General features: G+C 36.2%; 1 protein-coding gene across 4 annotated transcripts; it reads left to right on the top strand.

Moving 5' to 3' along the window:
- Positions 1-11,679: 11,679 nt before the first annotated feature.
- RBBP8 (RB binding protein 8, endonuclease) lies at positions 11,680-121,496 on the top strand. 4 transcript variants are annotated; one of them, XM_019465560.2, is made up of 20 exons: positions 11,680-11,863; positions 30,273-30,357; positions 33,927-34,132; positions 48,784-48,826; positions 57,229-57,324; positions 68,176-68,288; positions 75,951-76,017; positions 87,150-87,325; positions 90,629-90,733; positions 94,728-94,825; positions 96,668-96,777; positions 98,301-99,189; positions 99,272-99,395; positions 103,548-103,636; positions 104,280-104,397; positions 107,480-107,623; positions 111,460-111,529; positions 115,589-115,685; positions 119,121-119,262; positions 121,096-121,496. In XM_019465560.2, exons 3-20 carry the CDS (start codon positions 34,024-34,026, stop codon positions 121,191-121,193), a joined length of 2,688 nt encoding a protein of 895 aa, XP_019321105.2. In that variant the 5' UTR covers positions 11,680-11,863; positions 30,273-30,357; positions 33,927-34,023; the 3' UTR covers positions 121,194-121,496. The 4 variants fall into 4 exon arrangements, with proteins under 4 accessions (XP_019321105.2, XP_019321106.2, XP_019321104.2 ...); XM_019465561.2 differs by lacking the exon at positions 30,273-30,357; XM_019465559.2 differs by lacking the exons at positions 11,680-11,863; positions 30,273-30,357 and adding an exon at positions 30,751-30,994.
- Positions 121,497-121,896: the final 400 nt, after the last annotated feature.

A 121,896-nucleotide genomic window follows, 5' to 3' on the forward strand; every position in this document is an offset into this window, starting at 1 on the left:
TGTAACAATTCTAATTCAAGTTTCTTCAGGAACTTTCACACTATTTTTCATAGTGGTTGTACCAGTTTACATTCCCACTAACAGTGTACAAGGGTTTCCTTTTCTCCACATCCACATCAGTTTTTGTTATCTTTTGTCTTTTTTATAACAGCTACCTTGAGCTGAAGTTGGATGCTTAACCGACTGAGTCACCCAGGTGCCCCTAATAAGTTGTGAGGTGATATTTCATTATGATTTTGATTTGCATTACCCTGATAATTAGTGATGTTGAGCACCCTTTCATGTACTTATTGACCATTCTTTGGGGAAAATGTCTTTTCCGGCCCTTTGTCCATATTATCTTTGGGTTTTATATTTTTGGTTTTGCTACAAGTTGTATGAGATCCTTGTATATTTTGGATATTAACCACTTATCAGATATGTGGCTTGCAAATATTTTCTCCCATTCAGGTTGCCTTTTCATTTTGTTGACGGTTTCCTTTGCTGTGCAGAAACTTTTCAGTTTGATGTAGTCCCACTGTTTATTTCTACTTTTGTTTCATTTGCTTTTGTTGTCAAATCCAGAAAAATCATTGTCAAGACCAATGTCAATGAGCTTACCGCCTATTTTTATTTCCAGGAGCTTTACAGTTTCAGGCCTTACATTCTCCAATCCATTTTGAGTTAATTTTTCTTTATGGTGTAAGATAGTGGTCCATTTTCACAAATGGCAGAATTTTCTTCTTTCTCATGGCTTAATAATACATATATACATAAACAACATATACAATATATACAGCATGGGACTGTCCAGATTTCCCAACACTTTTTATTGAAAAGACTGTCCTTTCCCCATTGTATGTTCTTGGCTCCTATGTCACAAATTAATTGACCATATATGTGTAGATTTATTTCTGAGCTCTCCATTCTGTTCTACTGATCTATGTGACTGTTTTTATGCCACCACCATACTGTTTTGATTGCTATTCTTTGTAATATAGTTTGAAATCAGGGAGCATGATGCCTCCAGCTTAGTTCCTCTTTTTCACAATTGCTTTGTCTATTCAGGGTGTTTTGTAGTTTCCTACAAATTTTACAATTGTTCTATTTCTGTGAAAAACATCATTGGAATTTTGATAGGAATTGCACTGGATCTGTAGATTGCTTTGGGTAACATTTAAACATTTTAATAACATTCCAATCTATGAGCACAGAATATCTTTCCATTTATTTGTGTCTTCTTCAATTGCCTTCACCAATGTTTCCTAATTTTCAGCATATGGATCTTTGACCTACTTGGGTAAATTTATTCCTGAGTATTTTATTCTTTTTGATGTGATTGTAAATGGGATTGTTTTCTTACTTTCTCTGTTAGTTAGCTGTTAGTGTATAGAAATGCAACTGATTTTTTATATTGATTTTGTATTCTGAAACTTTACTGAATTCATTCATTAGTTCTAACAGTTTTTTGGTGGAGTCTTTAGGGTTTTCTATATGTAATATGTCATCTGCAAACTGAGACAATTTTACTTCTTCCTTTTTTATTTTGATGCTTTTTCTTTTTTCTTGCTTAATTGCTCTGGCTAGGACTTCCAGTACTATGTTGCATAAAGGTAGTTGAGAGTGGGTATCTTTGGCTCCTGATCTTAGAAGACAACCTTTTAGCTCTTCACCACAAAGTATTGTTAACTGTGGGTTTGTCACATATGGCCTTTACATTCCTTCTTTACCCAACTTGATGAAATTTTTTATCATAAAAGGATGTTGAATTTTGTCACATGCTTTTTCTGCATCTATTTAGATGATCGAATGATTTTTATCCTTCATTTTGTTCATATGGTATATTTATTGATTTGCATATGTTGAACCATCCTTACATCCCAGAAATAAATCCCACTTGATCAAGGTGTATGTTACTTTTAATGTACTTTTGAATTTGGTTTGCTAATATTTTATTGAGAATTTTTGCATCTGTGTTCATCAAAGATATTGACTTATAATCTTTTCTTGTAGTGTCTTTTCTGGTTTTAGTATCAAGGTAATTCTGGCCTCATAAAATGAGTTTGCAAGTATTCCCTCCTCTTCAATCTTTTAGAAGAGTTGAAGAAGAATTGGTATTAATTTTCTTTCAATGTTTGGTGAAATAATTTGATCATGGACTTTTCTTTGTTGAGAGTTTTACAGATTCAATTTCCTTTCTAGTGATTAGTCTGTTACGGTTTTCTCTTTGTGCCTCAATATTGATAGGTCGTATATTTGTAAAAACCTATCCATTTTTTCTAGGTTATCTGTTGTGTTAGATTATAATTGTTCACATTAGTTTCTTATGATCCTTAGTATGTGTTATCAATGTTAATGTCTCTTTCATTTCCAATTTTTTTATTTGAGTCTTCTTTTTTTTCCTTTGTCTAACTAAAGTTTTGTCAATATTTTTTTTATTTTTCAAAAAAACTGGCTCATAGTTTCATTGATATTTTCTACTGTCTTTTTAGTTTCTGTTTCATTTATTTCTGCTCCAATTATTATTTTCTTTCTTCTATTAATTTGGACATAGTTTGTTCTTCTTCTAGCTGCTTAAGATGTAAAGTTATGTTGTTTATTTAACATCTTTCTTTTTCTTGGGACACCTGGCTGGCTCAGTCAGTACAGCATCTGACTCTTGATCTCAGGGGCAGGTTCAAGCCCCTCTTTGAGTGTGGAGCCTACTTAAAAAAAAAAAAAAATCTTTCTTTTTTCTTAATGTAGGCATTTATCATTGTAAACTTTCCCCTTAGAACTGCTTTTGCTGCATCCCATAAGTTTAATATTCTGTGCTTCCACTTTCATTTGTTTCATGATTTTTCAATTTCCCTTTTGATTTCCTCTTTGACACACTGATTGTTCAGGAGTGTGTTATTAAATTTCCACACATTTGTGAATTTTTTAGTTTTCCTCTTGTTATTGATAACTAATTTCACACCACTGTAGTCAGAAAAGATACTTGGTATGAAATCAGTCTTACGTTTTGCTAAGGCTTCTTATAGAATGTTCTATGTGCACTTGAGAATAATGTGTAGTCTGCTGCTGAATGGAATGTCCTGTGTATGTCTGTTAGGTCCATCTAGTCTACTGTGGATTGAATGTTCTGTATATGTCTGTTAGTTCCATCTGATCAAATGCGTAGCTTTAGCCCAATGTTCCTTATTAATTTTCTGTCCAGATGACCATTGTTAAAAGCAAGGCATCAAAGTCCCCTACTATTTTTTTTTCATCAATGAAAAATGTTACTAGGAGTGGGATTGAGGTTTAAGGAAAGTAAACCATAAAGTGACAAATCTGAAAAGAACCTTAGACAGTCTAACCCATAGTTCTCATTTTAGAGACAGAATAAACAATGCTTAGAGAAAAGAAGAAAATTTTTCAGATCACCAAGTCAAAAGGGGTTTGGTTCAAATTCCTGTAACATGTATTTATTGAATGCTCACTCTATGTCAGGCAGACCCTATGTTAGGTATTGGAGATACAATGTAAAACAAGGGAGACATAGCCTCTGATTCCTTGAGTTTGCTTTTAAATTGAAATATAAGTGACATATTATATTTTATGAGTTTCAGGTAAAAACAAACCCTGATATATGTATATATTGCAAAATGATCATCACAGTAAGTCTAGTTAACATCCATCATCACACATAGTTACAATTTTCTTGAGATGAGAACAGTTTTTTTAAAGAATGGCAGTTCTTTTTTTTTTTTTTTAATGTTTGTTTATTTTTGAGAGAGAGAGACAGAGCATGAGCAGGGGGAGGGGGACAGAGAGAGATGGAAACACAGAATCCAAAGCAGGCTCCAGGTTCTGAGCTGTCAGCACAGAGCCCGATGAGGGGCTCAAACTCCCAGACCCAAGACCATGACCTGAGCCGAAGTTGAGTGCTTAACCAACTGAGCCATCCAGGTGCCCCAAGATGAGATGAGAACTTTTAAGATTTACTCTCTAACATTTTTAACTTTAAACAGTACAGTATACAGCTTATAAATAGACATTAAAAAAATAAAGTAATTACTCATAAAAGTGAACTCACTTTGCCATTTTGTTAATTGTTTCCTGGTTGTCTTGTAATTCCTTTGCTCCTTTCTTCTTTTCTTGCTCTCTTCCTTTGTGATTTGGTGAGTATCTGTAACACTATGCTTAGATTCCTGTATCTTTTGTGTGTGTATCTATCATAGGTATTTTGCTTTGTGGTTACCACAAGGCTTACATTAAACATGTTATAGGGGCACCTGGGTGCCTCAGTCAGTTAAGCGTCGGACTTTGGCCCAGGTCATGATCTCACACTTTGTGAATTTGAGCCCCACGTCAGGCTCTGTGCTGATAGCTCAGAGCCTGGAGCCTGCTTCAAGTTCTGTGTCTCCCTCTCTCTCTGCTCCTCTCCTGCCCCCGCTTATGCTCTCTCTCTCTTCAAAAATAAACATTTTTTAAAAGTTAAAAAAATACATGTTATAGATATAACAGTCTATATTAACTTGGTAACAACCTTAAATAAACAACCTTAAATAAAAAATGTTGAAAAAAAAAATTAAAAAAAAAAAAAAAAAAGGGGCGCCTGGGTGGCGCAGTCGGTTAAGCGTCCGACTTCAGCCAGGTCACGATCTCGCGGTCCGTGAGTTCGAGCCCCGCGTCAGGCTCTGGGCTGATGGCTCGGAGCCTGGAGCCTGTTTCCGATTCTGTGTCTCCCTCTCTCTCTGCCCCTCCCCCGTTCATGCTCTGTCTCTCTCTGTCCCAAAAATAAATAAAAAACGTTGAAAAAAAAAAATTTAAAAAAAAAAACAACCTGACTTCAAACACATACTAAAGCTCTACATTTTTACTCTCTATCCCAACATTGTTTTTGATGTCACAATTTACAGCTTTTCACCTTGTGTATCCATTAACAGATTACTATAATTATAGTTATTTTAATACTTTTGTATTTTAATCTTTTTCATAGATGTAAAGTGATATACCTACCACCATTACAATATTAGAGCATCTGAATTTAAATAAGTATTTACTTCACAAACTTTAATATTTTGTATTCTTAGTATCATTTATTTAAAAATACTTCTTAATTTCTTATTTTATTTCATCATTGACCCATGGTTATTTAGGAGTGTGTTATTTAGTTTACAAATATTTGGGGATTTTCCACACAACATTCTTTTATTGACTTTTTAAGTTTACTTATTTTTTGAGAGAGAGAGAACATGCATGACCATGAGCAGGGGAGGGGCAGAGAAAGAGAGAGAAGGAGAGAGAGAATCCCAAGCAGTCTCCACTGCCAAAGCAGAGCCCAATGCAGAGCTCAATCTCACTAACTTGTGAGATGACTTGAGCCAAAACCAAGAGTCGGCCACTTAACCAGTTGCCATCTAGGCACCCCTCTTTTATTGACTTCTAATTTAGTTCCACTGTGGACAGAAAACATACTTTGTATGATTCTAATCTGTTTAAATTTAAGACTTATTTTAGGACACAGAATATGGTAACTTAGTAAATGTTCCATATACCCTTGAAGAGAATGTGTATTCAGTTGCTTTTAGGCTGAGTGATCTATATATATTATATCAAATAGGTTGATAGTGTTAAGTGTGATTTCCTTTCTTATTCTATCAATTACTGAAAGATGGAATGAAATGTGATCTCCAGATACAATTGTTAAATATAATTATGGATTTGTGATCTATGTAGATTAGGTGTCCTTGATGAATTACCCCCTTTATTTTGAAATGATCCTTTTTTATCCTTGGTAATATTCTCTGATCTGTTTTTAAGTAATCTCTACACCTAATGGGGAGCTCGAACTTACAAAACCCCAAGATCAAGGGTTGCACACTCTACTGACTGAGCCAGCCAGGCACCCAGTAATACTCTCTAATCTAAAGCTTATTTTGTCTGGTACTAATTTACTCCAGATGTCTTTTGACTAGTATTAGCATGGTATATCTTTTTCAATCATTTTATTTTTAACCTATCTGGGTTTCCAGATCTAAAGTATCTTTACTGAGGGCAGTATGAAGTTGGGCTTTGCATTTTTTATCCAACTTGACAGAACTCAACTTGTTCGTTTACTCTCTCTTAGAGATAACTATTTTTTGTTGATTGATATAATGTCTTGAAAACCTTTGTTTTATACATTTTGTCCTTGTTTTTTCAGGTGATAGGATAAATCTGACCCCTATAAGTACCATCTTGGATGGAAGCAGCAGTCTTAATGTTTCACTCTTAATGTTATAGTACCTGCAACCTTCTTCAAAGGAATGTTCTTGGGTTACTAGAGCCACTTCTCTTGGAGAGGTGGAAGTACCTGAGAGTTTACAAATCCCTGGGGTAGCCAGCAGCTGGTAACTTGTTCAGGGTATGAAAGTCTAGTTCTTTTGCCTCCAAGTGGGATAAACTCTGACTTTATACTTTATGCTTTGGAGCTCCCTGAGACCAGGCTGATGCTGAAATCATATCCTTGCTTTTTTATTCTCTTTTCTTGTCTTGCCTCCCTGACTACCTTACTGATTTCATATTAGAGCACATTTCTAATTAATTACTTGCACCTGAATCCATATCTCAGTGCCAGCCTTTGGAGAACACAACCTAAAATTAGCTTGCATTTTAAAATTGCTTTTCTGTAAAAATGTCTCCTTGATTAGTTTATTTTGCTTTTGCTCCCACATTTTTTTAATTGTTCCATTTGCTCAAAAGAACTTTAGAATAAAAGTGTTGAGCTGAATAGATATTTAGAATATATCCAATCAAGCTTCCTTATTTAATAAATGAAGCAATGGTTAAAAAAAAAAAAAAAAACTATCTAATCCATGTTTACATAAGAGTAACTAACAGTAACTGAGAGTAACCGAGGCAAGCTTCAAATCAGGTTTCCTAATTTGGGCTTATTCAGGTAAAACATGCTTTTAATTTTACAGTGATCAGGTTTTACTAGGTCTTGGATAGTATGTTGCAAACGCTTACTTATGAACACTGCCAGATATAAATGTTTGTGCAAACTTTTTCTGCAGGTGCAAGTTTGTACTTGTACAGTTTAATTACCTTCCTCATTTTATGATCTTTGAACATTAACCCTTGGTTAACTGTGAGGCAAGTGAACATGTACATTTAAAAAAATCTTTTAAATTTAAATCTCATACCAAAAATCAGTCATATTCCCGTATCTCCTCCCTCCCTCCCTCCTTCCTATCCTCTCTCTCACTCTCTCCCCACTCTCATCCTCCTTCTTCCTTCTCTCAGTCATAGGCAATTCAAATTTGAAGTAAAAACCAGAGTCTTCAATACCTTATTAGTGTGCAGCAAGTCTACACGGTGCTGTGGTCTTGGGACTGGTATCTCCATTTCCATACTTCTGGATTAGTGGTTTCATCTTTCTTAATTTACTCTTATTTTGTAGAACATCCCTCAGTAGCATCTTAATTATCCTTTCTGGTAGATTGCCTCACTTCACCTTCTATCTCCTGTAGACTTTATTTCTGCTCTCATATTTTTACTTTCCAATATCTCTTTTTTATTCTCCCAAAGTTCTACTTTTAGCTGGCCTTCTGTTCTTACTTTATGTAATCAGTATCTTATTTCTTTGAAGATATTAATATAGTTTTCAAAAAATTATTCTGCTCCCTACATTAACTATTTTCTGTAAGTTCATTTTATCTATTGGTTTCTTTTTGTCTCTTTCATGCTACATGCTCTCTATATCTGTTGCTGATGTATCTGTTGCTCTCTATCTGTTGCTGATTTGCAACTCTGTGTGCCTAGGTGGGGTTTATTTATTTCTATTAGGGTGATGTTGACTGGTTTCTCATCTTTGGCACTATTGACATTTTGGATCAGATCATTATTTGGGGGGGTAGGGACAAGGAAGGATGCATTGCAGTGAACTGTAAGATAGCATCCATAGCATCCGTGGCCCCTACTCACTAGATGCCAGTAGCGCACCTCTTCCCCACTTCACCCAGTTGTTTATAATGGAAAATTTCTCCAGACATTGCCAAATGTCCCTTGGGGGCAAAATCATCCCTAGTTAATAACCACTGTGTTATAGTAATGGAATTTTTGAGAGTTTCTTGAGATAAACTCTCCAGTTTTCTGCTTTCTGAGTAAGGAGTATAAACCTGGTTACTAGCATTCAGAAGCCTAGCAAAGGAATGGACCTCCATATCTCACCATCAATATAGAGACCTTGACTTAATCTCTGCCACAGGCAGAATAATGGTGTCTCAAAGACATCCACATCCTAATCCCAGGAACCTGTGAATATTTTATGTTACACAGCAGAAGAGAATTAAAGTTGCAGATGAAATTAAAGTTGATAATCAGCTGACCTTAAAATGGGGAGATTACCCTGGATTATATAGTTGGATTTAAAGGTAGAAGAGGGAGGCAGCAGAGTCAGTGTCAGAATGATGCAACATGAGTGACTGGCCATTTGCTGGCTTTAAAGATGGAAGGGGCCATAAGCCAAGAAATGCAAGCAGCCTCCTGAAGCAGATTCTCCCCTACAGCCTCCAAAAAGGAGACTGACATTAGACCATTGAGACCCATTTTGTACTTCCCATCTTCAGAACCATAAGATAATAAATTTATGTCCTTTTAAACCACTAAGTTTGTGGTAATTTGTTATAGCAGCCACAGGAAACTAATATAATCTCATTGCTTACCAGTCACCCTCACCTCTGCTTGATATTCTTGAGACCAGAACCAGCCTAGGATAATCTCTCCAGCATGAATCAGTAACTCCTACCCCAATCTTCTCTCAAGGTTGAAGAAGGGGCAGTCTCCAGGCATCTAGACTGGGGGAGGGATCTAGGGAGCAAACTGCTCCTTAAGCAGATTTTAAAGTGGTTTGTTGTTGTTGTTGTTTTAGAGAGAAGCAGAGCATGAGTAGGGGAGAGGCAGAAAGAGAGAATCTCAAACAGGCTCCATTCTCGGCAGGGAATGACCCACACAAGGCTTGATCCCATGACCCTGGGATCATGACCTATGCTGAAATCAACAGTCAGACACTCACCTGACTGAGCCACCCAGATACCCTCTTTAAGCAGATTTTTAACTAATCGTCCCATTTCAAGCCCCCCCTCCCACTCCCCATTTACAGGTATCTCCTGATTCCAATTTCCAATGTTTCCTAGAATTTTGCAGCAGAGATATACTTGCTTTTATTATTGCAAGTACATTTCCTCTTTCTCTACTCCACTAAATCAATCATCACTCATTTTCATTCCTTCTTCCAAAATGTATGGACATCTCTTGCCTGCTACCTCTCTCATTCTTTTTGATCCTTAAGAGTTCATGCTATTGATTCTTTACGGCCATTTGAGCAGGATTTTATTTTATTAATGTTTATTTTGAGAGAGAGCATGAGCAGGGAGGGGCAATGAGAGATGGAGACAGAGTCCCAAGCAGGCTCTGCGCTATTAGCAGATCTCACAAACCGCAAGATCATGACCTGAGCTGAAATCAAGATTCAGACACTTAACTGACTGAGCCACTGAAGGGTCCCTTGAGTAGAACTTTAAAAAATGAAAATTATGTAAATGAACACCCATATGTTTAGCTATCATATTTAATGAGTTTTATTTTTAGCTGACATTATATGGGGCCCTTACTGATTTTTGGATAAAACCTCATGTGAATTACAGCATTTGAAGTTTACAATAACTTTAGGTGTTAGGTTCTATTATTTTCATCCATATTTTAGAAATAAAACAAATGTTTAATTCAGGTGACAAAGCTAATATGGAATAAAACTGGGATGGACCCAAGTGTTTTGGACTGCCAAAGCCTATTTTCCTAACCAATTATGCAATCTTGTTAATTTCTACTTTTCACTCTAGAGCATGGGTTAGGAAACTATAGCCCATTCATCAAATCCGGCCTGTCACCTGTTTTTATAAAGTCTTATTGTAATATAACCACACCCATGCTTTGCCTATGGCTTATATCTGCTTTTGAGCTATAATGTTCGAGGTAAATAGTTGAAACAGAGACAATTCGGCCCACACACCCTAAAATATTTACTCTCTTTGATCATTTGTGGAAAATTTTGCTGACCCCTGCTCAAGAAAATAACCTTATTACTAAGTTTTGAGGTCATGGTATACTCAGATACTTTTAAAGCTTTTATTACTGAGTCAAATCAAAAACATTCTTTTTATTGTTCCCTCAAACTTTTGTTATCCTGCAGATAGCAATCTTTGGTCATGGTTAAAAAAAAAAGTCTTTAAACCAATCTCCTTTGTGAAGTCTTTCCCATACTCAATCATACTTACTCCCTTTTCTGTGCTCCTACCTCAATTACTATAATTATAGTACTTATTGCAGCTTGATTCCCATAATAGTTACTAGTTGTGATTCCCCTAGGATCTAGCAAGTGCTAGGCCTGAGTAGATATTTACTTAATAAGCATTTACTAAATACTTTCTAAGTGTCAGTATTCTAGACACTGGAGCTATAAAAGCGAATATGGCAACTTTTAATTAATATGTATTCTATATAATTAGGTACAAATATAGAAAAGGAACTGATTGTGAAGTCTGGGGCTAAGGTCCCTGCAACAGCTGCAACAGAATCACCAGAAGTGCTGGGGTACCTCCAGATTTACTGGATCAGAATCTCTGGAGGTGAGGCCTAGTAATTTGTTCCTAATCAGCACTTCAGATGATACTTAAGCAGTAAAGTTTGAGAATCACTGCATCAGCAGATAGGAAGGGCTGTTTCTAAATGTACAAATATTATGGTAAGATATGATCTCTCTTAATACAACCAATTTCTGTCAAAATATGATCTTCTGTTGTTTACTTCTTCCTTCCAAAACATTACTAGACATACTTAACTGGGAACTTGGACATTGCTCCCATCTCTTACTAAACTTCTCTTTTATACCATTGCAACCCTGGACCTGGCACAGATCCTGGCACATAGTAGGTGCCAATAATTTGTGTTCAACTGTTGAATATCCAAAGCAAAACCCTTCATGTTGTCCGAATATGTAGCAAATAGGAGTTTTTCCAACTTTATAATGGAATGGTATGAGGATCATTTGAGTACAAGGAAGATCACATATCCAGGCAAAAGTTTGGTCAACCTATACCTCGTTTTCGTCCCTCTAAGAATGCTTCCTTCTAGCTTTCAGGGCCACTACCCTTGTAGGGAATATCAACCTCCCTCTCAAGGCTAAACTAAACCAAGCAGAGCCAAGTGGACTAGTGGAAAAGGTCAGGCATTATGGATTCTTCTTCATTGTAGATAATCTCTTTCTAGAGGCTTTAATCTGCAGAAAGCCCTGGAGTACATTTTTAAAAGGATTACCTACCTAGAGGATGATAGATACTCAAGTATCTACAATGAGAGGTTTATAACAATGGACTCTTGCTATGCCTGACATAGATCTATCCCTCCCACTAGAACTCTGAATTATTTTACTGGAGGCTACAACATTCTGAGCAGTTTGTTGGGAGTGGATGGGAGGTGGGGATAACTCACCCATACAAGCTTAGCAGAGCTGAGCCGCTGCAGCTTGTTGGGCTAGCCTTTGATGCAGACTGGTTGGACAGGTTCTGGATCTACAGAAGAACCGGTTTGACTGGCCTGTTATGCCAACATATTCTGGTTTGAGTCCATGTTCCACAGACGGTAGAAACCTGCCCAGCCAGTTAAATGAAAGGCATATTAGGTTATCCATTGCACACTGTATATAGCTTAGATGCAGCAGGAGTCTTCCACATAGCAGTGGTGTCTAGCAAACTCTAGCGTGGTCCAGAGAGGGGGCTTCCTCTCATCTACTGTTTAAGTTCATAGCTTCAGAAGTCAGAAGTGAAACACCTTGTGCTTTTGACCCAGAGCAGAGGTTTTCTAAAAAAATTGAAGGGTAAGTTAATATATTTTTTCTATTTCTCAACTGTCTGTGCACCTTAACTTAAGGTTAAATTAAGAAATAATGTTTAAACAGATATCTATTTTTAACATGGTAATACCTAGATTATACCCTTCATGTCAAGTTGGTTAGATATTTTTTTATAGTATTTATATATATTCATTGATTTGTTTAAATAAAAGTTATTTAGTATATAATATACTATACTTTCCCTATACTTTTTTGTAAGTTAGGCATGGCTATAGTCATGAAGAAAGCTGGGTTGAATAATTTTGCTAAATCTAATTCACCTATTAATGATTTATCTTAAGCCATCTACTTCTTTGATAATATACTATCATGTTTTATAGGCTGTTGCTATATGGTAACAATTTTATATGGTAAATCTAATTGTGGATACAATAATAATTGCCTTTTTAAGGCATAAAAAAAAAAGTGTTGGCCTGCTTGGTGATCTTAAGTACATTAGAGGAACAATACACAGTAGGAATTGAGGAGTGTGAAAAACAAAGATTGTGGAATCTGGTAACTGATTAACTATTGGAGCTCAAAAGCACTTGCTGAGCTGAATAGAAAGGAATGAAGACAGGTTTTGTCATGCCTATTAGGTCTGAAAAACTTAAGTTAAAGAATATTTGGATCTTCCTTTAATTTATATTTTAAAATAATTCTTTACCCCTCTCTTTCCCTGATGTAATTAATTTAAGTTGTTGTGTCATCTAAAATCAAAGTTACCAATCCCTTTATATTTATTTTGGCATACCAGACTACCCCCTTAGTTATTAATATTGGATTGAATTGAATGCACATATCTTCTGGGCATTCAGTTAACATAGCAGCTGACACATGAATTTATCTGGGAATTAAAACGACTTTTTAAACAGAATTATACTGAATACTTTCCTGTCAAGAGCTATCAGTAGGTCAACTTAATATGACTTTGTCTTAAAATGAGCAAGACTGATGCATCTTTTTTTTCATTGTCCCTAGAGTCCTCACTGTGTCATTATATTCAAACTCAAAGACTCTAAGTGTTTCTTTAGGATGTTAATAAAGAATTTTAAGGTGAGAAATATGTTCAGATGAGATATCATTTTTTTGCAGGGAAGGTCTTGGATGCTTTTCAGTCCTATTCCAAGGCAATTCTGCACAATACTTCTGCAAATTCAGCTGAACTTCAAAAAAGTTATGCAATGTTGAATCTGCATAAGTAATATGCTGATTCAGCAAACCCAAATTAATTTTATTCAGTATAAACTGTATCTGACAATTTTGGGGGGAGGATATGGATCAAAATTTTTAGTTGGTTGAATGTTTCTCTTTGCAATCAGTTTTCAGGCAAGATATACATATATGTCAATAGAGTATACTTTTAGAGTTTCTGGTAAGTATATTCTATATAGTAATTTAAAATTCTTAAACTATGCTGTGTTTAAAATACAGGGCTTACTCTTTTTTTTTGTTTTTATTTTTCAAGTTTATTTATTTAAGTAATCTCTGTGCCCAATTTGGGGCTGGAACTCAGGACCCTGAGATTAAGAGTCACATGCTCTTCCGATTGAGCCAGCCAGGTGCCCCCAGGGCTTACTGTTTAAAGATAAACTTATGTGGGGATTCCACTTAAGTGGATTTATTTAGTGAGCATTTTTTATGTTTATGGTTTTGAGGAAAGCTATTCAGAAACCAGGTATATATTTCATATAAAATCTATGCGTAAAATTTCAAGCCTAACTACACTTTGGGAAAGGATTCTACAGCTTTCATATAATAGAATTCCCAGTTTCAAATATATGAAAGTCCTATTGAATATGACCTTTATGTATTCCTGTAAATTGATCCCTTTAAAATAATGATACAGTGTGATGTTTTGGCTAAAATTAAGGACATATGGATTTATAAATCAATTTAGGCACCTGTAAATGTGTGTGTGTGTGTGTGTGTGTGTGTGTGTGTGTGTGTGTGTGTATTTTATACAGCCCTACGTTATTTCAGGGCCCAGGTCAAAAAGTGTTCTTTAAAAATCTTTATTCTTTAAATTTAGTCAGGGATGCATTCCTTTGTCCTTATTCCTAGCTGCTTCGTTTCACACAATGACTCTTTTTGTCAACAATGCTAGCTATTCTTAACAACTGCAAACTCTTTCCTTCTTGAATATCTTCATATGTTTCCTACCAAAACCACTTAGAATCATGACATTTTTAAGCTTGAAAAAGTCTTAAAGAATAACCAATCCATCCAACTCCTCAGTTTTCAGTTGAATGAAAAGCCCAAAAATGAAGCTAAATCACTACTATAAAATCTAAAGGTAGAGCTGGGACCAGAACATCCCAGTTTTCTGAATACCAGCCCAGACTAATATTTTTCACCATCCTACAATGACTCATCTGAATACTACATGAAATCTAATCTGTTTTCTAAAAGAATTGTAAAAAGGTAAAATTGTGTTGTATAGTTATGCTAACGAGTCTTTGCTGATTCATTCTATAAACAATAAAAATGTTTATTAGTATATATGCGTATATACATATATATTTTGTGTTGTTTTAAGAACTCTCATATAGGTATAATTTAGGATTTACCTAAGAAGTTAGTACATCTAAAATTTGATTCGAATTGATGGGAAAAGTTCCATGAAGTTATAAAGATCAGAATTGCAGGATTCAAAATCCATTTTAGAGGTGACAGAACCTGATTTTTTAGGGGGTGAGTTCTTAAGACAGTGCTTTGTATGCAAAGTGCTCAAAAAATGTTTTAAATGTTTTTAACTTGAGCAATTCCAAGGAAATGGGACCAGAGAAAGCTTTAGAACCAAAGGCTCAAAAATTCCATTTCTGATTCCTAGAACTAAATATTAATTCTCCTAATCCCCTTATTTTTTCACAGGTAAAATCCTACCTGAGGGATGCTACTCAACTTTGGTAAATTTAGTTTAGTCCAAGTGGACTCTGAAAAATAATCACTTCCACTTGTTTCTCTTTTTCACAATCAAGAGAAAAGGTAGTATACTAAAAGATACATGGGCTTTTGAGCCAAAGTAAGATGGATTTGAATACTGGCTGCTACAAACAAGTTTATCCTTGGGGATTATTTAACTCTGACTTCTCTTTTCTCCGTCTGTAAGTTAGGAAGTAATACCATTCTCTCAGTTGTTGGGAGAATTAAATGAAATATTGTACGTAAAACACCTAGCATAGTCCCTAGAACACAGCAGATGCAACAAATGTCAATACCCTTCCTACCTCTTTAATAAAATATATAATAAATTTCAACAAACAGCTTATGTAAAAGAAGTGAAAGCTTAGCTTGGAATATACAATTTATTTTTGTCAGAGACACAAAAACTAAATTAGCAACTGTGGAAAGTGTCAGGGAGGAAGACCTTCCTCTGCCCTATGCTCCTTCTAGCTGGACTTAGAATCAATTGACATAAGACAGATCAACAGGAGAAAGTAAAATTTAATAGGCATTTGAGAAATCCACACAGACTTGAAGTTCTGAGGGAAATGAGTCAACAAAAAGCTTATAAGAGCAACAAGATGAGTAGGGTTTGAGGATACAAAGGGGAGGAAGGCCAAAAACAAGAAGTTAAGGAGCTGTTTAGAAAAACAAAGGTTGCCTTATTATGTAGATAGGTCCCTTAGGTAAAGGAGAGTCTCAGTTAAGAGATCAAAAGTTGCATGCTCTACGGACTGAGCCAGCTAGGCAGCCCTAAAATTTCAAATTTTGATCATCTATACCAAAGGAAGGAACTGTGGCAGGGATAGTACAAACTATACCTTACTTGTGCCTCATATCTAGGTTTTTCAAAGACATTTCATATCTATTTATATCTATTATTTTATATCACATCAAATTAGTTGGTCAAAGATTTCTATATGCTCTAGGATTGTGTTGTTTCTATACCAATTAAATTGTTTCTTCAGGGCTATAGAATATGTTTGTTCTTCCAAAAGAGTCTCTTCCAAATTAAATTTATTGTAAGTCAATATTAAATTACATTTCATTCTCTTGATAGTAAATAATGATACAGAGATTGAGTGCAAAATGTGTTGGGTATAAGATATAAGAAGGAATAGGATTTAACATTTTCTAAAAGTAATATTAAATTAATGACAAATTGATTAGAAGGTGAAGCCAATGAGCAAAGTTCACACATGAGATATTTCTGAAGTCAATATCATGGGTCAGAAGGGAGTTCAGAATAGTGTGACAAAACATTGTAAGAGCTGGCCTAACTAAAGTTGGGTGGATTGACACATATTCCAGTGTGTAAATAAAGAGCAGGAAATAGGTTATGACTTGATCTTAGAACCAACAAATAGATCCACTTATAACACAAACTGATCTTAGTAAGCTCTTACAATCAATTTTAATTTCCTGAAAGATGTTTAATTGCTATACAAATAAGCTTTAATAAGCTGTACATAATTTGAATTTATATCCATGGTAAATGATTTTTTTCTCTTAAAATGAAAAGCTTGTATGTAGATGGTATACCTAAAGACAAAAATATCACTTCACCAATTTAACCCACTAAGTATATAATATTCTTATTAAAACTATTTTATTAGATTTAAAAAATTAGCTTTATTTGACTACTCATTAAATTATTGTTTAATTTGCATATTTATTTTCACGTACTGAGAGTGGACTGTAAACAACTGAAAAGAAGGCAGGGAGTACTATAAATCTAAAATATATTTTAGGGGCACCTGGGTGGCTCAGCCGGTTGAGCACTGGATTCTTGATCTTAGGTCAGGTCATGATCTCATGGTTCATGGGACTGAGACCCTCATCAGACTGCACTGACAGCGGGGAGCCTGCTTGGGATTCTCTCTCTCCCTCTCTATATGCCCCTCCCTCACATGCATACACACTTTTTCTCTCTCAAAATAAATACAGGTGATCTATATGGGATCGCCTGGCTGATTCATTTGGTAGAGCATGCAACTCTTGATCTTGGGGTCATGAGTTCAAGCCCCACATTGGACATAGAGCTTACTTAAAAACAAAAAAAAGAATTATTTTGTGGGGGGCACCTGGGTATCTCAGTCAGTTAAGTGTCCAACTTCAGCTCAGGTCATGATCTTGCAGCTTGTGGGTTTGAGCTCCACATCAGGCTCTGGACTGACAACTCAGAGCCAGGAGCCTGCTTCAGATTCTGTGTCTCCCTCTCTCTCTGCCCCTACCCTGCTCACATCCTGTCTCCTCTCTCAAAATAAAAAAAATTAAAAAATTAAATTAAAAAAATTTCTGTATAAAATAGCCAATTTGGATAAATTAGCACTAACAACCAAACTTGCTATACATCAAAGACTAACTGGGAAACAGAAAATGTTATAGCCCATCGTTAAAGACATACAGGCTTCTGCACTGACAGCATGGAGCCTGCTTTGGATTCTCTCTCTCCCTCTCTCTTTTGCCCTCCCCTGCTTGTGTGCGCATCCTTGCTCGCTCTCTCTCTCTCTCTCTCTCTTTCTCTCTCTCTCTCAAAATAAACAAATAAACTTAAAACAAAAAGACATACAGCCTTAAAAGTAATCAGAAAACTACTGCCTTAGAAATTCTGTATTACTGACAAAGTGAAAATATAACTTGCGTGGCAAATTTTTAGTTTCAAAGTTCTATCTTAAGCCTATTCTCCTGAAGGTGCTTTGCTAAATCATTACTACAATGATTTAGATTAGGATTAAGAAACACTTCCCTCTTGAAACATTAAGATATTTGATGTAATCAGTAATTTTATGTAGCTCACAGTATATTAATGAACAAGGAACAGTATTATAGAATTCTGTGATAAAGTTCTTTATAAAAAATTTACATTTAACATATACAGGTCTAAAATTGGAGGGTAGGGTCTCCTCACTGAAAGTAGATGGTAGAATCAGTCACATTTCTAAAAATATTAGTATCATAACCAATTTTCAATATGTGATAATTACCGAATGGTAAATACCATCTACATAGCATTTTAGAGAGTGGTTAAATTCTTTTCTAGTCACTTTCCAAGGAATTGTTTGACAAAATTTAAAACAAACATATGTTGCTCAGGAATAAGTATATGATTTTTTAACAATAATATCAGACTAACCACTGGAACCTGGCCACAGGCCACTGGAACCTGGCTACAGGCCATTTAGCAACAAAGGTTGTTTAGTCCATTCCAGCGCAATATCAGCCTCTTTTCCCACAGCTTGACTTGTTAAGATGTGAGCGTTTATACTTTGAAATGAGTGACATGTTGTTCTAGTTCCACCAGTAAGTGTAAATTAAACACATCTAGCATAAATGAAATTCTCAGCAGTTCATTGGTACCATAACAAACCACATGTTTGTACTAATGTTAAAGCCAATCAAGTAATATCAAGTCAAATTTTTACAGAGGACCCTGAAATTAAAATTAGGTTCTTTTTAATCTGACTGCCCAGTGTGTAGTTTATTAGCTCAGTTTATTAGAACATGTGATTAATGATATCATGATACTAATTCAGTCCCTGTGGAGTAAATTGCTTTTCATTTATTTCTTGGTCACAGATTATCCTCAGCAGTATTATTACTGTAATAATGTATCAATGCTTCTCAAAGTGTAGTCTGTAGACCATCTGACTCACCTGGAGGATGCCTATTAAAAATGCAGATTGCTGAACTCCATTCTAGACATATCACATTAGAATCTCTAGTGGGTAGATCCCATGAATCTACATATTTACTGATTTTCCAGATTATTCTAACGTCCAATAAAGTTTGAAAAGTGGCAAGAAAATATTCTCTTGCCTATAATAGACTGAGCAAGGCTGTATAATTTCCTTTAAATCAAATCGTTATTACTATCAGAAAAATAGCCTTGACTGTACAAGTTCCACCAGTCTTGGGTCAATATTAACATCCTCTCAAATTACTACATACAATTAATCTGACTGTCCCATCCACACATGCAAACTTTCAAAAGTTAATTTTTTTTTAAGTTTTTTAATGTTTATTTATTTTTGAGAGAGACAGATGCAAACTTTCAAAAGTTAATTTTTTTTTAAGTTTTTTAATGTTTATTTAAATTTTTTTTTTTTTAACGTTTATTTATTTTTGAGACAGAGAGAGACAGAGCATGAACAGGGGCGGGTCAGAGAGAGGGAGACACAGAATCTGAAACAGGCTCCAGGCTCTGAGCTGTCAGCACAGAGCCCGACGCGGGGCTCGAACTCACGGACCGCGAGATCATGACCTGAGCCGAAGTCGGCCGCTTAACCGACTGAGCCACCCAGGCGCCCCTAATGTTTATTTATTTTTGAGAGAGACAGAGACAGATGCGAGTGGGTTAGGGACAAAGAGCTAAGGAGACACAGAATCCGAAGCAGGCTCCAGGCTCCGAGCTGTCAGCACAGAGGCCGACGCAGGGCTCGAACTTACGGACCATGCATGAGATCATGACCCGAGCCGAAGTTGGACACTCAACCGACTGAGCCACCCAGGCGCCCCAATTTTTTTTTTTTAAGTAGTCTCTACACCCAACACGGGGCTTGAACTCACAACCCTGAGATCGAGAGTAACATGTTTTACTGACTCAGCCAGGCAGGCACCCTGGAAATGGAAATCATATGTTTAACCTTTATCTCTTAGTTTGGGTTCTCCATGGAAAACAGAGCCTGAATCTTCCAGATTATATGCAAATTGTCTATGTGAGAAGCCATCCCAGGGAATAAGAACTGGGGATTAGAAGAAAATGGGGAGAGAGCATCTTAGAGTGCTTCCTTCAGTACAGGCAAAATGGGACTCAATCCCAGTCCCTTGTTAGGAGCCATGAAGTCTTAGAAGACTGGGGAGAAGCATTTATCCTGCCAGAAGACTGGAGAGAAGCATCTATCCACCAGTTCTGATTTAGGTTAGTTACGGGTTGCCTCATAGGTTGTTAATTTCTTCACACTTTCATTTCAGGCTATGCTTCTATTTCCGAAGGCTTCAGAGAAGCCCCCCAAGCAGAAAGTCAGGTGAAGGGCTGTCAGGTTTCACCTTTATGAATCTGATTGCCATTGGAATGTTATTGGACTGGCTAAAGCAAGCAGGGCCCAAGAGGAGTCCGGCACATCACTATTATAGGACAAATATGACCAAACTGATTTTTCCTTAATTTACCAATACAATTTTAACTAATATACTATGCAAGTAAAATAGATTTGCTGAAAAATGAGTATAGCAATTTCAAATGGCAAGTGAGGAACTTTAGCCCATTTTTGTCTGATGTATTTGATCCATTCCCACAAAACCTGAGATACATTGAAACTTGATCTTTTGTGAGAAAGGTATTTTCTAATAAACTACATTTCATTTCCTGAATTTGGCCGCCAATTTTTAAAGGGCCAAACAGCACCAAATGAACAATTAATAGGTACTCTGTAAATACTTTTACGTCCAGTATTGATCCAAAGGCTTTATCATTTAGTTTACATTGGTAAAATTATAGTAAAAACAGATTGACTACATTGGACTCTCAAGTAACACTTCTCATTACAGTGAAACACAGAAGTTTGAATAGTACAAGTTTGTGTTGGACTATGTCCAAGAGGGTCTGGTTACAAGAACTAATTCATTATAACCTTTATGTGATCCTGGAGCATGGGTCTGAAGAATACATTAGAGGAAAGCTGTAGTCAAGTAGATTAAAAACAGGAAACTGAAGTAGCCAGTTATGTGCTTTAATTGTGTAAATATATTAATTGTTGCATAATTATAAAAACTTAGTTTAGTGAAAATGAGGAAGAAATAGGTTTAAATTAAAAATAAATCTGATTAAAAACATATCATCTTTTCATTTAGCTTCAATTATGTTCAAATGGAGTGTCTGAGTTTTTAAAAATAACTCTCTTAGATTGTGGTTAAATTAGCTAATGAATTGATATGGGTAAAATACAGAAATTAGACTGAAGGGAATAGAAATAAAAGTGAGGACACACACTACTGAACAAAGGCCATTAAGAAGAAATAACTATTGTCAGAAGGAGTTATCAAATACACTCAGATCTTCACTAAATTAGCTCAGATCACAATCAACTTGATACCAACTCCCCCTTTCTTGCACCTGAAGTTCAGTAGATCATAAATTTCTATTAAGTAAATAATTTCTTACAACCACAAATTTCTGAAATACATGAATAAATTAGTTTCTCCTTTCTATACGATTTTGCAGTTGGGCTAGATGATTTTTAAAGTCCCTTGGAATATAATGGAAACAACAACAATATAATAACTCTACCTGACTTATTTAAACTTAATTATGTGAATTAAATAAGATATGTGAAAGCACTTCAGTTGTAATATAATCCTTTCTATAATTATAAATCTGTCACAATTTGCATAGCAATTCAACAGTTTCACTACAATTACATAACTCAGCAATTGAAGAGATCTCTCTGATTAGCCGTAGTTCTTAAATCTATCTAGTACTAACAACAGTTTCTTACACTGTTTGGATACATTTATAATCATTTAATCCTGTTAACAATCCTGTATGTAAAATACCCAAGGTATATATTATCTTCGGATCGCTGATAAACAACTGAGGCACGGAGATGTTAAATTACTTGCTCAGTAGGATTATTAAAAATTAGAATTCATTCAACAAATTAGGTGGAGCTGCTGCTCATTTCCCACTGTCAACCTATACAAATACATTACTATATACTTACAGTTTCCAGAATTCACAATGATTTCCCATAGCAGAAACTTTGCACATGCCTTCGGCCTAGAAAGCCTTCTACCACTCTGCTCCCAATAGGCAAGTTGCTTCAAACTTCTAGAAGTCTTCCTTAAGAAATTACAGATATATTATTTCATTCCTATAATAATCCCTTCGGACACAGGTAAGTATGAGTATTCTCAGTTTTGGTTGGGGAAGTAAGACTAGTCTAGGCAACATGCAGATTATCAGAGATAGGGCTAGAGTTTAAATCTTAACTCCTAGGTCCTATCTCTAGCTCAGGACTTGCATAGTCCCATAGGCCAGGAATATGGCTATAAGTCGTCATTGATTATAGAACCTGGTGAGTTTTTTGGAGCATTTTCTGCTCTGCTCCCTTTGGAGATAATAACATAATTCAAGGTCCTTCAATCTATTTAGCTTTAAGCTTACTACATGGGAGAATCTAAAACTCAGGGCTGGGAAAGCTAAGAATGAACACTTGCTAACTCCATTAGAAGTCAATTTATATTCACCTCTCAAATGTCCACTATTTTTAAAAACTGTTTATTTATTTTTGAGAAAGAGATAGCGTGCAAGTAGGGAGGGGCAGAGAGAGAGAGAGAGGGAGAAAAAGAATCCCAAGCAGGCTCCGTGCTTGTCAGCATAGAGCCCAATGCAAAGCTTGAATCCACGAACCATGAGATCATGACCTGAGCCAAAATCAAGAGCCAGACATTTAACTGACTGAGCCACTAAGGCGCCCCTCAAATGTTCACTATTATAAGCCATGTAAAGGAACATGTATGCCATGATTTCTAGTAAGTACAATTATTAATGCAAAAAAGTCTAAAAAATGAACTGAGATTGGTCCATATAATAGGTGCTTCACTCCAACTCTGACTGAGAGAGCCCAATTTATTTTCCTTTTCTAAATTATGAGACTCAAATTGCTATCATATTTTAAAGCCCTTTCAGTAACCTTGTAAAAGTTTTCTGAAATAAACAGAAAAATGTACTGGGACTGCAAATTAGCCTTTAGGTAATAATTATCAAAATTCAGAAACTTTATTTGGTTATTTTCTCAAAAGTAGTTTCTAAATTAAAAAAAATAGAAAAGCACAGAATAAACTTTAAATAGATTTTATTATTCAAAAATAGCATGGTGTGGCCCCTGGGCAGCTCAGTCATTTAAGTGTTCAACTCTTGATTTCAGTTTACATCATGATCTCATGGTCATGAGATCAGGCACTGCACAGTGTGGAGCCTCCTTGGGGTTCTGTCTCTCTGCCCCCATCCCACTCATTCTCTCTCTCTCAAAATAAATAAATATTTTATTTATTTTTTTATAAGAAGTTTTCTTTTTTTTTTAAATATGTATTTATTTTTGAGAGAGAGACAGAGAGTGAGCAGGGGAAGGGCAGAGAGACAGGGAGACACAGAATCCAAAGCAGGCTCCAGGCTCCAAGCTGTCAGCACAGAGCCTGACATGGGGCTTGAACTCATGAACTGCAAGATTATGACCTGAGCTGAAGTTGCATGCTTAACCAACTGAGCCACCCAGATGCCCATAAATAAATACTTAAAAAAAATAATTCAGTTAGGTCTGTACATAGTTGCAAAGGAAATATTCTTGACTATAAAGGGTAATTTAAATTTTCCCTTTTTCTTTTTTTTTTCTTTCTTTTTAAAAAAATTTTTGAGAGACCACCCATGAGTATGAGCTGGGAAGGCACAGAAAGAGAGGGAGGGAGAGAGAATCTTAAGCAGGCTCCTCACTCAGCTTGAAGCCTGAGGTGGGGCTTGATTCCAGGACCCTGGGATCATGACCTGAGCTGAAATCAAGAGTAGGATGCTTAATGAAGAATAGGATGCTTAACCAGGCACTCCTAAGTCTTCCCTTTTTTTATTAGTTTATATTTCAAATACCTTAAAGCTCTGACCATATGATTTATCACCCAACCCAGGACATTTTTTTTTTTTTCAACGTTTTTTATTTATTTTTGGGACAGAGAGAGACAGAGCATGAACGGGGGAGGGGCAGAGAGAGAGGGAGACACAGAATCGGAAACAGGCTCCAGGCTCCGAGCCATCAGCCCAGAGCCTGACGCGGGGCTCGAACTCACAGACTGCGAGATCGTGACCTGGCTGAAGTCGGACGCTTAACCGACTGCGCCACCCAGGCGCCCCAACCCAGGACATTTTTGAGAGTAGACAGGAGCCTTGTTAGTAATTAAACCAGAACAATAGACATTAACCAGAACTATTGCTGGTAAGCCTAGGGATATGATCACTTTAGATAAGAAGCACATTAGATTTGTCTTAGTATCTTAAATAATCCTCAAAAAGAGTCACCAAAGGTGTGAGGTAAATTCAAACATAATTTAATTTCACTAAACGTTTCTAATACTTCTGATTATAAGAAGTAAAATTTTTGAAAAAGTATTGGCTAAAACTGAAGGTCTCCTTTAAGAACTAAATTCTGAATGTAAAACATTTTTGGAAAGGTAACTATCAAAGCTTCCTTAACCTCAGACTGACATATGGATTAGGAAAAGTGAAAAGCCGATATTTTAAACAGTCTATTTTTCTCATAGAATAGAAAAAATTGGGGCAAAAAAGGTCTGCCATTGTGTTTGAAGACATGTAATTTGTGAGGCATGAGTGCATTAAAGATCACAACTATTTGTCAGTATTGAATAAATTCATCAAAAATGGAAAAAATACCATATAAGAGGTGAATCATTAAATTTTTTAAGTGGACAAAGCAATGAATATTAAACATGTTTGCTCCTGTGAGCCTATTAAAGAATGCTTTAACTAATAGAGTCCAACTGCCAGGGACTTATTCCTACAGTTACCCCTTTATATTTTTTTAAAATTTTTAATTAATTATTTACTTATTTCAAGAGGGGGGAGGGGGGCAGAGGAAGAGAGAGAGAGAATCTTTTTTTTAAATTCATTTATTTATTTTCAGAGAGAGAGGGAGAGACAGTGTACAGGAGGGCAGAGAGAAAGGGAGAGAGAATTCCAAGCAGGCTCTGCACTGTCAGTGCACAGTCCAGGGTGGGACTCAAACTCACAAACCATGAGATCATGACCTGAGCTGAAACTAAGAGTCAGACGCTCAACCAACGGAGCCACCCAGGCGCCCAAGAAAGAAAGAGAAAGAGAGAGAGAGAGAGAGAGAGAGAGAGAAAGAGAAGGAAAATCTTAAGCAGGCTCCATGCTCAGCACAGAACCTGACCCGTATCTGCATCCCATGATATGATCCTGGGATCACGACCTGAGCCAAAAGCAAGAGTTGGGGGGCTTAGTAGGTTGGGCATCTGACTTCAGCTTAGGTCATGATCTCACAGCTTGCGAGCTCGAGCCCCACGTCAGACTCTGTGCTGAGAGCTCAGAGCCTGGAACCTACTTCCGATTCTGTGTCTCCCTCTCTCTCTCTGCCCCTCCCCCACTCTCTTTTTCTCTCTCTCTCTCTCTCTCTCTCTCTCAAAAATAAGTAATAAAACATTTAAAAAATTTAAAAAAAAAAAAGATTTGGACACTCAATTGACTGAGCCACCCTGGCACCCCCATAATATTTTCCATTTACATTACTGTAAATAAATACTGTTCCCACAGCTTCCATCATGGTAGCATTATACATATGTATACAGAATACAAGTATAAAACTGTATTTACTGGATAAAAAGGTACATATTAGTTTCACAAGATTCTCAAAATAAAATCTACTTTTCTATTCTACTTTCTTAGTGATCAATCTTAAATTCTTTTATCATCTCCACAGCAGATAAATGTCAGTGTTAAGAGACAAGACCTAAGGGCTAAATAACAAAATTCCTGGGCTCTATAAACCCATATGCATAGGTATGAAATACTGCCAAGCAGCCACTGTATTATAAAATGGCTGACCTGTAAGAAAAAGAAACTCCTTTCCATTCATAATGAATGATTTTGCAGTAATAGATAGATCATTAACATTCTTGATCAGCCTGGCATTATTTAAACTAGGCAACTAAGCAAGTATACGGTTTATCATATAGTGTATCGGAATCTTTATCAAGTATAAAGGGTTCCTAAATTGGGCAAATTATATATCTAATAAAACTTTGCCCATTACTGATGTGAAATGAAGTAGCTAAGTGAATGATATTTAAGAACACAAATATCATTTTATAAACTATCAACTAGTTTATAAAAAGAAATGAAGAAGGTATATATAGCCATAGTAAAAGTCAAAATAAAGTTTCTTATATCTAAGTTAGAAGTTGGCCAGACTACATAAGGCTAATTTTTCTAATTGGAAAGCAATGTATAATTTTTAATGTTTGTTATAAGCACATTAATAACCACTTAAGACTGTTAAAATAAAAACTGTAATATTGACATCTTCTGAGAGGGTTAGATATATCTTTTAAAACAATTATAAAACTGTTCAACCCAACTGGAATCTTGCCACCCTCAATTCAAATCATAAACAAAACATTTTGTCACTTAGGGCAAGATCATCAACTGACATAAACTCTTATCCCTAAACAACACTTAGTAATTACTGTAAACAACTTAACAATTAAATCAAGTGTTCAAATTGACACAAATGCTGACAGTGAACATAATTTTCTTTTGTCTCAAAAGGTCCTTTCCCACTTCTCTCTCAAACAGCCTTTTGTCTTGTTTCTAATAATTCTAAATAGTTCTTACTAATTCTAAACAGTTTTAAAATAATTCTGGCTGTAGGTAGACAGCTCACCCTAGTTTATTAAGTATTGTGTGTCCATATTAGAGATGCTGACAGTATTATGTAAATAATCATAATGGGTTTAATCACGTTTAAATTTTTTGCTTGGGGATATAGGCCCTCAATGTTGGGTCGGGGGAGGGGAATGGGGTGATGTGGGGAGTGGGAAAGACATGAGAAATGCCCAGCACAAACAGCAGAAATAGCCTAAGACTAGGAATCAGTTATCTGTGCCTTAGTCCTTGCTCCAGCCTGATTCTTCAGGTAAACCATGTAACCTCACTTGTTCATTATACATCTAGGCCTGTGCTGTCCAATATAGTAGCCACTAGCCACATGTGGTTTTGAGCACTGAAATGCAGCTATCCAAATCCAGTTGTGCTATAAAGTCTCATTAATAAATTTTTGTATTGATCATATTTAAGCAATGGAGAGCCACTTAAGGATTTTAAGCAAGGAAATGCCAGGATCAGAAATAATGGTTTATAGATCTCTGGCAGCTGTGTGGACACTGTATTAAGGTGAGGAAGACTGGAAGCAAGGAGACTGTATAGTCTAGGTAAGAAATAACACAGCCTAAACAAGGGTAAAAGGGAATGGAAAGGAAAGCACTAATTCAAAACTATTATTTAGGAATAACACCAATGTAATATTGTGATTCACTTGTCCTGACTCCATGGAAAAGGGTTTGATTTTATTCTAAGGTGATGGGAAGACCCTGGAATGTTTTTAGCAGGACAGCATTTTGTTCTGATTAAATCTGTTATCTGTTTAAAGGACTACTCTGAGTGCTGTACACCACAGTAAGGGGGAAACAGAAGTAGAAAGATAGTTGATCTAAAAAAAAAAAAGGAGTCCATTGCTGCAGAAGAGGTTTAAGATGCTGATGACTCCACCCCAAGGTGGATGCAGAAGAGGTGGGGAGAAGCAAGTGGATTTGAGTTACTTTGTGACTGCAAAATGGTATTGCCTAATTCACAGGGTTGAGAAAGGAAAAGTGAAGTTCAAGGAGACCACACCTTTTGACCCCAATTGTTCTGATTAACCTGGAGACTAGGGTGTTTGCTGAGAGTGAGAATACTGTACAGAGGCTTGAGGAAAATAGTGAAGGTTTGGAAGACAGCAAAGGAAACAAGAGCAGCTGAACAAAGTCTGTTTTAAGAATTAATGCCCTATATGAGGTTTGAAACCACATAATTTTAGTGATATCAGTGTAACCTGTTGTGTGATTTTTCCTTTGCAACCCTCAGCCATTCAACTATAGGAGTTAAGCAGACTGTAGTACCAACAAAAGGTTTCAGGTTTAAAATGATTTGAGTTAGATGATTTTAAAATCTACATATTTCCAAAATTCTACAGTTCTAAGAATCCTAGAGTTTTTATTGCTACCACACATTTTTTTTCTTATTGTTGTTAAATGTACAGATGTACATATTATAAAATTTACCATTTGAATCATTTCATCACACAATTTTTAAATCGAGCATCCTAATCAGGGGCCTCCAAGGGATTATAGGTGTGCTAGGACATTAAAATCCCAGCCCTCAAGGGAGCATCACTGGCCCTGGTGGCTGAAGTTCCAACTTCTGCTGCCTCTGGATGGAAGCAGCCTCATCTTTTTATCACAATATGTAATACAATTATTGCTTTTCTAAGCATTAAAAATGTTTGGGAACCACTGTTCAAAGCCATAAAGTTTTCCCACATATCTTTAGAACCTCATAATTTATTCCACCACGTGGGGTTTAAAGCTCCTATTGGGAGAGACTATGAGTATGCCCACTATTTCCACTGTTAAAGTGATCGCCATAAAATCTCACATGGATAATCTAAGAATTTTGAATGGATTCAAAGATTTTCTCTACTTACATAAAAAATAGTTAATCCCTTAAACTTTATTCGTTTATCCACACAGTACTGACTTTATGGCAGGCACTGGGTTAGTTTCTGGAGGTAACAAGGTGAACAAGACATGGTTTTGACCTCAAGAAACTTAGTCTAGTGGGAAAAGAAAATTATTCAAATATTTAAAACTGTAATAAGTGTAAGATGGGAACATACACAGTACTATAAGAGGATTTAATAGAAAAGACTATTAAAACAAGATAAAACGATTAGTAAATAGCTGGGCAAAGGGCAGGGGTAGGTTTGGTTGATAATTCCAGAGGCAACAGCACGCAAAGACCTAGGAGACACTAAAAGGTCAAGGCCAGATGGCAGAAAATGATTGGAAATGAACCTGCAGAGGTAGTAGAGGCAGTTCAAAGTGGCTTTCTTCGAGGAGTAACAGTAGGCCACTGAACGGTTTAAGCAGCCATTTTCAGATTTATTTTTCAGGAAGATCATAGTAGCTACAATGTAAAGAAGTAGTCTCAAAGTGGGTAAAATTTAAGGTGGGAGGAGGAAAACATAGATTTCTATTTTTTTCTCACCCTTTTAAAAAATGTCTTTAAAAATATGTTTGATAGTCATAAGATAACTCAGAAGTACCAATAAGGGCTAGCTTTTTCCCCAAGTACATACTGTGTCTATGAACACTGTACTAAGCAATTTACATGTACTAATTCATATACTCTTCATAATCCTATATGGTTGGTACTATTATTATCCTCGGTTTACAGGTAAGAAAAATGAGACAGAGGTTAAGAAATCCATCCAAGGTCACTTGGTAAGGAAGTATTAGAGCAGTATTCGAACCCAGAAGTCTGTCTCCAGAGCCTGTGACTTACCCATTAGACTATTACCATTTTTCAGCAATACATATATACAATTTATCTTTTTTTAAAAAAGTAAGCTCTACACCCAGCATGGGGCTTCAACTCACACCTTGAGATCAAGAGTTGCTTGCTCTACGACTGAGCTAGCCAGGTGCCCCTATTTTTTTGTTGTTGTTCTTTTACATGCATGCAATTTAAAATTTAAATATATACATGAATTGAGAACAGATACTCTTTTTTTTTTTTTTCTGAACACCAGTGAAGAGAAAGGTTTAGATGGGGTTGTTGGTTGGATGGATATGGAAAGCAGACTAGCAGACTAGGTTAAGACACAATGGTATTTTTGGAATATTGTGGAAGTGATGAAAAGAAGGGGATTGATTTGGGATATATTTGGTAAGTAAAACTGACAGAATTTGGTGGTAGTTTGGATAAGCGGGTTAAAGGGGGGAAAGGTGTCAAGGATGATTATTTGGATTCTGACTTATATAAATGCATTGGGTAGTGAAGCCATTGGCAGAGGCCAGAGGAACAAGTTACATCATTTTGTTCTGATGGTTTTTCTTCAGACCACAAGTACACTATTCTTTCAGTGTACGGTTAAATGACAAACTGACTACAGGTTCTTCCCATTTATAACAAAACTTTCCATTATAAACATTTATACAAACAACTATGCCTCCTGTGTTGTATTAGAAATGGCAGTCAATTTTTCACCCATTTTCTTTAAAAGTGTTATGAAGTCTTGTAAGCTTTGGAAGCAAATGATAGTTACTCTAACAGGGTAATGAAGATTTAGCAACCCTCTTCCCTAAAAACACCAACGTTCCTATAGCATTGCTCCAATGGTACAGAAACATCCTATTGGGTGAAATCCCAAGGAGTAAGCTCTGATATTCATCCCTTAACATGAGGAGTGAGTGGGAAAAATTAACTTTATAGCTTGTATTTATGATTTCCTAAACACTACTTAAGTTTTAAAGTTTATAATACTATACTTTATCTCCCTCCCAGGTCTCATAAGTATTAAAGAACAGTATTGGACTGGTTTAAAAGATACTGTGATTGTAGCCTATTGTTTATTTTCAACTTCATTTGTAGGACTGCTAATGCTAAAATGCTTCTTTTAGAAATCAAGTAGGAAAACAGACTAACAGGTTGACCATTACAAACACACAGCCACAGAAAGTGTTGATTAAAAAAAAAATTAAATTACCTAACAGCTTGTTGTCCCAACAAATAATGCTGGGCACTTCTCATTCCGTCTCATTTCAGGGTCCTCAGGAACTTTCCACTTACACATCGCTTTGCTACATGGCCTCACCACCCAGTCCTGTCAGGTCACATCACTAATCTGCAGGTAATAGATAGCTACAAGGCAGAACGCTACCTTAGACTGATCCGTGTCCATTCCTTTAGCAGTTAGTGTTAACTGTCCCTGTGGTAGTGGCCACTTACACAGGCTTTCCTGAAATATGCTAACGTCAGACACACTGGTAACACCACGGGCTTGAATTTCCCAGACGGAAATGCCTGAGTTTTCTCCTGCGCATCTCAAAAACGCTGTGGCGGCCGCCAGCTCCCGGAGCCGCCCCGTACACAGCAGGGGCTGGCGCTCGACTCTCCAGTCACCACGCTTAATTTTGGAACACACGGGCCACCCAGCTCTTCCGCCAGAGGCGAGCGATGCACCGCCTAGCTCGGCGGCCGGAGGAGGGGCGTGACGTGAAGGGAACTCCTCCGTGACGTCGAGCGGGCTCCGATGGGGGCGGGCCCGGGCGCCTACAAGCCCGGCCGGCGGCCCTCGGGCCCTTCCCCACCCCCGGAAAGCGCGGGCCGCCCTGAGGGGCCGGCTTTCCCAGAGGGGGGTTGGCGGATTAGTGAGGGAAAGAGAAGAAAAGCGAGTGGCCATTCCTTCACAGCCCCGGAGTCGTGTCTGCTTCCGTGCTGGGGCTTTCGAGAACCTTGAGGAAGACTTGTAAGCCGTGAATAAAAAGGTATCTCCTTCCCCAGACCCGGAGTGCTGGGTCTTAGCGGCTACTTCCGGTCAGGAGCTACCGGCCGAACGTAGGCGTTTGGCCCCTGGGGTGGGGGTGGCGGTACGGCTTCGGGGCTGCCTGAGGAAGGAGGCTGGAGCCCGGATAAACTCCGCTGGAGGTGGGCGGGAAAGGAGGACGAGCCCGCGCTCCCTGCGGTTCTTTGGTCTCCCGCGCTGGCTGAGGATTCGCTTACTCACTACGAGCCCGCCCCCGCGCATGCGCCGCCCGCGGGGGGGTGGGGTGGGGTGGGGTGGGGTGCGCGGTGCTCGCTTCCCGCGTCAGTCGCGCTGCGGGTTTTTGGAGCGTTTGGGTGGCCGCGGTGCGGGGGTAGAGGTTGGTGGCTACGGGTGCTGGGATGGGCATGGGAGCCTCTGGACCTCTGCTTTGCCCGTAAGAGGACCTGTCCAGTCCCTATGCGTTTGTCTCGGGCACCTGTGTGACTCCAGGCGCGGCTCTTGCCCTACCTGTGTGAGAATACGTGCGGTGGGTGCTACTGGAAAGAGTTTACTGAGCACCTTCACTGTGGTTGGTGGTTTACAGTGCTACAGGATGCATAGAAATGTATTCAATTATTACAGACTTTTGAGCCCGGAATGCACTTTGAGGCACAAGGTGCACATTTCTGCGAAATTAAGGCGCATCCTCGTGTAACCATAACGGTTCAAACCAAAAGAAATTCTGACAAACGTGCTGGCCGTGCAGGATAGGTTTGAGATCGTTTTTCGAGCCAGAATTTTTAAGTTCAGTGTGGGTAAACTTTTTATGTGGTGAAAAAACGCTTTTTTTTTTTTTTTTTTTTTTTTGCTACCTCTCAGGGTACGTTAAAGAATGCTTACTTTATTTACACTGTTTTAAGCAATTGAATACTATGCAATTTTAAAATATTCATTGAAGTCATTAAAATTTTGTTTTAAACTATTACTTAATAGAACTAATTACTGTTGGGGAGGGGCTCCTTTATTTTATAAAATATTTATTTATTTTTGGGAGAGCACAAGCGGGGATGGGGGCGGTCAGAGAGAGGGGGCAGAGGATGGGAAGCTGCTCTTGGCTGACAACAGTGAGCTCAGTGCTGTGCTTGAATTCGTAAACCATACATGTGATCATGACCTGAGCCGAAGTCTGACCCTCAGTTGACTGAGACACCCAGGTGCCCCATCTTAGGCTACTGGAAAGTATTTTGCAGTTGATTAACATCACTAGAGTATGAGGGCCACCCCCACCCCCATTTAGCTGTGTTGGACCTAACAGAATGACCTTGGGAAAGTCACTTTATTTCTTAAACCTGTTTTTCCAACTCTAAAGTGATAGTAGTAACAGTAGCTGTTTTATAGAGTTCTCAAGATTAAGTTTAAAAATGACTATAAAGCAGCACGGTATCTGGCATATAGTAAACAAATGGTGGCTTTTACTGACAGTAGTGTAAGCCTATTTATCTTTTAAGGTTAAGAAATAGAATTCAGGTCTCTTTGGAAATGAAGCTGTGTTAATTCACCCAATCCCTCTTTTAAAAACTCTGTTGTGGAAATAATATACACAAGAGAGAGAGACCCATCCATTACAGTTTCAATAACTGTGAAAGCAGGCCTACTGGTTTCATCTCCCTACCCGGCATTCATGTTTTGTTTTAGCTGGAGCATTTGAAAGCAAATCCAGAACAGGTGAGTGTTTACCTGTAAACGTATCAGTATATATCTCTTTAACAGCTAAGGACTTTTTTTTAAAATATGAGCGAATTATACCCAAGACAATTAAAAATAATGCGCTAATATTATCTAAAATCCAGTACATGTTCAGTTTTCACTGTCTCAACAAAGCCTAATCACAGTTGTTTTTTGTTTTTAAATTAAGTAGGCTTCATGCCAAACGTGGGTCTTGAACTCATGACCCTGAGATCAATAGCTCTACACAGTGAACCAGCTGGGTGCCCCCAATCACAACGTTTATAAAACTTAAGAGTGTATTTTTCCAGTCTTCTCCTTTAGAAGTGTCATTGCTTATTTTAGCTTCTTCATTAGAGACCTTGAGAAATGATTAGTAAGAAACACTTAAATCAGTTTGAGCATGGTAAGTCATTGGCTAAGGAGCCATATGTGAGGTTTAGTAAACTTACTAATCGTTTTATTTTTTTAGTGGTAGCTAGTTAATGGTTTCAACTTAAGGACACATTAAAATATTTATGAAGCCACTTGAACTTCTCAGTATCCTGTTGCTTCCTTCAGGGGCTACACAAGTAATTATCATTCACCTCTACCCTAAGAGGGACACAAAATAGCCTTACCCTTTTTGTCTTGTTACTAGACGTTTCTGTATTCATAGTTCTTTGCTGTGCCTGTATCTTGCTCACTGATTTCTCTTGTAATAAGAAAGGTATTCAGATGTTCGTGTGTATTAATCACAAACATCTTTCTTGCTCTTTTATAAGGCATGTGCTTCTATGTATATGTAGATGTATATATGTGAATACTGTTTAAGTCAAGGATATTCAGAATGTTTTCCAGTTATTGGTTCAGTATATTGTTGCACTTCATATCAACTGAAAAGTTTAACAAAAAATAAATTCTTTTTAGAACATTGAATTATTCAATGCTGATCATGAATGACTATAAACCTCTCAATATCAGAAACATCTCAATTTGAGTAATTATTCCTTTCTAGGAGGAATAAGAGAAAGTTTGCCTTAAAATTTAGCTTAACTAAAGACCAAATAACTGAAATCAGGGTTCTCAGCATAGTTGTCTTTACTTCCCATTCCCCAGATTCTCAAAATGATTGAGTGTAGGTAAATAAGGAAAACTTGAGAATAGCTGGCTAAGCTTGAAGATATTCTAACTTAAAATTACATACAGATAAATGTAAAATTCATTTGTGTTGCAATCTGTTGTTTCAGGTATTTCAACTGCCCAAGACAACTTCATACCTATATAATGTAACAGAAAAAGTCAGAAAACATTAGGCAAATAGAAGTGTGGAGCATATTAAGAAAGATGAACATCTCTGGAAGCAATTGTGGAAGCCCTAGTTCTATAGATATATCTAATGACTTCAAGGAACTTTGGACAAAACTAAAAGAGTATCATGATAAAGAAGTACAAGGTAAGAGTCTTTTTTTTTTTTTAATAGTACACCAGTATTCTATTGAGACTAAATAGTTATAACTTTGTGTGACAGTTCAGAGATCTCATTTTTAAGGGACCTAATAAAGGTAATTTTTTGTGAGTCATTTATGATTGAGTTGTTGCTCTATAACTATAGACACCTACTATGGGATGTAGTTTTTGCACATCTTATAGTTATTTACTATGGTAATATGTGTGGTGTGGTGGAAACGGCATAGAAATTGTTGATTGAAGACCTGGATGTGAATTCCGAATTCATTTATCTACTTGATCTGTGATCTCAGCCAAGATATATAATCTCTAAACTTACTTTTTTTTCCTATAAAATTATGTGCAGGATTCTTTACAGCCATTAAAATACTAAAGTTATTCTTCAAGCTTTTGGGAATCTATTTGCTACCAAGCACTGAGATATGAAAGTGAATGGCAGTTTGCTTTCAAAGAGCCTGGAGTCTAATAGAGATAGAGCCATGTAAACAGATAATTACAGTATAATGAAATAAATGCTAAAAGGTTTATGTGAAGTGCAATGAGTGTGAGGAGAATTGAGCAATTGTGGTTGAGATGAATATATAATTATTATTTGTGATTGTGTTAAAACGTACTCCAGATAAAAGAATTTTGTCTTAAAGGTAGACTCAATGTTTGGTATTAACATCTGTCTAATTCTGTTACTTTAACATAATACGTTTTTCCCATGGGCGGAAATTGCTTGGTATTATGTTTGTTTCTTGCTGCAACCATAGGTTTAATACTATAGTGCTTGACAGCCTTCACATTACACTGGAATGCCATTAAAATATCATCCACCTAATCTTACTTACATTTTCAGAGAAAAAAATATTTCATCTGAAAGAAAATATGAAGAATAAAAAAAAAAACCCCAAACCTCTAAATTAGACTATATTCTCTATCTTTTGAATGTCTAGATCAATCAAAAACTTTTCAGGTATTCTCTTTATATTTTAACCAAATCAGATTGGTTCAAAAGAATGCATCATTCATCAGAGATGAGCACTAATGGATCCTGGGGTCATGAGTGTTCCTAATGCTGAGAATGTTTTTTTTTTTGTCCATGTGTTGCTTTTTTGTACTTAGTTATAATTACCTTTGCCCCAGTTTTCTGGAATGGGCAGACAAAGACTGTATATGGTCAATTTGAGAAAATATATAAATGGCAGTCAAATTTGTTTCTTCCTGTTGGGTAAAACCAAAGCAATAAATGACAATTTTCTCATAAAAAAAAAAAAAAAAAAAAAAAAAAAAACAACCATGATCCACCTAGTATGTGGGTCTGTTAGAACTTTTCTGTGGTAAATGTAGTTCTTGGCAGAACCTCATGATAATGGACTCATCATGAATTAATGAAGCATGGACCCCAGAAGTATTCTTGCATACCCCAGTGTACTGGCAGACTCTTGTTCAAGAAAAGTTTTGGGGTACACTTACCATATGCCATACCTTATGAATAAGAATGAGTCATATATAGTTATCTGGGAACATAAAGGAAGAACTGGGTGTGTGTGTGCGCGTGCCCTTGAGAGAGATTGATTGATTGATTGATTGATTTACTGTCAAATCAGGCTTTACCATTGAAATGAGTCTAATTAGCCAGACGAAGATTGTAGGAGGGGAACGTTTTAAGAGAATAGCTTAAGCACAAGTTTGGCAGTAACAGCTTGATTTTAATCAAAGAACTGTACATAAGTTGGTATAGCTCACAGAGAAAATGAGGTAAGTGATGGGAATTTATTGGTCAGGTGGAAAGAGGATGATGCTAGAAAGGTAGATAGGTTCAAATTATGTAAAACATTATGTACTATGCTAAAGAGATTGTTACCATGCTTTATCTTTAGGATTAAGTCTAAAATTTTCATTTTCAGTGCTTACTTCTATTACTTGTATAGGTAGTGCTGTGTTGAGAAAGAGGCTATGTGATGTACTTGTTAGTTAAATCTGAGTTCTGGATCTAGGCTGCCAATATTTGAAAGCCATCTCACCCTTGAAGGTGGTGACCTTGTGCAAGCTATTTAACTTTATGGTGCACCAGATTCCTTATCTATAAAATAAAGATACTAATAATAGTTACTTCACATTATATTAAATATTTTAATATATGTAAAACATTTTGAAGAGTTTATGGCACATAGTAAGCAATATATGTACTAGCTATATGTGTTTAGATATTAGAATGCTGTCCTTTCTGAAGCAGCACCATTATAATTATCTGTGCCCGGTATGGACTATCCCAGCCAGATACAATGAGATACTATAAAAAAGTTATAACAGCGATTTCACATACTGATTACTTTTACATTCCTCTTTATGATTTTTGAAACTGCTAATTTCTAGAAAGAAACAGAAAAAGAATGGCCAAAAAAATAAACATGAGAAAATTTAAATGGTTAAGAAATCTTGGAAAATTCTTACTTTTATCTCTTCTTGGCGAGGGGGAGAAGTGGGGATACTTACTTTTTAAAAATTTCCATGAAATATACATAAAATTTTTCATCTTAACTGTTTTTAAGTGTACACTTCAGTGGCGTTAAATACATTCATGATGTTGTGCGACTATCACCACCATCCATCTCCAGAGCTCTTCATCTTGTAAAACTGAAATTTTATACCTATTAAACAATAACTCCCCATTTATCCCTGCCTCCAGCCCCTGGCAGCCACTATTCCACTTTCTATCTCTGTGATTGTGACCATTCTAAATATCTCATAACAGTCTTTTTGTGACTGGCTCATTTCACTTAGCATAAGGTCTTCAAGTTTCATCCATATTGTAGCATATTACAGAATTTTTTCTCTTTTAAGGCATATACAATATTCCATTGTATATACCACATTTTGCTTATCCATTCATTCATCCATTGTTGGACATTTGAGTTGCTTACATCTTTTGGCTGTTGAGAATAATGTTGCTCTGAACAGGAGTGTACAAGTAATCTTTAAGACCCTACTTTCAACTCCTTTGGAAGTGTATCTAGAAGTGGGATTGCTGAATTATATGATAATTATATTTTTAATTTTTTGAGGAATTACCATACTCTTTTCCATTTTTACATTCCCACCAGCAATGCACAAGTGTTAAGTTTCTCCACATTCTTACCAACACTTGGTATCTTCTGTTTTCTTTTTTTTTTCTTTTGATAGTCGTAGCCATCCTAGTGGATGTAAGGTGATACTGTGATTTTGATTTGCATTTACCTAAAGATTAGTGATGTTGAACATTTTTTCATGTACTGACTGGCCATTTGTGTATCATTGGAGAAATGTTTATTCAAGTCCTTTGTCTATTTTTTTTTTTAACGTTTATTATTGAGAGACACAGAGTGTGAGCAGGGGAGGGGCAGAAAGAGGAGGGGGAGACACAGAATCTGAAGCAGGCTCCAGGTTCTGAGCTGTCAGCACAGAGCCCGACGTGGGGCTTGAACTCACAAACCGCAAGATCATGACCTGAGCTGAAGTTGGATGCTTGACCACCTGAGCCACCCAGGCGCCCCTCCTTTGTCCAATTTTTAATCAGCTTTGGTTTTTTGTTGTTGAGTTGTAGAAGTTCTTTATATATTCTGGATATTACTCTTTTATCAGATACATAATTTGCAAATATTTTCTCCCATTCTCTGGGTTGCGTTTTCATTCTGTTCATTGACATACAGAAGTTTTAAATTTTGATATAATCCACTTTATATTTTTCTTTTGTTGCCTGTGCTTTTGGTGTCTTACCTGAGAAATCATTGCCAGATCTAATATTATTTAGCTTTTACCCTGTTTTATAGTTTTAGCTCTTATGTTTGGATCATTCATCCACTTTGAGTTACATTTTGTATATGATACAAGGGCCAAATTTCATTCTTTTGTGTGTGGATATCTAATATTCCCAGCACCATTTGTTGAAAAGACTGTTTCCCCATAGAGTTTCTGGGCACCATTGCCAAAAACCATTTGATTGTATATACAAATATGAGTATACTTCTGGACTTCCTCTTCTGTTGGTCTACACATCTGTCTGTCAGTACTATACTGTTTTGGTTATTGTAACTTTTAGTAAGTTTTGAAATCAGGAAGTGGGATCTCTAGTTTTGTTCTTCTTCAGGTTTGTTTTGTTTATGTGGAGTCCCATGAGATTCCATATGAATTTAGGACAGCTTTTTCTATTTCTGCAAAAATCATCATTGGACTTTTGATACAGATTGCCTTCAATCTGTAGATTTCTTTGAGTAGTATTGACATCTTAACCATGTTAAGCTTTCCAGTCCACGAATATGCCAAGTCTTTCTATTTATTTATGTAGTTTTTAATTTCTTTAAGGAATGAATACTTGGTAATTTTCAGTGTACAAATCCTTCATCTCTTTGGGTAAGCTTATTCCTAAGTATTCTTTTTCTTTTTTTTTTTAAACGTTTATTCATTTTTGAGAGACAGAGACAGAGTGCAAGCAGGGTTGGGGCAGAGAGAGAGGGAGACACAGAATTTGAAGCAGGCTCCAGGCTCTGAGCTGGCAGTACAGAGCCCTATGCGGGGCTCCAACCCACAAACCATGAGATCATGACCTGAGCCGAAGTCGAACGCTTAATCGACTGAGCCACCCAGGTGCCCCCTAAGTATTCTTTTTGATGCTATAAATAGAATTGTTTTCATTTCCTTTTTTTTTTTCTTGAGGTTTATTTTTTTTTTAGTAATCTATACACCCAGTGTCAGCTTGAACTCAAGACCCTGACATCAAGAGTTGCATGCTCTTCCAACTGAGCCAGCCAGGCATCCCTCATTTCCTTTTCTGATTATTTGTTGTTAGTGTGCAGAAACAAAATTGGTTTCTGTGTATTGATTTTGTATCCTGCAACTTTCCTAGAAGTCTTTACTTATTGTGGGTTTTTTTTTTTTTTTTAATTTTTGAGACAGAGAGAGACAGAGCATGAATGGGGGAGAGTCAGAGAGAGAGGGAGACACAGAATCAGAAGCACGTTCCAGGCTCTGAGCTGTCAGCACAGAGCCCGACGCGGGGCTCGAACTCACGGGCCGTGAGATCATGACCTGAGCCGAAGTCGGACGCTTAACCGACTGAGCCACCCAGGTGCCCCTAATTGTGGTTTTTTAAAATTCCTAGCTGAAGTAAACATTAAAAACTCTTTACTTTTTTTCATTATGAAAAGTTGGAGTTCAGCTACCTCTACTATACGTGCATCCTTTATGCTCTGTTGTGCTCATTCGTTGACCAATCATTCTGTTTCATGTTTTCATTAAAGCCCTCTTTCAGCGTATAGGATTGCTGATGTAATTGAGGTACAGTTGTGTTCATTTAGAAATCAAGGTATCTATTATTGTTTAATCTATTTTTTTAACTTAAGCTTTTTTCTAAATTGTCAAAACACAAAGTAAAAAAAAGTTTCCCACCCCCCCAACACAAACTGGTAACCACTTTTATAATCTTTTGTGTTTATATTCAGTGTTCATTTCTAATTTAAAGTTTAAGTGTTTTTTTCATTTTTTTTTTTTTTAGGAATTATTACATATATACAAAAGTAAAGAAAATCATAAAATGAACTCCTATATAGTCATCACTCAGCTTGAACTATCATCAATAAATGGCCAGTCTTATTTTACTTGTATTCCATGTACTTCTCTATCCCTCTTTCACTCAGTTATTTTGGAGTCTCTGACATAATTTATCTATAAATATTTAGTATGTGTTTGTAGTAGGCTTTTTAACTAGAAAGAACCATTATCACGCTAACAAAACAAATAATTAACATCTAGTACCTATTAGATGATAGTGTTCAATTTTCCGCAATTGTCAAAAATATCTTTATAGTTCAAATGTGTATCTAAAAGACATCTCTGTGATGTGTGATTACTATGTTAATTTTTTCAATGTAATTTTTGTATTTTTCTTATGAAATTAAGTATCTTTGCTAATGTTTAAGAGTGATTTATATTTTTTATGAACTGTTACATACTTTATTGCTTCCTTTTCTTTTCTTTTCTTTTCTTTTCTTTTCTTTTCTTTTCTTTTCTTTTCTTTTCTTTTTTAAGTTTATTTATTTTGAGAGAGAATGAGCAGGGAGGGACAGAAAGTGAGGGGAGAGAGAGAATCTCAAGCAGGCTCCACACTGTCAACGTGGAACCTGACACCGGGCTTGAACTCACAAACACTGAGTTCGTGACCAGAGCTGAAGTCAAGAGTCAGATGCTCAACTGATTGAAACACCCAGGTGCCCCATTGTTGCTTATTTTCTAGGATTGTTGGCCTTTCTCCTCTAAATTTCTAGGACCTGTTTAGTTCAAATATTTGAAAAATTGGGAATTCAAATTTGTTGTTAGTGATAAAGATCTTATTTTAAAGTAAACTATGCTCATGGTCATATGTCTAAGGATAAATATGAATATTTTACATTAATTCTGCTCATTGACTATACTGTTTTCCCCAGAAAATCTATCGTAAAACTTTGAGGAACAATTCTGAGTTTTAGTACTGACTTGCTATTCATTCAGTGAGGGTCATTAGATTATATGCTAAGAATGATAGCAGTTGCTGAGGATACAACAGTGAAGAAGACACAGTGAGTTTTGGGGGCTTTGAATTCATTTTTTTAGGAAAATATATAATATAATTGTACAGTGAAATGGTAGCAAAAATAAGCCACATACGAGAGAGTCTGCCTTGGTAACCCAATAACAACATTGTAATCAGCTACATGCACTACTTATAAAACTGGGAAGGAATAAACAGTCTGACAATTTATGTTGAAGAGCAGCAGCATCTTCTTTTTGGGTTCTCATGCTGTGACTGTATCACATAGGTTTACCAATAAGAACAGCTTCAAGTTTAAACTGTTATGGGAGTGTCACTGCTACATATTATAAAACTTATCCTAGGTGATCTGGAAGTGAAGCAAATATAATATCTTGAAATATTTTTAAATAGAACCAGACATACTTGAGTTGTTAATAAACATTTGATAGGAAACTAGTATTCTGCCATCTTCAAGCATAAGGTTAGGTTCTTCTTCAAATGATTATTTCTGTTGTTTTATAACTGGTTTTAAGAAGATCATTAAGTTTTTATTAGGCAGAGTCCCTATCTTACTCATCTTTACATCCCTGTAGGTAAAAGTACTTGGCACATACTAAAAAATTAATAAGTGCTATATGAATGAATTGCATAGTTTATAGCTTGGTCAATGTGATATTTTCTTGAACATCAGTATTTTAAATCCCATTATATATGAAAGTATCAACTTTAAAAATTTTTAACATTTATCTGTTGTTGAAAGACAGAAAGAGAGCACTAGTGGAGGAGGGGCAGAGTGACGGAGACACAGACTCTGAAGCAGGGTCCAGGTTCTGGGTTGCCTGCACAGAACCCAATGCGGGGCTTGAACCCACAAATTGTGAGATCATGATCCGAGCTGAAGTCGGACACTTAACAGACTGAGCCACCCAGGCGCCCTGAAAATATCAATATTTTGTATCTGTTTAAAATCTTGAAATATTTTACTACCCATTTACTTTAAAATTTCTGTTTTTAGAAAATACTATAGAAAGCTGGGAAAGGAAAAATAAGTCCCCATTCTACAAGAATGGCATCTGTGCTTTTTTGTTTATTCTTTCCTACTTTTAAAAGAAATGTGTGTAGCTTTATGCATTGTTGTGATCAATATTCATAGTGTTTTACACGTGGCTTTTTTTTTTTAATGTTTATTTTTGAGAGCGAGAGAGAGACAGCACAGGTTGAGGGAGCAACAGAGAGAGGGAGACACAGAATCTGAAGCAGGCTCCAGGCTCTGAGCTGTTAGCACAGAGTCCGACACGGGGCCGCAACTCGTGGACCGCGAGATCATGATCTCAGCCCAAGTCAGAAGCTCAACTGACTGAGCGCCCCATATATGGCTTATTTTTAAGTATTATTTCATTATTTAAATGGTGCTTGCTTTTCCATGTTGTACGTAATCATTTTAGAATTTTTATATATGCCCATTTAAAATTGGGTCAGGGGTGCCAGGGTGGCTCAGTTGGTTGAGCATTGGACTTCAACTGGGATCATGATCTCATGGTTTGTGGATTTGAGCCCTGTGTCAGGCTTACTGCTTGCTGTCCACGCAAAGCCTGCCTCAGATCCTCTGGTCCCCCTCTGTCTCTTCTCTTCCCCTGCTTGTGTGGTCTCTCACTCAAAGAAACATTTAAAAATAAATAAATAAATAAAATTGGGTCAGTTTTATTTTTAGGCTCTTAATTTAACAGGGATAAAATATTTGGCAGTTTTCTTCATGTTCCTTAGTGTTTCAGGGTCTTCAGGAAACCCCTACTTTATGATGAGGAAGAGTCAAGAAAATAATATACTTTTTTTTTAATGTTTATTTATTTTGAGAGAGAGAGAGAGTGTGAGCACATGTGTGCATGAGTGAAAGTAGGAGCAGAGAGAGAGGAGAGAATCCCAAGAAGGCTCCATGCTGCCAGTGCTAAGCCTGATGTGGGGCTTGACTCCCCCAAACCATGAGATCGTGACTTGACCCAGAATCAACAGTCGGATGCTTAACTAACCGAGCCACCCAGGTGCCCTAATACACACTTTTTAATAAGAAACAACATGCCAAATTCATCACATTATACAACATATCAAACTCACAAATATTACATGGTGGATAATTCTTCTAACTTGTGGACTCCTCATAGCTATTCTCTAGTACTCATCACACTCTCAGGAGAGTCAGTTTATATACACTGAAAATGTTAAAAGAGGAATACAGCAGGTTTCAGTATATTTAGCTAATACCCAAGTGCTTTATGAATGGTAGGTATTGGATATACGTGTGAACTGATGAGAGAAGATAATTTCTGGTTCATTATAATACGAGATTGACCAGAGTTCTTTTTCCAATTTCAAAATCCCTTGTGGATTCTTAAAGGTATTAAATGAGCACTATTGTTTTTAAAAAAATAATGTTATTTAAAAACATTTGGGTTCAGATGAGGCAAATTTGCTGAAAGCAGACTTTTTATGTATTCTACACAGTTCCATATAACATTAGATCTTCCAACTGTGTGATAACATCAAAGACATGCCTGAAGGGTACTTAATTTTTTTGAAAGTGGGGGATCCACTTGGAGAAACCCATATAAGAGGCTATTTGAAAGACATCAAACATGGACTTGTCTGGACTTTGCAGGTTTTGAAGTATATATAGAAATCAAAATTGACTCATTACTTTTAAACCTTTATGTCAGTTTAAAAAAGAAGAAATGTTTTGAATGGTAGTACTTGAAATATATAATTCTTACTTAGATGTCCAAGAAACTCTTCCCATATACATGGGAATTTATATACATCTGAATACACTCACTGTATCATGAGATTTTTTTTTTTGCTTCATTTGACCAAAACATAATAAAATGATAGATAAACATGTCATATGCAAGACAGTTTGTACACTGATCACAAGAATATATTAAGCTATATGCATTCTTTTAAAGCTGGGGGGGAAAGAATAGATAAAGTCTCCCAACTTCTATTGAACAGCAGTGTGCAAAGACCATTTTTGTTGGAAAAGTCTGGAGACATTTGTGACTGAGTTTTTATATTTTTTATCTTTAGTAAAATTGTATCCCTTCATGATTGTTCACTTTAGTGTCTTATGTTCCTTTTGTGACAAATGCTGCTAGTATCAGGGTCAAAAACAAATTGTTTTGATAAATGTTACTGATAACTTATTAGAGCATGTTTTATGTTTTAATAGAATTTAATAGAAATTTCAGAGTTCTTTAAATTTCAGATGTTTGAACAATTCAAAGTATTCATTGGGTACAATATTTTTTTGCCTTTTTAAATCTCTGTCAGTATCAGGTTTATTACTTAAAAGCACTAATAAATAGAATAATAAAATAGAATTTAGAATGTTTATTTTTCAAAACACCATTTTATTTTTTAAAGACTTTTATTTTTAAGTAATCTCTGTGCCCAATGTGAGGCTTGAACTCACAACCCCAAGATCAAGAGTCATACCCTGTACCAACTGAGCCAGCTAGGCTCCCCAGAATGCCACCATTTTAATAAATGGTCTCTTGTTCATGCTAGGTTCTATTATCAGCATCTCATCTAATAATGTTTTCTGTATCTGGTAAATACAGTAATCAGTTCTTTTAGAAAACTAGGCAGATTTTTCTAGGCAAAATTAGAACCCCTTTGAAGACACACAAAACTATAGAGGTTCTAATACAACAGGATAAATACTTCTTGATTTGGTTTAGGGTTGTTTCATTTATTTTCTCAAATGTTTCATCAAAATTCCTAAAAGATGACATTCATATTAAGGCTACATAAATTAACAGTGAAAGGAATTGCGTGTAATTTTGGTCCATAACATCAGTGTCATACTCATTGTTAATACTATAAGTAATTCTCCCATCTAATATTTTTCCATTTGTATTAACATCTATAAGTTCAATTGAGTCCATAAAAATTAATTTACCTATTTTGAGATAATTAAAATTTAAGACTTAAACTAAGCATCTTATAAAGACGAGTTTTCACTTTGGAATTAAAATAATTTATTAGGCCCTTGCAGAAAAACTAGTGGTAATATTTTGGTAGAGGTTAAATTACTTGAGTTGTTTACATAAAGCCACTATTTGTCAACAAAGTTATTAGGCTTATTCAAAACCATAGATAACTTGTTTTAAAGTGACAGTACATACACTGCCTATATGGTCTGTTCTGGGTAGAGAACTAAAGTAAAAGTTAACATAGTGATTTTTATTTTGCTTATAACAAATTCTTGTCTCATTTCTGAATTCTTATTTAAACTTGTTTCGTGTTGTGGCCCTTGGGTGGTTCAGTCAATCGAGCATCCGACTTATGGCTCAGGTCATGATCTTTGGTTCGTGAGTTCGAGCCCTGCGTCAGGCTCTGGGCTCTGTGCTGACAGCTCAGAGCCTGGAGCCTTCTTCAGATTCTGTGTCTCCCTCTCTCTCCCTTTTCTGCTAGTACTCTGTCTGTCTCTCGCAAAAATAAAAGACATTAAGAAATAAATTAATATTAAAAAAATAAAATAAACTTTTTTCCTGTGTTATAACTACACATATGGGCCCTTAATTTTTTCATTTCCTCCAATATCCATATGTTAGCCAGAGTAGGGTTAATTTGTAGTACAGCACTTGGTCTTGTGAATGCTGTTTCCTCAATAGGTATCTCAGGTTGCCAGTGTTACAATCCCAAATACTTTGTTGAACAGACTACCTGTTCATACAGGAGCTACATTGTATAGCCTCATTCCTTCCGATGGGTGTGGAACAGGATTAAAGCACACTTTATAGGGGTTCTAATTGTAGATGCCTAATTGACTTGATGAATAGCAAATGCTAAAATTTAAACACACACACATAGACACACACATAAACCTGTTTCAGGGCTGATCTGCATGACAGAACAAATGCCTCACAGGTGTTGAATGCTTACAAGATAAAAGAGTACTCTTTCCATATTTCCCAAGAATTTTCTTTTGATGTTTATATGGATTTTCTATCTCATTGTTTCTTTTCTTAAAATGGTCATGGCAATAATCCTTTTCATCTTTGGCTGCACTGAGTTTTAGAAGTTGGGTAAAATTAAAAATAAAATCTATCAATAAGTAAATTTTCGGGGCACCTAGGTGGCTCAGTCAGTTAAGCATCCGACTTCGGCTCAGGTCATGATCTCACGGTTCATGGCTTCAAGCCCCACATCGGGCTCTGTGCTGACAGCTCAGAGCCTGGATGGAGCCTGTTTCAGATTCTGTCTCTCCCTCTTTCTCTGCCCTTCCCTCATTTGCATTGTGTCTCAAAAATAAACATTAAAAAATTTTTTAAATAAAAAAAAAAGTAAATTTCATACACTTTGGAAAGAAGAGAGTGAAAAACTGCTGACTCTAGTCTTTGGCCTAGTCAGGTCATAAGTTTTTTTCTTAATTCTTTAAGAATGATTTGATGCTTTACTAAGTAAGTACTTTCAAGTTTTCATGAGTATGTCATTATCTGAAAAAGAAGGAAGCTTCTCAGCCTGGGAATTTGACAGATGGAAAAGATTTTTTTTAAACAGCATACCAGTTTTTATTCTTAATATTAAAAGAAATATTTTCCTTTATTATGTTTTATATTTTAACGATTTTTCAACTATTAGGGCAGATCTTTTTCCATAATTTTTTTTAAGTTTTTATTTTGAGCTTATTGTAAATTGACATGAAATTTTAAGAAATAATACAAAGAACTGTCCTATACTCTTCAGCCAATTTCCCACAATGGGAGCATCTTTTACAATTATAGTACAACAGCAGGACCAGGAAATTGGCATTGATACAATTTACCAACCTTATTCAGATACCCCCAATTTTATATGCACTCACTTCCACCGTGTTGATTTTAGATGCCTGTGACTACCACCAGAGATCCCTCATGCCACTTATTTAAGCCCTCAGCCCCCTTTTTCACATCCCAACCCCTCCAGTTTGTGGCTACCAATAATATGTTTTTTATAATTTTTTCCTTTCAAGAGTGTTAGTTATGTAAGTAGAATCACATCAGATGTACCCTTTGAGATTGGCTTTTTTTTCAGTCGTAATTTCCTTGGGAACCATCCAAGTTGTTACATGTATCAACATTTCATTCCTTTTTATTGCTGAAGAGTACATGTGGTACAAGTATGTACCAGTTTTTTTTGTTTGTTTTGTTTTTTAACAGTTCACTTGTTAAAGGACATTTGGGTTGTTTCTAGTTTGGGGCTGTTATGAATAAAGCTGCTGTGAATATTTGTTTATTCATAACTTTTTTCTCACAATTCATATTTGTTTATTCACATTTTAGGCTGTAGAAATAAGGGTAAAGTGTATCCTATCAGTTGGACATTTCCTAGAGGTGAAATTTGAGAAACAGGGCAAAAGTCTAACACAAAACAGTTGTCCAGGGCCTGCCTTTTTCTATATTCCTCGCAGCAAATCCTTACTACTTGGGATGATAAGAAGAGGTGGCTTTCCCGTCAGTATTTATACCATCCTATCAACTTTATCCCTAGTCAGCATCATGGAGGGGGATTGGTGGAGAAATGTATAATTTTTTTAAAACTCTTATTTGTCTAAATTCTGTTTTTGAATGCTTGTCCTAAATTATACCGATAGCGAAAAGTCCTGTTCTTAGAAATAACAAATTTATTAATGTTTCTATGTACAGTATATGGAAAGTTTTTCTAAATGTATAACTTATTAGAATCCATAGATAAACTATCAAAGGCAAATAGTAAATCTTTGATTTTTCAATAATTAGTCAACTAATACCTATTTATTGGGGACTAATCCTACCCCAAATGAAAGAAATTCTTGAGTGGATACAGAACTTCTAAATTTGCTAAGCATTATTTTTAAAAGTAAATAAAATATCCACAATTAGAAAAAGTGTAGAATAGTAAAAAGATTGATTTAAGACTCAGAAAAATCAAACAGAGAAACTTTTTCCTCCTTTTATGATAATCATACTGTAGAAAATAGAGGTCATAGAGAAAATAGAAAACCAAATAGTTTAGCGTTGCTAAATAGACAGTTTTTTTCACTTATTTTAATAACTATTATCCCATCAAGTGATTATGTCATATTTTACTTAAACATCCCTATTTTAAGCAGTTTATATTGCTATAAATTGTTCAGTGTCCTTTGTGACTATGAGTTTCTCTATAGTTTGGATTATATTCTTGGGTTAGAATGCAGGAAATGAGATACTGATGAAGGAGTCCTATTATGTATTGCTAAATTGCTTTCCAAAAGAATTCTATCCATTTATAATATCTCCAGCAAGTATGGGAGTATAGTTTTACAGCACTTTTATCAACATATTGGGTATTACAGTCTTTATAATTTTGCTAAGTAATTGTTTTGGTTTGAATTTATATTTAGTTGCTAGTAATGTTGGATAGATTTTTGTATTTGTTTAATGACCGTTTTTCTCCTTTTGTTAATTATCATTTACAAAAATTAGAAATGTCACTCTATTTTGTCCATATCCTTCCTTGCAGTTTCAGTGCCCTTCAGCCTGCTTTCTTCATGATAACTGCTTGAGTCCCGTAGGCAGGAGTCTTCTCTTACGTGTTGTGTCAGACTCAATTAAAATAAGAAATATATGTAACAGCTATCTTGAGTGTTCTTTGTTAAGTATTTTAGCGTAAGCAATTTTGCTCCTCATCCAGGACTTCCTGCAGTAATCTATTTTAATCCCAGAAGACCTGAGCCTACATAAGCATGGTTGCTGTTAGCAAATACATAGGCTATGTCAGAACATAGACCTTCATTTATAGTGAGCCTCTAATTATATGCTTGCCCCTGCTATTATGAAGGAAGTAACTCACTTTAGGTGGAGAAAATTTCACTCTACTTAGCTGTCATATAATAGACTAAAGGCAGTAATGTTGCAGATATACTTTTGTGACCTTGGGGTACAAATAAGGGAAATACACTCTCCAAGCTAATGGGACCTGGCTTATTATTCAGAGCCCAGAGTTGAGTAACTTAATAGTGTAGCATTAGACTCATAAAGAAACTCAGATCAACTGCTTTAGAAATGGTAAATGTATAAATAAAATACTGTGGGTTTTTTTTTTTTCTTTTTCAGGTTTACAAGTAAAAGTAACAAAACTGAAAAAGGAACGAATTTTGTAAGTACCAGTATATAATACTGATTTCTTATTTTTAAATTAATTGATACTGACGTCCTATTTGACCTCAATGGCTTATTTATGAGAAAGTTAGTTTACAGCATGGACCTTGGATAGTTGACCATGAGTTTTTCAAAATTCTAAGGTAAAAAGAATAACTTAATTTTGAGTATATTCTTAGTTAATATTTGCATATATTTATACATTAATGTAATTTTTATATATACATACATACATATGGGTATGTATACATATAATCTTTTTCCATAAAGTATTTATTAAGAAAATAACTGTTCTATAAATTCATTTTGATCTGTCAATGTTATTCTTTTCTCATCTGTGATTAACACCTGGAATTTAAGATACTGCAAGAAGGGAGCAAAATGGGATTTCTGAACTGATACAAGAAATGAGACAAGGGGCTCCTGGCAGGCTCATTCGGTGGACCTGTGACTCTTGATCTAGGGGTTGTAAGTTCAAGCCCCACATTGGGTGTAGAGATTACTTAAAAAAAAAAAATCCTTAAAAAAAAAAAGGAATAGGAGCAAATGAGACCCCTTTTAACTAGTTTGAAATTACCAAAGTTCCCCTGAATTGTTTTGGTTATTTTTTTTTAATATGAAATTTATTGTCAAATTGGTTTCCATGCAACACCCAGTGCTCATCCCAACAGGTGCCCTCCTCAATGCCCATCACCCACTTTCCCCTCCCTATTTTGGTTATTAAGCCTAGAATCAGATCCGATTTTCTAAGTCCGAAGCAAATTTTACTCATGGTTCTTTAGGGCTTCCACATTCAGGAATCTGAAAGAGATGCATCATAGAATATTATTGCTTATAACAAAAATTAATACCATTGTTTTTTTTAATATTTATTTATTTTGAAAGTGAGAGTGTGTGTAGTTATACAAATAGGGGCAGGGCAGAAAGAAAGGGAGGGAGAGAATCCTAAGCAAGCTCCATGCTCAGCTAGGAGCCTGACATGGGGCTCATTCCCACAACAGTGATCATGATCTGAGCCAAAATCAAGAGTCAGATGCTTAACTGACTGAGCCACTCAGGCCACCCCTATGTCATTGTGACTAATACTGCATTTACTTTATGATATATACCAATGGGCCTCAGTTACATCATATTCCTCAAGCTTCCAAGGCTCCACCCAAAAGCTGGAGTTAACAGTCACCCATCAAAACACACCCATTTGTTTTCTCCAATATGATATGAAAATAAAAATTGGAAAGTTCCTTTTACACCTAGAAAATCATGTTTGGGAGATGACTTTGATTCAGAAATATAAAACCATAAGTTTATAAACAGGTTTTTTTTTTTAAGAATGATTTTATGATCCTTTTTAATTAGTGATACACAATGCTTTGCATTATTGAGAATGTACATATTCCTGCCTTACAGATGTCATTTTAAGTATCTCAGGCGTAGAATAATTCATTTCTCTGTTTCTTATGATTAGTTCCCACGATTGCGAGATGTTCCTCTAGAGGAAATTAAATAAGCCTTTTCTGAGTAGTAAATTTAGGGTATATATCTTGTTAGTTAGGATTTTGCAAAGTACTCAAAGTATTTCCCCGCAAGATACTTATTAATTACATAGGGCAAAATTATAATATTATAGCGGAGAAACCGGACAGAATTCATCTCAAACTATCAAAGTTAATATCACTAGAAATCAGATATGTCAGCCCCATGTACCTCTTGATTTGATGCACTAAGAAGAGCACAATGTTATTCCTGTAGTATTCTTACCAAAAATGCATAGCCCAGATTTTATCATGGGGAAACATCAGAAAAACCCACATTGAAGAACCATCAAAATAACTGGCCAGTACTTTTCAAAGGTCAAGATTGTGAAAGACAAAAATGATGGAGAAACTGTTCCAGATTGAAGGAGACATGGCATTAAGTGCAGTGTAGGATCCAGGATTGGATCCTGGACCAGAAAAATAATGTTAGAGGAACAGTTGGGAAAATTTGCATAAGGTCTATAGATTAGTTAATAGTATTGTATCAATTTCTTGATGTTCATAAATGTATTCTGGTCACACAAGATGTTAATATTTTGAGAAGTTGAGTAACAGATACACAGGTACTCTGTTGTGTATTTATAATTTATTTATAATAGACCTGAAGTTATTTTAAGATGAAACCAAAAAATGAAAAAACGGGGCAGCTGGCTGGCTCAGTTGGTAGAGCATGTGACCTTTGATCTCAGGATCTTGAGCCCCACGTTGGGTATAGAGATTACCTAAAATATTTTTTTTTTTAATGAAAAAAATTAACGTTCATTCCTTGAATCTGAAGAGATCAACTTTTCTTCATCTGTTGGATATTGAAAAAATTCAGTATTCTTTTAGCAAGGAATAGGAAGGAAATGGCTGTTGGATAGGCAACCAAAAATGTCACTACAGTTAGACTAATCCTACTCCTGCGGTTCAGAGAGTAGCAGCCAGTGCAGCTCTTGGGGCATGATCTCCTTTCATGGCACAAATGACCTTTTTTGTTTTTTTCTTTTTAATTTTTTTTTTTAATGTTTGTTTATTTTTGAGAGAGAGACAGCATGAGCCGGGGGGGGGGGGGGGTGGCAGAGAGAGAGGGAGACACAGAATCTAAAGCAGGCTTCAGGCTCTGAGCTGTCAGCACAGAGCCTGAAGTAGGGCTCGAACTCATGAACCGTGAGATCATGACCTGAGCCAAAGTCGGGCGCTCAACTGACTGACCCACCCAGGTGCCCCACCTTTTATTTCTGTAGCCGGTAGGTATTTCACAAACTCTCTAGCCTTTTAATGCATTTTAAATAGTGTTGGTGGTATTACCTTATGTTTATGTATGTCCGAATTATCTGAATACTTGCCGAAGAACACTTTATATGTAAATTCTTCCCATAATGAGTTATTACAAAAATAAGTATATTGAAATTGTGTTAGTTGGATAAAACAGGATCATTTTCTTGGTTAATAAGTAAAATTTATCTTTTATCCACTTGAAATCAAAAGGGAAACATCTTTGTTTTACTTAGGAATAAATACTCTTTTCTTCAGTGGTGAAAATATTTTGAGTCCTTTGAGATTTCAAATTATGAAGTGTAGGGCGCCTGGGTGGCTCAGTCAGTTAAGCGTCTGACTTCAGCTCAGGTCATGATCTCACGGTTTGTGAGTTCAAGCCCCATGTTGGGCTCTGTGTTGACCACTCAGAGCCTAGAGCCTGCTTTGGATTTTGTGTCTCCCTCTCTCTCTGCTCCTCCCCCACTTGTGCTCCGTCTCTCTCTCTGTCTCTCAAAAATAAATAAATGTAAAAAAAAAAATAAAATAAAATCACGAAGTGTACTTATTCTGTTGTTTTCATCTTCATTTTTATATATAGCCCAGCTAGTGTTGGTTGCTACAGACATTGCCAATCAGAAGATAAGCTACATACCAAACTTCAATAGTTAATTACCAATCACTGAAGTTATTCTACAAGTGTCCTCTTCTTTTTTTTTTTTTTTTTTTTAAGTTTTCAAGAGAGAGAGAAAGTGCACGAGTCAGAGAGGGGTAGAGAGAGGGGGAGGGAGAGAGAGAGAATCCCACCCAGGCTCCTCACTGTTAGCACAGAGTCCGACACAGGGCTCAAACTCATGAACTGTGAGATCATAATGTGACCTGAAGTCAGACACTTAACCAACTGAGCCACCCAGGTGCCCCTACAAGTATCCTCTTTTATGTACAGTAACACTATATAGGAATTCTTGTTACCTCTGGCCTTTTCTAAACCAAAAATGCAATGTTTTAGTCGATTATTAGTTAGACAAGGAGCTTTTATATTGTACCTTGGTTTGGTGTTGGTTAATGGTCATGTTAATGCTGTATTAACAACCTTTGATTAGAATGACATCCTTTAATCAAAATGTTGATCACTTTTTTTTTTTTTTGAGAGAGCACAAGCAAGGGAGGGGCAGGGGGGTGGGGACAGAGGATCTGAAGAGGGCTCTGAGCTGTCAGCACAGAGCCCCATGTGGGTCTTGAACTCACCACCTATGATGAGATCATGACCTGAGCCGAAGTCAGATGCTCAACCAGCTGAGCCACCCACGTGCCCCAAAATGTTGGTCAGTTGCAGTATTGAAACTCAGAAAGTATTGTCTGGTATTTGATTATACATTTTAAGCTACATTCACTAAATGTTGTTAAAGGATTTTGTTTTATTTAAATGTATTCTTCATGTAGCCTTAGTAATTTTATTTTCTAAAATATTGCTATTTTAAATGAGTTACAGCTACAAAGCAGTATTTCCTCTTAGCTTGAATCAGCATCATCAAATGAATGATGACACATAATTAGAAGTGATCTAGATTTGCTTATGACCAATGCACTTTATTACTGACTTTCTACACAAAATGCATTTCTCCACACCTGTAACCAATCAGCCACATAAAAAACTTCTTAAATTTGTAAATGACTGCTGAATTTTACTTTCTCAAAAATCATCTATAACACTTTTGAATTTTAAAGAATGGAAAACATTTTAAAAGCAGCTGGTTTTTCAGTAGCTAGTAATAATGCCTTACTTCACCTGTAGTTAGAGTCATTTGATCCTCTTAGCAACCTTCTAATATATATTGTAACTACTTTGTACCTGTGTACCTCAGGTAGTTTGGGGTTGTACATTTTGGAAGCACAAGTAAGTAAATTCCGTGAGTAATCAGAGAATTAAAGGGATGCTTTATTTTATAGTAAGTTAGATATTTGCACTGTGGGACCAGGAACTTGGGCTTTCTTATATTAGCATAATCCCTATATCTCAGTATATTTTACAGTATACAGTTAGGATGCAGGAATAACCAGGATGTCTTAGCTCCATATTGTTAGGATAGCTATATTAATAAGGTAGAGAGCCCCAACCCTTAGGGATTCCCACCTGGAAGAAGAAGAAGAGAAATCAATAATTTTACCATATTTTGTCTATCACTTGATTGTTTGAGATCTGTGTTTTGATGATAGTTGTCTCTGCACATGGTTAATGCTTTTCTCTTACACAAATTCGTTTATCAAATTAAACATGTAAAAATGTTGACAGGTGAATATTACGGGATTTTTTGAAAAGTTCTACTTAAAGAACTTAAGAACTTTTGAAAAGTTCCACCTGATTCTTTTAACCTACTTGTGGACATGGACTACATCTGTTTTTGCCAGTGTGTATCCATTACTTACTAACTGATGGACTGTTTTAATGGTCAGTTAGTGAATCTTGTCATCATCCTATTTATTTGCCATTCTTTATTTTTTTTTAGAATTGTTTGGGTTTCTTTTTTAAATTTTATTTAAAGATAACATTTGCCATAATCAGCCATCCAGCTTTATGGCAATCAAGATATTTAAATTCACAAATTTAAAAAATTACAAAGGAAAAAAAGTCCTGCAGTTGTGCAGGACTGTTGTCATACTTTTAATTTCTTATAACAAAGGTTATAGAGAATATAACTTGAACACATATAGTTTCCCCATTTTCTGTATTCACAGTAGTACCAATTTTGATCCCTATAGTGCTTCTCTACCCCTCCAGTATATGACATTGATTTTAAACTAATGAGAAGACTGGTGTAGGTAGTATATGGGAGGGTTTGTTATCTGTCATTTTATAGTCACATTTTCATATACAAGATTTATCCACTTTTACACACGAGTTATATTTACATGCCATTTATCTAAAATGTTCATTTGTCTCAGAAGGACAGAATGCCATCTACCAAGAAAATGATACTGAGTATCCAGTAAGATGCTGCCTATGGGATAGATACGTTGAGCTTACCTTAGATGAGTGAGGTTGGTTATTTGTATCCTAATAACTAACTTCCTTTAGATGAGGTCCAAGGTAGATGTAGCTTGCAATGCATTTCACTCCTAATTTTTTTTGAAATTGCATGACTCTTTTTTGTACCATTTAGAACTCATCAATTTGCTTTTGTAAGGAATTTGTTAAATTGTTCCTGCAATTCATAGAACCCTGTTATGTTTACCACTGAGTTGACATAAATATTTTGTTAAGTAATTGAGGTTAGTTTTAATTTTAACATAGGTCATCAGTCTATTTGGTTTTAAAACAAATGCTACTATGTTCTGAATCATTCTAAATAGACAGGAATAGAATATGTGGATGTAGGAAAATCAGACATTACATTACTGTTACAAATTTTCTCTTTTGGGGAGCCTGGGAGGCTCAGTCAGTTAAGCATATGACTTCGTCTCGGGTCATGATCTCATGGTTCGTGAGTTTGAGCCCCGCATTGGGCTGTGTGGACAGCTCAGAGCCTGGAGCCTATTTTGGATTCTGCATCTCCCTCTTTCTCTGCCTTCCCCTGCTAGTGCTCTGTCTCTCTCTCAAAAAAAAATTGAATTTTAAAAAAATTTTTTTAATAAAAACATCTTTTCTGTTGTTCATAATTTAAGAAAAAAACTTTTCCTATGAACTTTTCATTCCGTGTGTGTGTGTGTGTGTAATTCTTCAATATGTGAATCTGGAATATAATATTTGGTTATATTTTTATGATCTAGATTATTTAGATTAAATGCTAAAGTTAAATAGATATTGGCAGCTTATCTGTTAACTTAGAAAATGTCTTTAATTGTTCCCCCAAACTTTGAAAAGTTTTTAATTTGGTTATATTTGTTGAATATTTTAAAAGCAGGATTAATGAAAGGTTGGTACTGCTTCTGAATTAAATATATTTTCTAGAAATATTAGAAAATCAGTTTTTTAATTAAGCAACAGCCAAATTAATGAGTTTCAGCTATCACTGTTATTATTTCCAAAATTTCAGATGGCTACAAATGCTACCAGAACTATATGCAGTAGTCTATTACTTTTTGGTGTATTGATTTTTCATTTTTTATTCAATATCAATTACTCAACCAGTATATACGAAGTACCCCCTATATTGGGTATCTGACATTTTTACTTAGTTGTCTCACTTATCTGTTTTGCTGCCAGTGATACTACATTCTAGCCATTTTGGTAGTCGTTTTGACATCTACTTTTTGTAGTCGACTGGTTTGTCATAATTTGATATTTTAAACCCTTGAGGGGACTGGGGAAGATGTTTCAACCACAGTATTTTTTTCAGCTTCAAGACCATACAGAAAATCCCAATCAAATTTCTAATGGGTTTTCTTAGAATTAATTTATATGCATAATTTATATAATAATGTGATTTTTAAAAATATGATAATGGAAGGGTAGAATATGACACTATCTTGGAAGGTAATCAGGTAATCTACTAGAAGAAAATTTTAGGGGCGCCTGAGCGGCTCAGTCGGTTGAGTGTCCCAACTCTTGATTTTGGCTCAGGTCATGATCCCAGGGTGGGGAGTCCCCATGTTGGACTCCACGCTCAGCATGAAGCCTGTTTGAGATTCTTTCTCTCTCCCTCCCTCTGTCCCTCTCCCCCACAAACTCGTTCTCTCTCTCTCTAAAATACGTTTAAAATAAAATAATTTTAAAATTTTTTGTTTTTTCCTACTATAAAATCACAATGGTAAACACTTAAATAGAACCTGGTATGTGATTGTGCTTTTCTGGGTGCTACACATATATTAATGCTTACTTAGTCCTTGCGAGTGCCTTATTGGATATATACTAATTTATCATTTTTACTTGCACTAGGTCACACAGCTGATAAATGAGACCTGAGATTCAAACCTAGGCTTTAGGATCTAGGGTTTGCATGCTTCCACTCTACTCTAAGCCCTGACTTAAAAGTAATACCAAGTAAGAAGTTTAGGCAACACAGAAATTAATAAGAAAGTATAAATCTCCCATAATTGGAATAGAGATGAGTGGAGATATCTGTTACTTACATTAACAAATACAGACAAAATAAAAAAAACAGTAAGTGTACATTTTAATAGCATTTTTGACAACATTGAGTCAACGATGACATCAGAATCCACTCCTTCCTCTGTGTTCCAACACTGTATAATGAATGTCTGGTACTTAAGACAATACTTTTATAGTACACAAAAATACTACAGAGCACATTCTAGTATAATGTGAAGTCTGATTAATAAGATTTTTTTTTTTGAGAAAGAGCACACATGGGTTGGGGAGGGGAGCAGGCAAAGGTAGAGAGCATCTTAAGCAGGCTCCACGCCCAGCATGGAGCCTGACACAAGGCTCAGTCTCACAACTGTGAGATCATGATCTGAGCCAAAATCAGGATTGGACACTTAACCTACTGAGCCACTCAGGCACCCCAACAAGATATTTAAACTTTGCCCTTGAAGTTTATTTTGATATAAGAAATACATGTTATGTAAGTGTGAGACCATACTTTGGAATTGTTACGATAGAATTATCCCATTAGGATAATTCTCCTGTTAGGATTTTCTTTTTAAAAATGTATTTCTTGACTTTTAGAGATGCACAGAGACTAGAAGAATTCTTCACCAAAAATCAACAGCTGAGAGAACAACAAAAAGTCCTTCATGAAACCATTAAAGTTTTAGAAGATCGGTGAGTCGGGTTCTTGGGTATTCTTGAGTAAGTGGTGATTTCCTCCTTTAATAGAACATTGGTTTTAATTTATAAAACAGTTCTGGGACTGATGTGCTCTTTTCCCAAACTGATGTCAACTTTGGATAAATATATACTCTTACAGATTTGTTTTTTTCTTTTTATTACTTACAGGAATCTCATCAATTTACCTTTTAATATTTCCTTTTTTTTTTTTTTTTAATGTTTATTTGTGAGAGAGAGTGAGCATGAGCAGGGGAGGTGTAGAGAGAGAGGGAGACAGAGGATCCGAAGTGGGCTGTGTGCTGACAGCAGAGAGCCTGATGTGGGGCTCAAACTCACGAACCATGAGATCATGACCTGAGCTGTAGTCGGATGCTTAACCGAGTAAGCCACCCAGGTTCCCCTAAATAATATTTATCTGGTGTTGGTATAAGATGAGCTTAAGAGTAGTAATGTTCTGGGGTGCCTGGGTGGTTCAGTTAGTTAGATATCTGATTCTTGATTTCAGCTTAGGTCATGATCTCTCAGTTCAAGAGATCAACCCCACATCAGGCTCCGTGCTGTCAGTGCAGAGCCTGCTTGGGATTCTTTCTCCTTCTCTCTCTCTGCCCGTTTCCCACGTGTGCTCACACCCACTCTCTCTCTAAAATAAATAAATAAACATTAAAAAAAGAAAGAGTAGTAATGTGTTAATTCATTTGATGCTTTAATTCCATTTTTATGTCTAAGTAGGTGGAAACTGCTTCACAATTCTGATTGTCTTCGTGTTTCTGCCATTCTCTTTTTTTCTCCTACATATTTCTGTAGGCAGTCTAGGATTCTTCTTTCTGAATATTTCCAAGATAATGCCTGTCACTTAATTTTCACATACATCTTTATTTCTCACTCCTATGAGATTACCACCCTAGGTTAGAAGAGACTTCCAGATTTTGCTGTATTCCTTTGTCTGAACTGCAGTTGCTATGTAAGACCTTGAACTACCTGTAACAAACAATGTTTCTTACATTTATAGTTAATAATTTCCCTTTGTTATTATTGTGTATATGTCACAGGAGGGCTGGTGGCTTGAGTTTGCCACTGTACCTTTAGTGGTGGAATAATTTAACACTCCATCTGTGCAAACTGCAGTTGTACACTTTTCTTCTACAACTGCTATCCCAGAGAAGTGCACATTTACTGGAATAGGCAGCCTATTGTGGAATGAAGTTACACGCGCGCTGGAATCATAGATGCAAATTTGAATTTCACGTTTATACTGTGCCCTTAATTCAGATTCATAAATAAATATTGAGTCCTTGCTATGATCTAGGTATAGCTGTAGGTGCTAGGGATAACACTATCCCTAGTGTCATGGAGCTTATATTTAATTTTTAAAGGTTTGGAGTGAGTCATACAAGTAAGAGGCTTTCAGATTATAAGTGCTGTGAAGGAATAAAATTGAGTGGTGTAATTAAGTGACCACAGACATTGGAAAGTGAAGGGATAGGTGTCAGGAATGACCTCTCTGAGGAGGTACCATTTTAACCGAGACGTAAATAATATAGATAAGAGCTACTCGAAGAACTGAAGATAAAAAGAGAACAGACAAATACAAAAGCTTTAGGCGGAAATAAGTTTTGAAATATTTGAAGAATAGAAAGTCTGCAGTGGTTCTAACTTGACTAGGAGGATGAATGATAGGAGATAGGATTGGAAAGGTGGGAGTAACTACATTATGTAGGATCATGGGCAAAAAGTTTGGATTTTGTTGTAATCAGAAGTAATTGGAGGTTTTAAGCAGGGAAATCACAAAGGAATAGGAGCAGGTATTGACAGTATCTGTTATATCCAAACAGACATGTCAGGTAGATAATTGTATATGTGAATTTGAAACTAACTACAGAGATTAGAGCTAGAGAAAAGAATTTGAAAGTCATCACCTGCATATAAATGTCATTTAAAACTTAGACTGGATAAGAGATCTAGGGACATCTTAAAGAGTGTGGGAAGAGAATAGAAGAGGCATCGAGCTCGGACATACTGATTAAGGTTTAATGAAGAATAAGGACCCAGCCAACAAACAAAAATGAGAAAGAAAAATTATCAGAGTAGAAGAAAAGCCAAGAACATATGGCATGACACCAACCACACTTTCTCCACAGGGCTATTTTAAAGATTAAATGAGATTAATGCAAGTTAAGTACATAATAGAAATTTTTAAAAACTTACAGTGTCCCTTCTAATTGGTGACGATTTCAGCCTTTAGCACTCTAGTCAGATCCAGTCTCTAGAAAGCCATTTGACCCCTTTTTTTTCCCCAGTCCAGGATCAAAAAGGAAATCATCAGCTACTTTTCTGTTAGTGTGGTGAGGCATTTCCTTGTTTTCTCTGGGTAATGTAGTAAAGCGTTTGGGAGGAATGGTGGGGGGGTCATATTTTTCTCAGGCTTTAACTCCTCAGTGATTGATATGTATTAAGGGCTTACTTTGTACCTGTACCCGGGCATCTAGTACTTAATCTTCACATTAATGCTGGTATGGTAAATCCATTTTACATAGGAGGAAACTGAACTGGCAAAGAGGTAAGAAGCCATACCAAGATCACAGTTAATGGATAATTAGGTTAAATTTGACCCTACAAACCCCCCAGTTTCTGTTTTCCTGAAGCCTTGTCTGTATGTTGTCTTAATTTTATAAATGTTGTATAAATGAATTATACCTTAACTGATCATCCAGAGTATTTGTGCTTGACCTAAAGTTAACAAAACAGGTACTTTGCAATGTTAATTCCCCAATATTGTCTATTTTCTAGTCTGGTTTTTTGGAAGTTTTTTTTTCGGTTGTTTTTGTTTTTAATTGCTATTAACTATTATACTACCTTTAAATGTCTAGGTAACATTTGGTAAAGTTCTGCTTTATTTAAAATTTCATTTTAAGTTTTATGTCATGTAAGAAACCCAGAGCAAGCTTTAAAAATCTATAAAAATTAACGTTTTGCTAAGACCTTTAAAAAGCAAAATGTGTTTTGTTAAAAATTTCTTTTTTTTTTTTTTTTTTTTTTTTTTTTTTTAAGTAGGCTTCACACCCAGAGCAGAGCCCAATGCGGGGCTTGAACTCACGACCATGAGATCAAGACCTGGGCTCAGGCCAAGAGTCGAACACTTAACCAACTGAGCCACCCAGGCACCCTGTGTTTCATTAAAATTTCTAAACAGTAATTCTGAAACTTGCTACTTACTCTTTATAGGATGAAGCAATTTTTATTTTTTATGCTAATGTTGTGAAAACATTGTGAGATGTTTAGATGAAAAGAATTACCTGGTAAAGGTAAATTTGATAATAAAAAGTTCTAATTTTAGGTGGCTTATGTTTTATTACACTAGTATTATAAGAGACTTTCCTTGAAGGAAACAAAGTATTTCACTAAATGTAAGGAATAGTCACTGTGATGTGGATAGAATGCATTAAAAAAAATCTGAACAAAGCAGTTAAAACATGGTTGTCTAGTAGATTTTAATATTTTTAAAAGCATTTTTGGCAGTTGTAGGAAACTCATATTTCATCTGTCATTGAAAGGGAAAATTTGTGTTCATAATCAGGGGATTTGTGGTTGTGCAACTATTTTTCAAATACTAGACCAAATGTCCTCTTTTTGTGTTACTCATAGGTTTTAATTTAAATATTTTTCAGGAGATCTCTGACTTTCTAGACTAGGTTTAGTTTTGCTGTGTGCTTTAATGGTACCCTGTATTTCCGCTGTCATGATGTGAATCATGCTTTGCCTTAATTACTCTTTTACTACCTGTCTTTTTTTAGTACACTCTAAACTCTTTAAAAGAAATTACATTATCTTGGCCACTGTTGTATTTCAGCACCTACAGTACTCATTGTAGGTGATCATGAATATGATCACCTTTTGAATGAAAATGAATAATTTTTTTGAAGTTTATTTACTGTTTATTTAGAGAGAGAAAGAAAGAGAATGAGCTGGGGAGGGGCAGGAGAGAGACCGCGAGAATCCCAAGTAGTCTCCAAGCTGTCACATGGAGCTCAATGCGGGACTTGATCTCACGAATCATGAGATCATGACCTGAGCTAAAATCAAGAGTCGGACACGGACTGAGCCACCCAGGCGCCCTGAAAATGAATAAATTTGAGGAAATCTTTTTGGGGTATAACAAACAATTGAGCATACTTGTTAATCTGGTAAGTTTTAATTGCAAAATGAAAGCTTTTATTTCTTCATCTCTATGAAGAAACTGGAATATAACTCAGAAAGCATGCTGCTTTCTGCTCTTACTAGTGGAATTATTCTTCTTTCCCTGTTACCTGTATATAGCTACTAAAATTGCATTCATTCTCCTGTGAAATTGAGGGTTTTTCTTTCTCTGACAGCAGCAGTGGAACCTTGATGGAAATAGGAACCTAGTATATTTTCTCCTATCAGTTTAAATTTAAACTAGGGTCAGTGAGCAATCAAGAGGTGACTCTTTTTTTTCACAAATACTGTTATCAAGAGTGGCAGTTGACTGGAGAAAACTGGAAGTAATAAACAAGCTAGAAAATGTTTGATTTTATAACTGTCTATGTCAGTGGCATTTTTAAAGTTGGAAACTAGGTGTTCCAAGGGGTTGTTTTCAATCATATGTCATGACATTTTAACATACCAGATTTTATTTCTTAGAAACAATAAAGTGTTCAATTTTTACTGAAAAACTGACTAGCAGAAGACCTCTAACTAATCCATTAGAATTGTTCCATGCCATTTACCTCTTTCAGGGTTTTCCAGTGACTTTTCTTTTTCTTTTTTTTATTTTAATATTTATTTATTTATTTTTAATGTAAGATCGATGCCCAAAGTGGGGCTTGAACTCACAACACTGAGATCAAGAGTCACATGTCCTACCAACTAAGCCAGCCAGGCGCCCCTTCGATGACTTTTCTATGTCATGTGCTCTTTGGCCTCTGTAGCTTAATAATTCTGTGTATAAATTTACCACAATCAGGTCAGCTGTTTGAGTGTTTACTGCATGGACCCTAAGCTATTAATTTGAACAAATCTTAGAACTGTAAATAGGAAATGTCAGGTACTTTAAGCAAATAGTTAAAATTGAGTTTTCTCTTATAACAGTTTAATAGTCTCTTGGTTTTGGAATAGTTGGGGTTTTTTTGGTTTTGTTTTTTTAAATTTATTTAGTATTTGAGAGAGAGAGAGCACACGCATGAGCAGGGGAGGAGCAGAGAGAGAGAAGATTCTCCTAAGCAGGCTCCACACTGCCAGTGTGGAACCTACTGCACAGCTGGATCTCATGAACCATAAGATCATGACCTGAGCTGAAATCAAGAGTCAGATGCTTAGCCAACTGAGCCACCCAGGTGCCCCTTGGAATAGTTTACAGAGATTCATTTCTTTTGGAATTTTAAAGGCATAAATAGACCTTACTATTAGCTTTAGAAATGCTTGAGAATCCAAAAACATTATGTTATAGCAGAAAGACAAGAAGGTGTATGTCCTTTCTAGTACCTTAAATTCTCAAAAAGATGTTACACAAAGTTTATTAGAATATAATATTACAAAATTAAATACTTGTTAGCTTATTTTATCATTTTTCCTTTTCAACTTTTATTAAAAGTAATGCATATGCATTATAAAGTGTATAGTTACTATATATTCCTTTTTTCCACCCCTACCAGTCCCAGTTTTTAGTGCTCCAGATTCTAAATGATACATTTTCACTTTAACCCTTGATTTATCAATTTGAGACCATCTTATTTCTTACTATGAAAATGAGGATACCATTTTCCTTTGCATATTTTTGTTTTTATTTTTTATTTTATTTTATTTTTTACTGTAGAGGGAGCACAAACAGGGGAGAGGGCCTCCACACTGAGCGTGGAGCCTTGACAGTGCTCAATCCCATGATCATGACCTAAGCCAAAATCAAGAGTCAGCCGCTCAACCAACTGAGCCACCCAGGCTCTTCTCCCTCACATATTTTTGAATAGTTATATTTTAGTTCTTCTATTTTATCTTAAACCTTAATACATACATTTTTATAAAAATATGTCTTTACAGGAATATATTTTAGAAAAAAGTCTGAACAGTCTCCCTGAGCTCACCACTGTATTGCTGGAGGATAGTAAACTATTTATTTATTGACTCTAAGTATTCTCTGCTAAGGCAAGATAGCATTTCCTTCTCTGCAGATCTGATGTCATGACCTCTGTGCCACTCCAGGAGACTTTTTTTTTTTAAGTTTATTTATTTATTTTGAGAGAGAGCGAGGGAGGGGCAAAGAGAGAGGGAGAGAGAATCCCAAGCAGGCATTCCGCTGTCAGCATGGAGCCCAACACAGGGCGCGAACCCAGGAACTATAAGATCATGACCTGAGCCAAAGTCAAGAGTTGGGGACTTAACCGATTGAACCACCAGGTGCCCCAGTAGACTGTTTCTCCTGTCCAGGCCACATAGATTCTTTCTACTCTGTTTCAAATCAGTTGGTCAAATCAGCCCATAATTATATTATGACAAGGACATACTCCTATGTGTTTGCTGGTTTTTCCCAAAAGTTCTAACTACTTTTTTTCATACTGAGATAAGAGACATGTTTTCCTTACTATGCCATTAATACTATGTAATATGTCATTCTATTTATTGACTATCATCTTCTTTTTTCTTATTCTTGGAGGTATATTTCTTGGGCTAAAAACCTTCCTGTACCAATTTGGACCATTTACTTTCTAGGTTTTTCTATAGCTGCCATTCTGGAATTTCTCCTCACTGGATCTCCCTACATTAATTCCATTATTTCTTTCAACTCATGTTAGTCCACAAATGCACAGGAAGTAAATTTTCAAAGAGTCCTTGCATGTCTAAAAATGTCATTTTACTGTTGATTTAGATGATATTTTGAATGGATATAAAATTCTAGGTTCGAAATAGTTTTTGCTTCAAATTTTAAAGACATTTTCTCAGGGGCGCCTGGGTGGCTCAGTCGGTTAAGCGGCCGACTTCGGCTCAGGTCATGATCTCGTGGTCCGTGGGTTCGAGCCCCGCGTCGGGCTCTGTGCTGACAGCTCAGAGCCTGGAGCCTGTTTCAGATTCTGTGTCTCCCTCTTTCTCTGACCCTCCCGTGTTCATGCTCTCTCTCTGTCTGTCTCAAAAATAAATAGATGTTAAAAAAAATAAAAATAAAAAAAAAAAAGACATTTTCTCATTATCTGTTAGCATCCGATGTTGATAAGACTGATACCATTCTAATGTTATTCCTTTATAGGTAATAGATATTTTTTCCTTCCTGGAATTTAAGATCTTTTTATTGTTGTTCTGAAATTTTGTGATGGGTGTGTGTGTGTTTGTGTGTGTGTATGTGTTTCTTTAACCTGTTGGACACTCAGTCTAAAGACTAGTATCTCTTAAGGTCTGGCAATTCTTTTCTGTTATTTCCTCTCCATTTTTATATGTTCTCTATTTCTGGAGTACTTCTTGGTCATAAACTGATTCTTTATAATCTTTTCTCTGATTTCTGTTACATATTTTTTTTCCTTATGTTCTGGAGGATTTCTTCTATTTTATTCTCTAGCCCTACTACTGAGGTTATTTTGATAATCACTGTTTAGTATTCAGTAACTTTTTATTTATTGAACATTGCTTTTTTTTTTTTTTTAATTTTTTTTTTTTAACATTTATTTATTTTTGAGACAGAGACACAGCATGAGCAGGGGAGGGTCAGAGAGAGAGGGAGACACAGAATCCGAAACAGGCTCCAGGCTCTGAGCTGTCAGCCCAGAGCCGGATGCGGGGCTCGAACTCACAGACCACGAGATCATGACCTGAGCCGAAGTTGGACGCCCAACCGACTGAGCCACCCAGGCGCCCCTGAACATTGCTTTTATATACATGTGTGCTATGGCCCATTTTATAATTTCCCTTGTGATTCTTCTTGAACTCGTTCTTTATTTAGGAGTTCATTGCTTAAGATTCACAGATTTTCCAAATTTCCTTCTGTTTTTGATTTCTAATTTGATTCCATTGTGGTGAGAGAACATGCTTTTTATGATTTCAGTGCTTTTAAACATACTGAGACTTGTTTTGTGACCTAGGAAGAGGTCTGTCCTGGCAAATGTTCCAACTGTGCATTCTGCAGTTGTTGGTGGTGTGTTATGCAGAGGTCAGTCAGGTCTGGGTGGTTGTTGGTTTGTTCAGGCCTGCTGTATCGATGCTGATTTCTTGTCTCACTTCATCTATCCGTTATTGAGAGTGGACGTCTATAGCTGTTACTGTTGAATTTGTTTTTCCCTTCAGTTCTCAGTTTTTGCTCTCTGTATTTTGGGTCACTAGTGTTAGATGCATATATGTGTATAATTGTTTTATTTTTGTAGTGAATTGATCCTTTTATTATAAAATTCACTGTACTAGTAACACTTCCTGTCTTACAGTCTATTTTATAGTCTGATATTATCATAGATGCTCCAGCTTTATTTTGGTTTTTGTTTGCATGGTCTCTCTTTTTCCATTCTTTGCCTTCAGCCTATACGTATCTTGGAATCTAAAATTTGTCTATTGTAGGTAGCATATTGAATCTTAATTTTTTTGTCCTGACAGTTAGATCTGCCTTTAGATCAGAGTTAGTTATAAGATGTCTCTCTAGATCAGAGTGTTTTATCAATTAACAATGTAATTATTGATATAGTTGGATTTAGGCCATTTTGCTTTCTGTAGGTCTCATGTCTTTTTTGTTCCTCCTTTTCTGCCCCTTGCTGCCACCCCAAAACTTGCTTTTTCTAGAACTCTTATTATTGAAAGGATAAAGCTTTTAAAATAATTCTCTAGTTTTTTAATCTTTTCTATTTGCTCTTCGCTTTTTGAGGAGATTTTCTCAACTCTGTTTTCTTACCTTCTATTGAGGCTTGGGTTTTTTCCTGCTGGCTTTTTTTTTTTTTTTTTTAAGATTTTATTTTTGAGTAATCTCTATACCCAATGTGGGGCTTGAACTCAAAACCCCGAGATCAAGAGTTGTGTGCTCCACTGCCTCAGCCACCTGGGGCTTCCCTGCCCTGCTGTTATATTTTTAATTAACAAGATTTTTGTTGTTGTTGTTCTCAGAATATTTCTTTTTATGGCAATCCTGTTTTCATTTCATGGTTTGGTATCTTTATTTCTCCTGAGACTATTCTTTACAGTTTCGTGATGGTAGTGTTTTTTTCCTTCTCCCTACTTTATTTATTTATTTATTTATTTATTTATTTATTTAGACGTATATGTATATATATGTGTATATATATATTTTTTTAGTGTCTTGCTCTAGTCTCTTTCACTTTATAAGCTTTTCTGAGATGTCTATTGATATATTTAAGAGAAATGGATAAAAGTTGAGTAGAAGCTGTGAGTGGAATTGTAGTCTCTGAGCTTCACTGCAGGTTGATCTGCCTGGTCTTTTTCACTGATAATCCCCAAATGGCGGTATCTTTAGGTCTGATTTCCTAGAGGAGGCTCCTTTATTCTGCTTTCTGGAATGTGTAATAGGGCTGGCTACTAAAGTCCTGGAAGCCAAGTAGATGATGAGGGCCTAGGCTAAAGTCTAAGAATTTGGCATGAATATACATTTATTTCACTATTGTACTCCTACCCTTACTTACATCTTGTGTTTCCCAAACCTGTATCTGTGTCTGTTTTAGACCCTCTAGAGGGTAAATCTCCAATATTCTCCTAGGAATGGAAGGGGGGATCACTTGAGTACTCAGAATACAGAAGAGAATATGTTGATATGATGATTTCTTGAAATACTTAATATTTTTTAAGTTTATTTATTTTGAGATAGAGTGTGAGTTGGGGAGGGACACAGAGAGGTTTCCGAAAGAGGAACCTAAGCAGACTCTGCACTGTCAGCACAGAATCCAATGCAGGGCTTAAACCCACGAACCGTGAGATCGTGACCTGAGCCAAAATCAAGAGTTGGATGCTTAACTGACTGAGCCACCCAAGCACCATGATTTCTTGAAATACTTTAAATTACTTATTCTGGGTACCCTTTTTTTTTTTTAAAAAGCTTCTGGGAATTCTGTAGTGTATATCAAGTTGGTTCTAGGTCAGTGCTGTCTACTAGACTTTTCTGTGATTAGGACACCCTCTCTTCAGCACTGACAAATAGTGAAAACTTTTTTTAAAACCTTTTTTTGCATAATAGTAAATTGTGAGTTTTTCTGACGTTGGGTTTTTTTAATGCTGACAAGAGCAAAGTATGGAGTACCTTTTTTTAACTTTGTACTCTTTGACCTTTAGTATTCATTCAACTAAAAAAGTTGTTGATCACTCATGTGTCATATCCTATGCCGAGCAATACAGAGGCAAGCTTGCTTAAGATATAATTCAGCCCCTTGGTACTGGACTAAAGTTCATATTCTGACTATATTAAAACAAGGTCGGATTCTTCAATAAATAAGTTCCTTTGGATAGAGTTTAAAATTGGCAGAATTTACAGAATTCCACTCGGAATTGCAGTCTTGTAGAAAGTGATGTTGTGGCATGATTTCAACCTATTTGAGAACGTGTTAAAGGTATAATACATCATTGAACTATTAATTTTCTCAATATTCGCCAAGTCAGTTATTTACATCTTATAAAGTATAAAAGTCTTGGAGTTCAAATATAAGGAAATATATTTTAGTATTTGAAAATAATTGAATTTCAGCTTTATGGAGATACAATTGACAAAATTGTAAAATAAAGTGTACATAATGGTAATTGGTAAACATATACATCGTGAAAGAATTCCCATCATCTGGTTAATTAACATAGCCATCATCTTACATATATTTTGGTGAGAACATTTAAGTTCTACTCTAAAAATATTTTGTTTTTGTTTCCTAGATTAAGAGCAGGATTATGTGATCGCTGTGCAGTAACTGAAGAGCATATGCGGAAAAAACAGCAAGAGTTTGAAAATATCCGGCAGCAGAATCTTAAACTTATCACAGAGCTTAGTGAGTTTCCTTTCTTCATTAAGTATTTAAAGCATAATGTACTGTTGTTAAAACCTATTATTAAATTGTTTGCAATCAAATGGATGGTTTACATACATTTTTCCTCGTGTAGGCAAAAGTTCAAATGTCCTTTATTCCCTTTCTGTAGATTTAATTTCATGCTTTACTTTAGTAAGAAATAGAGTACAAAAAGTAGTATAAATACTGTGCACTTTGGCCCTCAAGTCTCACCAACAATAAGATAAGAAATTTCCTTTGCTTGTGTCTACATTTGCTTCTTTAGTTTTATCTTTATTTCATGTCATTTGGCTATTTAGTAAAGTCAAATACAAAAATACAATTTAGTGTTCTGCAAAAGTGTACACTTTCTGTGGTTTTCATGACATATTAGTACAAATATATCATTTTCAGTTTAGTCTCCTTACACATTTAATGTGGGGTTTCCTTACATTTTTAGCCTTCTCTTAAATGTCTTCTCTTCCATTATCTCTTAACCTTATTCACTTCTAACTATTCATATACTCTCTTAGTGACCTTTACCTTGATTCTCTGTAAACAGCTCACAATGAACAGCTCACAATGAGCACAAAATCTAATTAATTTATCTTCTTTTCTATCTTCTGACTATTTTCTTTCTATTAATTATATTGCTATCCTCTGGTTACTCAAGCAAGAATAAATGAATATTTCCTCATGGTTTCAAAAAGAGAAAGAACATAGTTTTATTCTGTTCCTGGGGGTAACTATTATTAATAATCTGATAATGTATTTTTCCAGATCCAGGTTTATCTTTCTGTGTGTCTCTTCCCCTGTTTTGTCCCCTCCTCTCTTTTTTATTTTTTTATTTCTATTTCTATTTATTTTATTTTTAAGTGCTGTCTGTGCCCAGCGTGGGGCTCAAGCTTAGAACCCCAAGAGAAAGACATTTGCTCTACTGACTGAGTCAACCAGGCAACCCACAACCTTGAAAGTTTACCATGCATTCCTAAAATGTAAAGTTAATGTCTTGACCATCTTCTGAACAATGTACAGACCTTAAAACACCTTAACTCTGCTCACCTCCTTTTCCACTTACATGCTGCTTATGCCTAGCATTCATTTCCTTTTTTTTAGCCTATAAGTTAGAAACTTTTTTTTTTAATGTTTGTTTATTTTTGAGAGAGACAGAGCGTGAGTGGGGGAGGGACAGAGAGGGAGACACAGAATCTGAAACGGGCTGCAGGCTCTGAGCTGTCAGCACAGAGCCCGACGTGGGGCTCGAACCCATGAACTGTGAGGTCATGACCTGAGCTGAAGCTGGATGCTTAACTGACTGAGCCACCCAGGTGCCCCAGTTAGAAACTTTTCTAAAAATTACTAAGAGTTTTAAAAGACTCAACTACCTGTTTATCAGTTTCTTTGCTTATTATTGCTTTTTGCACCTCCATTTCCTTCTGGGATTATTATCCTATCTGAGATACATCCTTTTGAGGGTATTGGCTGGTTCTAAATTCTCAGTTTTTATCCAAAAATGTTTTTATTTTACATTTACTTTTGTAAGCCTATTTTGCAGGGTAACAATCATTTTTCTCTGGCTGCTGCTATGATTTTTTTTCCTTCTTTTTTGGTGTTCTATAATATTAGTATAATTTTAACCAGGTTTTTTTTTTTTTTTTTTTTTTCAAAAAAATTCTGCTTAGTATATATTATAAAATCTGTGGAACCACATTTTTTTTTTTTTTTTTTTGAGATTTTATTTGAAGTAATCTCTACCATCCATTGTGCAGCTCGAACTCATGACCCAAGATCAAGAGTTGCATGTTCTACCAAATGAGCCAGCCAGGCGCCTTTTTGGAACCACATCTTTAATTATACCTGGAAATAGCTTTTCAAATATTGTGTCTTCTCCAGTCTCTGTTTGGGTATTCTGATGAGACCTCATCATTCTGTCCTTTGTATCGCTTGATATCCCTTTCCTGTTTTTCATCTTGTTTCTCTCTGCTACATTCTGAGTGATTTCTTCAGCTCTCTTGTTCATTATACTAAGGACTTCAGTAGTTCTCTTGTGTTGAGTTGTTTTATTTCAGTAACCAAATTTTTCATTCCTAAAAATTCTATTTAATGGTTCTTTTTCTTTTTTCTTTTTTTAATTTTTTTTTTAAATTTTTTCAATATATGAAGTTTATTGTCAAATTGGTTTCCATACAACACCCATTGCTCATCCCAAAAGGTGCCCTCCTCAATACCCATCACCCACCCTCCCCTCCCTCCCACCCCCCATCAACCCTCAGTTTGTTCTCAGTTTTTAACAGTCTCTTATGCTTTGGCTCTCTTCCACTCTAACCTCTTTTTTTTTTTTCTTCCCCTCCCCCATGGGTTTCTGTTAAGTTTCTCAGGATCCACATAAGAGTGAAACCATATGGTATCTGTCTTTCTCTGTATGGCTTATTTCACTTAGCATAACACTCTCCAGTTCTATCCATGTTGCTACAAAGAGCCATATTTCATTCTTTCTCATTGCCACGTAGTACTCCATTGTGTATATAAACCACAATTTCTTTATCCTTAATGGTTCTTTTTCAAGTCTACCTAGTTGTCTTTTTTTCTTTAAGTAGGCTCTGTGTCCAATGTGGTGCTCAAACTCATGACCACAAGATCAGGAGTTGCATGTTCTACCAACTGAGCCAGCCAGGTACCCCTTCTTTTTTTTTTTTTTTTTTTAATTTTTTTTTTTAACATTTATTTATTTTTTGAGAGACAGAGACAGAGTGTGAGCAGGGGAGGGATAGAGAGAGAGGAAGTCACAGAATCCAAACTAGGCTCCTGGGTCTGAGCTGTCAGCACAGAGCCTGATGTGGGGCTCAAACTCACGAACTGCAAGATCATGACCTGAGCTAAACTCGGACACCTAACCCAATGAGCCACCCAGGCACCGCCCTCACTTTTTTTTTTTTTTAAGTGAAATGTTTTAAAAAATGCAGAAAGGTAGGGAAAATACTAAAGAACCCTCATACACATTCCATTTAATCTGGAATAGCTCCCTTTCCTATTTTTTTCTTTCATGACATTAGCTTCTTGAAGTAGAGTCATTTTCTTAAAATTTTGTCACCTTTTGGATTTTTTTAAAACATTTTGTCTTTTCCTTTATTTCCTATAAAGTAGATATTGGATCTGAAGGCTTGATTAGGTTTATATTAAGCATTTTTGACAGCAGTACTTCATAGCTAAAACTGTCTACTTCATATTTATTGCATCTTATCAGGAGTAAGATATTGCCAGGTTATTCCACTCTTAGGGATTCTAAGATTGGTCACTGGGTTAAGGTGATGACTACATTTCTTTATTATAGAGTTATATTTTCTCCTTGTACCACCAAATAATCTGAATAGGGGGGTGGATGTTTGATACTATGAAGTCTTGCAAAAATACAACTCTTCCTCAGTCTTTCTTGAATGGTTTTAGCATCCATTGGTGAGCCTTGCCTGAATTAGTTATTTAATTAGAGATTATAAAATGCCAAATTTTCATTTCTGTTATTCTTTCTACATTCATTAGCTGGCATTTTTCTGTAAATAAGATTTAACCCTTATCAGTTGGGACTGCTGATTAGCTTGGAATGTAATATAGTTCCTACTAGAAAGGCATGGTCTTAATTTTAATTTTATTAATTTAATTTTTTCCCTTTAATTTTTTCCCTTTATTGCCAGTTTTCAGAGTAAGATCTTATGTAATAGTTACCAGCAATGGTGACAAATAGGGTGTGTGTTTATGTATGTGTGATGTTTCATTTTATTTTTGATGAGAGTGGGGGGTTTCTTTTTGTTTTTTGGGTTTTTTTTTTTTTTTGAGTAAAATAAATACATAGGATTTTATATATTCAGTGTGTGTCATTCAGTTTATTCTTTTATTCTCATTGATGATCAAATTATTTCAGTCTTGTCTGCCTACTCATTTTTTGTTATCACTTCTAGTGTGTTAGTTTTAGGCATTCCATTTAAATCTTTTAACATTTCATTACTATGTAAGATAATTCTATTATCTGAAATACTTGGGAATCCATATGAGTTACTTTCTGCTGACTGTAGTGGTAAGTAAATGAGGGTTACTTTGGCTCCATGCTAGGAAAGGAGTTTGGGCTTAAACTGGAAATCTCAGTTTCAGTCCACCTACCAGTGCTGGTACCAACATCTGCTTACCTATACTGCTTGTGTTTTAGCTCACAGTTTTGTTTTGTTTTGTTTTTTTTGTTGATGATTAAGGAGGTAATGTGGGAGTCCCTTGGATTTCTCTTCCTGTGAGTTCAGCAGTTTAATAAAAATTACGTTTTTGTGCAGGATCTAGTTGTTTGTTTTTTTAATGTTTATTCATTTTTGAGAGAGAGACAGAGAGCATGAGTGGGTGAGGGGCAGAGATAGAGAGGGAGACACAGAACTCGAAGCAGGCTCCAGGCTCTGAGCTGTCAGCACAGAGCCCGACTCGGGACTTGAACCCGCAAACCGCAAGATCATGACCTGAAGCCGAAGTCGGATGTTCAACGGACTGAGCCAACCAGGCACCCCGATCTATTTGTTTTTGTAATAAGATCACTAACAGTATATCTAATTCGCTTACCCACCCTAAAGTGTTCACTTAGCCCAAGAAGTTTTTTTTTCTGTTTTGTTTGTTCGTTTATTTCTAATGTTTGTTCCTTTCCATTCTGTTTCTTCTTCTGGAACTCAGATTAGCAAGATGCTGGGGTCTTCCCATGCTGCCTAATTTTTCTTAATATTTTGTAATTTTATTCTCTTGTGCTGAATTCTGGGAGAATCATTTAGATGGATATTAATTCTGTCTTCGGTCACATTTTTTCTCCTTTCATCCCATTTATTTTGCTTTTAACTTTTATGACCTTTGTTTCTTTCATGGCAGCCTGTTGCTTGTTTTTAATGAACCTATATATCACCCTTTGAAATCTGAAGATGTTATCAGATATCTTTTGTTTCTTATATTAAAATTACTTATCCAGAATTTTTATTACTGTTTTTTTGTTTTGTTTTGTTTTGTTTTGTTTTGTTTTGTTTTGTTTTGTTTTGTTTTAGAGCATGAGCAGGAAAGGGGCAAAGAGAAAGGGGGATAGTGGGGGACAGAGGATCCAAAGTGTGTTCCACACTGACAGCAGCAAGCCTGATGCAGGGCTAGAACTCACACACCATCAGATCACAATCTTAGCTAAAGTTGGACGCTCAACCTACTTAGCCATCCCAGTGCCCCATGACTGGTTTTTAATTCTTTTAAAATTTTGGATTTTTTGTTTTGTTTTGTGTTAGTTTTTTTATGTGTTTGTTTACTCTTGATTGTCTATAGATGTCTCTAAATTGGTGATTTTGTTAAATGCAGTCTCATTTCCTTGGCTTGAGGAAGAATCCCTACTTTGCTAACAGTAAATGCAGATTCTGATTTACAGGAGCCCTACTCCAATGGCAGAGGGTGGGAGAGAAGGAAACATGACTGGAGAGGTTTTCTGTGGGGTATGCGAATAGTTGGTCTTCTAGGTATGGGAGTACTTCTCTCTCCTGCTTACCAAAAGTTAATTGAGAGCATTGCCCTGATCTCCTTGTCTTAGGAGACAATGGACTCTCCAGTGTTAAAACTTGTGGAAATCTATCCCCCTTTAGCCTAAGGGCAACTATCAGTTACTCTTTATTTGCTCATTCATCAACTTCTGGGCCTTGCTGCCTAGACTGGAATAAACATGAGGTTCTACTGAAAAAGCTCACTTTTTTTTTTTTAAGTCCCTTTCTTTGGTTGGATTTCACCATCAGTCTGAGGCTATCTATTTTTAAAATTTTTTTTTTTCAACGTTTTTTATTTATTTTTGGGACAGAGAGAGACAGAGCATGAACGGGGGAGGGGCAGAGAGAGGGAGACACAGAATCGGAAACAGGCTCCAGGCTCCGAGCCATCAGCCCAGAGCCTGACGCGGGGCTCGAACTCACGGACCGCGAGATCGTGACCTGGCTGAAGTCGGACGCTTAACCGACTGCGCCACCCAGGCGTCCCATGAGGCTATCTATTTTTAAATCATTCATGAATTTTTTCAAAGTTCTGATCTGCTAGTGACACCCATTCTGGCTTTTCAGTATTGGAGTTGACTTATTTTTAGAGTTGTTTTGTCATTTCATTGGGATTTGGAGAGGGAGAGTCAAGTAAACCATCTTAATTAGAAATTTAAGGCCATCTTTGTCTACTCTCACCATACAGAGGATGAGTTGCCAAATAACTACTGATTCTGCCTCTGTAAAATCTCTTCTACCTGTCCTCACTTCCTGTTTCTAGTCCAGATACTCATTTCTTACTTCATTTTTTTCCTTGCTTTGGTATGTGCTGTATATACTGACAAATCAGTCTTCCCATCATTCATGTATGAAAAATGACACCTGGTAATCTTTTAAAATGAAGTTCAGGGGCGCCTGGGTGACCCAGTTGTTTAAGTGTCCAACTCTTAGTTTCAGCTCAGGTCATGATCTCATGGTTTTATGAGTTCAAGCCCCGCATCAGACTGTGCGCTGACAGTGCAGAGACTGCTTGGAATTCTCTGTCTCCCTCTCTCTCTGCCCCTCCCCACTCACACTGTCTCTGTCTCTCTCAAAATAAATAAATAAACTCAAAAAAATATTAAATGAAGTTCGGATTTCTTAACCTGTTTTTGAAGGTTTCCTACCGTTTATTATACCCATTCTTTCTGTCTAACTTTGTTCCATTAATTCTTTGCATAGAACACTCTGTCCAGCTCAGTTGTCCTCTACTTGATGAATCCCTTCCTCATCTACTCAAGAGCCCAAAGTAACCTTTTTCTCCTTGGAATTTCTTTTAGTGCTTTATCTGTACTTCTGTAATGCCCTTCTCAATTTTCAGTTGTATAGAACGTGTTTATGTAATATCCGGTCTCTCATCGGACTGCACTTAATGTTTAGATTACTGTTCGTATCTCCAAATTTTTGGAATATGATTAGCTTTGTTTTGTAGAGATTAGTTCTATTTACTGTGATCTTTTAGATATTCCTCCTAGTGCAGTACACGCTTAAGCAGTGACATCACACAAGGGTTTATAAAAAATTTTGTGCTGACTACAATAGAAATTATAGTCTAAAATTGAATTTCTGCTTTCTAAATTCAATAAACATGGACAAGAAAATTTAGTCAGGGTAGATTGAAACAAATACTATTTCAATGGATATATTTAAATTACTGATACCATAATTAACTAAGGAAGAAAATTTGCTTATGCTATAAAATTACACTGCTATTCAGTGTTGGTTTACTTTTGTTATCAGATTTATTTCAAGATAAATGTCCTTTACTAAAATGGTGTTTGAAATTAGTAAGACTGAGTAATAGATGGAATGCTCTCTTGACCTTAGTATGAATAATTAACCTATATTCCCCAGTACATGAAGTACTTTTTCTTTTCTGCCCACAAGCATAAAATAAAATTATCAGTTAATCAGTTACATGGAACTGGCACAATATGAGATGTAGTAATCACTGCCTAGTAACAATAATCTTGCACAATAATGTTAACTCTAGCATTATGACTTGGAATTAGAAATCCTAATTCTCCATAATTACTGGTGCTGTTAAAAAAGCCTGACATACATGTTAATATAGCTATAATGTGTGCTTCTTTTTCATGTTATGTTTAAGTGAATGAAAAGAATACTCTCCAGGAAGAAAATAAAAAGCTTTCTGAACAGCTGCAACAGAAAATCGAGTAAGTATTTTTCCTTAATTGCAGCAGCAAATTGAATATTTTCCCTCAACTTTTCTTCCTTTATTATACCTAGCTATAGAAACTGTAAAGGCATTAAGAGTTGCGGATTTCATTTTAAAAAGTTATAAAGTTTTCTGCAATAATAAGAAGAAAATCACTTTTCATTTGTGTTTTGGGAGTATATATGAAGAGTGTATGCATCTCTTAGGTTAGTGTATATATAAAGAAAGTACCAGAATGTTTTAATTTAAAGCATTTTAATTTTTATAATTATTTGAAATATTTATATTTTAAATAAATATTTGTTTCCTTTTCAAAGCCCTGACCCAAAAGCTTCATAAAAGCAATCTGAATAAATTAATTTCCTCTTACACATTTCTCAGGCCTGAGAACTTCTTCCTTTTTCTGCTCCTCTCCCCCCATTTCTCTTAAAGAATAAAAATAATTTTTATTCTGTGTTTCATGTTTTTTATATCTAATAATCCTCACTATGATTCTTTAAGGTAGTTTTATTATCTCTGCTTTATAGAGAGGGAAACTGAAGTTCACAAAAGTCAAATAACGTGCTATGGTCTCACTAAGTCTATCACTCAGACTCCTATCTTTTGACTTAAAGGCCACTCACTGTTCTTTCCATTATTCAACAGTATCTTTAAAAAGAATCTTTTTCTGAGTATGGTCTGACTGTCACAGGGTTGAGATATGGCCAGTTCTTAGTTCCCATCTATATAAAACTTGTGAAATATTTTAAGAGTTAGGATTCAGGATAGTCTTAATGGTTTTTATAGGGCTCTTAGATCTTCTATTGTATTTGAGTGGGCATCTCTATAAACTTTGGTAAACTATGCAGGTATAACATATTAATTTGCTTAGAATAGTTATTGTCTTATGTATAAACACATCTCACAGGTGGAATTAACATTCTTATCCGTATACTTTTAAGTAATGGATATTCAGTAGGATTTTGATATTCCGCCAATGTTAATCAGTTCACAAATATTGGTAGCAAAGGGAATTTTGAGGGGAGATAATAGATAAGGAAAGAAGGCTATAGGATTAGACTGAGATTATTAAACATGTATGTATGAAAATGTCAACACTTTCCAGTTTTACTCATGCATGTTGAGGCTAGAACACACATCCACAATCTTTTATACATGATTCTAAAACTCAAATTCTAAAATTCAAAAGTTTTTTTTTGGATGTTATTCACAATTTAACCTCACCTTAATTCACAGAATGCTATTTATAGTCCTTATTTATCCCACTTCATTTGAACATTCCTATGCTTTGCTATGAAAATATCAGTGTGTTTGACTACAGAATGATGCCTCAGGTGCCACTGGAGGTATTACATAATAAGCTGTATATGCTCTGTATTACCCTTCATGATAAAAAAAATCTGAATTCCAAATCACATCTGGTTCCAAAGATTTCAGATAAGTGATGGTTGACTTAAATTAATTAATGTTCTGTGAAGTGATTTACAGGTAGCTTATGGTATTTTGAACACCTCAGCCTTGATATTTATGAATACCAAAGATAAACAAGACAATGAACATATAGAGGTTAATACAGAATTAAAGAGTGAATGCCTCCAAAACCAAGGTGTATAAAGTGAATTGAAATTAGATAATGTCATTTACCTCGTGAAATACAAATTCAGATTCACTCAGAATTATTTTTAGTATTCTGAAAGTCACAAATTTGTCTGTTGAAGCTCATTGGCATCTTAGAAAAATAAAAGCTAAAGTTTGAAATTATAGTAAAGGTTAAGCATAGAGATGAACTTCAAGGTATGCATGTTTTATTTCGGACATGGCTTAATCAGATCAGTGAAGGGGGTTGTTATCTAGTATGTCTTTCAGTTCTGAAATTTAAGATAGTTGTTCTCATTAGTCACCTTATTTTCAAAGTAGCTTGCTGTCCTTAAATTTACTTTTGCTTGACAGTTTAAAAAAATAGCAAGTATTTTCTTTGACTACCTAAACCACTGTAACCTTATGCTGTTAGTGCCTGAAATACATCTGAACTTTAGAAAAAATGTTTGACTTATATTCTGCTTGTTAAATGAAGTAAAACCTGACTCACCTAAGCTGGTTTTGATGTTACAGATATCTTATATGGTAGGACAGTTATTTAGTGACACTGTAGTAAGAAATTAGTCAGGAAAAATTTGCTGTTATAAAGTTAATTGTGTGTGTGTGTGTGTGTGTGTGTGTGTGTGTATATATATATATATATATATATATATATATATATATGCATATAGTCAACACTACCAGTCACCAACAACAAATACTTAAACTAAATGTTGAGGTCATGGTTCTTTTTGTTTTGAGAAATGGATATGCTGAATCAGTGAAGGTCAAAGGAGTCTATACACTTAAAGGACTGTAGGATTCATTTCATTCAACACTTTTCTAAATTGAATTCCTTATGTAACTTCTTTAACAAATAGCCATTGTTTGAACACCTCTACCATAAGCTTAATCTCTCAAGCCTGTTTAATTTTAGTGAGGTTTTAGGAAGTTCTTTCTAAGTTTGTGTAGAAATAAATCTACTTACAGGTTATTTGTTGATTCTAATTTTGCCTTCTGGGAGCATCTGGAACAACTTTTACCCCCTTTTCTATTTTGCATTCATGAAGAGAACTGTCAGGGCCCTCCTGAGTTTTTTCTTTAGGTAAATATCCTCTGTTCATTAACTCAGGCGTCATTACTTCACAACTTAAAAGTACCATTTCTTTTTAATGTTTTAGTTTGTCAATATCTTAATTAAGAATTCAGTATTCTAGGTGTTGTATGACCAATAGGGCAATACTGCCCTCACCATTTTTCTGTGTCTTTTTAGTTACATTAATTAATGTGGTCAAAACACGTGAATAGTCCTGGATGTTCTTTATTGGGTTTACTGCCAACTAGAACCATTAAGTCAAAGTCTTCCCTATCTAATTGTAGACGTGTTGTTGTTGTTGTTGTTTTAATTTTTTTAACGTTTATTTATTTTTGATACAGAGAGAGACAGAGCATGAACAGGGGAGGGGCAGAGAGAGAGGGAGACGCAGAATCCGAAGCAGTTCCAGGCTCTGAGCTGTCAGCACAGAGCCCGACGCGGGGTTCGAACTCACAGACCGCGAGATCATGACCTGAGCCGAAGTCGGATGCTCAACCGACTGAGCCACCCAGGCACCCCTAGACGTGTTGTTTTTGATAAACATACAGGACTTCAGAGTCATGGCTTCATATTAGGTTGAGAAGGAGACACAGAGTCTGAAGCAGGCTCCAGGCTCTAAGCTGTCAGCACAGAGCCCGATGCAGGGCTTGAACCCACAAATTGTGAGATCATGACCTGAGCTGAAATCGTATGCTTAACCGACTGAGCCACCCAGGTGCCCCTATTTTTTAATTTTTTAAATCTTTCCTTTTTTTTTTTTTTTTAAGTTTATTTATTGATTTTGAGAGAGAGAGAGAGTGTATGTGCACATGTGAGTGGGGGAGGAGCAGAGAGGGAAAGAGAGAGAGAATCTCAAGCAGGCTCTGCACTGACAATGCAGAATCCATTGTAGGGCTCAAACCCACAAACCTCGAAATCATGATCTGAACCAAAATCAAGAGTTGGATGCTTAACCGACTTCTGGTTTCAGCTTAGGTCATGATCTCATGGTTTATGAGTTCAAGCCCTGCATTGGGCTCTGTGCTGACCGCACGGGGCCTGCTTGGGATCCTCTTTCTCCCAATCTCTCTGCTTCTCCTCTGCTCATGCTTGCTCTCTCTCTCTCTCTCTCTGTCACATAAATAAACTTAGTTTTATTTTATTTTTATTTTTTAATTTTATTTCAATCCAGGTTAGTTAACACATAGTGTAATAATGGTTTTAGGAATAGAATTTGGTGATTCATCACTTACGTACAACACCAGTGCTCATCCCAGCAAGTGCCCTCCTTAATGCCCATTACCCATTTAGTCCATTCCCCACCCAACACCCCTCTAGCAACCCTCAATTGCTCTCTGCATTTAAGAGTCTCTTATGACTTGCCTCTCTGTTTTTATCTTATTTTCCCTTCCCTCCCCTATGTTTGTCTATTATGTTTCTTAAATTCCACATATGAGTGAAATCATATGATACTTATCTTTCTCTGACTTACTTTGGTTAGCATAATACATTCCAGTTTCATCGACGTTGTTGCAAGTGGCAAGATTTCATTCTTTTTGATTGCCAAGTAATATTCCATTGTGTGTGTATGTGTGCGCGCACACACACACACACACACATACACACACACCACATCTTCCTTATCCATTTGTCAGTTGATGGACATTTGGGCTCTTTCCATAATTGGGCTATTGTTGATAATGCATATGTAAACATTGGGGGCATATGCCCTTTCAATTCAGCATTTTTATATCCTTTGAATAAATACCTGGTAGTGTAATTGCTGGGTCATAGGATACTCCATTGTATATATATACCACATCTTCTTTATCCATTCATCCATCGATGGACGTTTGGGCTCTTTCCATACTTTGACTATCGTTGATAGCGCTGCTATAAACATTGGGGTGCATGTGCCCCTTCAAAACATCATACCTGTATGCCTTGGATAAATACCTAGTGGTGCAATTGCTGGGTCGTAGCGAAGTTCTGTTTTTAATTTTTTGAGGAACCTCCATACTGTTTTCGAGTGGCTGCACCAGTCTGCATTCCCAGCAGCAGTGCAAAAGAGATCCTCTCTCTCTTCATCCTCGCCAACATCTGTTGTTGCCTGAGTTGTTGCTGTTAGCCATTCTGACAGGTGTGAGGTGGTATCTCACTATGGTTTTGATTTGTATTCCCTGATGACGAGTGATGGTGAGCATCTTTTCATGTGTCAGTTGGCCATCCGGATGTCTTCTTTGGAAAAGTGTCTGTTCACATCTTCTGCCCATTTCCTCACTGGATTATTTGTTTTTTGGTGTTGAGTTTGATAAGGTTTTTATAGATTTTGGATACTAACCCTTTATCTGATATGTCATTTGCAAATACCTTCTCCCATTCCGTCAGTTGCCTTTTAGTTTTATTGTTTCCTTCACTGTGCAGAAGTTTATTATCTTGATGAGGTCACAGCAGTTCATTTTTTTGCTTTTGTTTCCCTTGCCTCCAGATATGCCTCCAGACATGTTTCCCTTGCCTCCCTTCCCTTCCCTTTCTCAGACATGTCCAGTGAGAAGTTGCTGAAGCTGAGGTCAAAGAGGTTGTTGCCTGTTTTCTCCTCTAGGATTTTTATGGTTCTCTGTCTTATATGTAGGTCTTTCATCCGTTTTGAGTTTATTTTTGTGTATGGTGTAAGAAAGTGGTCCAGGTTCATTCTTTTGCATGTCACTGTCCAGTTTTCCCAACACCATTTGCTAAACTGTCTTTTTTCCATTGGATATTCGTTCCTGCTTTGCTGAAGATTAGTTGGCCATATATTTATGGGTCCATTTCTGGGTTCTCTATTCTGTTGCATTGATCTTTGTGTCTGTTTCTTGCCAGTACCATACTGTCTTGATGATTACAGCCTTGTAAAATAGCTTGAAGCCCAGAATTGTGATGCTTCCAGCTTTGGATTTCTTTTTCAAGATTGCTTTGGCTATTTGGAGTCTTCTCTGGTTCCATACAAGTGTTAGAATTGTTTGTTCTGGCTCTGTGAAGAATGCTGGTGATTTTTTTTTATTATTTTTAAAATTTTACTTATTTTGAGAGAGAGAGAGAACAAGTGGGGAAGGGGCAGAGCAAGAAGGAGAGAGAACAAGAATCCCAAGCAGGCTCCACACCAGCAGTTGTAGAGCCTGATGAGGAGCTGGAACTCATGAACTGTGAGATTATGACCTGAGCTGAAGTCGGGTGCCCAAATGACTGAGCCACCCAGGTGCCCCTGCTTGTGTTACTTTGATAGAGATTACATTGAATGTATAGATTGCTTTGGGTAGTATCATCATTTTAACAATATTTATTCTTCCAATCCATGAGCATGGAATGTTTTTCCATTTCTTTGTGTCTTCTTCAGTTTCTTTCATAACCTTTCTATAGTTTTCAGTGTACAGATCTTTTACCTCTTTGGTTAGGTTTATTCCTAGATATTTTATGGGTTTTGGTGCAATTTTAAATGGGATAGATTCCTTGATTTCTCTTTCGGCTGCTTCATTATTAGTGTATAGAAATGCATTTGATTTCTGTCATTAGTTTTATGACATTGGTTTTTATACTTTGCTGAATTCATGTATCAGTTCTAGCAGTTTTCTGATGGAGTGTTTCAGGTATTCCACATAGAGTATCATGTCATCTGCAAAGAGTAGAAGTTTTACTTCTTCCTTGCCAATTTGGATGCCTTTTATTTCTTTTTCTTGTCTGATTGCTTCGGCTAGGACACCCAACACTATGTTCAACAACAGTGTTGAGAGTGGACATCCCTGTTGTGTTCCTGATCTCAGGGGGAAAGGCTCCAAGTTTTTCCCCATTGAGGATGATATTAGCTGTGGGTCTTTCGTATATGGCTTTTATGACATTAAGGTATGTTCTTTCTATCCCTACCTTCTTGAGGGTTTTTATCAAGAAAGGATGCTATGTTTTGTCAAATGCTTTTTCTGCATCTATTGAGAAGATCATGTGGTTCTTATCCTTTCTTTTATTAATGTGATGTATCACATTGATAGATTTGCAGATATTGAACCAGCCCTGCAGCCCAGGAAAAAATCCCACTTGATTGTGGTGAATAATTCTTTTAATGTATTGTTGGATCCAGTTTGCTAGTATCTTGTTGAGAATTTTTGCATCCATGTTCATCACGGAAATTGGTCTGTATTTCTTTTTAGTGGGGTCTTTGTCTGGTTTTGGAATCAAGGTAATGCTGGCCTTATAGAATGAGTTTAGAAGTTTTCCTTCCATTTCTATTTTTTTTGCAAAAGCTTCAAAAGAATAGGTATTATCTCTTCTTTAAATGTTTGGTAGAATTCCCCTGGGAAGCCATCCAGCCCTGGACTCTTTGTTGGGAGATTTTTGATAAACTGATTCAGTTTCTTTACTGGTTATGGGTCTGTTCAAATTTCCTATTTCTTCCTGTTTCAGTTTTGTTAGTTTATATGTTTCTAGGAATTTATCCCATTTTTTACAGATTGCCCAATTTGTTGGCATATAATGCACAAATAAACTTTTTTTTCGAATCTTTAAAAAATAAATAGAAGAGCACTATTGATTAAATACTATTATTTGGGCATTGGATTATGACTTTACATATATTGCTTCCTTTTCACAGCCTTCCTACAAAAAGGAAGCAGGAGAGTACAGTACCATACTTTATAGATAAGGTACTAAGGCTCAGAAAGGTTAACTGATTTACCCAGTGTGAGTTGTGTCAGACCTAGCATTTGAACCCAGGTGTACCTCACTTTAGAGACTGTATACTCTTTCTATAATTTTGTGCTAAAACAGCCTCAGAAGGTTATCTACCTGTGTAGGTGGCAGAGCCTGGATTCTCTCTCTTCTGATTCAGTTCATTGAAGTTTATAATCTCACATTTCTCCTGCTCTATTTTATTTTGTTAGATTTGGCCCATTATTCCAACCTTTGGGGGTTTTTCATGTGTTGATTTTTTTCCTGCCATCTGTTAGGTTAGCTTTCATTCTCTGCTTTATGTCTTCTACAAATGTGAATATTCCATTAAGTATCGTTTAAAAAATGTTAAATAAAATCTGCCTGAGGATGGGGCCCTGAGGCGTTTCCTTCATTATCACTCTTCATGAGATGGTATCAAGAGAGTCACTGTCACATGCCTTCCTGAGGAAGCTAGATGTTCAATTAAGCAGGTCCTAAGTACAACTGGTTTAATAGCTCTACTTTTGAAAATTAGTCTTTCAATTTTTTAATGTTTATTCTTGAGAGAGAGAATGAGTGGGGAAGGGGCAGAGTGACAGGGAAACAGAATCCAAAGCAGGCTCTAGGCTCTGAGCTGTCTGCACACAGCCCAACACGGGGCTCAAACTCACAAGCCGTGAGATCATGACCTGAGCCGAAGTCGGATGCTCAACCGACTAAGCCACCCAGGCGCCCCTAAAATTAGTCTTACTTGAATTATTCATATTATAAACTTATACTATTTCCAAAAGATCCAGATATTGGACTCAATAGTTTATAGCGTACAGACCTTTTTCCTTTTTTTGAAAACCAAAATGTTTAAGTGAACTTAATGGCTATAACTATTCCATTAAGTTTAAATTATATTTTAACTCACTGTAAGTTCTTCAGAGGAAAAAAGCTGAATGTTAAAAACTTGTGTAGACTCTTTACAGAGGGAGACTCTGTACTTTTATAGGTCTTTAGAAAAAAAGAACAACTAAAGTTGTTGTGACAGGAATTTAAGGGAGGGAGGGAGGCCAACAAATAAAACAGACAATCAAAAATTTACTCTTGGGCTGTTAGAAAAGTGAAAGAAGAAAGATGACCAGTGTATATAATTAACTAAAGCTGTGGCATGAACTTTTTAACATTTCTCAGAAAATCTGAGTGAGATATAATGCTTTAAAGAAGAAACTTTGTTAATACATGGAAGTTATTTGGGTTTTTTTCCCCCCTTTTATGGCAAAAGAGGATAAAGCCAGCACTTGTTTACTTAGTTTGCACCTCTAATTAGATCTAGGTTTTTTGGGGTTTTGTTTTTGTTTTCCTTTTGTGATCCCAGCTACTTATAGATTGACTGTTCCAGGAAATCAGTTTCTTGTGACTCATTCATGTTCCAGGTTGAATTTTCATGACTAATAGGTGGATAGCCTCTGACGTGATTAGTTAAAGCAAGGTTGGGTAGGTTTCACACTCCATTAATTTATAAGTCTTTCTCATATGACCTTAATTTACTCTGTTTTTCCAGAATAAGACAGTTAAAAATTAGATATTAGCTCTAAAGATTTTCCTCAGTATAGAATATAGGATTACAGACCACAAGTAATACTGGTGTTACCCAGGAAATTAAGATACAAATCTGTGTTAAGAGTAATTAATCTTGTAATTTTTTTTTTAATCTCTGTTGGTCATAGTTATAAGATGTTCATTACTTTTTGTTTGGAAATAGTACTACAAATTGATAATGAGTATAATAGACAGACTGGTTTTGTCACATAAAGCCTAAATGCCTGACTAACTGGTAAGAATTGGTCAATAAAGTCAGTAATGGGAAACTCAATTGAGTAAAAATTAATTATTTACTCAATAACCACAATTCAGTCCAAACCCAGTCTTTAGGTACCATTGGTCCTGAATTGAGTTGGGCAAAAACATATGCCTGAATCAACACAAATTTATTTTTCTAATGAAATCTGGGGATCTCTCATATTCCTTCATTCAACAGATATTTACTGAGCACATACCAAGTGCCTACTCATGTTCACTTGATGTAACAATGAACCAAAGATTCTTTATCCTCTTAGAGCTTACATTCTGGCAGGTGAGCAATAGACAAGTCAATTATATACTATATTCAAAAGCCATAAATACCATGGAGAAAGCAAATAGCAAAATAACAAGCAACAGGAGTACCTAAGGTATGGGAAGGAGGTTACAATTTTTTTTAAGACCCCCCCACTTTTTTTTTTGAGAGAGACACAGAGAGAAAGATAGCATGAGTGGGGGAGGGGGAGAGAGGATTCCCAAGCAGGCTCTGCACTGAGCCCAATGCAGGGCTCGTTCTGAAGAACTGTGAGATCATGAACTCCTCCTGAGCTGAAACCAAGAGTCGGAAAATTAACTGACTGAGCCACTCAGGAGTCCCAAGAGGGTACAGTTTTAAATAGCATGTTTAAGATAGGCACTGATGAGAAAGTAAAACTTCAGCAAAGACTTGAAGGAAATGAGATCACTAAGTAAGTGATGTCTAGGGATGAGCATTCCAAGCAGAAGGAAGAGCTAGAGAAAGAACTCAAGTTGGGTATGTTTAGGAACCTTGAGGAAGTGAGGGTGATTGGAGTATAGTATAAAGAGATCCCAGGTAGTAGGGGAGGGAGACAATGAGATCATGTAGGACCTTGTGAATCATTTATAGGGCTTTGGCTTGTGTTTCCAGTGAAATGGGGAGATATGGCAGGTTTTAATCAGGAGTGACATGATATGACTAAGTATTAATATGACTTTTCTGACTAATGTGTTGAGAGTAGACTCTAAGGGGGCCTGGACAGAAGTAGCAGTAGAAACTCAAAGTTTGAATCCTACTTGTGATCAGTCATTCATCTCATAGTCTGTACTAAGGATAACATATTGAATGTTTATCCGTACTGTCCTGGGAATCTGGCTGCTGGGATTTAGATCCTGCTTCTGCTCCTTACTATTTTAGTAAGTGATTTAACTTTCTCGTTTGTAAAATGAGAGTACTATTAATAGCTCCTACAATTGTGATAATTAAACTGATGCACGTAGCACTTTGAACAGTACCCAACAGTATAAACCTCCAACAATAATATTATCAGTGTTAGTATTATTCATCCCTTATTTGTCACTTGCCAAGTCATGTTAATTCTGCCAGTGTTTAATACTGGTCCCTTCCTTTCCATAGCTATTCTCAACATTCTAGTTCAAACCCACAGAAACTCTTGCCTGGACCATTATAGCCACTGCCTAATTGATTCCTTGCCTTCTTTCTTTCTGTTCCAGTCAGTGTTGCAGTCTTGCTGCTACATTGTCACGTTACTTCCATGCTGTGAAACCTTCATCAGTTTTCTTTTCCTCTTGCTTTCTAAATTATGCACGCACTTAATCAAGGCTCTTTTTCATGTAGTTTCAGCTTGCCCTCCTCTAACACCAAGTACACAGTATTGCGTGCCTTTACTCAGATGTGTGGATCCTCTGCTCATTTTCTCTGCCATTTGAGATTCTTTTAATTTTACCTCAAGGTACCACCAACTACACTTTGTACTTCACTTCTCACAATAATATTCCCCAATTGGTACTCTAATCATTTGAGTACTTCTCTAATCCTTATATTTAGATTTGGAACATTAAATGCAAGGAATTGCGTCTCTCATAGCTTTATACCTATGTTCTTTTGTAGCTCCATACTAGGTAGAGATGTTTTAGTAAATATTTGTTGAATTAATTTTTTTTTTTTTCCATTTGCCATTATTTTCCTCTAGGAATGATCAACAGCATCAAGCACCTGATCTTGAATCTGAGGAAAATGTTATTCCAGATTCACCAATAACAGCCTTTTCCTTTTCTGGCATTAACCGGCTACGAAGAAAGGAGAACCTCCATGTCCGATACATAGAACACGCACACACTGAGCTGGAGCAGTCTGTGTGTACAAACGGTAAGGACTAGAGTTTCATTTTAGTTATCTGGTTTCATATGAAAAAGTATTCTTTTGTATGGTGCGTTTTTCTGTTATTCCATCTAGTGGAAGGAAGATAGTCATCAGTCAGGGAGCTTCTATTACAACTGTAAGTTTAACTTCCGTTAGTGAAGTGACTGGGAAGGCATTTTCTGTCTAGATTATGTACAGGCCTTCATTGCTTATCTGAATATGTAAACATCCAGCATTTTATAAATGTGGTACATGTTTTTTTTTTCTTTTTTCCTTTTATTTAAAAAATATTCCTGGGTATATATATCTGAGTGGGATTAGAAGGAAAGGGGAAAGGAATTTAACATTAATTTTCACCTGTGTGCCAGGTAATAATACACTGAGCGATTTGAATGCATTATTACTAGATTTTAATTCTTATGACAAGCTTGGAAGGGAGCTGTCAACATCTTCATTTTATAATGAGGAAAGGTACACTCTTTGGAGGGGTTAAATAATTCACTCAGGGTCACCTGTCAAGTAAGTAGATGAATCAGAATTCAAATAAAGATCCTCTTGGCTATAAACTTTTGTACTTCCCATGCGTTAAGTATAGCTACTCCCACCAGTAGTTTTAACTGGCTATTTTTGTTATAATTTGTAGCGATTGATGGTGACCAAGAAATGGCTCTATAAAGTATAAACTTTATGGCTTATCAGTGGCATATTTCTAATTCCAGGCCCGTTTACCATTTCTGTTAAATACTTGGGAACTACCTTTGCGTGTAGCCCTGAAATTTATCATGTGATACGATGCAGTGATTATTTCTTTTAATGTTGATCTGGAGTAAATGGCAGACTTTTATTTTTAACCCTAATTGTTTATAACAAGGAAAGCATTTGGAGGGAAGTGGTGTACATACTTCTGGAGATGTTTTCATAATTCAAAATAAACTGTTTACAGTAGCTATGCCTTTAAAATAATAAGTAGATCTTATTCTTTGATATTGGAAAATTGACACCTTTTTTTCCTCATTTTATATGAGCTTTCATCACCATCTAGTGGAAGGCAAAAGAACTGTTAAAAATCTTACATGTAATTAGGAACTAAAGTAAAAAATAAGGTCTTGGATCTAAAATGAACATTCAGGGGTGCCTGGGTGACTGAGTTGGTTAAGTGTCTAACTCTGGATTTCGGCTCAGGTCATGATTTCACGGTTCATGAGATCAAGACCCACGTCAGGTTCTGCACTGACTGCATGGAGCTTGCTTGAGATTCACTCTGTCTGCCCCTCCGCTCATGCTCCCGCGCTCGCTCTCTCTCTCTCTCTCTCTCTCAAAATAAACATTTAAGTAAATGAACATTCAGTCGCCTTTTAGTCTATCAGACAGAATCACTGTAGGTAAGCATTTATAATTTAGATCATGTTTAAATCCATCTGTAAGAATACCTAGAAAAATCATCATAATTTTCTTTATTAGGAAAGTCTTGTTTTATATCTTGTATGATTGCTTCTGGTTTATTTCTTTGTCATATGAGAACAACCTGTAACTATTTTAAAACTTAATTTGTCTTTTTTAATCTTGCTCTAATCATTTTTACTTGGGATCTGAAATTTTGGTTTTAAAATATAAGATCAGGGTGCCTGGGTGGCTCATTCAGTTGAGAATCCAGCTCTTGATTTCGGCATGGGTAGTGATCTCACACTGAGCATGGAGCTTGCTTGAGATTCTCTGTCTCTCTCTGTCTCTCCCTCTCCCTGGCTTCTGCACTCTCCCTCTCTCTTTAAATTAAAAAAAAATTGTTTTATTTAAAATTTAATTTTAAACTTATTTATTTAAATAAAGTGACATCAGTCAGTAAAATTAAAATATATGTGTGTGTATATATATGTATAAATATAACCATTTTGAGCCATGCAAATTATTTTAAAACTGATTTAATGACTAGTTGGCACCCTTGCTTATTTTTTTTTAATTTTATATTTTATTTTTTAAAATTTATATCCAAATTAGTTAGCATATAGTGAAACAATGATTTCAGGAGTAGATTCCTTAGTGCCCCTTACCCATTTAGCCCATCCTCCCTCCCACAACCCCTCTAGTAACCCTCTGTTTGTTCTCCATATTTGTCTGTTTTGTCCCCCTCCCTGTTTTTTATTATTTTTGTTTCCCTTCCCTTATGTTCATCTGTTTTATCTCTTAAAGTCCTCATATGAGTGAAGTCATACGATTTTTGTCTTTCTCTGACTAATTTCACTTAGCATAATACCCTCCAGTTCCATTCACGTAGTTGTAAATGGCAAGATTTCATTCTTTTTGATTGCCGAGTAATACTCCGTTGTGTGTGTGTGTGTGTATACACACACCACATCTTCTGTATCCATTCATCCATCGATGGACATTTAGGCTCTTTGCATACTTTGGCTATTGTTGATAGTGCTGCTATAAACATGAGGGTGCATGTGTCCCTTTGAAACAGCACACCTGTATCCTGTGGATAAATGCCTAGTAGTGCAATTGCTGGGTCGTAGGGTAGTTCTATTTTTAGTTTTTTGAGGAACCTCCATACTGTTTTCCAGAGTGGCTGCACCAGCTTGCATTCCCACACCCTTGCTTTTTTTTTTTTTTTTTTCAAGTTTATTTATTTATTTTGAGAGAGAGAGTGGAGGAGGGACAGAGTGAGAGGGAGAGAGAAAGAGAATCTCAAGCAGACTCTGCACTGTGGGTGCAGAGCCCAATACCAGGCTCACAGTCACAAACCATGAGATCATGACCTTAATGGAAATCAAGAGTCAGACGTTTAACCAACTGAGCCACACAGGTGGCCCCTCATCCTTGCTTATTTTAAAGTTTATAGTGTGTTATAATATTATTTTCTAGTTATAATTAATAAGTCTATTTCCCTTTACTTTGTGCTTCTTTTGGTTTTCTTTGAATTAAATCCTTAAATATTGGAATGCTTTCTAAAAAAGCATGTTTCAGGATTTCCTTCCAGAAAATAAAAGCTCTAAAAAAGATTGCAGAGGTATATGATGCAGTATTCATTTTAAATGAATGACTGATTTGCAACAAATACATAAGGAAAAGATGCATTAAAACATTACAACTCTAGGAAACTTAGGTCAGAAGAAGCTTATCTGTTCTCGTCCCTCTCTCTGTCCTAATTTCCAGCTTTGTTTCTTAGTGATACCAAAGGAATGAACTTTTTATTAGAATCAATAAAATAAGACTTCTAATGCACTTAAGGACAGGTTTGTATTGGCTTATCAAAATAATATTTTGTATCATAATTGTTTGTTTATATGTAATTTCTTTTTTTCCCCTTAGAACTCAGAAAACTTCCAAAGTCTTCAATTCATCCACAGAATAAACCTAATGAAAGTGAAATTCTGGTGGCTGACACTTGTGATCAGAGTCAATCCCCAGTGTCTAGTAAGCATATTGAGATTTACTTCGTAAGTTTAAAATTTGTGGTTACTGGTAAGGAAGAGTGGCCAGAAGTCTGAATTACACAATATTTTCCATATGAGTTTGTTTGTATTGTTGGTTGTGTAGTAATCTTTTTCATATTGGAAAATAATGTCCCATTATTCATATTAATATCTGTAGTCATATTAATATCCCTAGCCATGTTAATACAAATTGCTAATAATTTTAAGTAAACAGGCTTTACTGTGGTTTATTCATTCATTCAACAAATACTTGAGTACCTACTGTATACCAGGTACTGAAGAAAACAAAGCCCTTAACTTCGTAGAGGTTGTAATCTAGTTGAGGGAGAAAGAAAATGAATACATATTAGGTAGAAGCAAGTGTTCTGAAGCTGGGTCAGAAAAGAGACTAGAAAGCCTCACTTTAAAAATTGACGCTTGAGGAGAGATTTACGGAAGCAAAGAAGTCATATGGACATAGGGGGAAAGAGCATCCCAGGTAGAGAAGTCAGAGCTCGTAGGCCTTCAGATGAGCATGCTATTTGGTTCTTTGTGAAGAATGGTAAGGAAGCCTTCATGACTAGGGCAGAACAGTGTGAGTGAAGGGGAGATTGGTTTGGGCAACTCTGTTCTTTAGAGCTGCTGTTTATTAAGAGGAAAGAGACTAGGAGTATCAGGTTCAAGAATAGAGGTGAGAGGGGTGCCTGGGTGGCTCAGTTGGTTGAGCATCCAACTTCGGCTCAAGTCATGATCTCCCTGTCCATGAGTTCAATCCCGCATCGGGCTCTGTGCTGACAGCTCGGAACCTTGAGCCTGTTTCGGATTCTGTGTCTCCCTCTCTCTCTGCCCCTCCCCCACTCGTGCTCTGTCTCTCACTCTGTCAAAAAAAAATATATTTAAAAATTAAAAAAAAGAAGAATAAAGGTGGGGATAGGGGTGGTTAGAAATCAGAAGTTTGGTTTTGAGAATATTCTGAGATACTGGAGAGTCATTCAGGTAAGACTTTGGATGAGTAGTTAGATCTGAGTTTAGAAAGGTCTAAGATGGAGATATGAAAGGAAATTGTTAGCATGTAGGTGGATGAGATTACCAAGCAAGTGAGTGTAGATAGGGAAGAGAAGAAGTTCAAGTACTAAGCTCTGGGGTGCTTCATTATGTAAGGTAGTGGTTCTCAGGGGCACCTAGGTGACTTATTCAGTTACGTGTCCAATTCTTGATCTCAGCTCAGGTCTTGATCTCAGGGTCATGAGTTTGAACCCTATGTTGGGCTCCATGCTGGGTGTGGAGCCTAGATAGAAAAAATAAAATAAGGGGTGCCTGGATGGCTCAGTAGGTTAGGCGTCCAACTCTTGATTTTGCCTCAGGTCATGATCTTGCGGTTGGTGAGATCAAGCCCTGTGTCGAGCTCTACACTGACGGCGTGGAACTTGCTTGGGATTCTCACTCTTCCTCTCTCTCTCTCTCTCTCTCTCTCTCTGCCCCTACTCTGCACTCGCTCACACTGTGTCTCTCTCTCTCAAATAAACATTTTTTAAAAATTTAAGTAGTGATTCTGAACTGTTTTTCCCACCCCCACACTAAACTTTTAAGATGTTTTTTCCCCTAATTATTTTTCCATGAAATTTCAGTACTGCAGATACACTGTATGAGTGTATGTATGTAAGTGCTTTATGTATAAAAAGATTATTTTGCCTTCAAATAACCATTTTTCACCTCTTTAGAGGCAATATTACAACTGTCTAGATGGTGATTTAGAGGTTGTGAAAATGAGGAGGAACCAACAAAGTAAGTAACCAGAGAAGGAGCTGCCAGGGAGATAGAAGAACTGAGATAAAGTAGTGTCCTTTGAGCCAAGTGGAGAGAGAAAGGAGTGGTCAACTGGCAGACTGTGCTAATAGGTCAGGCAAGATGAAGACTGAAAATTCACTATTGGATTTGGTCACATGCAGATCTTCTGAGTGTTAACGTGAACTGTTAAAGTGTAATGGTATTCCTCTAGACTGTTGCATGCTCAAGAGAAGCGAGCAGAGAAAGCAGAGAGCACTTGTAAACAAGTCCTTCAAGATGTTTTGTGGTAAAGGGGAGGGGAAAATGGGACAGTAGCTAGAGAGAAAATGGGCCAAGCTAGGATGTTAGAAGATGGGATAGTACAGCATATGCAGCATATTTTTATGCTGATGGAAAGATCAAGTAAAGAGAAAGAAATGAGTCATTCTAAGGAAAGAGGAAACTGTTACTACATCTGTGAAAAGGTAAGGGGAGATGGGATCCAGATGCCAGTTGGAAGGGTTGGTCAAGGTTAATCACTTACTCATTTAGTATGAGTACAAAACTTATACTCTAAAAGCTAAGAAATCATTTCATATTAGTGTGTGTGTGAGAGGAGGACAGACTGTCTAGCAAAGGGTCCTGAGGATGTAACACTGAGTGGTAGATCCTTGCTTATCTGCACTCTGGGGCACATTCTCCTCTGCTGCTGCCAGGATTTTGCTCCCTCCGTTGCCCTCTTAAATCTTCAGCTTCTCTGCAAGTTCGTTCTTTTCAAAATATGCACATGTTATCTTCCATCTTTTAAAAATAACCCCTGTTGGGGCGGCTGGGTGGCTCAGTCAGTTAAGCATCCAACCTTGGTTTTGGCTCAGGTCATGATCTCATGGTTTTGTGAGTTTGGGCCCTGCCTTGGGCTCCGTGCTGACTGTGCAGATCCAGCTTGGGATTCTCTCTGTCCCTCTATCTCTCTCTCTCTCCCTCTACCTCTTCCCCTCCCCCATTCACACTATCTCTTTCTCTGCCAAGTAAATAAATAAACTTAATTTTTTTTAATAAATGACTAAATATGAATAAAAATAACACCTCTCTTAATTGTCTCCATTCTTAGCTACAGCTTCTCTTCAAAGCTGAAAAAGTAGTCTGTGTTCAGTAGCTCTTCTGTATTATCTCCCATTCCCTCTAGTTGAATCCAATAAAGTATAGATTCCACTCTTCACCTCTCCACACCCCTGTGGGAGAGAGAGAAATCCCTCACTGACCTGTCTGGGCTCATATCCTACTACTGTTATAGCTTTTGCATTTTGATTCCCAGCAATTAAAACACCTATAGTTCCCTAAACATGCAATTTTGTTTGACATATCTGAGCCCTTACACGTACCTAGAATCCTTCTTTCTGTCCCCAGCCCGTTTGACCTATCAAGTTCCTCTTTCTTTCCAGGGTCAGGTTAGGCATCGCTTAGTGTATCTTTCCTTGATAGTCCCAAGGCAGATTTAGGAATCCTTTCTTTATGTTTAAATCACCACTTATATGCACCTTTAATGTTCCTTTAATGTGTATCACATTTTATTGCGATTCTATTTTTTACTTTCTGTTTCACCCGTATAAGCCCTGAAGCTCCTTGAGGACAAGAACCTTTTTTCCTTTGATCAAGTGCCTAACACATGCCTAGAACATAGTATGTGCTCCATAAATACTTGTTGACTGGTTGAAACTCTGCATATATAAAGCTTTGTAAAATACTTGAACACAGGTGATTTCTGTATTTAGCTTAAATCTTGAAAATAATGCAGTTGAAAATCTCTTCTACAAAGTATATTGTCATAAAAGGCACTATAAATATGGTTTTATATTCATGCTGTAACTTAGGGCACAAGAAATCCAGCACAATTATATATGATTTTTTGGGTTTTTTGTTTTTTTTTTCTGAGTGACAATGAGAAAAATAATCTGCCCATTGCATTCAGTCCATTTAGGAAAAGTAGGAAATCTTAGCTGAAAAAGTTTGGCAGATGTAGATGTTAGATACCTGCAATTTATTGCCATTTGTAATAGATATTTTGAACTTTTTGGCACAGATGTTTTGCACAGAATTTTAAAATTATTCAGTGCTATCTTGTAAAGTGGTTCTTTGAGCCTCTTACTTTCCTTTTTTGTATTTTTCAATACATGTCATTTCTACAGTTGTATAATTGGTTTGTTTTGTTTTTTTTTTTCCTAACTTAGAAACACATGGAACAAACCGTTGTCCTACTGATAAGTCATCTTTTAATTTGGCTACAGTTGTTGCTGAAACACTTGGACTTAGTGTTCAAGAAGAATCTGTAAGTAATTGTTTAGTTTGGTGAAAATATGAATTAATTGGTGTCCTTTAGTGTTGGTGTTTAGAGTATTAAGCAAAAGAAAAATTATTTTATCCCAGGGTCATCAGATAAAGACCTAGAACAAAATTGATGTGGTTAGAAAGGCCTATTTATAGTCTCTACTCCAGCAGTCCCAGAAATCTGGGGTCTTTAGAATTCTTGGCATATAGGTTGTGGGTTGAGCCAAAATTTTAGGGAAGTGATGATGGCATAGAGGGTTTGGCCAACCCTTTCCTGTTTACTCTATCCTACCTACCCCTATCCTGTTCCATCTAACTGAAGACTTAAACCTTAAGGTTGGTTTCAGAATTTATTGGGATTTTTCAATATCCTTTAAATTAGGGTTTGATTTGGAAAACAGGCTGAATTCTTCGGGTTCATCTGATTCTGTGCCATCTGATTCTTAGGGATTGGGTCAGAAATTTATCCCATGAATTAATTTTTGTTGTTTTAGTACTTCTTTATATCAGACACATTCACTTTGTTTCTTAATTGGTACCTAAAAATAGAAAACTTAAAATTGCAGAATTTTAAGTTTTATTTATTTAAGTTTTATTTTGATACCACTTTAAAATAGTATTCCTTTGCTTTAGTCAGTAAATGTATATGTGCTCCTACAAAATTGTCTTGCTGTTAAAGTTTTAAAAATTGAATTGAGGGGCACCTGGGTGGCTCAGTCAGTTGAGCATCTGACTTCAGCTCAGGTCATGATTTCACAGTTCGTGAGTTCAAGCCCCACGTTAGACTCTGGGCTGACAGCTCAGAGCCTGGAGCCTGCTTTAGATTCTGTGTCTTCCTCCCTCTCTGCCTCTCCGTGCTGGCACTCTTTCTCTCTTAAAAATAAATAAACATTAAAAAATAAAATAAATAAAAATTGAGTTGATTTTTCATTATGTTTAGATTTTTTTCTTTCTAAGTTTTAAATCCCTCTTCAAGTGGTAATGGGTAATTTTTAACCTTTGAACTTTAAATGTGTTTTAATGGTTTCTAATTCTTCCTACCCATAAATCTGACAAATAAGTAGTTTAAGCACCAGATAAATTAAGGGAGCTGATCTCTAAAGACATGTTTCTTGAGGTATGATCCACAGGCCAATAGCATCTGTATCACCTTAAAGTTTTATTAGATATAGAGAATCTCAGACCCCACCCAAGACCTAACTGCAAGCGAACTTGTGTTTTAACAAGATCCCGAGTTGACTTGAATGCATGTTAAAGTTTGAGAAGCACTGCTCTCTGAAAGAGTCTTTTAAATTCATCTTCTGTCAGTGTAAATAATTATCTTTATTCCTTTCCCCCCATCTAAATAACGTTTTTTGGAATTGGAGTTTATGGAGTTTTGCATATGAGTAATAGAATGTGCTTATGTAAAATATTGGGGCTTTTCTCTCTCTAAACTTAAAAGTGCTTCATATTTTTTTTATTGTGAAATGCGCATAACAATTCAGTGGCATTTAGTACTACACAGTATTACACAGTATTACTACACACTACCACATCTCTGGTTCCAAAAAATTCTCATCTTCCCCAAAATAAACCCTTTACCTGTTAAACATTCAGTCCTCATTCCCGACTACCCACAACCCCTGGCAACCACCAGGCTGCTTTTTGTCCTTATGGATTTAGCTATTCTGGATAATTCATGTGAATGGAATTTTGCATGATGTGGGTTTTGAGTCTGGCTTCTTTCACTTAGCCTGTTTTTGAAGTTCATCCAAATGGCAGAATGTATCAACATTTCATTCCTTTTTAAGAATGAATAATCTTCCATTGTATTTATATACTTTATATTTTACTTTTGAAGGAATCTCAGGGTCCCACGAGCCCTCTTGGTGATGAACTCTATCATTGTCTAGAAGATCACAAGAAACAATCTTTTGAGGAATCTGTAAGAAACAATGAAGATACTTTAAGGTAATTTGGGGCACTTTAATAATAACTTGCAGACTATTGGTGAGATCTCATTACAGTTGAGTTCCATATAATATAATGATTTCTCTCTGTCAGCATATTGTATTAATTTTTATTTTAAAAATATTTTTCCCCAGTTCATGGTCAATTGAGGGCTTTTTGCATTACTGTAGAGAGAGGAATATTATTTTGGGGGTCTTTTTATACTTCTATCAAGCAGTAGTTCAGAGTCCAGCCTTGTTACTCTGCCTCTATAAAGATCCAGTCATCCCTTCTGTGTCTGTATTTCCAAAAAAATGTTATATATGGATGTTATATAAAATGCATTTATAAACTTAGGTGAATTTTCAAGATTGTGTTGTGTCTCATATTTACTAATTTCAGAACATCCACTAACTAATCTTATCTATATTTGTGTAGTATTTTGCTTTTTTAAAAGTGCTTTCAGCAGTGGGGCACAGGGGCTGCATAGGTCAGTTGGTTGAGCATTGGACTCTTGATTTAGGCTCAGGTCATGATCTCATGGTTCGTGAGTTCAAGCTCCTCATCTGGCTCCACGCTCACAGTGTGGAGCCTGCTTGAGATCCTCTCTCTCCCCCACTCTCTCTCTGCCCCTTCCTCTCATTCTCTCTCTCTCTCATTTATTTATTTTTGAGAGAGTGAGGAAGAGAGAGCAAGCAGGTAAAGAGAGAGGGAGAGAGAAAGAATCCTAAGCAGGCTCCACACTATCAGCACCAAGCCTGATGGAGGGCTTGAACCCCCAAACCACAAGGTAATGAGTTGAAATCGAGTTGGATGTTTAACTGACTAAGCCACCCAGGCACCCCTAAATAAATAAAGAGAGAGAGATAAAGAAGAAAGAAAGAAAGACAACTTTAAAAAAAGGTGCTTTCGGTTTTAGATACATATATCACATTTAATTTGTCATCAAAGTAACTCATGAAAGTAGGTTTTTGATTACTCCCATTTTTAGTCAACAAAAACACAGCTCCCCAGAGGTTAAATGTCTTATTTAATACTACATAGCTGTTAATAACTAGAGCCAGAGCTCTTACCCATGCCACATCTTCTAACTGAAACCTAATACTCTTTCTACTACCATAACTGTCTCCTCTGCTAGAAGCAGGCTAGGTCTTAAGTTATGTTCAATTCTGTAGTATAAGATTTTTATTTTTTGAAGTTACTTATTATAAGATTTCATAACAACAAAAGAATTTAGGTCCCCAGTGAATTTATTAAGCTATGATTTTCGTATATAGTGAAATTGCTTAAATTACTAGGAAAAATATTTATGGAGAGGAATATCAAGGTAGTGAGATAAATTTACTGTATCATTTTCCTCAGCTTTTTGTCAGCCAAATGAAGAGAAGCTGACAACTCTACCCTATTTCAAATGTTGGTTAATTATTTGAGTCTAATACATGGCTAAGACCTCACTACTTATATTCTATATTAGTGTAAGTTTTCTCATATGCTTGTCTTTTAACTTTTACCCTATTTCTTTTTACCACTCTTTATTTTTTCAGGTTTTCAGATTCTAATTCAAAGACTCCTCAGGAAGAGTTAACTACTCGGGTATCATCTCCTGTATTTGGAGCTACCTCTAATGTGAAACGCAGTTTAGGTTTGAATACAAGTTTGTCCCCTTCTCTCTTAGAGACTGGGAAAAAAAACCTTTTGAAAACAGCACCCTTCAACAACACTTCTAATTCTAGACTAGGAAAAACAACTTCAAAATCTGAAGATAATGCCCTTTTCACACAGCATAATCTTGGGTCTGAAGTGAACAAGATCATTAGCCTGTCATCTTCAAATAAACAGATGCTTATAAATAAAAATATAAATGAACCCAAAAGTGAACAGGATAGTTTTGATCACATTAAAGATGCTGTCACTGATAAACATGCAGTGCCACTGAAATCACTGGGAGGCAGAACATCCAAAAGAAAGAAAATTGAGGAAGAAAGTGAAGATGAAGGAAGCTACCCTCAGGCCTCTTTTGATAAAGAAAATGCTTTTCCTTTTTTACTGGATAGTCATTCTTCCGTGAATGGAGACTATGTGATGGATAAACCTCTGGATCTGTCTGATCGATTTTCAGCTATTCAGCGTCAAGAGAAAAGCCAAGGAAGTGAGACCTCTAAAGTCAGATTTAGGCAAGTGACTCTCTATGAGGCCCTGAAGCCCATTCCCAAGGGCTCTTCCTCAAGCCGAAAGACCTTAAGTGGGAGCTGTATATTAACCAGAGATTCCCCAGAGGAGCCCTGTTTACAGGCGTGCGTCCTCCAGTCTTTGGGTAAATCATCTCCAGATAATAAAACACCATTACAAATCAAGGAAGAAAATCCCATCTTTAAAATCCCTCTACGTCCGCGTGAAAGTTTAGAGACAGACAATCTTTTTGATGATGTGAAGGTTAGTGTCAAATGTTCAAGTATTTTTATTAAAAGAGTTGTTTGTGATTTTATCTAGATGCTAATAATTCTTCCTGTTTTAGGGAGCTGATTCTCATGAGCCAGTAAAAATAGGCAGGTCAGTCCATGGAGCATGTGAACTTACATCTGTTCTTCAGTTAAATCCATGTAGAGTTGCTAAAACAAAGTCTGTACAAAACAGTCAAGGTATGTATACTATAAATAGTATTTTCAAAAAAAAAGTATTGGGGCATCTGGGTGGCTCAGTCGGTTAAGTGTCCGACTTTGGCTCAGGTCATGATCTCGCAGTTTGTGAGTTTGAGCCCCGCATCGGACTCTGTGCTGACAGCTCGGAGCCTGGAGCCTGCTTCAGATTCTATGTCTCCCTCTCTCTGTGCCCCTCCCCTGCTCCTGCTCTGTGTCTCTCTCTCAAAAATAAATTAAAAAACACTAAAAAAAAATTAAAAAAAAAAGTATTTCCATTCTTTTGTAACGACTTTGAGTGTTATAGTATATACATTCTTTGGATATATTGAATTGTTTGGGAGAAAATGTTATTTCTTCCTGCATATTTGTGTTTATGGAATGATTCTCATTGGTTTCATTTTACATATGATTTTCCTGCTCTCATGCTTTTTGAAAAAATGAATTGAGTAATTGTCTTTAATACCTACTTTTATATGCGATTTTGTGGATTTACCTCTTCCATGTTATTTATTTTCTTTACAAAAGCTTTAAGAATTTTAAACTATATGGAATTTTAAAATACATAAAGTAGAATTTTCATCATCCAAACTTTGTTCCTCACTCCATAGGTAGCCTGTCCATATGTATATATCTATTAATGTGGGGTTTTTTAAGCTTCTTGTTAGAAAATCTTTTCTTTGCTTTTAATTAATATGTATGTTAATTTTTTCATAATTTTGCTGTGTTTTTAAGGGAGTTTTTTTTTGTTTTTTGGCTACGAAATTTTTCTGTACTTCATATGCAGTATTTTTTCTTTTATTCTTCTTTGCAAAGTGTTTCCTTCATTCTGGGTTTATTTTCTTTTTTTCTTAAAGCACATTCTTTAGTTGTTCTTCCAACTAAAACACTTTGTTTTTTCAGAAAGTTTCAGTTTCTGTATGAAAAACCTTTTTTCACTCTCACTTCTGATTTTCTTTTACATTTTTGATTTTGGGTTTTTTGTTCATGGTTGCTCTAGGGATTATAGTATACCTGCATAATCTTTCTCAATCTACTTAAAGTTAATTTTGCCACTTTGTGTTCCGTGGCTGTGCTTTATGTAGTTATCATGTATGCCCACATGCATTGAAAACTACACAGTGTTACAGTTTTAACTTTTAAAACAATTTTTGATACAAAAATCACTCATTCAAGTGTACAGTTCATTTACGTATATCCTCACAGAGTTGTGCAGCTGTCATTGTAGTCTAAGTTTAGAACATTTTCATCACCTCGGAAAGAACACTACCCATTAAGTTAATATGCAAAATGTGTGAAGAACTCACACAGCTCAACACCAAAAAAAGCAAATAATTCAGTTTAAAAATGGGCAGAGAGGGGTGCCAGGGTGGCTCACTCGGTTGAGCATCCAACTCTTGATTTCAGCTCAGGTCATGATCACAGGGTCGGGGCATCGAGCCCCACATCAGGCTCTGCACCAAGTGTGGAGCCTGCTTGAGATTGTCTCTCTCTCTCTAAAATAAAAGGTGAGGGACAGAGGACCTGAGTAGACAGCTTTTTCAAGAGGCATATGGATCACCAACAGACGCATGAAAAGATGTTCAGTATCACTAACCATCAGGGAAATGCAAATTAAAACCACAATGAGATATCACTTTATACCTGTTAGAATGGCTAAAATAAAAAACATAAGAAATAACAAGTACTGGCAAAGACATAGAGCAAAAGGAACCCTCATGCACTATTGGTAGGAATGCAAATTGGTACAGCTACTTTGTTTCTTTTTTTGTTTTTTTTTTTTTTAATTAGCACATCTTTTATTTGTAAAATAAAATGGAAAGGACCTTTCACAAAAATTAACTACACATACTTTTCAGAAGGAAAACAAGAGCTCAAGGTAAAAGATTACTTTTTCTAACGAATTTCTTTATATATATATACATATATATGTGTGTGTGTGTATGTGTGTGTGTATATATATATACGTATACACGTATACGTGTATACACGTATACGTGTATACGTATATATATATATATATACGTATACACGTATACGTGTATATATATATACACGTATACGTATATATATATATACATGTATACGTGTATATATATACACGTATACGTGTATACGTATATATATATATACACACACATACACACACACACACACACACACACACACACACACACACACAATTTATTGTCAAATTGGTTTCCATACCATACCCAGTGCTCATCCCAACAGGTGCCCTCCTCAATGCCCATCACCCACTTTCCCCTCTCCCCCACCCCCCATCAACCCTCAGTTTGTTCTCAGTATTTAAGAGTCTCTTATGGTTTGCCTCCCTCCCTCTCTGTATCCTTTTTTCCCCCCTTCCCCTCCCCCATGGTCTTCTGTTAAGTTTCTCAGGATCCACATATGAGTGAAAACGTATGGTATCTGTCTTTTTCTGCCTGACTTATTTCACTTAGCATAACACTCTCCAGTTCCATCCACATTGCTACAAAAGACCATATTTCATTCTTTCTCATTGCCTAGTAGTATTCCATTGTATATATAAACCACATCTTCTTTATCCATTCGTCAATTGATGGACATTTAGGCTCTTTCCATAATTTGGCTATTGTTGAAAGTGCTGCTATAAACATTGGGGTACAAGTGCCCCTATGCATCAGCACTCCTGTATCCCTTGGGTAAATTCCTAGCAGTGCTATTGCCGGGTCATAGAGTAGATCTATTTTTAATTTTTTGAGGAACCTCCACACTGTTTTCCAGAGCGGCTTCACCAGTTTGCATTCCCGCCAACAGTGCAAGAGGGTTCCCTTTTCTCCACAGGTACAGCTACTTTGGAATATGGTATGGAGGTTCCTCAAAAAATTAAAAACAGAATTACCATATGATCCAATATTTCCACTACTGGGTATTTATTTACTTAAAAGAAATAAAAATACTAATTCTAAAAGATCTATGCACCCCTATGTTTATTATATTATTATTTACCATGGCCGATATGAAAGCAATCCAAGTATCCATAGATAATGGATAAAAAAAAGATGTGGTTATGTATGTACAGTAGAATATTCAGCCATAAAAAAGAATGAGATCTTGCCATTTGCAACAACATGGATGGACTTGGTATAATGCTAAGTGAAATAAGTCAGAGAAAGACAAATACCATATGATTTCTCTTATATGTAGAATTTAAGAAGTAAAACAAACAGAAGAGGCAAAACCAAAAGACTCTTAAACACAGAGATCAAACTGATGGCAGCCAGAGGAGAGGAGAGGGGTGGGGAATGAGTGAAATAGATGAAAGGGATTAAGAGTATGCTTATCTTATGAGCACTGAGAAGTGTATAGAATTGCGGAATCATATTGCACAGCTGAAACTAATGTAACAGTGTATGTTAATTATACTTAAGTTAAAAATTTTTTCTAAATAAAGAGCAATACCCATTACCAATCATTCTGCATTCCTCCCCTCTTCCCCAATCCTAGGCAAACACTAATTTACCCTCTGTCTCTATAGATTTGCCTACTCTGGAGTTTTCATATAAATGGAATCATATAATATATGCTCTTTTGTGACTTAATTTTACTTTCATTTTTTTCATTATTACAAATAATGCTGCTATGAGCATAGCTGTTGACTTACAATTTTATGTAGATGTATCTTTTCATTTTTCTTGAGTTACATAGGAGAAGAATTGTTGGGCCATATGCTAACTCTGTTTAACCTTTTGAGGAACCGTCTGCTTTCCAAAGTGGCTACTAGCACATGAGGATCCCACTCTCCACATTCTCACCAATGCTTGTTATTATCTGTTTTTTTTACTCTAGCCATCCTACTGCATGTGAAGTAGTATATCATAGTGGTTATGATTTGCCTTTCCCTGCTGGCTAATGCTGTAGAACATCTTATCGTTTGCTTTTTGGCCATTTGTGTATCTTCTTTGAAGGGATTGTCTGTTCAGATCCTTTGCTCATTTTCAATTGGAGTATTTTTCTTATTATTGAGTTGTAAGACTTCTTTATATTCTCTATGTCCTAGATAGTCTCTTTAGCAGATATATGATTTTCAAATCCTTTCTCCCATTTGTGGATCCCATAATGGTTTAAGAATTTTTAAAATCCATTTTTAATTCTATTTTTTTCTCCTTATTGAAGATGTATCCTTTGAAAATAACCAGTGGAGCATAGATCCAGGAGCAGACCTTTCTCAATATAAAATGGATATTACTGTAATAGATACAAAGGTAAGTTAGAAAATAAAACCAAAGCACATGTGGTTATTCTAGTAAGTTGTTAGTTACCTTCCTCTCCTAACTCACTCTGTGACCGTAACATAATCGATTACATACTGCTTAAAACCTGCATTTACTCATTCAGAAAACTAAGAAAGAAAAATGCTTTTTCTTCTAACTTTATGATGTTTTTGGTAATAACTCTTTTGCCTTGTATTTAGGTTCTGTGTAGTTTAAGAAATTCTTTTTCACTTGGTACCATATTCCTGAAGTATTTCACTGCTGCTGCAGTATAAATTGTTCTTTGTGTACGCTGATGTTCGTTACTGTGAGGCAGGCTGGAGAGGAAGGGAGGAGAGGCTCAGGGAGTTCAATGGAGCGTACCTCTCCCTTCCCTTGGCAGCAGGCTTTCTTTTCATAGGCTTGAGAGAAGATGCTTGTACGTTGAAGCTAAAATACTTCACAGGCATATATGTATAAATCTATGTATATTCCTAAAGGGTAAAAATAAATATAACTTAATGCTGAAGTATACACTTAAAATATGGTTAAAATGGTCAATTTCATGGTGTGTATATTATACCAAAATTTTAAAAACATAAATATAAGGCCATGCAGGATAATTGTTAAAATTTTTGAATTTTTAAATATTTAGGATGGCAGTCAGTCACGATTAGCAGGAGGAGAGACAGTGGACACGGACTGCACATTGGTTAGTGAAACGGTGCTTCTAAAAATGAAGAAGCAAGAACAAAAGGGAGAGAAAAGTCCAAGTAAGATTTGATTTTTTTTTAATTTAATAAAAATGTGGAGGGAAGTTTATAGTCATACCATTACATTGATGACCACAAGTGACCTCTTCACCGTAAACCAGGATTTTCATCTTTTAATAATATTAGATTTTTCTTAGTAAAGCTCACTTTCATTATTTCAAGGGAAAAAAATCTTTAGCCAAAATATTTTTTTTTCCCAGAAAAAATTTAAATTGTTTCCAAGGTTCAGCAGTCAGCTGCCTGTTTTGTAAATAAAGTTTTATTGGAACACAGCCTCAGTTATTTGTTTATGTATTGCCTATGGCTGCTTGCATGGTACCATAGCAGAGTTGAGTAGTAGCTGCAGACCTTATTGGGCCCTCAGGCCTAAAATATTTCCTCTCTGACCCTTTAAGAAAAAATTTGCTGATCTCTGGTAATTATCTCTAGATCTATTTTGTAAAAGGAAATCTTGAGAGTCCTGTTTCAGAAATATGAATTTCCAGAGTAATTTATAGGGTAAAAAGGGGAGAGTCTACCGAGAAGTATTTGTATAGATTTGCAAATTAGCAGTTAACCAAGAATAATGGTGTATATACTGAGCTACTCTGCCATATTTTGCTTCTACAGGAAAGGGGATTTGGCCAAATTAGGGGTCTACAGCCTTTTGTAAGAACTTAAGTCTTCATCTAGAGCCTTGATTTTCCAAAAGAGGTGGGAACAATGGAAGGATTTTGGTTGGCACCACCTTAGCAACACTCCTAACTACAGATGTGTATGGCGTGAGAGCAACTAGACAGGAATAGTGTCACTTACACCCTTATGTATTAAGGGGTTAAGACCTGCCACGGGGGATGCAGTGCAAAAAGCAAGGACACTCTCCAGTGATCAGCTGTTAGAAACTGAGGACATTCAGACTATATGTACATTCCCTGTCTTCTTCTGAATATTCTTTAGTCTACCTGCCTAGGGCTGAAGCCAGTCTTGTCCTTGCTTTTTTTTTTTTTTGAAACACTTTATCTCTTGCTGCCCTAACTGCAGTAAGTGAGAAAAAATTGTAGTAGTCTGTGCCTTAATTCTTTGTTCTTTCGGAATGAGTAACTGCATGACCAAATAGCTAGCTGCTTACATTGAGAGGACAGTACCTATAAACAGAAAAAAACCTTTAACAGTGATTTATTGTCCTTTTATAGTGAACAACACTAAGGTAACTTTCTTCTTCAGAAGGTACTTGCTTTTAAGATTACTTTGTTCTGGTACCAGCTCCTAATATTATTGAAAAAAAAAGAAAAAAGGCAAAACTAAAATATGACTACTGTGGCTTCAGTATATGTGCTGCCAAAGCGAGCACTGACTACTGTGGCTTCAAATGTATCAGGTCACTTCAAAGAATATGATAGTTTCCCAAATATGTTTGAAGCAAGAATCATGTGGAAGTAAGGTTAGAATTTGAACTAATGAGTGGAAATAGTTTTGGCTACATAGATATTGTGCATACTATTGCTATATAATAAATCACTCTGATAACTTAGGGATTAAAACACAACAGTCATATTCTTAGCTTTCGTAGTTTCTGTGGTCCAGGAAAATTAATGAGGATATAATCTATAATCTATGTTTTCAAGTATTTCAAGTCAGAAATCAGACCAACAGGTATGGTTCAGTCAGTAGAGCATGCGACTTTCACTCTTAGGGTTGTGAGTTCAAGGCCCATGTTGTGCATGGAGCCCTACTTAAAAAAAAAAAAAAGGGGCGCCTGGGTGGCGCAGTCGGTTAAGCGTCCGACTTCAGCCAGGTCACGATCTCACGGTCCGTGAGTTCGAGCCCCGCGTCAGGCTCTGGGCTGATGGCTCGGAGCCTGGAGCCTGTTTCCGATTCTGTGTCTCCCTCTCTCTCTGCCCCTCCCCCGTTCATGCTCTGTCTCTCTCTGTCCCGAAAATAAATAAAAAACGTTGAAAAAAAAAAATTAAAAAAAAAAAAAAAAAAAAAAGTCAGACCACCAACATAAACTAGGGGGGTGCCTGGCTGGATCAGTCGGTAGAGCATGTGACTTTTAATCTCAGGGTTGTGAGTTTCAACCACACGATGGATGTGGAGATTACTTACCAAGATTTTTGAACATTAAAAAAAACCCATGAAGTAGTGACTTAACATTGTGATTTACTAGCAGTATATACAGAGTACTTGGGATACCTAGCACACTGCCTGGCACGTAGAAGTTGCATATTACTTACAAATTTGATCCTCAATGTAAAAAAAAAAATTGTTTAATCATTCAGTAAATACAGAGCTGCAGTTCTATAAAGGGAAGTGTTTCAGAAACTGGAAATAATAAACAGAACAAAGGTACCTACTTCATGGAAATGCTTTCTAATTTAAGGGGAAACAAATGTGGAGTATGATAGATGATAAGTTGTGGAGAAAGATAAAACAGGGTAAGGGTGCTGCAGCACCATGGATTAGGGAAGTTGTAGTTATTTTATAGAGAGTAATCTTGGCAGGCTTCTGCTCTATCATGTTTGTTGGCCAACTGGATCTATTTCTGTTTTTTAGTAAACTGCTGTTTTTCAAAATGTGATTATATAGTGAGAAATGTAGTTAGTACTCTGAAGATGAATTTAGCACTTAGCATATCAAATAAGGAATTTGTTCCTTTTATTAATACTAAATTACCAAGTGTTAATAGTGGCATAAAATTAAGCAGATGAGCAAGGTTGTATAGATTTGAATGTCCACTATTTATACATATCTTATTTATTAAGCTTCATATTTTTCATCATTCTGATGCATTTTCTGTTCCTCACAGTTTTTTGATAGGACTCATTTTAGTGCAGTATGAATTATACATGGACTAATAGAAAAAGTTTTTTAATGTTTGTAATGACAACAACAAAAAGTATTCTCTGCGTATGAGTAAAGGACATTTAAAGCCCTAACATAAAGTCTTTGTAAATACAGTAACTACCTAGGCTTGGGGATTTACTGTTGCCTCGTGTACATCGGAGACCAGTTTATCTTGTGGCAGTTACTATAAGTTTCATATTGGTCTACGTAGAAAGCAAAAAGCTTGCTTTTTGCCCTAAGCCAAAGCTCTTTTACATAGATGGAGAAAGAAAAATGAATGATAGCTTGGAAGATATGTTTGATCGGACAACACATGAAGAATATGAATCCTGTTTGGCAGATAGCTTTCCCCAGGCAGCAGCTGAAGAAGAGGAATTGTCGACTACCACAAAGAAACCAAACAGTAAGGCTATTTTCTTTCTAATTATGGCTTCTCAATTATACTAAGTTCAGTAAATTAAATCACCAAGCTTGATGAGGTAGGTAGGTAGGTAGGTAGGTATGTATGTATGTATGTATGAGGTATGTATTAACAATTAAAATTAACAATTAAATTAACAATTAAAATTTCATATTTCTTTTTTTTAATGTTTATTTATTTTTTGAGAGAGAGAGAGAAAGAACACAAGCAGGGGAGGGGCAGAGAGAGAGGGAGACACAGAATCTGAAGCAGGCTCCAGGTTCTGAGCTGTTAACACAAAGCCCGATGTGGGGCTCAAACCACGAGATCATGATCTAAACTGAAGTTGGACGCTTAACTGATTGAGCCATCCAGGTGGCCCTAAAATTTCCTATTTCTTGTATAAGTTTCTTTTAGATAGTTTTCTTTTGAGATAGTTGCAGACCAATAAAAGTGTTACAAAAAATACTTCAGAGGATTCCCTGTACCTTTCATTCAGTTTCCCCTTATGTTAACATATGACCATAAAGTATTCATCAAAACTAAGAAATTGATTGAATACTATGAATTTGTTTATATAACTTACACATAATGTTTGTAAAAGTTTTGAAAAGGTTCTTTATTAAGTAATAAGTTAATCATTGTAATAGAATGGGAGGAGAAAGTTTTGCAGAAAATTCAGACTAACTTTGTTTGAATGCTTTACCTTCCCAGACAAAATAATGTAGCTACATGTATCAGTGTCTTTTTAGAATTCTTTTTTTTTTTTAATGTTTATTTATTTTTGAGAGAGAGAGAGACAGAGCATGAGTGGGGGAGGGGCAGAGAGAGAGAGAGACAGAGAGAGAGAGACAGGGAGACACAATCTGAAGCAGGCTCCAGGCTCTGAGCTGTCAGCACAGAGCCTGACACGGGGCTCAAACTCACAGCCCATGAGATCATGACCTGAGCTGAAGTCAGATGCTTAACTGACTGAGCCATCCAGGTGCCCCTTAAAACTCTTTTTATTAGGGATGCCTGGGTGGCTTAGTCGGTTGAGTATCTGATTCCTGAATTCAGCTCAGGTCATGATTTCAGGTCATGATTTCAGGTCATGAGATCGAGCCCCGCGTTGGGCTCCATGCTAATAAGCATGGCCCCTGCTTAAGATTCTCTCTCCCTCTGCCCCTGCCCCATTCATGCTCTCACTCTCTCTCTTAAAAAAATTAAAGAAATTCTTTTCATCAGAAACAGTAGTTTATAATGTAGGATAGTAATCAAAAGAAGAATAAGTGAAACTCTTAAGCAGATAATCTGAATTGAAAGTTAGTTAAAATTCTTCCTAAATGTCTCATTTTCTTGTTGTAAGTAAAAAAGAACTTTTAGTCTAGTGCAAAGGTTATAAATGAGAACACCTTCTGCTATGGTAGTCTGTCTTGATGATGTTTTCTTTGTGCTTCCATCAGTTTTAAAAAAATACAGCCTAGGGGCGCCTGGGTGGCTCAGTCCCTTAAGCATCCCTTTGGCTCAGGTCATGATCTCATGGTTCATGTGAGTTTGAGCCCTGCATCAGGCTGTCTGCTGTCAGCTGCTCAGAGCCCACTTCAGATCCTCTGTACAGGCACCACCACCAACCCACGTCTCATTCACTCTCTCAAAAATAAGCAAACATTTTAGAAAAAAGAAGAAAAAAAGAAGCATATCAAGCTCTGACCTCTGGGGTTCGCACCCTTAAAAGGTCTTTCTTTCACAGATTGAAAGTTCATTTGTTTTACAAAACACAAAGTGACCGCCACAGGATCACTTGAAATGAGAGGAATCAGAATCTTTGGATCACTGCAGAATGCCCCACAGGAAGCCCATAGCATCTCTGTATCATAAAGAATTCAGAGTTGACAAAACTCTATTTTAAATGTAAATTGGATTGCATTATCTTCTCACTTTTAAAAACCTTCACTGAAAGGTATTTGGATGTCCAGTAAGCACATGTAAATGTCCTCAACATTATTGGACATGAGGGACTGAGATACCACTGCACATCCGCTGAACTGGTTTTAAAGTCTGATAATATCCAGCATTAGCAGAGGTGAAGAACAATTGGAACTCTCATACTTTGCTGGTGGGGATATAAAATCGTACTGTGGAAAAGAGTTCAGCAAGATTTTTTTTAACAGCTTTATTGAGGTTTGTCAGTTTTTTATAAAGTTATGTATACACTCGCCCTATGACCCAGCAATTCCACTGCCAGGTATATAGACAAGAAAAATGAAAACACATTCACAAAAGATTGTGTTCAGAAATGTTCATAGCATTGCTATTTGTAGTAGCTCAAAACTGGAGACAACCCAGATGTCCATCAACAGATGATTATGAATTGTGGTAAACTCATATAATGGAATACTATCTGTCAACAAAAAGGAGGGTCCTAGACTCAACAATGAATTGCCCAAACCTGTTGAGCTAAAACAGTCCAAAAGATGGACAAGAATACATACTATGTAAATCCATTAATACAGAGTTCTAAAACAGGTATAACTAAGCTGTGGTGGTAGAAATCATCCCTCCATAGTGGGGGAGGAGAAACATCAGAGAACATTCTTGTGCTTGAGAAGCAAAGGAATAGGAGGAAACTTCCAGGGGGGATGGAAGTTCTATGTACCCCTTGATTTAGGTGGTAGTTGCACTGGAGTGTACATTTGTCAGAATTAATCCTAGTATACTTAAAATCAGTGTGTTGCCTGTAATAAAGTAGATTCTTTTCAGAAGTCTTCAGTGCACTCTACTGCATTCACAACAAAATTCAAACTCCTTTTGGCCTCCAGGGCCCATCATGATCTGGTACTTGCCCACCTCTTCAATCTCATCTTTCCTAACACTTACCTTTCTTTGCTAAATCTCAACCACACTGGCCTTTTATTAGTTCTTATAACATCCCATACTTTTTCCCATCTCAAGACCTTTACCTAGAATATTCTCCACTCCTGCTTCTTGTGGCTGCTTCTTTTTATTCATCAGTTACTACTTTCCATGTCCTTCCTCAGATAAGCCTTAACTGTCTACTTAATGTCTGTTTCCCTCACTGTGGTATAAACTCCATGAGGGCAAGAGACCTGGTTTCTCTTGTTGGACATTGCATGTCCAGAACTTAGAACAATGCTTGGTAAATTTGGACTATTTGAATAGACAATAGCAGTTGGCTGTTTGGGTCCAGACAACTTGAGATTCAGGTCCATGAACTTTAGTTCTTATCTCTAATTTTCTGATAAAATTCTTTAACCTCTGTCTCCTACTTAATCTACCTCAAAGACACATTATAAAAATCAAGACTAGGGCGTCTGATTGGCTCAGTTGGTGGAACATGCAGCTTTTGATCTCAGGGTCATGAGTTTGAGCACCGTGTTGGGCAAAGAGCTTACTTTAAAAAAAAAAAAATCAGCTGCACTAATAAGTGAAACATATGAAAATCTGCCTTGTTATTGTGTTTGGTACCAAATGAAAATGAGCATCGAAGTAGTTCTTTTGAAGTCTAAAATACTTTTATATACAATCTACACGTGTGTACAGGTACTTGTATATATAGTTTTTAAGTCTAAGTTTTATAGGTGCGTGTTTTTATCTGTAGTAATTCTGAGGTAAACAAGATAATCAGCACCTCATCATTATGCAGATGAAAAAGAAACAAAAAATTAGTTACAGAAATTTAAACAAATTGCCCAGGAGCCTAGAGAAGGAAATTCAATTAGAATGGAAGTTTTGATATAGGTTAATTTTGTTCCAAAAAAGCTATTTCTCAGTTCTGCATTCAGTTTGTGTTATAATTAAATGCTTGATTCTTTTCCTTTATGTGTGTTTGTTTACAGCTCATGGTGATAAACAAGATAAAGTCAAACAGAAAGCATTTGTGGAGCCATATTTTAAAGGTGATGAAAGGTAAGTTGGTCCTGATTAATACCAGCAATGTGACGGGAAGTACAACAGTGCTATCTTGGTCAGCGTACCTCTGAACTGTTGTTACTTTGGTTAAAATAGAGCGCGTATTATTCATTTTATGGCCATAAAAAAGAGGGACTTAAGCATAAAAATGACAAATACTACAAATAAAGAAATTTATATCACTATTTTTTTGACAAATGGTAATAGTTATTTTCTCTCTTTTTTATAACAAATATTTTAATTCTTATTCTGTTTTATTGTGGACTTTATTTGAACTCCAGGAATTTATTAAATTATATGACTATTATTTAGTATGGGACTTTAGGTGACAGGCCTTAGGTTGTGCTTGAAAATTATTTCATGGGGATTTTTAAATCATAAAAGAAAAACTAAGCATCTTGATTTTGAACCATAATGCTACTTTGTGACTTTCATTCAAAGATGGCAAATTCTGTAATTTTTAATCATGTACCATTCATTCTAGAAATGAATTTAGGCATAATAATTCAATTCAAAAGAATTTTTATGCCTTTTTTTCTTCAAGTTATGATGTTGGCAGATTGAATCCCTCAATAAGCAAAGTATATTTTATACTTTCATTTTTTAATGGTGTTTTTTAATGTTTATTTATTTATTTTGAGAGCAAGAGCAAGCACAAGCAGGGGAGGAGCAGAGAGAGAAGGAGAGAGAATCCCAGGCAGGATCTGCGCTGCCAGCGCATAACCCAACATGGGGCTCGAACTCCTGAACCATGAGATTATGACTGAGCCAAAATCAAGAGCTGGATGCTCAACCGACTGAGCCACCCAGGCACCCCATACTTTTTTTCTTAAGTTTTGTGGTTTTTTTGTGAGTAATCTCTATACCTAATATGGGGCTCGATCAAACTCATGACCCCAAGATTAAGAGTTGCATGCTCCTCTGACTGAGCCAGCCAGGCGCCCCTGTATTTTGATTTCTGTTGAGAATTTTAGAGATCTGACAGGCTAAGATACGTTTTTATTGATACCTGTAAGACTCTAACAGATAAGAGCTGTCGTTTTATTGCTAAATGCTGAATTCTTTTCCTTTATTTACCAGTTCTCCAAAGAAATAGTACCCTAGCATCCCAAATATGACTAGGGAGTTTTTATTTGTGGTGTCATTATGAACTCATGGATTTAAATATTTCATGTGTTTCAGTCTCTTACAGTTATTTATACTCAGATTGTATTGCCACATCTTGGCCCCAGTCTCTTTGAATGAGCACTACCCCAGTCTTTCCTAGCTTGCTTGCTTCTGGTATATCATGTTCTAGGCTCTCTTCCTAGAGAACCCTGGAATCTGCCATTTTTTCAGGAGCCCTGGTTTCTTTTAGTGAAAAACAAATTTAGTCTAACCACTAGTGTTGCTCATTGCTACAGTTAGTCATTGTAGATCTTTTAGGTGGTGGACAGAATTAGGAATAAGGTTTTTGTTTCATTTTGTTTTTTAAGATAACTATACTTTTTCACACCAATAGCTCCATTTCAGGTTCAGAACTACAGGATTTTTATGTAACCTCTTCTTACATCTGTATCTACTTTCCCTTTCCTGAAAATTTCACTTTTCAGTGCTACCAACAAAATTTCTCCTTTAACTTTATTCTTTAATATTTAGAGCAGTCTCAGAATAATATAAATTATCATCAATAATATGGTTTATGAAAATGGCTTAACATGTCTTTGTGGGTTTTTTTGTTCTTAAGCTGTGTCGTGTTATCTGCCATCTTTTCATACAATATAAATTCTAAAAATGAAAAAAATATGTCTATTATAAATGTCCAGTCACCATATTTTAAAGCCATTTGGGATAATTATTTTTTGTGTAGGTATACCACCAACTCATTGTCTAGGTTTGTTTTATTTTGCTTTTGAATTTTTTAGGAATTATTTTTTCTTTTTATTTTTAATTCTTTTTTTAAGTTATGTAAATTGTGTACGCAGTATCAGACAAGGTATATTCAGATAAGTCTAGCTTCTAACATTGTCCCCTTTACCTGTTAGCTCCCTATCCCATTTGTTAAAAATTATGGTTTTCAATCCATTTTAAAAAATAAAAGTAAATATCTATACAGAAATATATTATCATTCTCTTTCCCCTTAGACAAATGGTAGAATGCTATATGTACTTTTCTCTATTCTGCTTTTGCTTTTTTCATTTAAGTTTGTATCCTAAAAATCACTCATAATAGCATATAGTGGAGGCACCTGGGTGGCTCAGTCGGTTAAGCGCCCAACTTCGGCTCAGGTCATGATCTCATGGTTCTTGAATTCAAGCCCCACATCAGGATCTGTGCTGACATCTCGGAACCTGGAGCTTGCTTCGGATTCTGTGTCTCCCTCCCTCTGCCCCTTCCTGCTGACGCTCTGTCTCTCAAAAATAAAATATTAAAATGAATAAATAAAAATAGCATATAGTGATATTCTTCATTTCTTTTTTTAGTTACTTTTTTTAGTATAATAGTACTTTATTGATGATACCATAGTTGATTCCTTAGTAATGGGTATTTGGGGTGTTTACAGTTATGCTAACAGAATGCTGCATTGAATAACATTGTACATTCTCTTTTCATAATTTTGTGTGTCTTTGGGATAGACTCCTTGAAGTAGGATTGCAAAGGAAGAACTGTCATTTCAAATAAATATGAGTAGTTTTATTTATGCTGAAACCATTAGATAGCTGGAAATGCAGGAGGTGGGTGTGATGCATGGGTATGGTGAAAGTCTCAGAGTCAGCATTGTTTCTTTCCTCACAGACAATACTAGCAAACCCTGAGAAGATGGGTTGTGTTGCATGAGGGACAAGAAGCTTAGTAATCTTTTAGGTGATGCTTTGAGGTCTGCTACAGATGCCAGTCTACTAGTAGATTCCCTGCAACATTATAACACACTATAGAAGCAGAATAGACAATACTCAGAGGAGAGGATCTGATATGGCCAGAAAGTACTCTACATAAGCTTTTAAAATTCCATAAGCTGTTTGAAAGAAAGCAATTTTTATCTGTCCTTTTCATTTACAGATTGCTCTAAGGTTGAGAGTTCTTGGGTTTAAGGACCCAAAGGACCGATAACCTCATACTTTGACATAGAGGGATTAAAGCTTTCTTTTGACGGAAAGTGCTTGCCAAGTAGAGGGGCTTAGGATCAAAATACCTCAAAGTGGGTACGTTACCAACAAGTCATTTTAGAAATTAGTTTTTGTGAGTCAGACTGTTTAAGCTCACTGGGGATGCCTTTAATATAAACAAATACATGTACCATCACTTGAGGCATCATTTACCTATTTTAGAAGTTTGGACTTTTCTATATTGGGCTTTAAAACTTAAAGCAGGATACAAGTATATTAAAAAGTTCTGTGCTAAAAAAAATGTGCTTTTTCTTCCCAGAGCACTCCATACCTCATTAATACCTCAGTGGCTTTGACCTTTCCTAGGTTTCCAGTAGTTCTCAATAGGATCTGATCCATTTAAGGACAAGGGCAAATCATTGTTCCTAACATTTTGAAGAATCCAGGGTGAATGTAGGCAGCAAAATAAATTTTTGGAGAAAATGACAGATGACATGTAAACAGATGAATCTTTTTTTTTGAGGGGAGTAGGTTAGCCCAGAAATATAGGTTCTTTAAGAAAACTGAGTTAACAGAGGTAGTTATTCTTTCTTGGTTATGTTACAGAATACCAGTTCCTGACTTTAATAATACAATATTCCTTTTTAAATTAAGTTATTTTATGTATTATTTTCAGCCAATCAGACAGATTTTCAGGCAAAAATAGGAAGTAATAGTTCTATTTTTTCAGTTAGAGAAACATATACATAAAAATACCTGACAAGTAGTAGGCACCTAATAAGTATTTAATGAAGAATGCATGAAAAAATCATTTTCTAACATACTGAATAAGCATTTCAAATAAAATGAGTGAATGTTTTGGGGTTATTTCTCCTCTGGGCCTTCACCTTTGTTAATTAAAAATCTAAACCAAAGATCTTTGTAGTAACAAATGGATTAATTTTTAAATTTAATTCATTTTTCTCCCAGAGAGACTAGCTTACAAAATTTTCCTCATATTGAGGTAGTTCGGAAAAAAGAAGAGAGAAGAAAATTGCTTGGACACACATGTAAGGAATGCGAAATTGTAAGTACTAATGTAAAGACTGTCTGGCGGGTTTTTTTTTTTTTTTCTTTAATATGGCTTTAAGATTATAAATGAATGATTTAAAAATCATAGATAAAAATCTAGAAACCTAGTTTGAGCCAGGAATAGCAAGATAAATAATTAAAGAGCATACTCGTTGTGACCTGAAAGATATAAATAGATGAAAATGAAAGCCCTCAACTTCTCTAAAATTTTCATCAAGTAAGTCTGGAGCCTAAGCCCTAGTTCTTTTTACCAGCTTAAGACATTGTGCCATTTTTCTTTCCTGTGTTTATCTGTATTTTAATTTTTTCTCCTGGTGTTATGTTACAGCAAAGGCTCTTACATATAAACTATTTGGGGATATTTCTGATATTTTATTTAAAAAAAAATGTTTTTACATTTATTTATATTTGAGAAACAGAGCACTAGTGGGGGAGGGGCAGAGAGAGAGAGGGAGACACAGAATCTGAAGCAGGCTCCAGCTGTCAGCACAGATCCCGACGCAGGAGTCAAACTCACGAACCGTGAGATCATGACCTGAGCCAAAGTCAGATGCCCAACTGACTGAGCCACTCAGGCACCCCTTGGTATTTTAGCAGGAAACTTTAACGTTTATTACTTACCCCAGCACTCTCAGGAAATGAGATCTATTCATGTTTTTTTCTCAATAAGTGGTATGGCCATAAGCTCTTAACTTTTTCCCCAAATATTCCTTCTTAAATAAATTGTGATGAACAGGCTCTATTTCATCCTTATAGCACAAGTATGTTTTCCTCTTATACGTTGTCTGTCTTGGACTATTGAAGTAGGTGGTACTAATCCTCCTGTCACCAGATATCTCTCAGGCAGGTTCTGTGTTTTCTTGAAACATGCTTCTTTAATTTCTTCCCTTGCTATCTGTTAGGTATTAGATGCCTGCCTCTAGCGATTTAGTTCCCCCTTTAAATTTTCTTTTTAACAGCTGTGGGCTAGAAAATTTGATAACCAAGCAGATTAAAGTTATATATGGATAGCTTGTAGTGCAGGTAAGGATTTGGTAAGAAATAGGCTCTAACTACCAGTGGGAGTGTAAATTGAGATCGCTATTTTGGAAGGCAGTTTGGCAATGCAAGCAAAATCTATATCATGGGTTTTCATAACACAAATTGAACATATCATGATTTCTTAACTAAAGAACATTGTCTGTACTATGCAAATCCCCAATTTTTAGTTATAACCATGACTCTTACACTGCCAGTTAGAAAAAAAGCTCTTGTGTTAGAAACACTTAATTTGCTTTCCTTCTTTCAGGAATCATTGCTTGTGCTGTTATTCAGTCTCTAAAAACTATTGTCTCATACATTTAATTCCAATTTCTTTCTTGTTTAAGATAGGAGATAAGTCTGTTCCCTGTTACTCTCTCATGACCAGGAGTCAAATTACCAGTCCTGTGTATTTAAATACTATCTGTATGCATACGGTTCCTAAATGTGTCCCAGTGTCTCTTCCACCTGTGGAATATGTAATACACATGTGGAGGTATTATAATCATGTCAAGTTTCAGCCTGCCGAAAGCAAACAGTTTCCACCTCTGATTCCCAAACCTCACTTGAGTCTCTTGTATGTCCATTCTTCTAGCTGCTTAAACCAAAGCTCTTATAGTTACCCTCTGTTCTTTTCTTGCATTTCTCAGTAACAGATCTATCAGCAAATCCCATCAATTCTACCTTCAAAGTGTATTCCATTTCCACCCACTTACTGTCACCACCGCTAACCCCATGGATGAAGGCACCATTTCATCTTGCCTGGACTATTGAAATAACTTCTAAGTGCTTTTTCCTTGTGTTGTTTTGTTTTAACTAGTCAACAGTCTTTAGAAGCAGTGTTAGATTCACAGCAAACTTGAGCAGAAAGTACAGAGAATTCCCATATACTTCTGTCCCCATTTTTCTTTTTTATTCTTGTCTCTTCACAATGTTTCTTTCTTTTAAAGCAAGGTATTTTTGAGATGTTAATGATTTTATTGCCCCCAGTTGGGAAATTGCCTGGGATTAAAGGTCTTTTTTATGTCAGCACTAGGTGCTTCAGTTCCTGGCCTGTGTGCCAGAGGGGAGAGAGAATCAGGAATGTGGGGTGTCGGGGCAGGACAGGGCTGGGCCTGAGAGCATCAGCACAGGGTGGCTTGGATAGGACAGGCATCTCCTTAATTTCTGTCTTCCCAGTGTACTTTTAACACAACATTGAATGGTCTTTTTTTTTTTTTCCCCTAGTGATCTTTTTAGAATAAAAATTAAATCTTGTCATTTCTCTACCTGAAATGCTTAAATGTCTTCCCACCTCACAAAGAACTAGATAGGATCCAGCATTCTTATCAAGGACAGCAAACTCTGGCACCCCACTTCCTCTCTGATTTTGGTCACCACCCTCCCAGTTGCTTGCTGTGTTATAGCTACACCAGCCTACTGGTGCTTTTGTGTATGTTTGTAATTTGGTGGCAATGTTTCTGTAAGTTGATTGATGACCATGATTCTCTAAGGTCATCCCACCCCAGTGTCCAAGCTCAGGTAACAAAGGCTTGTCAGGGAGAAAGATGAAAAAGATAGTCCCCAAAATAGTTGTTTCAGAAGTACTCAGAAGCCTTTAATTTGTGTAAAAGAAAAATGTATTTACAATCTTTACTTCAGTCTTAAGTTCTAGTCCTGAGTCTGCCACTTTCAACAGATGATATCACCAGTAGAATTACCAATTTGGTTTTCAGTTTCTCAAGTATAAAGTGGGATTGGCTGGATTGTGTGATCCTGTCGTGTGTTCTATTACACTTTACTGCTTTGTTTTTGAAAGACCTGTACATTTTTTACATACAAGTTTTAACCTTGTTTTCATGAAGTTCAAGTTGTTTGGGTTGCAGTTGCAAGAAATAATTATGTCTTTGATCCTAATTGAAAAATATAGTTTAAGCGGGGAAGTCCTGAAGACTGCAACATTCAAAGCTGAACTTGTATTTGTAAAAACCTAAATAAGAAAATTACTTCAAAACATACATGTTATATCCGAATAACAACTGAGAAAAGTGCCAAAGTGCAGTTTTGTTGCTGGCCTAACAAAGTTGACGTTGCACCGTATAGATCGGCTACGCCACGAAGCACACTGTAAAGTTAAGCTGGCGGGTTTTGTTTTTGGTTTTGTATTATAAGACTTTATTGATGAAAAAAAGCATCATATTGGTTCACATTGTGATACGAGCTCCAAGCTCCTTTTCTCATTTGTGGAGCGAACATTTCACAGACCAGCATTAGTGCTATTAGTATTAATGACTAATACTGTCTTCAGGGGGTGTTGTTACCTAGCATGCTGACTACTTTGACAGCTTTCTTAGCTTCTAGTTTATAATCAATAAGCATAATAGTCCATGTATTATTTCTAAGTGAAAAACTTACCAGTTTTTATTATCAGTATTATGCAGATATTCCAGCAGAAGAAAGAGAAAAGAAGCTGGCTTCCTGCTCAAGACACCGATTCCGCTACATTCCACCCAACACACCAGAGAATTTCTGGGAAGTTGGTTTTCCTTCCACTCAGACGTGTATGGAAAGAGGTGAGAATACAGGTTATAATATTTTGGAATTAGTTTTTTTGAAATAGTGTATATACCCAAGTCTAAACATTAGACTTTTTTCCCATGGTTTTCTTTACCTTCTGCTCAGGGGCTAGTTCTGTAACATAAAAACAAATTCCTAAGATAAAAGGCTTAACTTTAACTCTGAGTAAATGCCACTGGAATCAGCGATTGTGTATAATCACTTTAATATAGTTGTATATTCTTTATCCTGGTTTATCATTCAAATTTCAGAAAGCAAATTTCTCTTTTATCCTATCATCAAAATGACTTTTAATAAAATAATAACATTATAAAAGTTGCCAGCAAAGTATTGTTAAAAAGAGAATCTTGGGGCGCCTGGGTGGCTCAGTCGGTTAAGCGTCCGACTTTAGCTCAGGTCACAATATCGCGCTCTGTGAGTTCAAGCCCCATGTTGGACTCTGTGGTGATAGCTTGGAGCCTGGAGCCTGCTTCAGATTCTGTGTCTCCCTCTCTCTATCCTTCCCCTACTCATGCCCTGTCTCTCAAAACTGAATAAACATTAAAAAGATTTTTTTTTAAATCAGGCAACTTGAATTGTCCGAAGTTATTTTTAAAAATTACCTATAAAAAAAGAGAATCTTTTTAAAGTGACTAGTCTTGGGGCGCCTGGGTGGCTCAGTCGGTTAAGCGGCTGACTTCAGCTCAGGTCATGATCTCATGGTCCGTGAGTTCGAGCCCTGCGTCGGGCTCTGTGCTGACAGCTCAGAGCCTGGAGCCTGTTTCGGATTCTGTGTCTCCCTCTCTCTGACCCTCCCCCGTTCATGCTCTGTCTCTCTCTGTCTCAAAAATAAATAAACGTTTAAAAAAAAAAAAAAATTAAAAAAAATAAAATAAAGTGACTAGTCTGGATTTTAGATTTTAAAACCTCACTTATCTAGAATGCTGGGTCTTTATAAACCACATCTGAGTGAAAAGGACCTTTGTTTGGAAGCTGTTGGAACTAATTCCTTCAAGTGTAGCATTTACATTTAATATGATTTGAGAATGTATACAGCTTTGAAGCCCCAGATATTTAGTGGTAAGATAGTTTTTCCATAAGATGCCAAGTCTCCTGTAGCTATTACCATATTTTCACTTTCCCCATTAACAAGCCAAATTAAGTTCCTTTTGACGGATGCCACTGCCTGGTCTTCACATAAAATTAAACAATCTGGATAGAGCCTGTTATTGTGTGCCTACCATGGCCTAAGGGGGTATAGCAGAGCGCATACCGCATGACTCAAGACACTAGGAGAATTAGGTAGTTCAAGAGTACTGGGGCACAGGCACATCATCTAAAGAAGTAGCTGCTGCAGAAAGTCTTTTTGATAAGCACCTGCAATTATCATAATAGCAGACTGTTCTTGTTTAGCTATTTGTTCCCATTTGCAACCTGTAGGAGGCAGACTAGGAAAGTACTTCAGAACTCTGGTTCTGGGGGTTAGACCAATCTTGGGCAAGGTCCCAGCTCTTCCCCGTCATAGCTTTGTGAACTTGAGCAAGTTCTTTAACTTCCTTGGGTCTCCATTACCTCATCTGTGAAGTAGGTATAGTGGAAGCTACTTCAAAGGGATGTGAGCATTAGCTGAGGTAATGTATATAATACGTTTGATAAATGTTTGCGGTTATTGTTAGTATCAAAGAGGAGACTGATGCTGAGTAGTGAAATCATGCATTAACATCACACAGCTAATAATCACAGGCTCATGTAAACTTAGAAGGCATTAAATAAGACAGTTTTAGTGAGTACATGCTGAAAGAGAAGCATGGTGCAAATATAGTCTTCTAAATTTGTCGTTTGTTTTTAAGGTTACATTAAGGAAGATCTTGATCCTTGTCCTCGTCCCAAAAGACGGCAGCCTTACAATGCAATGTTTTCTCCAAAAGGCAAGGAGCAGAAGACATAGATGTTGAAGCAAAAACAGGATGGAGGACAATGTTTCTTTTTAGTTATTTATAGTTAAAGTTGGGATTAAACATTGATTTTTTTTTGATCTTCTGTAAACTGACTTATAAATCGTTTTTCTATTGAAAGTGTTTTTAAATGGCATTTACCCACCACACAAACAACTATTTAAAATGTGGATACGCTTATGTTATATTTTCTTGCTTTTGCATCTTTAAAACAATAAGGTGTTTTCATTTTGCACTCTAACTTAAGAGTTATTTACTTTATTTGGTAATACCTAATTACAGTTTTGAAAATATGATAGTTGTAGTCTCTGATTTGTTGCCTTTTAGGTCTTTTCACTCAACCTTCCCTTGATACTTACATTCAACAGTGGCTTTGTGCTAATCATTACAAATTTTCCTTCCCTTCATCAGTTGCTCCTCTGTAGGTCATTCCAGTATCTGACATTTAAGTCTTTAAAAAAAAAAAAAAGGCTAAATTTTAGTAGTCCTTTTAACTTTCCAGCTTCTTTCTTTTTTTGACTTAAAAATGAGCTCCTACTCCATAGTGAATTCTTTTAGAGACTCAACCACAAGTATCAACCTTTTTTCCTTTTTCATATATTATAAATTAACACAGTCCTCTGATCTGATCATCCTATTCCAGGTCTTCACAGTCTCTTCATCATACTTTTCTAAAGTTTTCAAGCTGAATGTGTC

Source organism: Panthera pardus, unplaced genomic scaffold, assembly GCF_024362965.1.
Source record: "Panthera pardus isolate Hobbes unplaced genomic scaffold, ASM2436296v1 HiC_scaffold_15, whole genome shotgun sequence".
In the NCBI taxonomy this organism is placed as follows: Eukaryota; Metazoa; Chordata; class Mammalia; order Carnivora; family Felidae; genus Panthera; species Panthera pardus.

Coding starts and splice junctions, on each gene's coding strand:
- RBBP8 (XM_019465560.2), top strand. CDS start 34,024: ATGAACATCTCTGGAAGCAATTGTGGAAGCCCTAGTTCTATAGATATA. Junction 90,734..94,727: donor GAGTCAATCCCCAGTGTCTA/GTAAGCATATTG, acceptor TTCCTAACTTAG/AAACACATGGAACAAACCGT. Junction 111,530..115,588: donor TATTTTAAAGGTGATGAAAG/GTAAGTTGGTCC, acceptor TTTTTCTCCCAG/AGAGACTAGCTTACAAAATT.